The following is a 144,179-nucleotide window of genomic DNA, read 5'->3' as shown; positions in this document are numbered from 1 at the left end:
CACTACATGGTAACTTAGGACACTGAACTATTCTATTGCACCCAGTGATGCAGTGGTGCCTGGAGAAGTAGGTATACTCCATTTTGCCCAAATCTTTTGAAACAGCCCGGCTGAAGAAGGAAAGGCACCATGTGTGAAAAATTATATGACAAACAATGAAACTGAATGACCTAAAATTATAAATCACACATTGGCCTTTCACAGGCCAACCCAAGTTGTACTGTAAAAATAGTCTACTAGTAGGCCTGCAATTAAAATAGATATATTAGGCTGTAAACTGAGTCAGACATTCACAGATTTGTTTTTTCAGGTTTTTTTGCTCTCAAAGTCACACTTTTTTTTAAATAGAAATAAACACAAAGCTGGATGTTTTGATGACCTCCACACTAGCCTATTTCGATACTCATCATGGGGATTAACAAGTGAGTATAGGCAATGCCCACAGAAATAAGTTGGTATACAGTGTATACCTGTGCTACCCCCACGACACCAGTGACTGCACGTTCCACCCTTACATTGCATTCATCAAAAGACACTGGATTGGCTGTTGGTAGGATGCATCATTTTTGTTTTGGTTTGAATGTGCCTTAAGCCTACAATAACAATTTGGCAAACTGGGCACAAATCACAGTTCACAGAGATGATTCAGTCAGGGACTGGTTGTGACAAGAAAGGCCCAAGTCTGACAGTTGCCATGTTGCCATGTGGGAGCATACCAACAGACCAAAGAGTGTGGACTGTGAACAGATCATTTCAAATTCCTTATATTAAGCAAACCAGACTTTCTTTTGTTTTTTTTGTATTTACAGAAGGCCATGGGCACACTGCAACACTCAGACATAATTTACAAACAAAGCATGTGTGTTTAGTGAGTCCTCCAGATCAGAGGCAGTAGGGAAGATCACCTGTTCTCTTGATAAGTGCGTGAATTGGACCATTTTCCTGTCCTCCTGCTGTGCATTCAAAATGTAATGAGTACTTTTGGTTGTCAGGGAAAATGTCTGGGAGTAAAAAGTATATATTTTCTTTAGGAATGTAGTAGAGTAAAAGTAAAAGTTGTCAAAAATATAAATAGTAAAGTAAAGTACAGATACCCCCAAAAACTACTTAAGCTGTACTACTTAAGCTGTCAATTATTTGTACGAGATACTTAACCCCACTGGGTACTACTATGATACTTTCACTTAAGCTCCAGTACCCCCACCCAGTAGATTTGTTTTGGCTGACCGTGTCTGGTCGGAAGAGGTGTTTATGCCCAGGAACTAAAAACAGTCCACCAGCTCCACGTCAACACCACCTATGCTCCCCGCAATGTGATTCCCCCCGCCTCCTAAATTTCACAATAATAGCCTTTGTTTTCTTTGTATTCACTTCAATGTTGTTTTCACTGCACCAGACAATGAGACATTGCACTTCATGTCTATCTATATCTATCTTGTTATTGTTAGTGATGAGCCCTAGGAAGTTGTTAGTCTCACAATATATTTTGAGGAACCCCTTTTCTGTTTTTTTTTTTTGTTTGTGAGAATGCAAATCAACTACCTACAATGGCCTATCAAAACCTTTTCTGCATGTAACATGTACTTTATTATTGTCAATGACTTGGCACACAACCATTGATACGCAATGTGTGTAATGCACTTTGGCCTAGTACACGATCACAGTAAAAATGTATTTAGTGGGCTGAGCTGCAGAAAAGAAACTCAGCAGATCTTCCGACTCTCTCTCCCCACTCAGCTATGCAGGTGTGCAGGTGGTAAAGTCCTTGGCAGCCGAGATTATGACACAGTGACGGTAGAGAGACACACCAATGAAGTACTGTATGTGTCAGTCATGCTGGTGTCGCCAGTAGAGTAGAGAGTAGAGAGAGACACTCGCTGCTGCCCAACATGCTGGTGCTCTATGGTTGATTCAGGGATATGTTTTCTTGGTCTTGGATACACAGAGAACCTTACAGAACCTTCCCTTTATTCTATGGTTCTTCCCTTCTTCTTTCTGGGACACATGTTCAGGTTTAGAGATTGGCACTGGCAGCTCTTTCATCTCTATGTGAAGAGACAAGTCATTCACCTTTCTGTTCTCTCCCAATCTCAGGGCCTCCTCCTCAGTACGATCATCATCCAAACTCTGTTCTGTCCCAATCTCAGGGGCTCCTCCTCAGTACGATCATCACCCGAACTCTGTTCAGTCCCAATCTCAGGGGCTCCTCCCCAGTACGATCATCACCCGAACTCTGTTCTGTCCCAATCTCAGGGGCTCCTCAGTACGATCATCACCCAAACTCTGTTCTGTCCCAATCTCAGGGCCTCTTCCTCAGTACGATCATCATCCAAACTCTGTTCTCTCCAGATCTCAGGGACTCCTCCACAGTATGATCATCATCCAAGCTCTCTCTTTCTTCTTCTGCGTTTTGGACTGTGTTGTTCCGGAACCTATTTGGCCGGATCCGGTACCTTTTTTAGTATGAAAAATAATTGTTACTTTTTGCAATGTAAAAATTATAATAAATGTCATCAAAGTTTATTCAAGTTGCCTCTTCATTAATTATCCTGCCCCCCGTATGTAACGGCATATTTCCTCTTCGTCTGAAAAGGAGTAAGGATCAGACCAAGATGCAGCGTGGTAAGTGTTCATGACAATTTATTGAAAATGAACTGAACACTGAAATACAAAACAATAAACGATGTGATAAATACAAAAAAAAAACAGTACTGTGTGGCGAAAAACACTCACATGGAAACAAACACCCACAAACCAACAGTGAAACCCAGGCTACCTAAGTATGATTCTCAATCAGAGACAACTAACGACACCTGCCTCTGATTGAGAACCATACTAGGCTGAACACAAAAACCAACATAGAAAAACAAACATAGACTGCCCACCCCAACTCACGCCCTGACCATACTAAATAAAGACAAAACAAAGGAAATAAAGGTCAGAACATGACACCGTAACTCTCACAGAAGTAGAATGATATTTACCTTCTATGATCTCTCTCCCTCTCTCTGCTCTGATACACGAGCCTGTAACTCTCATCTCTCCAGCATCGTATTTTATATTTTATTTCCTTATAGAGCTGAGCGAACGGTTTTGCAGAATGCCTGATAAATTGAAATAAATAAATTAAATAAATTAAATCATTCAGAATAGCCTACTACACCATGAGAAAGTCTAACATTTTGCCACAGAGGATACATAGATGTGGAGTGTAGTCCAACATCAAGGAATAGCCTACATTTGGCGGAAAATCTGTCAGTGAACAAACAGAATGTAGACAAAACTGGCAATTCGCAATATTTAAAATAGTCTACAATCAAGGGAAAACATAGGTTGGAAAGCAAATGGCTCCTGCTGAAAAGAGAAGACTAATCTGTCAGCTGTAGGTTAACAAAATAATTGATCAATTTCCAAATATTGTTCCACAAAATAAAACAAGAGAGAGAGAGAGAGGCTTTTGGCACGAGTGCATATGCCATCACCAGCAAGTAAGCTGCGCATCATAAGGTGAGTCAGTGAAACTGGAAAGTATTTTTAGGACTATAGTTTGCTCCTCATATTGTAGCATGCAATATATCTCCACACACCTAGGCCTAGGATATTGATGGATTCAAGACAAGGTCATTTTCATTGATCTCAGATTTTCAGTTTGTCAGTATCAAAGTATCCTGTCATTTCAATCATTTGTGAGATATTTGTGCTTTCAAGACCTCAGGAACTCTGAAAAAAAAACGGTTGAATCATGATGTCAGTGATCTTCAGGTCGGAAAGTCAGAGCTCTAGAAAGAGGCCAGAGTTCACCACTTGGAATTCCGAGTTGGATGACCATTCTCAGCACCAAGTTCCCAGTTGTTTTGAACACGGTATTAAAAAAGATTGTGCCAAAGTCTCTAGTCAGGTAAAATGATGTACAATTGCATAAAATGCTTTAATAAATGGCCAAACATTTCCCAGACCCAAGGCCACAAAAATTGTTTCCCACGTGTGCAACTTCTGTAAGTGCCTCTACTCTACTGCTCTATGCCACTACGCAAATGTGATGATATGCATGCAATCTTTTATTATAAAGGTAATTTTCTTTCTCATGCGTTCCAGTACCTCAGAGCTCCCCAGGTCACCCACCCTCACACTCACTTTTTGTTCCAGCACCTCCCGATTTACAAATGAAGCACTGATAATTATAATATTCAGCCCAAGGGCACAACAGCCACTTTGGCTGCAAAAGGCATGGATTTTTTAGGGGGCATTACGGCCACACAAGGGGGATGCCGCTGGGAAATTCAAGACAGATGAAGTGTGTGCAGCCTGCACAAGAAACAAATCAGAGCTCATGCCTTCATTAAATAGTACCTGCAAAACACCAGTCTCAACGTGAACAGTGAAGAGGCAACTTCAGGATGCTGGCTTTCTAGGCAGAGTTCCTCTGTCCAGTGTCTGTGTTCCTTTGCCCATCTTAATCTTTTCTTTTTATTGGCCAGTCTGAGGCAACTCTGTATAGAAGGCAGCATCCCTGTGTCACCTCTTCACTGTTCACGTTGAGACTGGTGTTTTGAGGGTTATATTTAATGAAGCTGCCAGTCCAGGACCTGTGAGGCGTCTGTTTCTCAAAGTAGACACTCTAATGTCCTTGTCCTCCTGCTCAGTTGTGCACCAGGGCCTCTCACTCCTCGTTCTATTCTGGTTAGAGACAGTTTGCGTTGTTCTGTGAAGGGAGTAGTACACAGCGTTGTATGAGCTCTTCAGTTTCTTGGCAATTTCTCGCATGGAATAGCCTTCATTAAACAAAACAAGAATAGACTGACGAGTTTCAGAAGAAATTCCTTTGTTTCTGGCCATTTTGAGCTTGTAAACAAACCCACAAATGCTGATGCTCCAGATACACAACTAGTCTAAAGAAGGCCAGTTTTATTGCTTTGATAATCAGGACAACCGTTTTCAGCTATGCTAACATAATTGCAAAAGGGTTTTCTAATGATCAATTAGCCTTTTAAAATTATAAACTTGGATTAGTTAACACAATGTGCCTTTGGAACACAGGTGTGACGGTTGCTGACAATGGGCCTCTGTACGCTTATGTAGATATTCCATTAAAAATCTGCTGTTTCCAGCTTCAATAGTCATTTACAACAAAGTCTACACTCTATTTCTGAACTATTTTATTTTTATTTTAATGAACCAAAAAAAATGATTTTCTTTCAAAGACAAGGACATTTCTAAGTGACCCCAAACTTTTGAACTGTAGTGTACATGTAGGTAGGGGTAAGGTGACTATGCATAGATAATAAACAGAGAGTAGCAGCAGCAGCGTAGGTGAAGAGTGTGAAGGAATGTGAATGTGTGTGCATCCTCTTGAATGTACATTCTGTATACACAGCGCCTTTATGATGGAGATGTCAAGAAGATGCAATCAATCACAAATGAACCCCTAAATCTATCTTCTGTGAACTTCTGCAAGGTCTTGGTTATGGCAAATTTGTCTTCTTACAGATAAACTACTAGAAAGCCTGATTACCACAGCCAGACCCTGCTTCCCAGTCAGGTTTCATATAACTTCTGCACCTGTACATTTCACCCTGTGCTCCTCCAAAGAACAGAAAGAATGTACCCTTGTATAAACTGAGCCTTATTTTGCTGCAGTCCCTTTAGAATGGCAAGGCTTTCTCTATTTCCACTTCCACTGTAAATCCATGTGCATAGATAGATCAGGGGCCTATCTGGCCCCATCAGTGCAGGTTGAGACTGCTGTCCGGCCCTGAGGATGCCGCCAGGCCCCACTCCAAACATAGTATTTACAATGTGTGGAGAATAATGAGCAGACTCCTAGCTGGTGCTGTGAGCATGCCAGTGGCAAATCTGCTATCCATGTGGTTCTCCAAGCATGTAAACTGTGGATGGGGAGGCCAAAAAAGCATCCACACTTGCTCCGAGGGGCCATGTGAGTAAGCAAACGTGACGGAACACAGACCGACATTCTCTAGTTTTGTTTGAAGGAAGAACCGTAGTGTCCCATGGTTAAGTGCAGTGTTTCCCCAACTCTGGTCCTCGAGTAGCCCCAACAGGTTTGTTGTCGCCCCAGACAAACTGACCCGATTCAACTCATTGAGGGCTGAATCAGGTGTGCTTCAATCATACAGGGCCTAGATGGAAAAATGAATGAGGGAGAGGAATTTCAAATCAATAGACAGACTAAACTTTGCACTTCAAATATCAGCTAATCACTACAAGTTTTGCGTTGTCAAAATGTTTTTTTAAAAGTAGTGCTTCTTTCAGGACTGTAGTTTCTAAAGCATTTAACACAGGGATGTCAAACTCATTCCACGGAGGGACGAGTGTCTGCAGGGTTTTTGTTTTTCCTTTCAATTAAGGCCTAGACAACCTGGTGAGGAGAGTTCCTTATGAATCAGTGACATTAATTTGTCAATCAAGTACAAGGGAGAAGCGAAAACCTGCAGACACTCGGCCCTCCTTGGAATGAGTTTGATACCTGTGCTTTAACAGATAACACAATTGATATCTTGCAAGACATTCCAAATTATTAAGGCTTCCATAAAAGTTGGGGACATCATATTGGAATTAAAGGAACAGCATGTAAAAGGTTCTATGGGCACTGTCAGGAAATGTCAAACATGGTTGGTATCTTAATTGCCCCTGTTGCTGTACACTCCAAAGAATATCCACCATTCTGCTGTGAAATGATTACTGCTCGAGGAATGCTAGCAACTCCATTCTCAGAACTCTCTCCGAGGCGTGTTATGTGAAAGGTAGTGTTGTCATAGGATTTCTAAAAAGCCTGAAGTGTGTTGCAGGCTTAGCAGGATTTTACACAGAGATACTCTGAGATTAAGCTGGAGGTATACCATCCACCCCCCCATGATGGAACAACCTACTAAAACTATGAGATATGATGATGGAGCAGAGAACATGTGAATGTGAGAATGCATTTGGAATGCACTACTAGGGAACCTGGGATGTGTGTGACTTGTGTGAGATGTGATTGATTTTGTCGTTATTGCTAAGGACTCCGGGAACCTTTCCCAACCATCCACTGTCTGTTTTTTCTGCTGTTCATACATTTTAAAGCCTGCACTGAGACCTCTGGGAGAGTAAACAATTGCTTTATTGATGAATCCCCCCCCCATAAGAGGAAGAGCACCACAGACCAGAATGAGACTTGACGCCACATATAACCTATGGTTTTACTCTCATCGTTTGAGCAGAAGTGGAATGTTAGCATTTCTTTAGTTCTGAGCATTGTCATTAAAAGTTAAGAATAGCAGTTAGGAAGTATACTCCGTAAGGCATTATTGTTCCCTACTTGACTAGTGATGTGATCTTTTCGATAATAGGAGTCACATAGTCTGTAACAACACAAGCTAACAACACGTACACTGGTATGTGTGTTTTTGTCTTGTCTAGGGTTTTTTGTATTCTATGGGGTTTTGGTATGTCTAGGTGCATGTAGGTCTATGGTGGCCTGAATTGGTTCCCAATCAGAGACAGCTGTTTATCGTTGTCTCTGATTGAGGATCCTATTTAGGTTGCCATTTGGGTTTTGTGGGTTATTGTCTATGTGTAGTTGCATGTCAGCCCTCGGTTTAGAATAGAGGCACGTTTGTGTTCTTCGTTTATTAAAGAGGAATGTATTCTTATCACGCTGCGCCTTGGTCTCATCATTACGACGAACGTGACAGTAGTCTTCATTCTCCCTATAATTATTATTATTATTGAGAATCGGGATATGCTCCTTATATTTTCAACCTGCCACTGAATAACTATTTTTTGCACATTCAGTGTCAAATGTGTGTTTTCACTCCACTGCTCCCTGAAAAGCAAGCGAAGCTCTTCTTCCCGAAAGCACTGTCTTTTGGAGAAACTACGGGGATTAACATGAAATCCTCAGTGAAATTGTTCCAATGACACCATGTCTACCTTTTTTATCCCTTAGGTAGATCATTTACATTGAGAGTGCTCATTGTAGAATGTGTTTGAATGACCTAGGCTTTCTTACAACGAGATAAAAACTGTGGTTATAGTGTATAGCACTATAGTATTGTTTGAAAATGCTCCTGGACTGAAAGAGTACTTGGTGAGGTGTTAAGTGGTAATGAAAGGATTACCTTAGAGAGAGAGAGGATAGGATTAGGCTGCTTAAGAGACTGTGACATGCATAATATTACACTGGAGTGTGTGTGTGTGTGTGTGTGTGTGTGTGTGTGTGTGTGTGTGTGTGTGTGTGTGTGTGTGTGTGTGTGTGTGTGTGTGTGTGTGTGTGTGGGGGGGTGTGGGGGGGGAGGGGGGCTTTGCAGTGTTTGTACCGAACAAAGTTTTGTCACACAACACAATGCCTCAATGCCTCAGAAGTTTTGAGGGAGTGTGCAATTGGCATGTTGACTGCAGGAATGTCCACCAGAGCTGTTTCCAGAGAATTTAATGTTCATTTCCTACCATAAGCTGCAGCCAACATCATTTTACAAAATTTGGCAATACGTCCAACTGGTCTCACAACCGCAGACCAAGTGTAACCACACCAGCCCAGGACCTCCACATCTGGCTTCTTCACCTGTGGGATCGTCTGAGAACAGCCATCAGGACAGCTGATGAAACTGAAAGTATTTCTGTCTATAATAATGCCTGTTTGTCTGGAAATACTGGGATTGACTGGGCCTGGCTCCCCATGGATGTGCCCCTGCCCAGTCATGTGAAATCTATAGATTAGGGTGTAATGAATTCATTTAAATTGACTGATTTCCTTATCTGAACTGTAACTCAGTAAAACCATTGAAATTGTTGCATGTTGCGTTTATATTTTTGTTCAAGTATTTCTTACATTATTTGCTCAGAACGTGTCTAGTATTATCACCTACAGCCCCCAAAAACTTTTGGATATTATCTCAATGGTCACTCACCAGAAATTCCATCAGAAATTCGACTTCCCTGACCTAGTGTCACGCCCTGGCCTTAGTATTCTGTGTTTTCGTTAATATTTTGGTGAGGCCAGGGTGTGACATGGGGATTTATGTGGTTTGTTTTGTCTGGGGTTGTTTGTAGTTATGGGATTGTGGTTAGAGTAGTACTCTAGTTACAGTGCCTTGCGAAAGTATTCAGCCCCCTTGAACTTTGCGACCTTTTGCCACATTTCAGGCTTCAAACATAAAGATATAAAATGTCTCTCTATCAGTTTTGCACATCAAGAGACTGACATTTTTTCCCATTTCTCCTTGCAAAACAGCTTGAGCTCAGTGAGGTTGGATGGAGAGCATTTGTGAACAGCAGTTTTCAGTTCTTTCCACAGATTCTCAATTGGATTCAGGTCTGGACTTTGACTTGGCCATTTTAACACCTGGATATGTTTATTTTTGAACCATTCCATTGTAGATTTTGCTTTATGTTTTGGATCATTGTCTTGTTGGAAGACAAATCTCCGTCCCAGTCTCAGGTCTTTTGCAGACTCCATCAGGTTTTCTTCCAGAATGGTCCTGTATTTGGCTCCATCCATCTTCCCATCAATTTTAACCATCTTCCCTGTCCCTGCTGAAGAAAAGCAGGCCCAAACCATGATGCTGCCACCACCATGTTTGACAGTGGGGATGGTGTGTTCAAGGTGATGAGCTGTGTTGCTTTTACGCTTTTGCATTGTTGCCAAAAAGTTCAATTTTGGTTTCATCTGACCAGAGCACCTTCTTCCACATGTTTGGTGTGTCTCCCAGGTGGCTTGTGGCAAACTTTAAACAACAATTTTATGGATATATTTAAGAAATGTCTTTCTTCTTGCCACTCTTCCATAAAGGCCAGATTTGTGCAATATATGACTGATTGTTGTCCTATGGACAGAGTCTCCCACCTCAGCTGTAGATCTCTGCAGTTCATCCAGAGTGATCATGGGCCTCTTGGCTGCATCTCTGATCAGTCTTCTCCTTGTATGAGCTGAAAGTTTAGAGGGACGGCCAGGTCTTGGTAGATTTGCAGTGGTCTGATACTCCTTCCATTTCAATATTATCGCTTGCACAGTGCTCCTTGGGATGTTTAAAGCTTGGGAAATCTTTTTGTATCCAAATCCGGCTTTAAACTTCTTCACAACAGTATCTCGGACCTGCCTGGTGTGTTCCTTGTTCTTCATGATGCTCTCTGCGCTTTAACGGACCTCTGAGACTATCACAGTGCAGGTGCATTTATACGGAGACTTGATTACACACAGGTGGATTGTATTTATCATCATTAGTCATTTAGGTCAACATTGGATCATTCAGAGATCCTCACTGAACTTCTGGAGAGAGTTTTCTGCACTGAAAGTAAGGGGGCTGAATAATTTTGCACGCCCAATTTTTCAGTTTTTGATTTGTTAAAAAAGTTTGAAATATCCAATAAATGTCGTTCCACTTCATGATTGTGTCCCACTTGTTGTTGATTCTTCACAAAAAAATACAGTTTTATATCTTTATGTTTGAAGCCTGAAATGTGGTCGCAAAGTTCAAGGGGGCCGAATACTTTCACAATGCACTGTAAGTCTATGGTTGCCTAGAGTGGTTCTCAATCAGAGGCAGGTGTTTATCATTGTCTCTGATTGGGAACCATATTTAGGCAGCCATATTGTTTAGGTCTCTTGTGGGTGATTGTTCCTGTCTTTGTGTTTGTGGCACAAGATAGGACTGTTTCGGTTTTTTCACGTTTCTTGTTTTGTAGATTGTTGTCTTTTCATCTTTATTAAAGATGTACAAAACTAACCACGCTGCATCTTGGTCCACCTCTCTTTCAGAAGAAGAAAACCGTTACACCTAGATCCTTTGTTTGCTCTTCCAGAGGCAGCTCTATTCATACTGGAGGCTCCAGCAAAACACTGACACCGGCGAAGAGGTAGGAGTGCGGCCCTAGTCAGACTGGGGCGGCAGGGTAGCCTAGTGGTTAGAGTGTTGGACTGGTAACCGAAAGATTGCAAGTTTGAATCCCCGAGCTGACAAGGTACAAATCTGTCGTTCTGCCCCTGAACAGGCAGTTAACCCACTGTTCCTAGGCCGTCATTGAAAATAAGAATTTGTTCTTAACTGACTTGCCTAGTAAAATAAAGGTACAATTAAAAAAAAAATTAAAAAGGCGGCGTGCATACCATCCACCTCTTCCAAGTATATTACTCACAAATGTTCAGTCCCTGGACAAAAAAAGTAGATAAGCTCAAGACGAGGATCTCCCTCCAGAAAGACATCAGAGACTGTAAAATCCTCTGTTTTACGGAATCATGGCTTTCTACGGATATATTATCCTCGTCTATTCAGCCAGTGGGGTTCACCATCCATCACATTGACAGGAAGAAAGAACTCTCAGAGAAAAAGAAAGACGGAGGGGTTTGTGTCATGAATAACAACTCATGATGTGATTGTGGTAACGTACAGGAACGCATGTCCTTTTGTTAGGAGATGCTCATCACATCTCCTACCTCACAGATGCACCACAGACCCTGGATCATTGCTACTCTCCCTTCCGGAATGGCTACAAGGCACTTCCTGCACTCCCTTTGGCAAATCAGATCACGCCTCTAAACTGCTATCTATAGGCAGAAACTTAAACAGGAAGCTCCCGTGGTAAGGACTATTCAACATTATGCTGACCAATCTGAATCTTTTCTTCAAGATTGATTTGGTCAAGCAGGCTGGGAAATGTTCTGGGTCACCTCTGAGAATAGTATCAATGTATACACTGACTCGGTGACGCTGTTCAAGTGTATAGAGGATGTTGTTCCCACTGTGACAATTAGAACTTACCCAAGCCAAAAACCCGGATATATAGCAGCATTTGCGCAAAACTGAAAGGGTTAACCACCGCATTTAACCATGGCAAGCTGACTGGGAACATGAACATGTACAAACAGACCAGCTACGACCTCCATAAGACAATCAAAGAGGTACAGGGACAAAGTGGAGTTGCAATTGAACTGCTAAGACACACGAGATGTACAGTATGTGGCAGGGACTCCAGGCTGATGTGAGTGTTAACCCTCGCAAGGCTGCTATCCTTGCGAGGGCTGACCACAACTCCATTTTGTTGCTCCCAGCCTACAGACAGAAACTAAAACAAGAAGCTCCCTCGCTCAGGTCTGTTCAACGCTGGTCCGACCAATCTGATTCCACGCTTCAAGACTGCTTCGATCACGTGGATTGGGATATGATCCGCATTGCGTCCAACAACAACATTGATGAATATGCTGATTCGGTGAGCAAGTTCATTAGAAAGTGCATTGACGGTGTCGTACCCATAGCAACGATTAAAACATTCCCAATCCAGAAACCGTGGATTGATGGCAGCATTTGCGTGAAACTGATAGCGTGAACCACTGCTTTTAACCAGGGCAAGGTGACCGGAAACATGACCGAATACAAACAGTGTAGCTATTCCCTCCATAAGCGAATCAAACAAGCTAAGCATCAGTATAGCGACAAAGTAGAGCTTTGAGTACAATACAGTGCCACTGACACGGCCCACTACCAAAACCTGCAGACTCTCCTTCACTCCATCCGACGTGAGTAAAACATTTAAACTTGTTAACCCTCGCAGGGCTGCAGGCCCAGACGGCATCCCCAGCCGCGTCCTCAGAGCATGCGCAGACCAGCTGGCTGGTGGATTTACGGACATATTCAATCAATCCTTATCCCAGTCTGCTGTTCCCACATGCTTCAAGAGGGCCAACATTGTCCCTGTTCACAAGAAAGCTAAGGTAACTGAGCTAAACGACTACCGCCCCGAAGCACTCACTTCCGTCATCATGAAGTGCTTTGAGAGACGAGTCAAGGACCATATCACCTTCACCCTACCTGACACCCTAGACCCCTCCAATTTGGTTACCGCCCAAATAGGTCCACAGATGACGCAATTGCAACCACACTGCACACTGCCCTAACCCATCTGGACAATAGGAATACCTATGTGAGAATGCTGTTCATCGACTACAGCTCAGCATTTAACACCATAGTACCCTGGGTCTCGACCACGCCCTGTGCAACTGGGTACTGGACTTCCTGACGGGCCATCCCCAGGTGGTGAGGGTAGGTAACAACATCTCCACCACGCTGATCCTCAACACTGGGGCCCCACAAGGGTGCGTTCTGAGCCCTCTCCTGTACTCCCTGTTCACCCAAGACTGCGTGGCCATGCACACCTCCAACTCAATCATCAAGTTTGCGGACGACACTACAGTGGTAGGCTTGATTACCAACAACGACAAGACGGCCTACAGGGAGAAGGTGAGGGCCCTCGGAGTGTGGTGTCAGGAAAATAACCGCTCACTCAAAGTCAACAAAACAAAGGAGATGATTGTGGACTTCAGGAAAAAGCAGAGGGAACACCCCCCTATCCACATCGATGGAACAGTAGTGGGGAGGGTAGTAAGTTTTATGTTCCTCGGCGTACACATCATGGACAAACTGAATTGGTCCACCCACACAGACAGCGTTGTGAAGAAGGCTCGGCAGCGCCTATTCAACCTCAGGAGGCTGAAGAAATTCGGCTTGTCACCAAAACCACTCACAAACTTCTACAGATGCACAATCAAGAGCATCCTGTCTGGCTGTATCACCGCCTGGTACTGCAACTGCGCCGCCCACAACCATAAGGCTCTCCAGAGGGTAGTGAGGTCTGCACAGCGCATCACCAGGGGCAAACTACCTACCCTCCAGGACACCTACACCACCCGATGTTACAGGAAGGCCATAAAGATCATCAAGGAAAACAACCACCCGAGCCACTGCCTGTTCACCCCGCTATCATCCAGAAGGCAAGGTCAGTACAGGTGCATCAAAGCAGGGACCGAGAGACTGAAAAACAGCTTCTATCTCAAGGCCATCAGACTGTTAAACAGCCACCACTGACATTGAGTGGCTGCTGTCAACACACTGACTCAACTCCAGCCACTTTAATAATGGAAATTGATGGACATTGACATAAAAATATATAACTAGCCACTTTAAACAATGCTACTTTATATAATGTTTACATGCCCTACATTACTCATCTCATATGTATATGTATATACTGTACTCTATATCATCTACTGCATCTTTATGTAATACATATATCACTAGCCACTTTAAACTATGCCACTTTGTTTACATACCCTACATTACTCATCTCATATATATATATATATATATATATATATATATATATATATATATATATATATATATATATATATATATACTGTACTCTATACCATCTACTCCATCTTGCCTATGCCGTTCTGTACCATCACTCATTCATATATCGATGAAAGAAACATACAGGAATTCAAATCCTTCTGTTCACCTGATTTAGAATCCCTCACAATCAAATGTAGACTGCATTATCTACCAAGAGAATTCTCTTCGATTATAATCACAGCCGTATATATCCCCCCCCCCCCAAGCAGACACATCGATGGCTCTGAACAAACTTTATTTAACTCTTTGCAAACTGGAAACCATTTATCCGGAGGCTGCATTCATTGTTGCTGGGGATTTTAACAAGGCTAATCTGAAAACAAGACTCGCTAAATTTTTTCAGCATATCGATTGCGCAACCAGGGGTGGAAAAACCTTGGATCACTGTTACTCTAACTTCCGCGACGCATATAAGGCCCTGCCCCGCCCCCCTTTTGGAAAAGCTGACCACGACTCCATTTTGCTGATACCTGCCTACAGACAAAAACTAAAACAAGAAGCTCCCACGCTGAGGTCTGTCCAACGCTGGTCCGACCAAGCTGACTCCACACTCCAAGACTGCTTCCATCACGTGGACTGGGACATGTTTCGTATTGCGTCAGATAACAACATTGACGAATACGCTGATTCGGTGTGCGAGTTCATTAGAACGTGCGTTGAAGATGTTGTTCCCATAGCAACGATTAAAACATTCCCTAACCAGAAACCGTGGATTGATGGCAGCATTCGCGTGAAACTGAAAGCGCGAACCACTGCTTTTAATCAGGGCAAGGTGTCTGGTAACATGACTGAATACAAACAGTGCAGCTATTCCCTCCGTAAGGCTATCAAACAAGCTAAGCGTCAGTACAGAGACAAAGTAGAATCTCAATTCAACGGCTCAGACACAAGAGGCATGTGGCAGGGTCTACAGTCAATCATGGACTACAGGAAGAAATCCAGCCCAGTCACGGACCAGGATGTCTTGCTCCCAGGCAGACTAAATAACTTTTTTGCCCGCTTTGAGGACAATACAGTGCCACTGACACGGCCTGCAACGGAAACATGCGGTCTCTCCTTCACTGCAGCCGAGGTGAGTAAAACATTTAAACGTGTTAACCCTCGCAAGGCTGCAGGCCCAGACGGCATCCCCAGCCGCGTCCTCAGAGCATGCGCAGACCAGCTGGCTGGTGTGTTTACGGACATATTCAATCAATCCCTATACCAGTCTGCTGTTCCCACATGCTTCAAGAGGGCCAACATTGTTCCTGTTCCCAAGAAAGCTAAGGTAACTGAGCTAAACGACTACCGCCCCGTAGCACTCACTTCCGTCATCATGAAGTGCTTTGAGAGACTAGTCAAGGACCATATCACCTCCACCCTACCTGACACCCTAGACCCACTCCAATTTGCTTACCGCCCAAATAGGTCCACAGACGATGCAATCTCAACCACACTGCACACTGCCCTAACCCATCTGGACAAGAGGAATACCTATGTGAGAATGCTGTTTACATACTCATCTCATATGTATATACTGTACTCTATACCATCTACTGTATCTTGCCTATGCTGCTCTGTACCATCACTCATTCATATATCCTTATATACATATTCTTTATCCCCTTACACTGTGTATAAGACAGTAGTTTAGGAATTGTTAGTTAGATTACTTGTTGGTTATTACTGCATTGTCGGAACTAGAAGCACAAGCATTTCGCTACACTCGCATTAACATCTGCTAACCATGTGTATGTGACAAATACAATTTGATTTGAATTTGATTTGATTTGATATCTTTATGTACATATTCCTTATCCCTTTACACTTGTGTGTATAAGGTAGTAGTTTTGGAATTGGTAGGTTAGATTACTCGTTGGTTATTACTGCATTGTCGGAACTAGAAGCACAAGCATTTCGCTACACTCGCATTAATATCTGCTAACCATGTGTATGTGACAAATAAATTTGATTTGATTTGATCCCAAACGGCATCCCAAGCCGCGTCCTCAGAGCATGTGCAGATCAGCTGGCTGGAGTGTTTTCGGAAATATTCAATCTCTCCATATCATAGTCTTTTGTCCCCACTTGCTTCAAGATGTAAACCATTGTTGCTGTACCAAAGAAAGCAAAGGTAACCAAACTAAATTCTTATCGCCCTGTTGCATTCACTTTTGTCATCCTGAAATGTTTTTAGAGGCTAGTTAACCTCTTTAAGCTAGGGGGCAGTATTTTGATGTTTGAATGAAAAATGTTCCCAAAGTAAACTGCCTATTTCTCAGGCCCAGAAGCTAGAAAATGCATATAATTGGCAGTTTCCAAAAAGTTTCCAAAACTGTCAAAATATTGTCTGTGAGTTTAACAGAACTGATATTGCAGGTGAAAACCTGAGGAAAATCCATCCAGGAAGTGCTGCTTTTCTGAAACTACTCTTTTCCATTGCAAGCCTATTCTCCATTCAAAGGGATATCAACCAGATTCCTTTCCCTATGGCTTCCACATGATGTGAACAGTCTTTAGACATAGTTTCAGGCTTTTAATCTGAAAAATTAGCGAGAATCATCACATCGCATCAGTGGATAGTCAGATGTCCTCAGATTTGTGCATGCACCCGCGCCTGGAGCGAGTCCTTTTCTTTCACTCTTCTATTGAAAAGGCTACCGTCCGGTTGAAATATTATCGATTATTTATTGTAAAAACAACCTGATGATTGATTATAAAAAACGTTTGACATGTTTCTATGAACTTTACGGATACTATTTGCAAATTTCATCTGCCCGTCGTGAACCGCACGAGCCTGTGTATTTCTGAACATAATGGTCATATGTCTTTTTTGTATAAAAACAAATATCTTGTTGTGTAGGCCTCTATAGTCTCTATTAAAGCCATTGGTCAGGGGTCAGTTTAATATTGTTCATGTACTGTTTTACCAACTTTATATGTATATACTGTATTATATTCATGGCTCATCTTATATAACTACTGATGTACACACTAGTATATTCATATAATGTCCATACTGTCTATACACGACATTATATACTGTATTTACAGTACCAGTCAAAAGTTTGGACACCTACTCATTCAAGGGTTTTTCTTTATTTGTACTGTTTTTTTACCTTGTGGAATAATAGTGAAGACATCAACACTATGAAATAACACATATGGAATCATGTTGTAACCAAAAAAGTGTAAAACAAATCAAAATATATTTTAGATTCTTCAAAGTAGCCACCCTTTGCCTTGAACACAGCTTTGCATACTCTTGGCATTATCTTAACTAGCTTTATGAGGTAGTCACCTGGAATGCATTTCAATTAACAGAAAAAGTGCATTTGTGGAATTGATTTTTTTTCTTAATGTGTTTGAGCTTATCAGTTGTGTTGTGACAAAGTATGGGTGGTATACATAAGATAGCCCTATTTGATAATGGTTCAATTCCAGGCTGTATCAAAACCTGCCAAGATTGTGAGTCCCATACGGTGGCACACAATTGGCCCAGCATCGTCCGGGTTAGGGTTTGTCCGGGGTGTGTCCGTCATTGAAAATAAGAATTTGTCCTTAACTGACTTGCTTAGTTGAATAAAGGTTAAAAATTTTCAAAAGTGCACTCGAACAAACATCAAGCACCATGATGATACTAGCTCTCATGAGGACCATGAGTTACCTCTGCTGCAGAGGATAAGTTCATTAGAGTTACCAGCCTCAGATATTGCAGCCCAATTAAATGCTTCACAGAGTTCAAGTAATAGACTCATCTCAACATCAACTGTTCAGAGGAGACTGCGTGAATCAGGCCTTTGAGGTTGAATTGCTGCAAAGAAACCAATAGTAAATGACACCAATAATAAGAAGAGACTTGCTTGGGCCAAGAAACACAAGCAATGGACATTAGACTGGTGAAAGTTTGAGATTTGAGATTGGACTTTAACTTCATGCGATGAGCAATCCGGGATCCTATTTATAGCCTCAAGCTCATTAGCATAACGCAACATTAGCTATTCATGAAAATCGCAAATGAAATGAAATAAAAATATTTGCTCTCAAGCTTAGACTTTTGTTGACAACACTGTCATCTCAGATTTTCAAAATATGCTATTGATCTATAGCTAAACAAGCATTTGTGTAAGAGTATTGATAGCTAGCATAGCTATAAGCCTAGAATTCAGCCAGCAACATTTTCACAAAAACTAGAAAAGCATTCAAATAAAATCATTTACCTTTGAAGAACTTCGGATGTTTTCAATGAGGAGACTCTCAGTTAGATAGCAAATGTTCAGTTTTTCCTGAAAGATTCTTTGTGTAGGAGAAATCACTCCGTTTTGTACATCACATTTTGCTACCAAAAAAAAAGAAAATTCAGTCACCAAAACGTCAAACTTTTTTCCAAATGAACTCCATAATATCGACTGAAACATGGCAAACCTTGTTTAGAATCAATCCTCAAGGTGTTTTTCACATATCTATTCATTGATATATCGTTCGTGGAAGTCTGATTTCTCCTCTCAATCACATGGAAAAATACTTGCAGCTGAAGTTTACGCACCAATTTCGACGCAGGACACCGGGCAGACACCTGGTAAATGTGGTCTCTTATGGTCAATCTTCCAATGATATGCCTACAAATACGTCACAATGCTGCAGACACCTTTGGGAAATGGCAGAAATTGTAGGCTCGTTCAGGGCGCATTCTCAGCCATATAAGGAGACATTGGAAAACAGCGCTTCAAAAATGTTGCTCATTTCCTGTTTGAAGTTTCATCTTGGTTTCGCCTGTAGCATCAGTTCTGTGGCACTCACAGATAATATCTTTGCAGTTTTGGAAACGTCAGAGTGTTTTCTTTCCAAAGCTGTCAATTATATGCATAGTCGAGGATCTTTTCGTGACAAAATATCTTGTTTAAAACGGGAACGTTTTTTTTAATCCAAAAATGAAATACTGCCCCTAGAGTTCCAAGAGGTTAAATGAGTTTTTGAGATTTGAGATTCCAACCACTGTGTATTTGTAAGATGGATGATCTCTACATGTGTGGTTCCCACTGTGAAGCATGGAGGAGGAGGTATGATGGTGTGGGGGTGCTTTGCTGGCGACACAGTCAGTTAAGAACAAATTCTTATTTTCAATGATGGCCTAGAACAAATTCTTATTTTCAATGATGGCCTAGGAACAGTGGGTTAACTGCATGTGATGGGTCAGAATGGCAGATTTGTACCTAGTCAGCTCGGGGGTTTGAACTTGCAACCTTCCGGTTACTAGTGCTAACTCTCTAACCACTAGGCTACCCTGCCGCCCCAGGGTAATGACCCAACACACCTCCAGGCTGTGTAAGGGCTTTTTGACCAAGAAGGAGAGTGTTGGAGTGCTGCATCTGATGACCTGGCCTCCACAATCACCTGACCTCAACCAAATTGAGATAGTTTGGGATGAGTTGGATCACCGAGTGAATGATAAGCAGCCATTAAGTGCTCAGCATATGTGGGAATTCCTTCAAGACTGTTGGAAAAGCATTACAGGTGTTTGAGAGAATTCCAAGAGTGTGCAAAGCTGTCATCAATGCAAAGGGTGGCTATTTTCATTTGTTGAACACTTTTTTGGTTACTACATGATTCCATATGTGTTATATGTGTTATTTAATCATTTTGATGTCTTCACAATTATTCTACAATACAGTGTAGAAAACAGTACAAATAAAGAAAAACCCTTGAATGAGTAGGTGAGTGGGTGTGTCCAAAGGTGTGTCCAAACTTTTGACTGGTACTGTACATTCTAGTCTCTGACATTTCTCGTTCTGATATTTCTGGATTATATGTGTGTTGTTTAATTATTTGATTTTGTTGTTGTTAGTTATTACTGCAAAGGTGGATCTAGAAACACAAGCATTTCGCTGCACCTGCAATAACATCTGCAAATCTGTGTATGCGACCAAAAAACGTTGACTTGATTTGATTCAAAGAATGAACATTGAAAGGAAAACATGTTGAATTCTTGCAAGGGTCAGCTTGAGGCTCATGGCGGCTCAACAGGGGGCTGGTGAAATGGAATGCTGAAATATTTATCGGAGCGTTGCATATTCAGCTGAGGGTCCTTTGTGAGTGCTCATGCATGTGATCTTCCACAGCACGTTTACAAATTAAATATTTAACGGCGAGAGGGGGATGCCTGGGTAAGTGAGAAGAGCAGCGAGTTGTGTGCTTCAGGGATGATGGGTGTGGTTGTCCTGGGAGGTGGGGGGGGGGGGGTAATGAACCTACCAGTGTCCAGATATGATAGTCGACTCACCACAGTATCTTCTCATTCTCACAGAGCGGAATCAGCCTCAGAGTAAATGGCACACTGTTGCTTCAGAGAGCCGGAGAGGTACACAGAGATGTGTCATCACATCTCTCTCTGTGACTGAAAAACTAGTGGGGAGAATATGTCACACACATAGCTATAAGCATACCTGAGAATATTGATTTTGGCTTGCATTAATATTTCACAAACATATTTACAAATTCTTCTTTTGAAATTACCACCGCCTGAGAGCCTGTGACCTCTGCAAATGGCAACAGATTTGAGTCAAAGGTCATTCATACTTCAGTGTAGAATTTTGGTTTAGCATCCCAAGGCAAAGTAGGTAACATTTCTCATGAGTGGAAGAAGTTACATTGACAAGGATGAAAATGATCTGCCAAGTCTTTTCATTGTCTACCTAACTTTACTTGGAGGCGCAGGTTAAAAACTGTAAAGGGAAGTTGTTTTGCGTGGTTCAGTCTACCACCTTCAGGTTGAAAGTCAACTTCATATTAATTTACTTTCTCTGAATAATTTCTGAACATAAAATCTAAAATTCCCAAAGGACGTGTCAGTATGGCCGGTGATATCATTTCTCACCTGCCACGCAGGAGGCCCATCTTCACTTATCACCAATTAAACTCTATTCATCCACCAACTCATTTAAAGTCGGTAAAATTGTGCATGAACATCCATAGTTTTTTCTATTTCCAAAGTTTCTGAATGGAAAGTATTTGTACTGTACGTGAACCTCTGTTTCAACCCTTGCTATGAGCCTCTGTATGAAACCAGCAGGCTGAAAAAGCTTTGTTCTGTTAAAATGATGCAGTGATATTCTGAACAGGGCCAACCCGCTGAGCGGAGGACATCTAAAATGAGTCAAACATAATCAGCAATTAAAATTGTCAGCATGTGGGAGTGTTATACATGAGGGAGGATAACTCTACATCCACGAAATAGCTAGCACGTGTCAGGATGGCTCTATTGATGAGCACAACAACAGCTTGTACTCTCAATAACTCAGAGATCCACTGAGGTAGGACTTGTTCAGTTTGACTGTTCAGGGTATTTCAAAGAATATGCTTCAAAAGATGATTTGAAACATGTAAATATGTTCCTAGATAAGCTGGTGCCATGGCGTCAAATAGACCCATCGACACGTTTCAATCCATACAAAACATACATACCATGTGCACAAGTACAGGTCACAGAGATCAGAGCAGACCCTGCTGTAATTCCTTATAGAAATAGGTGAAGAGGGATCAGATCTGGTCATCTCTTTAATTTTCACTTTCTAAACAAAACCATTTCAATGGACCCATAAGGAGGATTAACAACAACATGCATGCACCTCCCCTCACTACACTTGGCTATGGACTTCCTGGTTGTGAGAAGGTAAATCTAACACACCCAGATGCATTATGGTCCAGGCTCTCAATGCATTTGGAATAGGAGGTATAAACTGTAACATGTTATGTTTGACTTAAACAGGCTCTGAACAGAAATTGCAAATTAACTGAGTAAGTTGTAAGACCCCTTCTGAAATAAGAACTCTTTTGGCTAAACTAAAACACATTGTAAAGATAAGAGAAGCCACAAACTTCTCAGAGCTGCACAGTTGCTGTCTCAATTGTATATGTTTTCATTTGGTGATGTTGCCTTTGTAGACAATATTCATGTTTTTGAATAGGCACACGGGGAGAGGAGTGAAGTATCATTATTTTACATAATTTGAACATGTTGTCACTCACCCTCCCATCATCTTATCATCATCTGGGGTCAACAGGGATGAAAAGTGGATTCTCCAGAGCTGCCTGTACTCCATTGCAGATGCAATCTACTCATCTTCCAGTCCAGTGTCTCTCCTGAGCTGGTCCATGCGATCTCTGGCCTGCCCTTCTGCTGGTACCATGCTGTGGTTGCCAGAGGATCAGGTCACTAGCAGAGGTGTCATTTGACCTATATAAAACATTATCATAATAGGTCTGTCACGTTCTGACCTTCATTTCCTTTGTTTTGTCATTATTTAGTATGGTCAGGGTGTGAGTTGGGGTGGGAAGTCTATGTTTGTTTTTCTATGATTTGGGTATTTCTATGTTTCGACCAAATAAAATATATATACACACACATATATATATATATATATATACATATATAAGTATTTATATGCAGAGACCTGATTCATTTGCTTGTGAGTTCAAGTGTATTTTCGACCAACTTCTTGAACCTATTAAAAATCATCAAATGTGTTTTCTTTGCTCTTAAAACAAGTTTCAGCTGTATAAAAGACCCTTGTAATATCTTAAAATCTGTCTCCAATAATAATAATGCTTGGCCAGCCGTTGAAGCCATAGAGTACATGACAGTTTCATCAGCATATAAATGTATTTCACACTTTCTTATCTCATCACTGGTATTGTTTATGTAGAGAGTGAACAGTATTGGACCTTGTGGGACCCCTTTAACCAACTCCAATGGCTCGGACTGGATGCCGTCGACTCTAACAGCCTGACTTCTATCCTTTAGATAGTCATGAAACCAACGACAGGCATCCAATCCCAGTCCTATTGACGGCAGTTTACCCAGAAGTATTGCATGGTCTACAGTGTCAAACACTTTCGACAAATCTATGAACAAGGCATCACAGTACCTTCTATTATCTAGGCCAATAGTAATATCATTTACAACACGTACAGTGGCCGTAATAGTACTGTGTTTAGGTCTGAAGCCAGATTGATTACTAGAAAGAGTATTGTTAACACTTAAAAAAGATTGTAGTTGCCTATTCACCAATGACTCGAGAATTTTAGCCAAACAGGAGAGCTTAGAGAGAGGCCGATGATTATCCAATTCACGACCATCACCTCCCTTGAAGAGTGGTAAAACAAAAGATCTTTTCCAATATTTAGGAATCTTTCCTACGACAAATGTTTGATTTAAGATATGTGTCACTAAACCAGTAATAATAGGTGCCGCACACTTGAGTAAATATGGATCCAGATTGTCAGCGCCTAATGATTTCTTAGAATCTATAGCAGATAGTGCAGATAAGACCTCATCTTCTGTGACTTTTTGAAAATTAAAAAACGGCTTACTGTTTTTCACATCAGCTGAAAGCTGAGGGGCTGAAACAATAGACTGGTCAGGATCATGTGTGCCATTTTTTCAGTTGCCTACTCTCGCCACCTGGGGTTGGCCTGTCAGGAAATCTAGGATCCAGTTGCACAGGGAGGAGTTCAAACCCAAGGCCCCTAGCTTAGTAACGAGTTTGGAGGGAAATATGGTGTTAAAAGCTGAATATAGTAAATAGCTTAAAGTTAAAGCTTTCTAATTAATGTAACATTCAACCTGAAAATGAGTGTAACATCCCATGGCTACATTTTGAGCTTACTGTAGCTATACATTTTCTTCTTATGTAATCATGTTCAACATAGCCCTTAACCAACACAAAAACATCCTATGGCGTTCTGCATTAGCATCGAACAGCCCCTGTGATATGCAGCTGTTCAGGGAAGCTAGAAACCATTATACTCAGGCAGTTAGAAAAGCCAAGGCCAGCTTTTTCAAGCAGAAATTTGCTTCCTGCAACACTAACTCAAAAAAGTTCTGGGACACTGTAAAGTCCATGGAGAATAAGAACACCTCCTCCCAGCTGCCCACTGCACTGAAGATAGGAAACACTGTCACCACTGATAAATCCACCATAATTGAACATTTCAATAAGCATTTTTCTACGGCTGGCCATGCTTTCCACCTGGCTACTCCTACCCCGGTCAACAGCACTGCACCCCCCACAGCAACTCGCCCAAGCCTTCCCCATTTCTCCTTCTCCCAAATCCGTTCAGCTAATGTTCTAAAAGAGCTGCAAAATCTGGACCCCTACAAATCAGCCGGGCTAGACAATCTGGGCCCTTTCTTTCTAAAATTATCTGCCGAAATTGTTGCCACCCCTATTACTAGCCTGTTCAACCTCTCTTTCGTGTCGTCTGAGATTCCCAAAGATTGGAAAGCAGCTGCGGTCATCCCCCTCTTCAAAGGAGGGGACACTCTTGACCCAAACTGCTACAGACCTATATCTATCCTACCATGCATTTCTAAGGTCTTCGAAAGCCAAGTCAACAAACAGATTACCGACCATTTTGAATCTCACCATACCTTCTCTGCTTGCAATCTGGTTTCAGAGCTGGTCATGGGTGCGCCTCAGCCACGCTCAAGGTCCTAAATGATATCTTAACCGCCATCGATAAGAAACATTACTGTGCAGCCGTATTCATTGATCTGGCCAAGGCTTTCGGCTCTGTCAATCACCACATCCTCATCGGCAGACTCAACAGCCTTGGTTTCTCAAATAATTGCCTCGCCTGGTTCACCAACCACTTCTCTGATAGAGTTCAGTGTGTCAAATCGGAGGGTCTGCTGTCCGGACCTCTGGCAGTCTCTATGGGGGTGCCACAGGGTTCAATTCTTGGACCGACTCTCTTCTCTGTATACATCAATGAGGTCGCTCTTGCTGCTGGCGAGTCTCTGATCCACCTCTACGCAGACGACACCATTCTGTATACTTCTGGCCCTATTTCGCCCTATTTCGCAACAAAGCATCCTTCACTCATGCTGCCAAACATACCCTTGTAAAACTGACCATCCTACCAATCCTCGACTTTGGCGATGTCATTTACAAAATAGCCTCCAATACCCTACTCAACAAATTGGATGCAGTCTATCACAGTGCAATCCGTTTTGTCACCAAAGCCCCATATACTACCCACCATTGCGACCTGTACGCTCTCGTTGGCTGGCCCTCGCTTCATACTCGTCGCCAAACCCACTGGCTCCATGTCATCTACAAGACCCTGCTAGGTAAAGTCCCTCCTTATCTCAGCTCACTGGTCACCATAGCATCTCCCACCTGTAGCACACGCTCCAGCAGGTATATCTCTCTAGTCACCCCCAAAACCAATTCTTTCTTTGGCCTTCTTTCCTTACAGTTCTCTGCTGCCAATGACTGGAACAAACTACAAAAATCTCTGAAACTAGCTTTAAGCACCAACTGTCAGAGCAGCTCACAGATTACTGCACCTGTACATAGCCCACCTATAATTTAGCCCAAACAACTACCTCTTTCCCTACTGTATTTAATTAATTAATTTATTTGGCTCCTTTGCACCCCATTATTTTTATTTCTACTTTTGCACATTCTTCCTTTGCAAATCTACCATTCCAGTGTTTTACTTGCTATATTTTATTTACTTTGCCACCATGGCCTTTTTTGCCTTTACCTCCCGTATCTTACCTCATTACCGCACTGTGCAAGCGATAATATTGAAATGGAATGAGTATCAGACCACTGCAAATCTACCAAGACCTGGCCGTCCCTCTAAACTTTCAGCTCATACAAGGAGAAGACTGATCAGAGATGCAGCCAAGAGGCCCATGATCACTCTGGATGAACTGCAGAGATCTACAGCTGAGGTGGGAGACTCTGTCCATAAGACAACAATCAGTTGTATATTGCACAAATCTGGCCTTTATGGAAGAGTGGCAAGAAGAAAGCCATTTCTTAAAGATATCCATAAAAAGTGTTGTTTAAAGTTTGCCACAAGCCACCTGGGAGACACACCAAACATGTGGAAGAAGGTGCTCTGGTCAGATGAAACCAAAATTGAACTTTTTGGCAACAATGCAAAACCAAAACGTTATGTTTGGCGTAAAAGCCACACAGCTCATCACCCTGACCACACCATCCCCACTGTCAAACATGGTGGTGGCAGCATCATGGTTTGGTCCTTCTTTTCTTCAGTAGGGACAGGGAAGATGGTTAAAATTGATGGGAAGATGGATGGAACCAAATACAGGACCATTCTGGAAGAAAACCTGATGGAGTCTGCAAAAGACCTGAGACTGGGACGGAGATTTGTCTTCCAACAAGACAATGATCCAAAACATAAAGCAAAATCTACAATGGAATGGTTCAAAAATAAACATATCCAGGTGTTAGAATGGCCAAGTCAAAGTCCAGACCTGAATCCAATCGAGAATCTGTGGAAAGAACTGAAAACTGCTGTTCACAAATGCTCTCCATCCAACCTCACTGAGCTCGAGCTGTTTTGCAAGGAGGAATGGGAAAAAATTTCAGTCTCTTGATGTGCAAAACTGATAGAGACATACCCCAAGCGACTTACAGCTGTAATCGCAGCAAAAGGTGGCGCTACAAAGTATTAACTTAAGGGGGCTGAATAATTTTGCACGCCCAATTTTTCAGTTTTTGATTTGTTAAAAAAGTTTGAAATATCCAATAAATGTCGTTCCACTTCATGATTGTGTCCCACTTGTTGTTGATTCTTCACAAAAAAATACAAATTTATATCTTTATGTTTGAAGCCTGAAATGTGGCAAAAGGTCGCAAAGTTCAAGGGGGCCGAATACTTTCGCAAGGCACTGTATGTAATCTCAACTGCAATTAATGTCATTTGGTTGTGCTATTAGATGAAGCACAGTGAAATTACATTAATCTGTTGAATAAATGTATATAATTCTGACCTTGTATTCCCATTTCAATTTTTCTGTGCTTTTAAATGGTTGAAAGCTCAGTGATAGACATTTGGGTGACAAACTAAACCAAATATCAGTCATTGTTTTTCCATTGGAATTTGGTTGTGCTTTTAGATGGTGGAAAGCATGGTGATAACACACTGGAAATTCAACTAACATTTGGCTGTCTTTTTGAGTGAGTGAATATAGGTTTTAATCTCATTGATCAACTTCACAACCAAATATTACCCAGTTATCCACATTCAAATGATGTGGTGTGCCCAATGGGTGCCTTCTCTGACTGAAGAACCAACTGATTGGAGTTTGATACTACTTCTCTCTCCGGCATTGGGTTGTAGGTTGGCACATTGCCAGCTAGGGAATGGAATCCTTGACTTGCATGGACCCATGCGTGTTATGGAGCACTCAGAATGTCTTTATCACCTGGCATATGCTTTAGAATGGTACAGGTGGATGAGAACACTGCTTAGTAGGAGATAGCAATGCTTTCAGAATCGACTGGGTGTGAAACGGCATCAGGTTACAGTTTTAGCACTGAAGTGAATCTGATCACTTCATGTTATCTTGATGTCTTATTGTTGACAGGATTTGGAATCTCTGAGCTTTAATGAATAAAATTCTGCACCTTTCTTTATTGTGGTTTAATTTTGGATGTGTGATGACTACTGACTTGTTTGAACTGTTTCAGCCCATCTCTTCATTAAGTGAACTGCAATCTATCTTACAAGCTCTAGGCTAGAGATATGATAAATTATCTGATTTCCTCTTTAAAGGTCTTCGTGCTGAGTGAAGTCGATGCAACACGGCATACTGTATATTGTCCTTCACTGCATCAGAATTGTTGTAACGATAAAACAAGCAGTACAGGATATCAGAAATTCTACAAACTCATTGCATCTTGTGGCATTGTTAGTGACATTATTCACTGACTGTATCACTATGGAGGGAAAAGGTACTAATATCAAACAATCTTTTTTGTCCTTGCAAGAGTCAGTATTTATTGAGATGCCCATGTGGGATATCTAGTCATCCAGACCTCTAAACAAACAGCTAAGCTAATTTCCTGACTTTAGAGGAAGTCTTGTCTGGGCTTTTTCTGCATCCATCTCTGATGGGTGCCTGCAGTGAATTAGTTTGTTAGACACTGCTGGAGGTGTCTAATGGTTCATGTTTCCAAGGCAGTCTAATTTGTATTGTCATATTTTATCTGTAGCTCATGTCTTTATCCCTATCTAACCTGTCCTCAGATCCTCAGATTCTCATTTTTCCTCTGTATCTGTGCATCTCTGCATCTGTGGCTAGAGTAGTCACAGTAAATGAAATTGCTGAATGTCTAAAGGAAAATTGAACTGTACATAGTTCAATATGGGTATTACAAGTCTTTCAGTCAGATTTACCTTTATCTACACATACGCCTAATACATACATAAAACACTATTATTTATGTTGATTATTTGTTTAGATGATATAATTATGCAATTATGCATTTTATTGGATAAGGAGCAGCAACATTAACAATGGATCACAATGATGGGCTTTAACTTACAGCATATTTCTCCACAGACAAATAATGATAGCAACACCTTTGACGTACCATGGTATAATACCATTCAAAGTGTGAATTTACTACCCCGCCATTGTTGATGCCCATGGCTGTATCTTGCAGATGTTGTTAACCTGTCAGTGTAGAGGGTCTAGGCCAAAATTCCTAGAGGCAGCAGTTCCTCTCGAAGTGGCTCTGTTAAAATTGCATGAATACATTTCCACAGTAATGTTCTATCTATTATGGTTGAATGAAGAGCCGTTAATTAATGATGCTTCAGAAGAAATGTGTGTTAGGCTACTTCACTGGGTTTCTAGGCAATACCGTTTGCTACATTCAAAAGCATCTCTCAAGATAATTACAGGGAAAATGGTCTATTATGTCTTTACAATGCTCAACAATAAGCAACTCAGCACCTGACTATTAAATCAAATCAAATCACATTTGTAAACAATAGCTGTAACAGTCTAACAGTGAAATGCTTACTTCAGGGCCCATCCCAACAATGCAGAGAGATAAAATAAAGAAATAATAGAAAAATAATAAAAGAAGGAATAAATACACAATGAGTAATGGTAACTTTGCTATAAACACAGGGTCCCAGTATCGAGTCGATGTGCAGGTGTATTACATGTAGGTAATTGAGGTAGATACAGTACCTGTATTACAATGCGCAATACCAAGCATAGGCTGGAGTGATGTAATACTCGCCGCTATTGGACTCTGGAGCAGTGGAAACACATTCTCTGGAGTGATGAATCATGTTTCACCATCTGTCAGTCCGACAGACAATTCTGGGTTTGGCGGATGCCAGGAAAATGCTACGTGCCTGAATGCATAGTGCCAGCTGTAAAGTTTGGTGGAGGAGGAATAATGGGCTTAGGCTGTTTTTCATGGTTTGGGCTAGGCCCCTTCAACGGAAGGAAAATCTTAACGCTACAGAAAAAAAATGACATTCTAGATGATTCTGTGCTTCTAACTTTTTGGCAACAGTTTGAGGAAGGCCCTTTCCTGTTTCAGAATGGCAATGCCCCTGTGCAAAAAGCAAGGTCCATAGAGAAATTGTTTGTCAAGATCGGTTTTGAAGACCTTGACTGGCCTGCACAGAGCCCTGACCTCAACCCCATCAAACACCTTTGAGATGAATTGGAACGCTGACTGCGAGCCAGGCCTATTCACTCAACATCAATTCCTGACCTTACTAATGCTCTTGTGGCTGAAGCAAGTCCCCGCATTAATATTCCAACATCTAGTGGAAAGCCTTCCCAGAAGAGTGGAGGATGTTATAGCAGCAAAGGGGGGACCAACTTCATATTAATGCCCATGATTTTGAAATGAGATGTTCAATGAGCAGTTGTCCACATACTGTTGGCCATGCAGTGTATGTAAATATAGGTAAGGATAAAGTGACTATGCAAAAGGATAGAAAATAAACAGTAGCAGCATTATATATGATGAATCAAAATAGTTAGTGCAAAAAGGGTCAATGCAGATAGTCCGAGTAGCTATTAGTTAACTATCAGCAAAGGGAGTGAAGGAACTTAGATTCATGCTCAGCTCAGATTTGCTAAATCCTTTCCTTTTCCCCCTTTGCTAGCTCTGATGTTGCTGATAGCTTCTTTGTTGAGGAAAATGTACTTACTATGACTGTGATATGTGGTTGTCCCACCAAGCTATCTTAAGACGAATGCATTAACTGTAAGTCGCTCTTGGTAAGAGCATCTGCGAAATTCCTAAAATGTCAATGTAAAAATGTAGAATCACTATAAATTCTATGAACAAAGAATCGAGTGACACAGATATGTTATGGGAAATTAGAACATGACATTGCCTTTCATTTCAGAAGGGTCTACTGGAGCAGCAGATAAACCATATGGATCTTTCACACCTTCCTGCCTTTGAAGTGAGAAATCCCAGCAGGAAATCCCCCAAATGAGGGATCAAATTCTGTTTGATGCCTTCTCTCACTGCATTGCAACCTAAAACAATGAACTGAGATGCTTTTATGGTTGGCCACTGACTTGCATATAACCAAACTTGATATTTTCATCTCCACCCATGCACCCGCTTATGACCCACCGCTGCAATATGACACCACATTCAGGTTGACATCATGTCATCCAGCAATCTGTCTAGTCATTCATATTACTTTCTTAAGTGTGTTAGTGTCTTGTTGGTACGTTAATGATTCTGTTAAAATGTTTATAGATTTAATTATATCATATATGGCAGCAGCAACCACATACACTGCAGTGCTCACAACCTTATTGTTGCCCTGGAATGCAACCTTCACCAGATTACAAGATGGCACTCAAATGGCCTGGGCTGTCAAATGTGCCATGGTGATGACCACCCTGTTTTTACAAACCCAGTGCTCCCTTTCACAAACACGGTGCATCTGTTATTTAGCCTGCTGTCTTGCTCTGACTTGTGGTTAAAGGATAGACTACTCAGCCTATGGAAGCTTGAACGTCTAAATAGAATCTTACGCTCAATCCACAATTCTGACCTAAATTCATCAACATTTCCTCGAGTAGGCCTAACTGTAGCATCTGCATTTGCTGTGCTGGTATAACAACATGTGATTGTGAAAAGCAACACTTTTTCTGATTTTAAATCATGAACATAGGCCTACTATGACAATATTAGTCTGTGAGTACCCCTATACCACAACAAACTGGTCTCTATTTCAAGCCTAAAGCAAAACATCTAAAGTAAATCCCCACTGTGATTCCATGCCTCTGACCCCATTACGTGGGCTGAGTCACTGGCTTACTAGTGCTGTTCCGTGCCATCCCTAGGAGGGGTGCATCACTTGAGTGGGTTGAGTCACTGACGTGATCTTCCTGCCTAGGTTGCCGCCCTCTCGGGTTTGTGCCGTGGTGGAGATCTTCGTGGGCTATACTCAGCATTGTCTCAGGGTAGTAAGTTGGTGGTTTGTGGATATCCCTCTAGTGGTGTGGGAGCTGTGATTTGGCAAAGTGGGTGGGGTTATATCTAGCCTGGTTGGCCCTGTCCAGGGGTATAGTCGTACAGGGCCACAGTGTCTACCAACCCCCTCTGTCTCAGCCTCCAGTATCTATGCTGCAATAGTTTATGTGTCAGGGGGCTAGGGTGTCTGTTTTATCTGGTGTATTTCTCCTGTCTTATCCAGTGTCCTGTGTGAATTTAAATATGCTCCCTCAAATTCTCTCGCTCTCTCTCCCTACCCTCCTGGAACCTGAGTCCTGGGACCATGCCTCAGGACTACCTGGGCTGATTACTCCTTGCTGTCCCCAGTCCACATGTCCGTGCTGCTGCTCCAATTTCTGTTCTGCCTGTGGCTATGGAACCCTGACCTGTTCACCGGACATGCTACCTTGTCCCGGACCTGCTGTTTTTGACTCTCTCTCTCTACTGCACCTGCTGTCTCGAACTCTTAATGCTGGGCTATGAGAAACCAACTGACATGCTGTATACTCCTGAGGTGATGACCTGTTGCACCCTTTACAACCACTGTGTTATTATTATTAGACCCTGCTGGCCATCCATGAGCGTTTGAACATCTTGGCCGTGTGCAGTTATAATCTCCACCCGGCACAGCTAGAAGAAGACTGGCCACCCCTCAGAGCTTGGTTCATCTCTAGGTTTCTTCCTAGGTTCCTGCCTTTCTAGGGAGTTTTTCCTAGCCACCGTGCTTCTACATCTGCATTGCTTGAATGTTTGGGTTTTTAGGCTGGGTTTCTGTATAGCACTTTGTGACATCGGCTGATGTAAAAAGGGCTTGATGAAAACATTTGATTAATCACATGCGGATTGTGACTTGCGTGTCATTTTCCCGATCTAAATACCCACTCACTCATGTCGATAAAGATTGTCTTAGTTTAGCTATTAAAATGTGTTGGCCTACTTTATGCCCCACACTGAAAACATGTTTTTTGCAGCATTGTTTACACTAATTCTAACGGTGGTCTGATGAAGAAGGATCGGACCAAAATGCAGCGTGGTAAGCTTTCATGATTTTTATTAACACTGAACACTAAAGCAAAATAACAAAGTGAGAAACGACAATGAACAGTTCTGCCAGGTGCAGAAAACACTAAACAGAAAATAACTACCCACAAACCCAGGTGGGGAAAAGGCTACCTAAGTATGATTCTCAATCAGAGGCAACGATAGACAGCTGCCTCTGATTGAGAACCACACCTGGCCAAACACAAAGAAATAGAAAACATAGAACTAAAGAAACTAGAACGCCCACCCTAGTACCCCCCCGCCAAAGGTGCGGATTCCGGCCGCAAAACCTGACTCTAAAGGGGAGGGTCTGGGTGGGCTTCCTTTACGGCAGGGGCTCTGGTGCGGGACATAGACCCCCCTCCGCCTCTGGCTCCGTGCGGGGACCCTCGCCGCCGACCCCTGACTGGGGACCCTTGTAGCGGGCCCCAGACTGGGCACCCTCATTGTGGCCCCGAACTGGGCACCCTCGTTGCTGGAGGCTCTGGACTGGGCACCATTGTTACTGGAGGCTCCGGACTGGGCACCATAGCTACTGGAGGCTCTGGACTGGGCACCGTCACTGCTGGAGTCTCCGGACTGGGCACCATAGTTGCTGGAGGCTCCGGACTGGGCACCGTCATTGCTGGAGGCTCCGGACTGGGCACCGTCATTGCTGGAGGCTACGAACTGGAGACCGTCGCTGTAGGCTCCGGACTGGAGACTGCCGCTGGAGGCTTCGTGCCATGAATACTCACTGGAGGCTTCCTGCCATGACTACTCACTGGAGGCGTTATGTCATGGATCATCACTGGAGGCTTCTAGCCATGGATCATCACTGGAGACTCTGTGCCATGGATCATCACTGGAGGCTTCGTGCCATGGATCATCACTGGAGGCTTCTTGCCATGGATCATCACTGGAGGGAGGAGATGTATGGGCAGTCTGGTACGTGGAGCTGCCACAGGGCTTACCAGGCTGGGGAGACATGCAAGAGGATTAGTTCTGGGCAGAGGCACAGGACTCACCAGGCTGGAGAGACATACAGGAGGCCCTGTACTTGGCAGAGGCAGCGGATACACTGGGCTGTGGATGTGCACTGGAGGTCTCGATCTAAGAGCCTGCACCACCCGTCCTGGCTGGATCGTGACTTTGGCCCGGTACGTGCGGGGTGCATGCACAGGACGCACTGGGCTGTGCAGACGCACTGGAGACACAGAGTGGCCTCCCGGTATTTAGTGCCACTCCAAAATATATTTTTTTGGGGGGGAACACGGGGAGATTGGTTGAGCCAGGTTGGAGACCTGAGCCAACTCTCTGTGCTTACCGGAAGGAGTGTCGTACTGGTCAGGCATGTGTTATGCGGTGGAGCGCACGATGTCTCCAGTACCCGTTCTTGTCCCCGTGTAATCCTTGGCCCTTTTACCAGCTGCCTCCGTCTTCCTTGCTGCTTCAACCTGCTCCCATGGCAGGCGATCTTTTCCGGCCAGGATCTCCTCCCATGTGTAGGATCCTTTGCCATCCAGGATGTCCTCCCATGTCCAGTCCACCTTACCACGCTGCTTGGTCCGCTTGTGGTGCGTAGTTCTGTAACGGTCGTCTGATGAAGAAGGATCGGACCAAAGCGCAGCATGGTAAGTGTTCATGAATTTTATTAACACTGAACACTATAACAACATAACAAAGTGAGAAACGACAATGAACAAATCTGTCAGGTGCAGAAAACACTAAACAGAAAATAACTACCCTATGTCAGGAAGGGTACCCTCTATGTTGGGAAGGGTACCCTCTATGTCAGGAAGGGTACCCTCTATGTCAGGAAGGGTACCCTCTATGTCAGGAAGGGTACCCTCTATGTCAGGAAGGGTACCCTCTATGTCAGGAAGGGTACCCTCTATGTCAGGAAGCCGGTGTTAGTGGAATATACTACCACCATATTATTAACAGGTGACATCAGGTAATAGGCCTATGTTGTTATCACAGCATTTCCTTTAAAATAGATCAGAAATACAATGTAGACATTGCTTAAATTGTAAATGACTATTGTAGCTGGAAACAGCTGATTTTTATTGGAATATCTACATAGGCGTACAGAGGCCCATTGTCAGAAACCATCACTCCTGTGTTCCAATGGCACGTTGTGCTAGCTAATCCAAGTTTATCATTTTAAAAGGCTAATTGATCATTAGAAACTCCTTTTGCAACAATGTTAGCACATCTGAAAACTGTTGTCCTTATTAAAGAAGCAATAAAACTGGACTTCTTTAGACTAGTTGAGTATCTAGAGCATCAGCACTTGTGGGTTTGATTATAGGCTCAAAATGTTGTGTACTATAGGCTCAAAATGTTGTGATTATAGGCTCAAAACGTTGTGTACTGCTCCCTTCACAGAACAAACTGGCTCTAAGCAGAATAGAAAGAGGAGTGGGAGGCCCCGGTGCACAACTGAGCAAGAGCACAAGTACATTGGAGTATCTAGTTTGAGAAACAGACGTTTCACAAGTCCTCAACTGACAGCTTCATTAAATAGTACCGACAAAACACCAGTCTCAACGTGAACAGTGAAGAGACAAATCCAGGATGCTGGCCTTCTAGGCAGAGTTCCTCTTTCCAGTGTCTGTGTTCTTTTGCCCATCTTAATCTTTTATTTTTATTGGCCAGTCTGAGATAGGGCTTTTTCTTTGCAACTTTGCAACTCCCGGTGTCGCCTCTACCCTGTTGACATTGACACTGGTGTTTTGCATGTACTATTTAATGAAGATGTCTGGTTTATTGGCTGCATGTAGGCTAGGTTAGAAGCCTTGCCTACAGCTTTATAAAACATTGAGCTTTCAACACAATTTGTGATACATTTTCTGTAGGATATTGCATTTAGGCCTAGAGATAAATAGATGTAGTAGATATAACTAGATGCACCAGCCCTACAATAGAATATATTTGAATTGGTTTGTTGACTTTGAATACTGGTCCTAATTGAATAATCATCTCAGGACGATATGCTCATAACATTCACTATGCAATTACCATGAGGTATTACACAAATTACCCTGACAGTCGTGAAATTACACTACAGCTGTAACTCCCTCCATGTGGATGGCTGTGACTAATTCCAAATGGCCAACGCATATAAATGACCGTGTGCCATGTAATAAAAAAACTATCTATTTGGCTTTGAATGTGGAAATTAGAGCATGCAGGGTGTGTATTGAGAGCCTGACTGGTGCTGCATTTCATTTGCACGCGTTTTCACGTGTCATCAGTGAGCGCTTCACCACCTCTGCACTACCGCTGAAGCCCGGGGATGCGCAGAATGTTAATACATCTCGACTCAGAGATCACTCTGTCACAGTATTCCTCCAGACTGGCAGCATTTTTGGAGTGTCTTGGTTGTTGAAAGACTAAACCAAATCACCTGTGAGTGAGAAGGCGACGTCGGAGTTGAAGCTCTGTCACTGCTGAGCTAATTGTTTGGGTGCATCGGGATTACATCGAGGAGCATCTCCACCAAACCAAGAGGAGAGAGGCATATGCGGGACTTTTTACGAGTGTAGTGTGCACGGACTGGGATTCTGTGGACCAGCGTTTACGCGCAACCTTTCGATGGGATTCTGAATGAGAGAGCCAAAGCTGCTACGAAAATGTATATATATTTTTATAGGACATAGAGACACTCGATAAATACCACCACTTATGTCCGGCTCATTTCTCTGATCATACAACTTCATGAAGAGGAAAAAACATTCTGTTTAACAACTCAGTAAGTATTTATTAGTTGACTTGATAAGCTTCTACATATGTCAAAAGGCTACTTTAAATGTCTCTCATAATAGTGGATACAGTGCATGTCAGTATGAGTGTCTATGCATTCCACAATCGCTCCTCATAAGCTATTAGACTACAAGTATTTTTCGAAATGCTGGGAAGTTTATTTTTAATTTTCAGTAAATGAAAAGGCAGTGAGAAATATCCGAATAATTTTATAGTTAGCAATGTTATGGCAACTGCAACGTAAATCACACGGTTCATTGTTATGGTTGGTTTTGTGGCTAGCAAGAACAGCCAAATGAGAGCTAAAAACACCTACGGGGCTGAATTATTCATGAACACTGCAATATACCCCTGACATCTATTACTACAGAGGAAATTGTGACCATTTTATTTGAGCTCAATTGGTTTTGAAATCCCTTCTGAAGAGTGGCAATCTTTTTCTTGCTTCACATTTTCACTTATGGGCAGTGGCAAAGGTGAAACAGAAACAACACCCTGATTCAATAATTTATTACACTTCCTGTCTTCTGAATTGTAGAAAAAGCTATTTCATGTTAAAAAACAAACATATTGAAGTGTGTAAGGGGGCACCATCAGACGGGATATATAATGGTTGTGCATGATCATCTCATGCATAATTGAGCCGTGAATGGCTGCTCCAGGCTACTGAGATCTGTCTTGGTGCTCAGGCAGCTCTGTTAACTCATCTAGGGCACAAGGGGCTGCTTTGCTTTGTGCGGTGCGGCCAGGGAAGGTACAGTAGTCTTCATAGCTCTTGACTGCAGATAGGCTATAATGCTGAGGTTGGTTGCAACAGAGCCCCCTTTCTCCACATAGTCAGATGCACCTTGTGTCTCTTGAACACAATCTTTTCCATATTAAACTGTGATTAGTCATCCAACACATTATTCAATTATGCTTTCAATTATGTTGTTATGCTTTTAATTATGTTGCTGGCATTGTATTTTGCATTGTATTTTTCCTGATAAGTACTTTGACTGTGTGGAATGATTGCCTACAGGCTGCCCTCTGGGGGACCTTTGTGACCAAAACCGTGTCACGTTTGTTCTATTTTCTCTAGCTAAATGCATATATGAATGTCTCAAAACTCTGTCTCTTCTGTTTTGACCATATAGTGGACCCCTTAAAAAAGATAGAACACCAGCTGCAGCAGAATTGCACATGCTCAGCCAATACACATCTTCAAAGTATGAGCTATTCATGGGGGATTTTGATCCCTCTCCTCTATTCATGTTTATTTATAGATTTCTTTAGCATGATTTGCTCATCTCATTTTGTGGCTAACAAGAACAGCCAAATGAGTGGTGAAAACATCATAAGCGCCTATGGTGCTGAGTTATTCCTGAACACTGCTATATACCCCTGACATATATTACTACAGAGGAAAGGGTTGTGTCCCTTTATTTGAGCTCAATTGGTTTTGAAATCCCTTCTGAAGAACATCAGAGAGGCAATCTTCTTACAGTAAGTGCATTTCTGTTTTGAATATAGTGCTGTACATGGATGCACAGAGATCTAGCTCTAGTCTAGAGATAATCTGTCCCTCTACCTCTTCATTCCACACATCCCACACCTCCAACCCAGTGATGTATCTATGGCTATTGGGATGGGGGTCTGGAGATATGCGACCACAATGATGGGGTTGTGGAACGGATCACTTCTCACTGTCTGATAAAGTGATGCTTCAGAGGTTTTGTATAATTTCAGCCAGTAGTCTTGAAAGCAGTGCTCACGAGCCAAAACAGGTCCTCGAAAATTGTGCACAGTTGTGTACTACGTCATTTGTCCATTCATATGATATGTTATGTCGTTGCTATTCGTACGATGTGTTACACATTTGTAAGTGCTTAAGATCCCAGACTGCCTCTTTAAGTGCATTTACTCTTCTGCCTGGCCCCATGGTTTGCAGCAGCTGCTGGGTTCACCAATGCATTGGACCCGTTGTTAACATCTGAGGAAATGGCTGGATTGTACTGTTTGTTGTCTTTTGAACAGTGTGGCCTTCCAGGAATTATTTTGTTTTTCACAGTTATAAGAACCTTCCTTATTTGGTAAAAAAATGTCACCAGATAACTATCAATCACCCCACCCTTTGTGCACAGCTGTTATTGGGGTGTTAAACCAATTCTCTCACTTAATGTGTGAAAACATTTACTTTCTTCCCCTGAAAATATCTTGCTACATAAAATGTAGTTTAATGGATTACATTTGTGACATATTGATTGTCTTCAAATGCAATATTGTTGATTAAAAACCTTAATCTTTACAAATAATTTTAAATTTTGAGGTTTGGCGTTACTTTCTCATTTTCAGTTAACCATTCATCTGTTATACTATAGTGTAGCTACATAAAACAATTGTGACTCAACGTCACTATAATGTTTCTCTGAGTGACAGAAGTGAGAAACGTAATAACATTTGCCTCTTTTTGGGCTCTGTCTATATTACTCATTGATGTGATCTGTGCATTTTTGGTCTTAGTCACAGCCAGTTTGTCAGTTCTAATCATATGTTATCTTATGCGCGCATATATCTAACGACATGTCAATCAGTCATCTTTATTGAGCGTCTCAGTGTTCTGCATTATGTGATGAGCTTCCATGGCAGCTGCACTTAAAACAGCAGACAGAGACATCTCAGGAGAGGCATTCATATGAGTATGTAAAACCATTCTTTAATTGGATGGAAATGGTACAAAGTTTTAAGGAGAGCAAGGGAGGCAGTAAAGTAAGAGGTTACAAAACATATTCCAAGTCACTACATTGAAATGGTCTTGGACAAACACCATTCAGTTACTCAGCTCAGTGCATTTAGAACATCATTGTGTAACAATCTCAAAGACTTCTTTTAATGCCCTTGTTCTGTTCTTTAATACCCAAATGATATCCTGACCATGTGCAATGCAACATTTATTCATCCTCATTGGCCCATGTGAAATGAAGTGTACTCAGTAGCCGGATCGCTGGATAAACTCAACAGTGAGACACACTCAGATGACGATGAGCTCATTATCTTTCTTGGGTAAATCACAGCGCATGCTGGAACTTAGAACTGAAATCATGTCTCTGGTCGATGCTGTCCTTTTTCCAACGGAGTGCAATAATAGTGATTACAGCACAATTATATGTATCCTGTTCTAAAAAGAGACAATCTTCAATATGAATGAGGTTTTAGATGGGGCTTGTCTTGTCATACAGTGAATAGCCTACCTATGATCTGTTTTTCTAATCTAACTGTGTAACTGTGTCTCCTTTTGAGGTGTACACTACAGTATATGCTGGTCCAGCTTCGTTTGCCATAGGTCATGTTGCGTCAGAAAAAAGCTCACCCTCTCTCTCATGTTGTGATGGGAATCTCTCTCCTTTACTCCTGCCATTATTAGATTCTTTGGAATGATGCATCCCCTCAGGGGAGAACAAATGCCTTTAACCACCTCTCCTATCATTTATGCACCAAACAACAGCCCCTCTAACAAAGAAGTCATCTCATTTACTCTGGGATACTTTTAGCCATTGACTTTCATTAGGCTTAGCTATTGTGAAGGTGAAACTGTGATGCCTCATTACATTTGGCAGAGGAATCTCGTATTCATAATTTCACTTCACCTCCGCCAGGTCATAATGATATCCAGCCATCCTTACCATTATAGTACATGGCCAAATAGAAGACAGACTGTCATTATAATGCATACCTACACTGAGTGTACAAAACATTAAGGACACCTTCCTAATTGAGTTGCACCCCCCCCTCTTTTGCACTCAGAACAGCCTTAATTCATCAGAGCATGGACACTACAAGGTGTCGAAAGCGTTCCACAAGGATACTGGCCCATGTTGACTTCAATGCTTCCCACAGATGTGCCAATGCCCATATTGACTCCAATGCTTCCCACAGTTGTGTCAAGTTGGCTAGATGTCCTTTTGGTGGTGGACCATTCTTGAGACACAGGAAACTGTTGAGTGTGAAAAGCCCAGCAGCGTTGCAGTTCTTGACACAAACTGGTGCGCCTGGCACCTACTACCATACCCTGTTCAAAGGCACTTACATTTGTTGTCTTGACCCTCTGAATGGCATCCATACACAATCGATTTCTCAATTGTCTCAAAGCTTAAAAATGCTTCTTAACCTGTCTCCTGTCCTTCATCTACAGTGACTGAAGTGGATTCACTTGGGCCACCCGAGTGGGCACTGCATCTCAGTGCATGAGGTGTCACTACAGACACCCTGGTTTGAATCCAGACTGTATGACAACCGGCCGTGATTGGGAGTCCCATAGGGCAGCGCACAATTAGCCCAGTGTCGTCCGGGTTTGGCCAGTGTAGGCTGTCAATGTAAATAATATTTTACATTTTTATTTTTTAAATGTTTTAAAACAAGTAGTGTGAATAAAGGGTCATAGCTTTCACCTGGCTTTACCTGTCATGGTGTCTTTAATGTTTTGTATTTGTATTTGCAGTATGAGCTCTTCATTTTTGATGAACTCAGTGGAGATATTTTGCTTGACATGTTGACTGCCCAACTTGATTTCTCCCACAAGCAAGGGTTCCAACATGTCAAGCAAAGTCTTCACCAGAGTATGTGAGCGAAAACCATTTTGGCCAGCCTCTCTGCTCAGCCTGGAAAGAGTGGCCAAAAGGGTGTTTAGCATCCCCAGTGGCTAAATGTGGAGAGGATATTCTCCGCTGCTGGCCGGCTCTCCAGGTACCATCGCATGAGCCTGAAGCCACAGACTGGCCAAACTCATGTTTCTAAAAATGAATTCTAAAAATGAATTCAAAGTCACCAATAAGTCATTTTTCGTTTAATTTGTATTTAATTCTCAGTAAGTCACAGACTATATGCACAATTTATAGACTATAATGATTTAATAGAATGAAATGTTGTTTAAATGCTGCTCGTTTATGTCCCTACCAGCCTATTGTGTCGGAATTATAAATACAATGTATTTCTTTGTAGGCTCTAGCCTTGAAGTAATTGAAATAATTTAGCCTAAATAATTAAGTTTTCCCCCTTCTTAGGCTCCTTGTCCGGCCTCCTGACCTATTTAGAGTGTTTATATGCTGTTTAATATGACATGTAACCTATTTGAAATTATGTGAGCTTCTTAAATTCACCTTTTTCATGTTTATTCAAATGATTTTCATTAAAATTCATATGGTTTGGTTTCAATACTTTAACTATTTGTAGATCCAGGTAGTCACACAAATAGATGGGTGTTGGTTAAATTGGGATTTTAATAATAATAATATCCCATTTAGCAGACGCTTTTGTCCAAAGCGACTTACAAGTCGGCTGGGGCCACTACTTTTTTTACATATGGGTGGCCACAGCGGGAATCGAACCCACAACGCTTGGCGTTGCAAGCGCCATGCTCTACCTGAGCCACACAGGATTTTAATGAATGGATTGAATTTGGAGCGGGAGTTGTTTTTCCTGTGAGCATGGAACGGCTTTTAGCAGAGCGGTAGGAAAGGACATGGAGCCCAAGCACCGTTCCATGAGCAATGAGCGGGATTTCCAACAGCTCAACTCCTCTCACATACTCTGGTCTCCACTGAGGTTGTCAAAATAAAGAGCTCATCTTGAAAATACTAGAGGTACAGTCTGTCCTCCATGGGTCCCTGCATTAGACCGGGAAGGATAGGATGGGATGACTGGGATGGAGCAGAGCAAACCAGACACACTGAGGAATGTGGCACACATCTCTACCCAGTACGATCTCAAAGCGTGTAATCCAATGTGACACAATTTTACAGTGGCAAAATGCCCCCTAAAACTTGAAAGACACCAGGAAATCCACTCTGAGACACACTGTGCCCCGTAATTACAGCAGATTAGGAACAATTGCTGGCACTAGGACCATGGTGCTAAACCAGCACTGGCCGGAAGATTATGTAATCTATAACCAAATGAGATCACCCCCCTGAAGAGTGTGTTCTAGGCGACAGTGTAGGTGGCTTCAGGAGGCTGGTGCTTCTTGCAAAATGTGACTCATTACAATGGATATACAATAACTGCTAGGCCTATACTGCTCCCATACACAATTCTGTCTTGGTTTGTAAAACATTTTAAGACGATGAAACCATAGTTTTATATGCCATGTTACTGCTATATTAAGAATGCAAAAGATAGTAGTACCCTATTGGGTTAATCCACAAAGTGTCACGTTCTAAGAATGTGGAGAAGGGATAGGATGCTTAATCCTGAGAGGCATATCAGTTACCTGTGGTAACAGGGATGTATTGTCGGTCAAAGCTTTAGGAAAGAAAGCTTTTACCATTGGAATAATGCTTAAATTGGAACTGTAGAAATTAGGCACAAGTTCCAGATCAAAAATGTTTTAAATGCCCATTAGATTACTTGTCAGACAATATTATGTATGGTGAATTTGCATTCAAATCAAATCAAATCGAATGGTATTAGCCACATGCGCCAAATTCAACAGGTAGACCTTACAGTGAAACGCTTACGTACGAGCCCCTAACCGAACCCCTGACCAAAAAATACGGATAAGAATAAGAGATAAAAGTAACAAGTAATTAAAGAGCAGCAGTAAAATAACAATATATACAGGGGGGTGCTGGTACAAAGTCAATGTGCGGGGGCACTGGTTAGTTGAGGTAGTATGTACATGTAGGTAGAGTTAATTAAAGTGACTATGCATAGATGACAACAGGACTGGTGTGGAGAGGGGGGGTGGCAATGCGAAGAGTCTGGGTAGCAATCAGGGTGCTCTCGATGGTGCAGCTGTCAAACATTTTGAGGATCTGAGGACCCATGCCAAGTCTTTTCAGTCTCCTGAGGGGAATAGGTTTTGTCATGCCCGTATCATGACTGTCATGGTGTGCTTGGGCCATGTTAGTTTGTTGGTGATGTGGACACCAAGAAACTTGAAGCTCTCGACCTGGTCCACTGTAGCCCTATTGATGAGAATAGGGGCGTGCTCAGTCCTCTTTTTCCTGTAGTCCACAATCATCTCTTTTGTCTTGATCACGTTGAGGGAGAGGTTGTTGTTCTGGCACCCCATGGCCAGGTCTCTGACCACCTCCCTAAAGGCTGTCTTGTTGTTGTCGGTGATCAGGCCTACCACTGTTGTGTCATCGGCAAATTTAATGGTGGTGTTGGAGTCGTGCCTGGCCGTGCAGTCATGAGTGAACAGGGATTACAGGATGGGGCTGAGCACGCACCCCTGAGGGGCCCCAGTTTTGAGGATCAGCGTGGCGGATGTATTGTTACCCACCCTTACCACCTGGGTGCGGCCCATCAGGAAGTTCAGGATCCAGTTGCAGACGAAGGTGTTTAGTCCCAGGGTCCTTATCTTATTGATGAGCTTTGAGGGCACTATGGTGTTTGAACGCTGAGCTGTAGTCTGAATAGAATTCTCACATAGCTATTCCTTTTGTCCAGGTGGGAAACGGCAATGTGGAGTGCAATGGAGACTGCATCATCTGTGGATCTGTTGGGGCGGTATGCAAATTGGAGTGGGTCTAGTATTTCTGGGATGATGGTGTTGATGTGAGCCATGACCAGCCCTTCAAACCACTTCATGGCTACAGACGTGAGTGATACGGGCGTTAGTCATTTAGGCAGGTTACTTTAGTGTTCTTGGGCACAGGCACTATGGTGGTCTACTTAAAACATGTTGGTATTACAGACTCGGACAGGGAGAGTTTGAAAATATAAGTGAAGACACTTGCTAGTTGGCCTGCGCATGCTCGCAGTACACGTCCTGGTAATCCGTCTAGCCCTGCGGCCTTGTAAGTGTTGACCTGTCTAAAGGTCTTACTCACATCGGCTGCGGAGAGCGTGATCACACAGCCTTCCGGTACAGCTGGTGCTCTCATGCATGTTTCAGTGTTATTTGCCTCGAAGCGAACATAGAAGTAGTTTAGCTTGTCCGGTAGGCTAGTGTCACTGGGCAGCTCTCAGCTGTGCTTCCCTTTGTAGTCTGTAAAGGTTTGCAGGCCCTGCCACATCCGACGAGCGTCAGAGCCGGTGTAGTACGTCTTGATCTTAGTCCTGTATTGATGCTCAGTTCAGACTTTGTGTGCATGGCAGAGGCTCAATGGAAAAACTTCTCTCTAGCTTCTGACTGTGAAACCAGGTTTGAAAGCTTTTGAAAGGGAATATTGAAAACCTTAGTAAGTAACCTAATGCAAAAATAATCAAATAATTTAGGAGTGATTTCATGTAATATATGTATCATGTATCATTTCAATGGATTATGAGGTAATGGAATAAATATCCACAAACTCATGACTAATGCACACATTTTATTTAATTGGGCTAAGATTTCTGTCATGAGACCTTCATCAGAGCAGGGATGGATTATAAGTTAAAATGACAAGCAAGGGCTTCCGGTATTGCGCAGAGCTGATCAGTCGTATCTTTTTCAGCTCCGCTACACATCCTGAAATAAGTTCACCCTTAAGGTTAATGTACCAGGAAAGGCAGTGATAGTTTATTAGCTTCGAAAACCCACAATGTCGACAAAGAAAAGTCATACCAAAAAGGCAGACTTAATAAGTGAAAGTTTAAAGTCTGAGGACGAAGGCGTCGTGCTAGCTTCATGTGCTAGAGGTGGAAGCAGACCTGAGGCGACAAACGTGCAGTGCCGTTAGCTCCAAAGATATCTTCAAGGCCATCAAAGATATGCAGAATTCTCTATCAAATTCGAAAATGTACTGTCTGCAGTGGACGACGTTACTCACCTGTGTGTGGATCTGTAAAGCACCTTATATGGAGTGTCACTGGGAGGGGGAGGTCTGTTAGAGTCTGAGGTAAGATGGTTAATCACACGTTCGTGCTTGATTGTTAGGCATGTGTTTTTGTACGTTGACGTGCTTTAAAGCGTCCTTTGTGTTTTTGTTTATGGTGGTAACAGAGGTCTATTGGTATATTAGGCTGATCCAATGTGCTCTTATGGGGCAATGTTCTATTTCATGTGTACCTGGTAAAGTCGATGACTCATAGTGTTAAGGTTAAATTTACATCCTGGAACTGAATGGGATTAAATAAAATCGGCAAAATAAAATAGGTAATAAGTAGATCAAAACAACTTCAGGCGAAGATCATATTTTTGCAAGAATCACATCTATTATCTGGCAACATTCCTAAGATATTTATTTATTTATTTATTTTATTTCACCTTTATTTAACCAGGTAGGCTAGTTGAGAGCAAGTTCTCATTTGCAACTGCGACCTGGCCAAGATAAAGCATAGCAGTGTGAACAGACAACAACACATAGTTACACATGGAGTAAACAATTAACAAGTCAATAACACAGTAGAAAAAAGGGGAGTCTATATACATTGTGTGCAAAAGGCATGAGGAGGTAGGCGAATAATTTCAATTTTGCAGATTAACACTGGAGTGATAAATGATCAGATGGTCATGTACAGGTAGAGATATTGGTGTGCAAAAGAGCAGAAAAGTAAATAAATAAAAACAGTATGGGGATGAGGTAGGTGAAAATGGGTGGGCTATTTACCAATAGACTATGTACAGCTGCAGCGATCGGTTAGCTGCTCAGATAGCACATGTTTGAAGTTGGTGAGGGAGATAAAAGTCTCCAACTTCAGGGATTTTTGCAATTCGTTCCAGTCACAGGCAGCAGAGTACTGGAACGAAAGGCGGCCAAATGAGGTGTTGGCTTTAGGGATGATCAGTGAGATACACCTGCTGGAGCGCGTGCTACGGATGGGTGTTGCCATCGTGACCAGTGAACTGAGAGCTTTACCTAGCATGGACTTGTAGATGACCTGGAGCCAGTGGGTCTGGCGACGAATATGTAGCGAGGGCCAGCCGACTAGAGCATACAAGTCGCAGTGGTGGGTGGTATAAGGTGCTTTAGTGACAAAACAAATGGCACTGTGATAAACTGCATCCAGTTTGCTGAGTAGAGTGTTGGAAGCAATTTTGTAGATGACATCGCCCAAGTCGAGGATCGGTAGGATAGTCAGTTTTACTAGGGTAAGTTTGGCGGCGTGAGTGAAGGAGGCTTTGTTGCGGAATAGAAAGCCGACTATTGATTTGATTTTCGATTGGAGATGTTTGATATGAGTCTGGAAGGAGAGTTTACAGTCTAGCCAGACACCTAGGTACTTATAGATGTCCACATATTCAAGGTCGGAACCATCCAGGGTGGTGATGCTAGTGGGGCATGCGGCTGCAGGCAGCGATCGGTTGAAAAGCATGTATTTGGTTTTACTAGAGTTTAAGAGCAGTTGGAGGCCACGGAAGGAGTGTTGTATGGCATTGAAGCTCGTTTGGAGGTTAGATAGCACAGTGTCCAAGGACGGGCCGGAAGTATATAGAATGGTGTCGTCTGCGTAGAGGTGGATCAGGGAATCGCCCGCAGCAAGAGCAACATCATTGATATATACAGAGAAAAGAGTCGGCCCGAGAATTGAACCCTGTTGCACCCCACAGAGACTGCCAGAGGACCGGACAGCATGCCATTTGACACACTGAATTCTGTCTGCAAAGTAATTGGTGAACCAGGCAAGGCAGTCATCCGAAAAACCGAGGCTACTGAGTCTGCCAATTAGAATATGGTGATTGACAGAGTCGAAAGCTTTGGCAAGGTCGATGAAGACGGCTGCACAGTACTGTCTTTTATCGATGGCGGTTATGATATCGTTTAGTACCTTGAGTGTGGCTGAGGTGCACCCGTGACCGGCTCGGAAACCAGATTGCACAGCGGAGAAGGTACGGTGGGATTCGAGATGGTCAGTGACCTGTTTGTTGACTTGGCTTTCGAAGACCTTAGATAGGCAGGGCAGGATGGATATAGGTCTTAACAGTTTGGGTCCAGGGTGTCTCCCCCTTTGAAGAGGGGGATGACTGCGGCAGCTTTCCAATCCTTGGGGATCCCAGACGATATGAAAGAGAGGTTGAACAGGCTGGTAATAGGGGTTGCGACAATGGCGGCGGATAGTTTCAGAAATAGAGGGTCCAGATTGTCAAGCCCAGCTGATTTGTACGGGTCCAGGTTTTGCAGCTCTTTCAGAACATCTGCTATCTGGATTTGGGTAAAGGAGAACCTGGAGAGGCTTGGGCGAGTAGCTGCGGGGGGGCCGGAGCTGTTGGCCGAGGTAGGAGTAGCCAGGCGGAAGGCATGGCCAGCCGTTGAGAAGTGCTTGTTGAAGTTTTCGATAATCATGGATTTATCGGTGGTGACCGTGTTACCTAGCCTCAGTGCAGTGGGCAGCTGGGAGGAGGTGCTCTTGTTCTCCATGGACTTCACAGTGTCCCAGAACTTTTTGGAGTTGGAGCTACAGGATGCAAACTTCTGCCTGAAGAAGCTGGCCTTAGCTTTCCTGACTGGCTGCGTGTATTGGTTCCTGACTTCCCTGAACAGTTGCATATCGCGGGGACTATTCGATGCTATTGCAGTCCGCCACAGGATGTTTTTGTGCTGGTCGAGGGCAGTCAGGTCTGGAGTGAACCAAGGGCTGTATCTTTTCTTAGTTCTGCATTTTTTGAACGGAGCATGCTTATCTAAAATGGTGAGGAAGTTACTTTTAAAGAATGACCAGGCATCCTCAACTGACGGGATGAGGTCAATGTCCTTCCAGGATACCCGGGCCAGGTCGATTAGAAAGGCCTGCTCACAGAAGTGTTTTAGGGAGCGTTTGACAGTGATGAGGGGTGGTCGTTTGACTGCGGCTCCGTAGCGGATACAGGCAATGAGGCAGTGATCGCTGAGATCCTGGTTGAAGACAGCGGAGGTGTATTTGGAGGGCCAGTTGGTCAGGATGACGTCTATGAGGGTGCCCTTGTTTACAGAGTTAGGGTTGTACCTGGTGGGTTCCTTGATGATTTGTGTGAGATTGAGGGCATCTAGCTTAGATTGTAGGACTGCCGGGGTGTTAAGCATATCCCAGTTTAGGTCACCTAACAGAACAAACTCTGAAGCTAGATGGGGGGCGATCAATTCACAAATGGTGTCCAGGGCACAGCTGGGAGCTGAGGGTGGTCGGTAGCAGGCGGCAACAGTGAGAGACTTATTTCTGGAGAGAGTAATTTTCAAAATTAGTAGTTTGAACTGTTTGGGTATGGACCTGGAAAGTATGACATTACTTTGCAGGCTATCTCTGCAGTAGACTGCAACTACTCCCCCTTTGGCAGTTCTATCTTGACGGAAGATGTTATAGTTGGGTATGGAAATCTCAGAATTTTTGGTGGCCTTCCTGAGCCAGGATTCAGACACGGCAAGGACATCAGGGTTAGCAGAGTGTGCTAAAGCAGTGAGTAAAACAGACTTAGGGAGGAGGCTTCTGATGTTGACATGCATGAAACCAAGGCTTTTTCGATCACAGAAGTCAACAAATGAGGGTGTCTGGGGACTTGCAGGGCCTGGGTTTATCTCCACATCACCCGCGGAACAGAGAAGGAGTAGTATGAGGGTGCGGCTAAAGGCTATCAAAACTGGTCGCTTAGAGCATTGGGGACAGAGAATAAGAGGAGCAGGTGCCTGGGTGGCATGGGCAAATCATTGCAGCCTCACTTAGTTCCCATGCAAGGGGAGTTATTATTCTTATCCATAAGTACATTCCATATCAGATATTGCAAACAATTTGTGATCCCGCCGGCAGATATGTTATTATTATTATGTACCTTGCTGTCCGAGCAGTTCACAAAGATCACTCTGTTCCCAACGTAGATGTCTCTGAATTCTTTAATGATTTGTTTTTAAACCTTTCCACACTTCCAGGTAATTATATTGTTGCAGGAGACTTTAATTGCACTTTGGATCCTGTTAAAGATCGCACCTCAGGTTCGAACTACTCCCACATTACGCTTTATAAAGGATTTAAACTTAGTAGAGATTTGGTGAGAAATGAAACCAGATGATGTGGAATACTCCTGTTACTCTAGCACTCACCAGACCTATTCCTGAATCGATAATTGTTTGATCTCAGCAACATTACGCTCTGCAATTGAAAATTGCTTTAATGATAGCATTGTTATATTTTCTAATTTAGTAGGTGACCCACCTAAACGGCGCTTCCAACCTAAATGGCTGCAAGATACAAGTTTTACAGAATACATTGGACAGCAAATTGACGTATACTTTTCAATTTAATACAACAGACTTCAACTTGTACTAGATGGGAAGCCTCTAAAGGTTTCATAAGGGGTCAAAATATACATTTCACCAGCTCAAAGTCAAAAATACTCGTCAAAAAAGGAAATGACCTGAAACCAAAATTCAAACTCTGGAGAGAGAAATTTTCCTCACCAGTTCCACAGGTGCACACAAGAAGTTGCTCTTGTTCAGGGCTCAATATAACATAATTTCTGTGGGTAGAGCTACAGCAAGCTTATTGAGACTAAACCAATTTTATTATGACGAGGGTGAAAAAGCTGGGAAGCTGTTGGCCTGGCGAATCAAACAGCACTAAACCGAGAGAGCAATCAATTCAATTCAGGATGCAGGGGGAGCTGTGATGGTAGACCCTCGGCAGATAATACCTTTAAATCCTTTTATGAAAAATGATATGCATCAGAGCATCCTCCTGAAACTGATACCCAGGCTAGCTTTTTAGATAGATTGGAGTTTCCCAACATTTCTGATGAATCTAAGGATATTCTTAATGTTGAGCTGACTGTGTAGGATTTTTCCAAAGCAATTGATAGTATGAGGGTGGGAACGGCATCTGGCCCATACATCTACAAGAGATTTAAAACCAAACTGTGCACTCTCCTCCTGGATATGTTTTAGGAATCTTATGAAAATGGTCTCCTGCACCCTTTTTTGAGAGGAGCTCTGATCAATCTGCTCCTAAAACCTGGAAAGCTGCATACTCTGTCAATCACCACATCCTTATCAGCAGACTCAACAGCCTTGTTTTCTCAAATGATTGCCTCGCATGGTTCACCAACCACTTCTCTGATAGAGTTCAATGTGTCAAATCGGAGGGCCTGTTGGGCCTCTGGCAGTCTCTATGGGGGTGCCACAGGGTTCAATTCTTGGGCCGACTCTCTTCTCTGTATACATCAATCATGTTGCTCTTGCTGCCAGTGAGTCTCTGATCCACCTCTACGCAAACGACACCATTCTGTATACTTCTAGCCCCTCTTTGGACACTGTGTTACCTATCCTCCAGACGAGCTTTAATGCCATACAACTCTCCTTCCGTTGCCTCCAACTGCTCTTAAATGCAAGTAAAACTAATGCATCCTGTTCAACCGATCGTTTCCCGCACCTGCCCGCCCGTCCAGCCTCAAGTTTTAGTCCTATCTGGTGAAACCACAGTTTCTCTCCTGGGAGAGCTGATCCAGATTTCCAACTATGGGCCAGCAAGTGTTTAATAATCTTGTTAGGGCTAGGGGTTCCGTTAGAGGAAAAGGCAGAGCGTGAAATAAAAAAATATTTTCTAGAAGTATTTAGCTTTCATACATTCACAAGTGCAATACATCAAATTAAAGCTTAAATTATTGTTAATCTACCCATAGTGTCTGATTTCAAAAAGGCTTTACAGCGAAAGCACACCATATGATTATGTTAGGTCAGAGCCTAGTCATGAAAACACACACAGCCATTTTCCAGCCAAAGAGAGGAGTCACAAAAAGCAGAAATAGAGAGAAAATGAATCACTAACCTTTGATCTTCATCAGATGGCACTCAGGACTTCATGTTACACAATACATGTATGTTTTGTTCGATAAAGTTCATATTTATATCCAAAAATCTCAGTTTATATTGGCGCATTATGGTCGAAAACATCCGGCGGATTTTCAGAGAGCCACATCAATTTACAGAAATACTCATCATAAACTTTGATAAAAGATACAAGTATTATGCACAGAATTATGGATATACTTCTCCTTAATGCAACCACTGTGTCAGATTTAAAAAAAATCTTAATCAGAATGCACTACCAGGCATCCCAGTTCCACAATACATTTTTGTTCGATAACGTCCATCATTTATGTCCAAATACCTCCTTTTTTGTTAGCGCGCTTAGTAAACAAATCCAAACTCATGAGGCGCGGCCAAGTCCAGGCGAAAGTTCAGACGACAAGTTCAAAAAGTTATATTACAGTTCATAGAAACATGTCAAACGATGTATAGAATCAATCTTTAGGATGTTTTTTTAATATAAATCTTCAAAAAAAATCCAACTGGAGAGGTCCTTTGTCTTTAGAAATGCAATGGAACGCAGGTCACTCTCACGGGTGCGCGCATGATCAGCTCATGGCCTTTTGCCAAACCTCTGTTTGAAACAGCTCTCATTCGCCCCCATTTCACAGTAGAATCCTCAAACAATGTTCTAAAGACTGTTGACATCTAGTGGAAGCCTTGGGAAGTGCAATATGACCCCATAGACACTGTATATTCGATAGGCAATGAGTTGAAAAACTACAAACCTTAGATTTCCCACTTCCTGGTGGATTTATCTCAGGTTTTCACCTGCCATATGAGTTCTGTTATACTCACAGACATCATTCAAACAGTTTTAGAAACTTCAGAGTGTTTTCTATCCAATACTATTAATAATATTGCATATATTAGCTTCTGGCCCTGAGTAGCAGGAAGTTTATTCTGGGCACGCTTTTCATCCGAACGTGAAAATGCTGCCCCCTATCCCAAACATGTTTCAAGGAAAGTTTGAGACCTGTATAAAGACGGTATTATTATGTTACTTGAAGTACTCCTAGCAAAGTATGACATTCATAGAAAATAGTTTTTAAAATATTTACAGCAAAGGAGCTTCCTCACAGCTGCCCAAATCCAAAACCTAACATAAATCCCCTTCTGTCCACTTTAGAAAATATGATCTCAACCCATTGTAATGGTAAGGGTAGAATTTCAGCTCTACACAATATGCTAGAGTCTGGCTGAACCAAATCCTCTGAACTCTTGGAAGGAAGATATTTGGAAGGATATAGACTTGGACTTGGAGTAGTATATGTACTAAGGCTCAGACACAAACTGTGAATACTCAGCTACAACTATTGCAGTACAATTGATTGATGTGAACATATGTAACCCCTGCTAAGTTAAATACGTTTAATAGTACAAATCCAGATATATGCTACAAGTGTAATCAGTCTAAAGGGACTCTGTTTCATTGTCTGTGGCACTGTGAGAAAATCCTAGATTTTTAGGAGGTATCACATATAATATCCCAAATAGTGTCAGTAAAATTGCCTCTCCATCCCAAAGTGTTTATCCTGGGGTTGTACCCAATCAGTCATCATCTAAAGGATCAAGTTCAAACACTTATAGATATGTGCTTGTTGCAAGCAGACTGCTTGATAGCCCTTGCCTGGGAAAGTGTGAACAGGCCTAGCATTGCCCAAAGGCTTAGGGAAATGTAATCTTGCCTGGAAAAGTGTGAACAGGCCTAGTATTGCCCAATGGCTTAGGGAAATGTCATCTTGCCTGGGAAAGTGTGAACAGGCCTAGCATTGCCCAATGGCTTAGGGAAATGTCATCTTGCCTGGGAAAGTGTGAACAGGCCTAGCATTGCCCAAAGGCTTAGGGAAATGTCATCTTGCCTGGGAAAGTGTGAACAGGCCTAGCATTGCCCAATGGCTTAGGGAAATGTCATCTTGCCTGGGAAAGTGTGAACAGGCCTAGCATTGCCCAAAGGCTTAGGGAAATGTCATCTTGCCTGGGAAAGTGTGAACAGGCCTAGCATTGCCCAATGGCTTAGGGAAATGTCATCTTGCCTGGGAAAGTGTGAACAGGCCTAGCATTGCCCAATGGCTTAAGGAAATGTATTGCCTAACTATGGAAAAGATAACATATATGGTTAAAGGTAAACAAGACACTTTTGAAGAGATTTGGGGACCACTTTTTGGATTTTGTTGAGCAGAGTGATGTGTGTGAAATATTGGCTAATGACGGGAACTCTGGGTAGTGTACTTGTAACAATCCGGGTGTCGTGGGTGTGGAGTCAAAGGCAGGAGACAGAGAGTACAATGCTGTGCTCTTTAATGCACTAAACGCACCACAGGGTGCTAACAATAATCACGGCCCCAAAACACAGGGAATGACAAAATGACGACTGAAAAATGCACGACTAGGAACTAACACGTTCCTCTGATACAGAGCCAAAGGTTACAAAGAATAATCCCACACAACAACCAGGCGGGCCGGCTGTCTAATAAAGACAAACTAATCATACACACAGGTGCTACCAATAAACATACAAGGAGGGGGAGGAAAGACCATCAGTGGCAGCTAATAGGCCGGTGACGACGACCGCCGAGCGCCACCCGACCGGGAAGGGAAACCACCCTCAGTCGGACTCGTGACAGTACTATTCCGTCCAAGAGTTCAGTTTGTGCGCAGACGATTCAGTTGATTCAGACTCTAGCATATTGTATAGAGCTGAAATTATCATTAGAATAGGTTGAGATCTGTTAGGTTTTGTGCATGTGGGGTTGTGGGGTTGTGGTGAGAGATATCCGATTTGGCTTATGGCACTGTGTTTCATCTGAAATTTGTCCCAATTATGTTCCATACTATTGGATCATACCACTGTAAAATGTAATTTTGGTGGTTTTATGCTTCTGTAACACTTTTGTTTTGTCTTAGTTGTTTCATCATTTAGTTTTTTTAGTTTTTTTGTTTCTGTTAACTTTTGATGTGGTTTTGCTATAATTCTTTTTCCTGTAATATCTCTGCTTATATATGTCTTGTTAAATAAAAATCTATAAACATATTGTTCAATTAAAAAAAAAATATATATATATATATCCCACCTCTGCAAAAATGGGATGCATATTGAGAGAATAAACATTTTTTTCTGCTAGTCAAAGGAGATACAGAAGACCGGTAGTGTTTTGAAAGGAACATTTATCTATAGTATTTATTCACAAATGCGTAAGTTTATCTCATTGTATGCTGTACCAGCTACAGTATGTGCCACATATTAGGTTATATATTAGTATCTGCTAACTGTATGGTGTCTGCCAGTTTCTATTAATAGGCTGAGGAAAGTCAATTTTGAGGTCAATCATTTCCAACCCCCTCTTTCCTGTAATGTTTAGCAGATTTGTGCTTGTTGGATGGTTTAGTCATGAAAAAACAAGCCCACTTAGCAATTATCTGTCACTATTCCATTACTTTGTCCAATATATACAGTAGTTCCATAGAATAGGTACTGTTTTTCTAAGCTTTGATTCATATCCACACTTTTTCCAGGTTTCATACGCATACCTTCCGGTTACTAGTCAAACACTCTAACCACTAGGCTACGCTTCCACCCCTTGATGGCTGCCTATGCATCCACCTGGTATTGAAACGTGAAACACGTGATGCGTGCCTATTTCCTTTTTTTATACATATATATGTCCTTTCTTACTTACCCTCAATTTGTCAACACCTGGGGTGGCAGGGTAGCCTAGTGGTTAGAGCGTTGGACTAGAAACCGGAAGGTTGCAATTTCAAATCCCCAAGCTGACAATGTACAAATCTGTCATTCTGCCCCTGAACAAGGCAGTTAACCCACTGTTCCTAGGCCATCATTGAAAATAAGAATTTGTTCTTAACTGACTTGCCTAGTTAAATAAAGGTAAAATAAAAACTTGTATTTTACATGACATTTAGTCATCAAAGGGCATACAGTATAATTAATAATGTAATTAATCAACCATTGCATACAGTAATGTTGTAATGTGCATGTGTTGTCCTTAGTGAGTGGATTTCATTTACACTGCTTTCACTGTTTCTTTTTTACTTCAAGTCTTCTAAAAACTATTGAAGAATAAAGAACATGAATAGTGCAACTTTTGCAATACTGGAATCATGTTCTGTTGTTGAATGCTTGTCATATTTGGCTCAAAATGTCTTATTTTAATTATTTCTATAATTACTTTCCCCTTAGATTAAGATTCTCGTAATCAAGGGAGAACATTCCATTCACAAGCAATTGGATGAGAGTCGTATTTGCCCTTGGCAACTGAAGATGATGTTACTATGGAAACGACTTCTGCTGCTATCAATCATTGGTTGCCTTGCCGGTAAGATGTTCTACTACACATTTTATTCAGGAAGAGGTATTTACAGTTATCATTCTACAAGTTCTTAATCCTGTATGATTTTCCATCAGTGGAATGATTCATGTTTATATTAACGTTGTTACTTGCAAAATGTAAGTAGGCCTTATTGCTCTTTTTGTTACAAATGAGAAACTGGTATACATTTTTGGCAAGTTTACTGCAATACCGCTCAATGGAGCACTGTTTGAAGTTGACAGTAAGACACTGATGTGTGTGCCCTATGTTGTCTATTTGGTCTCATATGGAAATGTAAGAGATCTCATGCTTATGGTGTTGCCTACATCATCTTAAAGTGCTATATGCATTCTCCGTATTCGGCTTGACAGCGTGCTATGAACTAAAATGAACCATTCTATGCACTGACTACACAATTCTACAGATTCTGTATTGCATTACTTTGGATGGCAGGCAGATTCCAAGCCTCGTATTTGCAACCAACCATGTTATATTTTATACAGACAAGGTTAAATTGATTAAAATGCAGTTTTACATTTAAGCTAAGCTACTTCCCCTGTTTCCCTTCAGCCATCTCTTGGGCAGCCTACTGCATTTGCACCTCCAGGGACTTCTGGGATTCCATTCCTATTCCTGTGTATGAGATGTCAGAGATCCTTATCAGAATCCTTTAGATGGAACTACGCCTGTATTTCATCCCAAACCACTTGCCACACTGACCCTGTGGTCAACTGGGATTGGGATGAAAATCTCTCTCTCTCTCACTCTCTCTTTCTCACTTTTTCCACTGAAAGACAACCACAGCAAATAATAATTATAAATAATAATAATATATTCAACTTGTATAGTGCTATTCATTACATTAAATAAATATCAAAGTGCTATAACAAATAGGAGGTTGAATTGTTTTAGTGTGTGCAAATGACATTGCAAATCCCAATGTATGTCATTTTGATTGTTTTTGTAACGGGATTCTTCCGTTGAAGGAGAGGCGGACCAAAACGCAGCGTGGTTATTTTGATACATCTTTAATGAAGATGATAAATGAACAATATACAAAAACAAGAAATGTGCAAAACCCGAAAACAACCCTATCTGGTGTAACAAACACAAAGACAGGAACAATCACCCACAAACCCCAACACCAAACAGGCTACCTAAATATGGTTCCCAATCAGAGACAATGACTAACACCTGCCTCTGATTGAGAACCATATCAGGCACAAACACAGAAACAGACCAACAAGACATCCAACATAGACTGTCCACTCAGATCACACCCTGACCAAACAAAACATAGAACATACAAAGCAAACTATGGTCAGGGTGTGACAGTTTTGACATAGCTTATAGCTAATTCACAGCTATTTCTCAAAAGAAGGTAGTGTAGACTAAATCAGCATAGCTAATATAACCATCAAACTTAGCATGTGACTTTAATATCTATGACCTCAGTCAAATGGTTCCTGGGGAAGGCAGCACTGCAGGCACTGGGGTTGTATGTGAAAAAGTCCAGAGGATATTGAGATCAATTAACCTCACTAGGTATTACATGTCTAAATCATGTTGAAACCGTTCCTTACTTTTTAAAATGTAAGAGCCGCTGCACACTGGGATTCCAATGTTTTTCAATAAGTATACTGTCCTATAGGAGAGATTGATGCAGCAGGGTTTGGAGACATCGAAATTGGATGGCCAAAAGTTGAAAGTGTTGAGTTATTGATGGGCCACTTTTGATGGACTGCACTCTTCCGAATGATGCAGCATTCCAACATTGAATGTGTAGGCTTTAAGGGTCTCAACAATCAACACAAGTATCCAACACATAAGGTCTTAGATTACAAATAAAAATGTCCAACATATTTTGAGGTTTGCACAGTGATGTAACACTAACAAAGCGGGAGAGATTTGTTGCTTATCATAAATCTTCTTTTGCTTCCAAATGGATTCACACGGCTGCAAGCATGTGACTGACGTTTCAACGGCACATAAAGTCTCCATGGTTTTTGCACTGCTCAGATGCTTTTTTGTGGTGCCAACATTGAATTAGTTCTTCCAACAAGAAGGTTTTTCATGGATAAACTATTAGAATCATCGGGGTTAGTAGCATACTATTTCATAAAATAATGGTTTCCTTATCTCTCGTCAAAATCAAATATTTTAATGGCCCCGTCGCTCTTGTACAGTGTATTACCATCTTGTAATCAAAAACATGTTTTTCAAATGTGTCATCAATTTTTGTCACCTCTGTTGGTGAGTGCTGGCGTGTCAGGATTCGCAAGTTTTCACCCTCTACCTGTTTGTTCAGACTAATTTGTTATCCTTAGATGTTAGATGACTGAAATGTCACACATTGACGAAAGCCAATTGTTTAACGCCTGAGTATCACAGCCTGTGTTTCTTATGTTCTCCAGCTCATGCACAAGATGTCCTGTTCCAAGGGCCAAGATGGAGAACAGAGCCCAGTGACCTCATTCTCCCCAACAACTCCCCTGACCAGGAAGCCACCATTACATGTGAGGCAGAGGGGAAACCCTCCCCACAGTACAGGTAATGGATTCCATCTATTTACATTATAATTCCACAAGTCAGTGTGGAACTGACATTAGCATTCATTTAACATGAAGAACATAACATCCAAGCCAGACAGTTAACCAGACAGAGAAAATGATTCATAGGGCATTCCAAAACCCACAGAAACTTTAAAATAACGAACGCGTTTAGCTATGATTTAGAAGGGAAGTCGCCAACCATTAGCCTATAACTACTTTAGATATGTGAGTGTAGTTATCTTTATTACAGATTTGATTTAGGTTGCTCTTGGATTGAAGCTAATGTGTGCTGCACTGAAATCATTAGTAATGTAGGGAGATTTCAATGACTAGATTCTCTAATATCCCTGCGGTTATTCTCCGGTGGTGAGTCTGCCTGTAAATGGCAGCCCGCACTGGTTTGGTGGTAGATTGTGTTTCGTAGCTTGGTCAGCATCATGTAAATGCACAGCAAGCAGTTGAGAGAGGCAATAACCTTGTGAGTGACATTCCCTTCTTAAATGCTTACATTTCCTCTAATGTGTCTGTGCTGAAAACATGGTCTTAGAGCAGCAGCAGGGGGTATCATTATACTTGTTGTGCGAGCTGAGCGATCCAAGGATGAGCTGAACCATTACAACTTGAACTTTTTGAAAAATCTGTTGAGTGGATGCGTTCCCACCATCAAGCTAAACAATTGTGACTTTTAGTACTGCTCTGACTATTCAGGCTTAAGTGTTTCTGTACAGGTACAATCATATATTGTGGTTATGAATATGTTGTTAAATTATGCCATAGTCAACTGTGACACATACAGAGGAATAGCTCTTGTATGCTGTGAGTAAAAGACACTTTAGATGTTTAAGTGCTGCTCAAAAGTTTCCTGCATTAGTAATGTGACAGAGATATCTTATCACTGGTTTAATATTCGATGGATAAAACATTAGTCATCATAAGCAATAAAACATATTAGGATTGTTTTTTATGCAGGCTAATAACTTACTCCAAGTGTGTCTATATGAGCTATTTCACATGATTAATGTCAGTTCTAAAATCCAATCCAAGACAAATGAAAGACAGTCCACGCTTTCATTGTGAACATAGACAGAACCCAAGTCAATCAATTGAAAAGCAGGACTTCAAGCCCACATTTTACGTAATCTATTTGTAATAAAACAAAATGAATACAGAGCACAGGTATTAGAATAGAAGTGAGTCACTTTATTAATAATGAAGCAAACCCCCAAGCCTGCATCGTTTAGACCTTGGACTCACTGCAAGAGAAGGAATCATTCATGGCTTTATTCGGTTTGCACCAGAGTGTATGTTTGACACTGACTGTTCTTGACTTGTGTCCCCTCCGGCAAGGAAAGGAATTTTGTCTTGATGATTAAAAGCGAAACAATAATGTTTAGCGATAGGCCTACGTTTCATAACACAAAATACTCAAAGACCTCAACTACCCCCATGAACTGCCCTAGCTGTCCCTCAGAGATGCAAATGGACAAGCTTTGACCTCCACGATTCTGCAGGAACGCATCAACTAATATTACTCAGTTTCTTGTCAAATAATACTGGAATCACAAGATCTAAGAATTGATATTTTGTCTGTTTTTTTTACATTTTCCAATTCATTTTTTTTACCATTAAAGTGATGCTCTTTAGTACAGTCTTTATTTTGTATATTTCATTACCAGTCTCACCCCGCCCAACCCCACAACGTCACACGACACCACTCCACCCCACACGTCAATCCACACCACCCCACACGTCAATCCACACCACCCCACACGTCACTCCACACCACCCCACACGTCACTCCACACCACCCCACATGTCAATCCACACCACCCCACACGTCAATCCACACCACCCCACACGTCACTCCACACCACCCCACACACCACCCCACACGTCAATCCACACCACACCACACGTCACACCACACCACCCCACACGTCACACCACACCACCCCACATGTCACCCCACACCACACGCCACACCACTCCTTACGTCACTCCACACGTCACACCACTCCACCATATGTCACTCCACTCCACCCCACATGTCACTCCAACCCACCCCACACGTCAGTCCAACCCACACCACCCCCCATGTCACTCCAACCCATCACGGTTGACAACTCCATTGTTTCCTCCTCCCAGAGCGCTAAGAACCTTGGCGTGATCCTGGACAACACCCTGTCGTTCTCAACTAACATCAAGGCGGTGGCCCGTTCCTGTAGGTTCATGCTCTACAACATCCGCAGAGTACGCCCCTGCCTCACACAGGAAGCGGCGCAGGTCCTAATCCAGGCACTTGTCATCTCCCGTCTGGATTACTGCAACTCGCTGTTGGCTGGGCTCCCTGCCTGTGCCATTCAACCCCTACAACTCATCCAGAACGTCGCAGCCCGTCTGGTGTTCAACCTTCCCAAGTTCTCTCACGTCACCCCGCTCCTCCGCTCTCTCCACTGGCTTCCAGTTGAAGCTCGCATCCGCTACAAGACCATGGTGCTTGCCTACGGAGCTGTGAGGGGAACGGCACCGCAGTACCTCCAGGCTCTGATCAGGCCCTACACCCAAACAAGGGCACTGCGTTCATCCACCTCTGGCCTGCTCGCCTCCCTACCACTGAGGAAGTACAGTTCCCGCTCAGCCCAGTCAAAACTGTTCGCTGCTCTGGCCCCCCAATGGTGGAACAAACTCCCTCACGACGCCAGGACAGCGGAGTCAATCACCACCTTCCGGAGACACCTGAAACCCCACCTCTTCAAGGAATACCTAGGATAGGATAAAGCAATCCTTCTCAACCCCCCTTAAATGATTTAGATGCACTATTGTAAAGTGGCTGTTCCACTGATGTCAGAAGGTGAATTCACCAATTTGTAAGTCGCTCTGGATAAGAGCGTCTGCTAAATGACTTAAATGTAAATGTAAATCTTAACGTCACACAAGTCCACTCCACCCCATATGTCACTCCACTCCATCCCACCTTGTCACTTGTCACTCTGCTCCACCCCAGCCCACATGTCACCCCACATGTCACTCCACCCCACACCCCACATCACACCGATCCACTACAACCCACGTCACACCGCTCCACTCCACACCACGTCACTCCACTCCACCCCACCTCACATGTCACTCCACCCCACATCACACCGCTCCACTACAACCCACATCACACCGCTCCACTCCACTCTAACCCACGTCACCAACCCACACCACCCCCTATGTCACTCCACCCCATCTCAACGTCACACAACTTCAATCCACACCACATGTCATTCCAACCCACATGTCACTCCACACTACCCTACATGTCACTCCACTCCACCACACCCTACGTCACTCCACTCCACCCAATATTTCACTCCACTCCACCCCACCCCACATGTCACTCCACCACACCTCATGTCACTCCACTCCACATAACCCCCCGTCACACTACCCCACTCCACCTCAAATGTCACTTCACCCTACCCTAAGTCACACCACTCCACCCCACATGTCACTCCACACCACCCCACGTCACTCCACACCACCTCACATGTCACTCCACACCACCCCACATGTCACTCCACACCACCCCACATGTCATACCACTCCACCCCACATCACTCCACTCCACCCCTCATGTCACACAACTCCACTCCACCCCACATGTCACTTCACCCCACCCAACATGTCACACCACGTCACTCCACCCCACATGTCACTCCATACAACCCCACCCCACACAACCCCACCCCACATGTCACTCCACACCAGCCCACATGTCATTCCACACCACTCCACATGTCACTCCACCCCACATGTCATTCCACTCCACCCCACATTTCATTCCACTCCACTCCACATTTCACTCCACTCCACTCCACATGTTACTCCACTCCACCCCACTCCACATGTGACTCCACTCCACCCCACATTTCACTCCACTCCACATGTCAGTCCACTCCACTACACCCCACATTTCACTCCACCCCACCCCACATGTCAGTCCACTCCACCCCACCCCACATGTCAGTCCACTCCACCCCAACCAACATGTCACACCACACCACGTCACTCCACTCCACACAACCCCAAATGTCACTCCACTCCACCCCACATGTAACTCCACCACACCACATCACACTACTCACCCCAGACCACATGTCAGTCCACCCCAGACCACATGTCTCTCCACTCCACCCCAAGTCACACCACTACTCTCCACCGCACATGTCACTCCACTCCACCCCACATGTAACCCCACTCCACATGTCACTCCACCCAACCCCACACTTCACTCCACCCCACTCCATTCCACATGCATCTCCACTCCACTCCACATGTAACTCCACTCCACACCTTATGTCACTACACCCAACCCCACATGTCACTCCACCCAACCCCACACGTCACTCCACCTCACATTTCACTCCACACCACCCCACATATCACACAAAACCATATGCCACTCTATTCCACCCACATGTCACTCCACTCCGCCCTACCCTACACCACTCTACTCTACACCACCCCACATGTCACTTCATTCCACCCCACATGTCGCTACATTCCACCCACGTCACTCCACCACACCCCACATGTCACCCAACTCCACACCACCACATGTCACTCCATACCACCCCACAAGTCACTCCACTCCACCCAACACGTCACTCTATTCCACCCCACATGCCACTCCACCCCACACGTCACTCCACACCACCCCACCCCATATCACACCAATCCACTCCACCCCACATGTCACTCCACTCCACCCTACCCTACACCACTCTACTCTACACCACCCCACATGTCACTCCACTTCATTCCACCCCACATGTCGCTACATTCCACCCACGTCACTCCACCACACCCCACATGTCACCCAACTCCACACCACCCCACATGCCACTCCACTCCACACCACCCCACATGCCACTCCACTCCACACCACCCCACATGCCACTCCACTCCAATCCACCCCACATGCCACTCCACTCCAATCCACCCCACATGCCACTCCACTCCACACCACCCCACATGCCACTCCACTCCACCCCACATGCCACTCCACACCACCCCACATGCCACTCCACACCACCCCACCCCACATGCCACTCCACACCACCCCACATGCCACTCCACACCACCCCACCCCACATGCCACTCCACTCCACACCACATGCCACTCCACACCACATGCCACTCCACTCCACACCACATGCCACTCCACTCCACACCACATGCCACTCCACTCCACTCCACACCACATGCCACTCCACTCCACACCACATGCCACTCCACTCCACATGCCACTCCACTCCACACCACCCCACATGTCACTCCACCCCACGTGTCACTCCACTCCATCCCACATGTCACACCTCTCCACCCCACATAACATCACACCCTACCCCACATGTCACTCCACCCCACCTCACATGTCACTCCATCGCACCCCACATGTCATAACACAGTGAAGGGAAACACACTGAAGGGAAATCTTAATGCTACAGCATACAATGACATTCTAGATGATTCTGTGCTTCCAATTTGTGGCAACAGTTTGGGGGAAGTCCCTTTCCTGCTTAAGCATGACAATGCCCCCGTGCACAAAGCGAGGTCCATACAGAAATGGTTTGTCATGATCGGTGTGGAAGAACTTGACTGGCCTGCACAGAGCCCTGACCTCAACCCCATCAAACACCTTTGGGATGAATTGGAACACCGACTGCGAGCATGGCCTAATCGCCCAACATCAGTGCACGACCTCACTAATGCGAATAATAGAAGCAAGTCTCTGCAGCCATGTTCCAACATCAATTGGAAAGCCTTCCCAGAAGAGTCAAGGCTGTTATAGAAGCGCAGGGGTGAAGCATCTCCACATTAATGATTTTGGAATGACATGTTAGACGAGCAGGTGTCCAGTTCACATACTTTTGGTCATATAGTGTATGTGTGTGTGTGTGAGTGTGCTTGTGAGTGTGTGGGCCTACTTTTGCCTGTGTGAGTGGCCTCAGGGGAAAACAGGTGAGGTCTGCTGCTGGAGACAGCTCTGAGCGTGGCTCCATTCCCTGCCTGTATTTGATGAAGAGGCCTCATGCAACATTGATGTAAACCTCAAGGTCAACCAGAGTTCATCAAATCAAATGTTATTAATCACATGCGCCGAATACAACTGGCATAGACCTTACATTGAAATGCTTACTTACGGGCCTCGAATCAACAATGCAGTTTTAAAAATACGGATAAGAATTAGAAATAAAAGTAATTAAAGAGCTGCAGTAAAATAACAATAGCGAGACTATATATGGGGGGTACCGGTACAGAGTCAATGTGCGGGGGCACCGGTTAGTTGAGGTAATATGTATATGGAGGTAGAGTTAGTAAAGTGTCTATGCATAGATGATAACAACAGAGAGTACCAGCGGCGTAAAAGAGGGGGAGAGGGAGAGGGTGGCAGGGCAATGCAAATAGTCTGGGTAGCCATTTGATTAGAGGTTCAGGAGTCTGACAGAAGTCTGACAGGAGTCTGACAATTTGTAGGGCCTTCCTCTGACACCGCCTGGTATAGCGATCCTGGAAGGCAGGAAGCTTGGCCCCAGGGATGTACTGGGCCGTTTGTACTACCCTCTGCAGTGCCTCGTGGTCGGAGGCCGAGCAGTTGCCGTAACAGGCAGTGATGCAACCAGTCAGGGTGCTCTCGATGGTGCACCTGTAGAACCTTTTGAGGATCTGAGGACGCATGGAAAAAATATTTTCAGTCTCCTGAGGGGGAATGGGTTTTGTCGTGCCCTTTTCACGACTGTCTTGGTGTGCTTGGACCATGTTAGTTTGTTGGTGATGTGGACACCAAGGTACTTGAAGCTCTCGACCTGCTCCACTGCAGCCCCGTCGATGAGAATGGGGTGTGCTCAGTCCTCTTTTTCCTGTAGTCCACAATTATCTCCTTTGTCTTGATCAAGTTGAGGGAGGGGTTGTTGTCCTGGCACCACACGGCCAGGTCTCTGATCTCTTCCTTATGGGCTGTCTCGTTGTTGCCGGGGATCAAGCCTACCACTGTTGTGTGATTGGCAAATTGAATGATGGTGTTGGAGTCGTGTCTGGCCGTTCAGTCATGAGTGAACAGGGAATTACAGTAAGAGACTAAGTACACACCCCTGAGGGGCCCCAGTGTTGAGGATCAGCATGACAGACGTGTTGTTGCCTACCCTTACCACCTGGGGCGGCCCGTCAGGAAGTCCAGGATCCAGTTGCAGAGGGAGGTGTTAGTCCCATGGTCCTAGTCCCAGGCTTAGTGATGAGCTTTGGGGGCACTATGGTGTTGAACGCTGAGCTGTAGTCAATGAACAGCATTCTCACATAGGTGTTCCTTTTTTTCAGGTGGGAAAGGGCAGTGTGGAGTGCGATTGGGATTGCGTCATCTGTGGATCTGTTGGGGCGGTATGCGAATTGGAGTGAGTCTAGGGTATCCTGGAGGATGCTGTTGATGTGAGCCATGACCAGCTTTCAAAGCACTTAATGGCTTAATGGCTACCGACATGAGTGCTACGGTCATCATTTAGGCAGGTTATCTTCGTTTTCTTGGGCACAGGGACTGTGGTGGTCTGCTTGAAACTGTAGGTACAGTGGTTCCTCCTTTAAAAGTTGTGAGCTTACGCCGGGGGACTTATAGGTCATTTGAGGTTTAGTACGGTACCCTTCATCACCACTTCATTGCTCCAGACCAGCGCAAGGGGGAGTTAGAGCACTGATTATGCTTTTGGGTCCTACTGTGTCTCTGACGGACAATGAATGGGCGACATAAAACTAAATAGAAACTGATAATTGTGCACGACTTCAGTATTACTTACTAAAACTGTTGTTACACTAAGGTTTTTATTATTTTATTTTGTTAGGATAATTTTGCCCTTACTGTAGTACTGCAGGCCACTCCTGACCGGTCATGTTGTATAGCGCCTGAGTGGGCAGCAGTCTAAAATATCTGTTGCTACAGATGCTGGTTCAATACCCATGCCGGCCTCGGCTGTGAGACCCATGAGATGACTGTAGGTGTTGGTTTTTCTCCCTCTAAAAACAGAAATAAATCATTCAAAGTAACAAACTTTGGCTTTATTTACGAATTACTAACATTGTCTCAACACATGTTCAACAATGGCCTTTATCTCGCTCATTTTACATTATTTGAAAATGAAATAATCTCCAAAATGTTGTTATTTTCTGAAGAAAGCGATTATTATTATTAATTTAGAATTATATAAAAGCCTGTTGTATATTCTCACAGGATATATTGTTAACCCTGTTATTAGCAGGACAATATATATTGGTCATGGCTCCTGAGTGGCTCACAATGGGACTGCCTTGCAGTTCTCCAGGTGTATCCACTGAAAGCACGCAAGGTTCAAGACACAAGGTCAGGGGGCACGGGATGGGCCGCAAAGCCACGCACAGAAGACCGACCTAGCCCATTGGGAAGGGAGGAGGAGGAGGGGGGGTCCCCCACCCCGCCGAACAGGCAACAGTTTAATAAGGGGCATTGTGCTAACAATGGCGCTGACTAGGGAAACATTCCCACTGTACTCTTCTTAGTGACAGTCGGCAGGTTCAAACTAAAACAATGCAACTAATAATGGCATATTTATGCTTTCATTCATAAATTATAAAAATACTCTTTCAAAATGCCGATGTTTATTTAGTTATGGGTTCATAACAAATTACTATGTGTTAGCTGGTGGCATTTTGAAAACAGGTTTTCAAACACTTGTAGCCCGATTAGCAGGACAGCAGACTCTTTATAGCCCGGCTACTGTAGGTGTGAATATCCCCCTACCTGCAATGTATTCCATGCTTAAGTACTCTAAAGTGTTACATTTATAACTCAAAACAGCAGTACAGTATTTTCTTCATCAACATCTTTATGCTTTCGTTAATAAAATAATGATAAAAATACTCTTTCAAAATGCTGATGTTTATTTAGTTATGGATCCATAACGAATTACTGTGGGAATAAATATCACGGAATGAAACAGATTGTTGCTTACTGGAAAATACTCTTTCAAACACATGGTCACTTTGTACAGTGCCATTATTGCTATTAGCAGGGCTATATTTTGGCCTTTATGGGCGGTGCACAATTGGCCCAGCGGTTCTCTCCCTCTAAAAACAGAAATGTTTTTGCCTTTACAAATATTATTTTGGCCTTCATTCAGATTACAATCGCTCTTTCATTTTTTTGAAAATGAAATAACCTCCAAAATATCATTATATATTATCAGTCATATAGCCGGCACCTACATAAATCTGAGTGACTCACACATTCATGGCTTTGGATCAAAATAAATAATTAGCAACATTCTTTCTTTAATAAATCAATGTTTTGGTTATCCTGACCTGGACCCATTATGGGCTATTAGCAGAACAATTTACCTTTACCAACAACTCTCTGTATTTTGATACTTTGGATGGGACGCTCCGGAGTGGATGAGGGCTCCCACAGTGCAAAATATGGTGCTACAGATGCAGGTTTGATACCCTTGCCGGCCGACACTGGGAGACCCATGAGGTGGCTTTTGGTTTTAATTTAGAATCCTCAAATCCTCTATATGTAATTATTTGCGGAGAGTCACATCATGTTTTTCGATATACTGTAGGCCTACCGTAGGCGACATGAGTCTCACTAGTGTTGAGTAATGTGCTGTTAAAAGTGGTGTAGGTTGTTGTGTCTTTGAAGACTGTTAATTTATCAAATCTGTTCTCTGTAATTATTATTAATTATAATACACACCTATGTGAGAATGCTGTTCATTGACTACACCTCAGCGTTCAACACCATAGTACCCTCAAAGCTCATCACCAAGCTAAGGATCCTGGGACTAAACACCTCCCTCGGCAACTGGATCCTGGACTTCCTGACAGGCCGCCCCCATGTGGTGAGGGTAGGTAGCAACACATCTGCCACGCTGATCCTCAACACTGGAGCTCCCCAGGGGTGCGTGCTCAGTCCCCTCCTGTACTCCCTGTTCACCCACGACTGCATGGCCAGGCACGACTCCAACACCATCATTAAGTTTGCTGACGACACAACAGTGGTAGGCTTGATCACCGACAACGACGAGACAGCCTATAAGGAGGAGATCAGAGACCTGGCCGGGTGGTTCCAGAATAACAACCTATCCTTCAATGTAACCAAGACTAAGGAGATGATTGTGGACTACAGGAAAAGGAGCACCGATCACATCCCCATTCTCATCGATGGGGCTGTAGTGGAGCAGGTTGAGAGCTTCAAGTACCTTGGTGTCCACATCAACAACAAACTAGATTGGTGCAAACACACCAAGACAGTCGTGAAGAGGGCACGACAAAGCCTATTCCCCCTCAGAAAACTAAAAAGATTTGGCATGGGTCCTGAGATCCTCAAAAGGTTCTACAGCTGCAACATCGAGAGCATCCTGACCGGTTGCATCACTGCCTGGTACGGCAATTGCTTGGCCTCCGACCGCACGGCACTTCAGAGGGTAGTGCGTACGGCCCAGTGCATCACTGGGGCAAAGCTGCCTGGCATCCAGGACCTCTAAACCAGGCGGTGTCAGAGGAAGGCCCTAAAGTCTAGGACAAAAAGGCTTCTCAACAGTTTTACCCCCAAGCCATAAGACTTCTGAACAGGTAACCAATGGTTACCTGGACTATTTGCATTGTGTCCCACCACCCACCAACCTCTCTTTTTACACTTCTGGTACTCTCTGTTCATCATATATGCACAGTCACTTTAACGATACCCACATGTACATACTACCTCAATAAGCCTGACTAATAGGCGTCCGTATATAGTCTTGCTACTCTTTTTTCAAATGTCTTTCTACTGTTGTTTTATTTCTTTACTTACCCCCCCCCCCCCACACACACACACATACCTTTTTTTTGCACCATTGGTTAGAGCCTGTAAGTAAGCATTTCACTGTAAGGTTTACACCTGTTGTATTCGGCGCACGTGACAAATAAACTTTGATTTGATTTGAGGAAAAAGATTCTTCCAGTCCGTGGTGAGTAATCCCAGTTCTGATGTCCAGAAGTTATATTGGTAGATGGTAGCAGCAACATTATGTACAAAATAAGTAAAAAGACAAGTTACAAACAACGCAAAAAAAATGAACATAATATCACAATTTATTATGGGCATGTAAAACGTTAGCCATCCTCTTCGGGCTATAGGTTTCAGGATTTTCAGGCTGTTTACCACTCTCTCCCAAAATACATCATCCAGAAAGATCCTCTTGATGGGGGAGTCCATATTGGCAGACTGTGATATGGCCATTTCTTGGAGGGACTCCTTCCCCTCCAGGAGCCTCTCAAACATGATGACAACACCATCCCAATGGGTGTTGCTGGACAGCTTCAATGTGCTGCTCTTATTCTTCTCACTTTGCTTGATGAGGTAGATTGCAGCTATAACTTGATGACTCTTCACATACCTAACCATTTCCTTGGCTCTCTTGTAGAGTGTATTCATTATTTCAGTGCCATGATGTCCTTGAGGAGCAGATTCAATGCATGAGCAGCACAGCCAATGGGTGTGATGTGAGGTAGAACTCCTCCACTTTAGACCAAGTAGCCTTCATGTTCACAGCATTGTCATTCACCAGTGCAAATACCTTCTGGGTCCAAGGTCATTGATGACTGCCTTCAGCTCATATGCAGTGTAGAGAATGGTGTGTCTGTCCCTTGTGTCTGTGCTCGTGTATAATACAGGTTGAGGGGTGGAGATTATGTATTTAGTTATTCCTTGCCAACGAACATTCGACCACCCATCAGAGATGATTTGCTTGACCTTGACCGCTATGATTTGCTTGACCTTCACTTGAACTCTGAATCTGTGAACCAGTTGCATACACAGCTCGAGCAAGACATTCATCAGCATTTCTCTGACTACGTTCCTCCACTGAGTAAAAACAAATCTGATTGCAGGAGGACCATGAGCTGTTGCTATCGATAAGGTGTCTGATTCATCATTTTCACCTCGAAGAGAAGTAGAGGGACTTTTGTCAGAGGTTGCTTGTTGTGAACTTACCAGAAAGCATGTAGTCCTTGGCTCAGACAATGTAGTAGTGTGTGCTCAATAGCATCTCATTAGTGTGCAAGATCTTGAGAATCAGCTGTACATGTGATGGAAGAGTTCACTGCACATGTGATGGAAGAATGCACTGTGCCTTGCAGAGGGTTGCAATTCCATTGAATTGTGGATAGTTTAACCAAAATATGCAACAAGACCTAGAATTGTCTTATGTGTATCCCACAAAAAAAAGGTTCACTGTTATAAGCTAACTTTTTTGATGAATTTAAGCAAAATCCCCCAAATTCCAGGGTTTAACTTCCCATGGAAGAATTCCGGAAATGTACCAAAAAGTTTCCTACCCTTTGCAACCCTAGTCCTCATTAGTCCGGAGCTGGCAACAGGTTTGAGGGCACAGACTTCTATACAGGTCACAGCATGCTGCTTGCAACAATCTTATACTCTCACAGTAAAAATATGTCTAATTTAATGTTATTGCCATATTTGAGGTTTTGCTCACAACCTCACAGGTGATGAGAAGCATTTTACTGACTGTTAGAGAGATACACATCACTGCATATGATGATGATGGTGACGACTCAAATACAATATGACTATGCTAACATGGATAATTCATGTTTTGGATAGTGGATGGCAAAGGATAGTTATGTCCACATGCGGTTTAAGTGGTGGAGTGATAATAACATCTCAGTGTGACGACTGCTTGGTAATTTGTGTGATTTCAATTATAGTGGTTCAGGTTAAATAACTCCACTTCTGCTTGTTTTGTAGTGAAATTACACTAGCTGCAGCACTGTGGTCTATCCTTGTTCTTTACTCTTACTCTCATGGAATGGGTGCTCTATATGTGACGGGAGTTTCATGCTCTGTCACCTAGCCTTCACCCTCAGGGGGGTTTCATACCAGGCCTTTTCTGGTGGCTACTTAGTGGTGGCAGGTGAGGTGTGTCTCTGACAACTTGTCCCACTGTTCAGGCTTGCAGTTTAAGGTGTCGCTGCTACTGCTGCTAGATGGGGTGGCTGGCAGAGTGACTGGCTGTGTCGTGCATAGACACCATCACACCCAGCAGAGGCAGAGCTCAGCCATCTGCTCCAGGGGTGTCTGATCTGCTCAGCCTGCCTACTGTCCTCTCCCATTAACTTCAGATATTCTGGGGTGGCTGCGAATATAATTAGCCACCAGACCACCTCTCCCTCTCCACCTCTTCACTTTATTATAAATCAAATCAAATCTAATTTTATTGGTCACATACACATATTTAGTAGATGTTATTGAAGGTGTAGCGAAATGCTTGGGTTCCTAGCTCCAACAGTGCAGTAGTAGCAATTTACAACAATACACACAAATCTAAAAGTAAAATAATGGAATTAAGAAATATATAAATATTAGGACGAGATTACACGTGAGATCCTCCTTCTAGAGACTGTATACCTATGGTAACATGATGTATCATACTGTATCAACAGAGCAGTTTGGAACCTATAGAAACAAGCTGTTTTTTTTAAAGCAATTGAGATTCAATAAGTCATCAAACTCTCTAGTTTTTGCATTCATATTTGTGCGCCCACAAAACATAGGCTTCATCACACACTGTAACTTCAAACATTTTGAAAATAATTTTGCTATCTGGAATGATGACAAAATATGTCTGATTAAGTGAAAACCACACTGTGATAGATGAATAATGCAGTCAACAACATGAAAGACAGCTATATCTTTTGTAGTCTGTCAGGCGGGAGTCTGGGGAGAGTCATGGCTGGTTGTAAGGCTGTGTGAAGAATAATTTTCTCTGCTCGTTAGTTTACAGAAAAGGGGGAAAATAATATAGATTTTTATTTGCTCATCATTGGAATTGTCATTTCACTGTCCCAGAATGGCATTGTTCAAGCTAGCTGGCTCAAAGTCTCATCCTAATCATTCACAATTACTTGCTTTCTTAAGTGGAAAATAATCCATACTTATCATGCCTCTCAGCTTCGTTCATTTTCCTTTTTCGTTTTTAGGTTTCTGTCTCACTTTGGAAAAACAAAAATTAGTTTTCCTATTTGTAAATTGTTTATTGCAGCAAATCATTAGTACTAAACCATCCAAAACATTTTATATTTTACTTTATTTGACCTCACTCAGTGTATATCCCTGTATTTATCTTAGCTGGTGATTTGGTGTTTTTGGACAACTTGAAAATATTATTTGTTTTGAGCTATGACTCAAAACAAATAACATATTTTATATCATTTTAAATCATAATTATTTTATATCATTAATGTGAGATGTGAAGTAAAAAAAATCCATAATACAATTATGTACAATGGAAACAAATAGGCCAGTCTTTGAAATGCCAAGGCAGCGAGCTAGGCTAACACAATACACTATGAAAAGTCTCATGCTAAAAACACCAACAATTACAGGGTGATTATATCCAATATCTTTCATTTGATTCAATTGTCTTTATCATGAGGGAATCATAAAGATTCAAACTAATGTTTTGATATTTCCTATCTCGTGGTGTTCACAGAATAATGGTCACCTGCACCCATCAAATCGATCCATATGATAAATGTTTGTGAGTGTGCATCTCCAGAGGCCCGGCTGCTGATTGTGTTTGCATCTTTCCAGATGGTCGCTTAACGGAACACTCATTGATCTGGGGAGTGACTACCGGCGTCACATGTCTGGAGGCAACCTGATCATTAACAGTCTGGACAGGGACCAAGACACAGGGATATACCAGTGCACTGCCTTCAACACATGGGGGATCATCCTCAGCTGCCGAGCCACTCTACAATTTGCATGTAAGTGATTGGGCTATTTTTAACACATCTGTTTGTGTCTGTGTGAGTATTGTTGCTGTGGCCTTAGCATTCTGATTTCTTGTTTGGTTTGCTTCAAGTATATATTTTTAAGGGTTAATTGAATGAAATGTCAGATGCAACAAAATGGGTAAGGCAGCTTCTGACTTCATTGATTCTCATTAGTCGCTGTGTTTCCAGGTTTGACAGCATCTGAGCTCACTCGGTATTGACTGATACTTTGCAAATCTATGCCAGCGTCTGCGTTCTGGACTTGAAAGGAAAACCACACAAATAAAGCTTAAGACTTTGCAAACCAGACACAATCATTTATATGAATATGAAGCTTTGGCATGATTCTCCACCATATAGAGAGCCAACAGACAGACAGTGTAGAGACACCTCTCCCCTCTCACTGATCATGCCGTCTCACTATTGATCATGTCCTAGAGGTAGAGAGCCTTTCCTTCCCCTTAAGAGATTGACTGCCTTTACCCTCATGGGCTGGATAATGAATCTCACTTGTGGGTCCTAGGTGAGGAGGGAAGCTGCTTGATATTTATTGTCTAGTTGGGGAATGCACAGAGGAGGTATTGGCGATACATGAAGGTTGCTGCATAGGCTACTAGCTTTTCCTTGTAATGAAGAAGCTGCCATAGACAAGGATGGCTTGCTTCCTCCATTTCCTGTCTCCACAATTCAACCGTCATTTTGATGATGTGTTTCTTTTTTGTGATGTGTTATGGCCATCAACTTCATCCTATTTACATTGCATTTCTGAACAACTATAACACAACTGGATAAGTTGGATAAGATATATATATATATATCTATATATATTTTTCTGGCTTCCCTCCCGACACATTCTTGTTGGCTCTCAGAGTTGGAGTCTGTGCAGAGGAGACATATTAGCCTAGAGGAAGCACTCATTCTACTACATACAGGGTAGAGCCAGCCTGCAGAGTGCTGCATTTTAGCACCAGTCCCTGCTGTGACTTTCTGTGTGAGGAGAGAGGAGAATAGGAGGGCCTCCTCTCCCTACCTTAACTGATTACTACATTTCAGTACCAACCCCCACTGTTTGAAATTAATATTACCGTCATGATCAGCTGCAGCTGTGTGATTATGCTTTCCAACCAGCCTGCACCACCTGTCTGTAGATAGCCTAGCTAGCCTACCTCCTCCTGCTTTAGAATCTGCACCTTGGCTGAGAGTTCTAATTCTCCACTGCTCTGTTGGAAGATGGCCACCCACCGCGTGGCCTGGACAGAATCCTGCTATGACTTGGCCGTGTTGGATTTCACCACGGTCATCAGAGACTGGCTCATTAATCTTCTCTTCGCTCTCCCACTCCCCTCTATAATCCTTCTCTTTTCCCAATTTGTCTTAACGGTCACATTGACTTTCTTTTGTTTGTGTTCGGGGCCTGACTGCAGGGCTGCCAGCCCAAGGGTGCAGAGTCATTAGGCACAGGGGTACAGTGGTTTGCCCATCACTCACTGAAACAGAGTAACGTTTCATCATCCCAGGTACAAGCTCAGTCTGTCAGCTTTTTCCCCTTTCATTTGCAGGGATGAATTGCGCCCAGAGTATCAATGGGGAAGCTAAGTGCAAGATTACACTGCATTTAATAATGATGTTGGTTATTGCTCTTGGCACTGAATCCTGTTTTTCGTCATGTGCTCTGTGTTTGTTAAGTTCTTCCAGTTTCCTCCTCTCTCTATTATCCCTTTGCAAGTTAATCTCCTGCTGCTATCATAACAACTGTGTGTTGTGAGGTATACATCACATACTCAAGTCCATCAATAATGTTCAATGTTACAGTTGCCTTTCAAAGTATTGTATAGCATTGGGTGTGTTCTAAAGCAATCAATCACTGTACCTGTGAATGGTTTCCTGCACCACATGGATTTTAGAGCTTTGAAGAAACCAATATAACGGATGCATGTGTTGGTGAAACTCAAACCACAGTGGGAAACTCATTGGCTGATACTGATTGAGTTGTCAGCTGTATTTAGGCATACTCATGTTAGTGCTTACTGTCCATTATGCTTTATTATGCATATTCATCCATTCTGTATTAACACGAAAGCTTGATTTTTGTGTTGATTAGACCTAGATAACTTCAAGACCCAAACTGCAAGGAGTGCTGTGAATGTCCGAGAGGGCCAAGGAGTGGTTTTGTTATGTGGACCACCCATGCATTCTGGAGGTATGTTTTTTCCTTATCAGAGATATCTATGAATAACTGGAAAGGTACCACTCTTCTGTATCCCATTAAAACTTTGATTAAGTATTATATACAGAAGTTATTCGTGGTGTTCACAATATGTTTATTCATAACACCGTATTTGTTAGCCCTCAAAGCAATCATTCCAAGCTAGCAACCTCAAATGAAACTTATTGCACACAGATGTCTGCAGAATAAAGCCGTGTGTGATTGGCCTCTGTTTGTTTTTCATTCTGAACTATTTCCTTCAATTAGAGACAAATCTGGGGGCAAATGAAAAGATGTTCCTCAAATTGGAGGCTTAACCTGATCCTTAGGCAATACGTTCCCAGCAAAGTGATTTTAAAACCTGGATCACATAATCAATTGTAACTTATCCCAACTCAAATGGAATGTAGAATTCAAAGTGATTTTTCAAACTAATTTATTCTATACCCTAGAGGAAAAACAAACAAAAAAACTTTCTGAGATATCTTGTTTATCTTTCATAATATTTTCAACTTGTACAGATGAATGACTCTGCACATTTGAGATTGCTATTGAAGTGTGTGTGATTGCAACCCTACTCAGTTCAACTTTCCTTGGAATTGAATAATGGACTTTGCACATACAGACTGACCCTGTTATAGGACCATAATATATGCAATTTAGCAAACGCTTTTATCCAAAGCGACTTAGTCATGCGTGCATACATTTTACGTATGGATGGTCCCAGGAATCAAACCCACTACCCTGGCATTACAAGCGCCATGCTCTACCAACTGAGCTACAAAGGACCACCACTCACTTTAAAGGGAAAATTTGAGATTTTGGCAAGGACGCCCTTTATCTACTTCAGAGTCAGATGAAGAAGTTGAAAAGCTTCAAGTTCCTCGGCGTACACATCACTGACAATCAACACCCGATGTCCCAGAATGGCCAAAAAAATCATCAAGGACATCAACCACCCAAGCCACGGCCTGTTCACCCCGCTACCATCCAGATGCGAAGTCTGTACAGGCACATCACAGCTGGGACAAGAGACTGAAAAACAGCTTCTATCTCAAGGCCATCAGACTGTTAAATATCCATCCACTCAACCCTGCACCTTAGAGGCTGCTGCCCCATATACATTGGAAAGAAAGTCTCTGAACCCTTTCGAATTACCTGGATTTATGCAGAAATTGGTCATAACATTTGATTAGATCTTCATCTAAGTCACAACAATAGACAAACACAGTCTCCTTAAACTAATAACACGCGACAAATTATATATTTTTATGTCTTTGTTGAACACAGTGTAAACATTCACAGTGCAGGGTGTAAAACGTATATGAACCCTTGGATTTAATAACTGGTTGACCCTCCTTTGGCAGCACTAAACAAAATGTTTTCTGTAGTTGCAGATCAGACCTGCACAATGTCCAGGAGGAATTTTGGACCATTCCTCTTAACAAAACTGTTTCAGTTAAACAATATTCTTGGGGGTGAACTTTATTTATTTATTTATTTATTTTATTTAACCTTTATTTAACCAGGTAGGCTAGTTGAGAATAAGTTCCCATTTGCAACTGCAACCTGGCCAAGGTTAAGTGAAGCAGTGTGACGCAGACAACAACACAGAGTTACACATGGAGTAAAGAATAAACAAGCCAATAACACTATCAACAAGTCAATGACACAGTAGAAAAACATAAAGTCTATATGCAGTGTGTGCAAAAGGCATGAGGAGTTAGGCAATAAATAGGCCATAAGAGCGAATAATTACAATTTAGCAGATTAACTTGTTGAGTGTAGGGGGCAGTATTTTCGTTTTTGGCAAAAAAAACGTACCCATTTGAAACTGCCTATTTCTCAGCCCCAGAAACTAGAATATGCCAATAATTGTAAGATTAGGATAGAAAATGCTCTAAAGTTTCCAAAACTGTAAAAATATTGTGAGTATACCTGAACTGATATTGCAGGCGAAAGCCTGATTAAAATCCAATCAGGAAGTGCCGCTTATTTTGAAATCTCTCTGTTCCTATGCATGCCTATCCTCCATTTAAAGGGATATCAACCAGATTCCTTTTTCTATGGCTTCCCTAAATTGTCAACAGTCTTTAGACATCGTTTCAGGCTTTTATTTTGAAAAATTAGCGTGAAAGATCACATTGCGTAAGTGGATAGGTGGGGGCTCTCAGAGTGAGTTTTGCGCAATTGAGTAAAGCCGCCATTGTTCCTCACCGCTGTTATTGAAAAAGCTACACACTCGGTTGATTATATTATCGAATATGTATTTTAAAAACAACCTGAAGATTGATTATAAAAACGTTTGACAGGTTTCTGTGGACATTATGTATATTATTTGGAATATACGTCTGCATTGTCGTGACCGCTCTTTCCTGTGGATTTCTGAACATAACGCGACAAACAAACGTCAGTATTTTGGGTATAAAAATAATCTTTATAGAACAAAATGAACATTTGTTGTGTAACTGGGAGTCTCGTGAGTGAAAACATCCGAAGATCATCAAAGGTAAACAATTTTTTTGATTGCTTTTCTGATTTTTGTGACCTAGCTACTTAATGCTTATGCTTAGTGTACATAATGTTATGTTGTGCTATCGATAAACTTACACAAACGCTTGAATTGCTTTTGCTGTAAAGCGTAATTTCAAAATCTGAGATGACAGGTGGATTAACAAAAGGCTAAACTGTGTTTTCCTATATTGCACTTGTGATTTCATGAATATGAATATTTTTTAGTAATATTATTTGACTGTGGCACTATGCTATTCAGCGGTTGGGTGGGTAGCGGGGATGGGTAGCATCAACAAGTCAATACTAGAGTGATAAATGAGAAGATGATGATGTGCAAGTAGAGATACTGGTAAAAAAAATTATAAAATAAAAACAGTATGGGGATGAGGTAGGTAGATTGGGTGGGCTATTTACACATGGACTATGAACAGCTGCAGCGATTGGTTAGCTGCTCAGATAGTTGATGTTTAAAGTTGGTGAGGGAAATAAAAGTCTCCAACTTCAGCGATTTTTGCAATTCGTTCCAGTCACTGGCAGCAGAGAACTGGAAGGAAAGGCGGCCAAATGAGGTGTTGGCTTCGGGGATGATCAGTGAGATAAACCTGCTGGAACGTGTGCTAGGGGTTGGTGTTGTTATCGTGCCCAGTGAACTGAGATAAGGTGGAGCTTTACCTAGCATGGACTTGTAGATGACCTGGAGCTAGTGGGTCTGGCGACTAATATGCAGCAAGGGCCAGCCGACTAGAATATACAGGTCGCAGTGGTGGGTGGTATAAGGTGGTTTGGTAACAAAACGGATTGCACTGTGATAGACTGCATCCAGTTTGCTGAGTAGAGTGTTGGAAGCAATTTTGTAGATGACATCGCCGAAGTCGAGGATCAGTAGGATAGTCAGTTTTACTAGGGTAAGTTTGGCGGAGTGAGTAAAGGAGGCTTTGTTGCGAAATAGAAAGACGATTCTAGATTTTATTTTGGATTGGAGATGTTTGATATGAGTCTGGAAGGAGAGTTTACAGTCTCGCCAGACACCTATGTATTTATAGTTGTCCACATATTCTAGGTCAGAACCATCCATGGTGGTGATGCTAGTCGGGCGGGCGGGTGAGAGCAGCAAATGGTTGAAAAGCATGCATTTGGTTTTACTAGCGTTTAAGAGCAGTTGGAGGCCACGGAAGGAGTGTTGTATGGCATTGAAGCTCGTTTGGAGGTTAGTTAGCACAGTGTCCAAGGAAGGGCCAGAAGTATACAGAATGGTTTCATCTGCGTAGAGGTGGATCAGGGAATCGCCCAGAGCAAGAGCGACATCGTTGATATAAACAGAGCAAAGAGTCGGCCCGAGAATTGAACCCTGTGGTACCCCCTTAGAGACTGCCAGAGGTCCGGACAACATCCCCCCCGATTTGACACACTGAACTCTGTCTGCAAAGTAATTGGTGAACCAGGGGAGGCAGTCATCCGAAAAACCAAGGCTATTGAGTCTGCCGATAAGAATACAGTGATTGACAGAGTCGAAAGCCTTGGCCACGCCGATGAAGACGGTATATATTTTATCGATGGCAGTTATGATATCATTTAGTACCTTGAGCGTGGCTGAAGTGCACCCGTGACCGGCTCAGAACCCAGATTGCACAGCGGAGAAGGTAGGGTGGGATTTGAAATGGTCAGTGATCTGTTTAATAAATTGGCTTTCGAATACTTTAGATAGGCAGGGCAGGATGGATATAGGTCTGTAACAGTTTGGGTCTAGGGTGTCACCCCGTTTGAAGAGGGGGATGACCACGTCAGCTTTCCAATCTTTAGGGATCTTGGACGATACGAAAGAGAGGTTGAACAGGCTGGTAATAGAGGTTGCAACAATGGCAGCGGATAGTTTTAAAAAGATAGCGTCCAGATTGTCTAGCCCAGCTGATTTGTACGGGTCCAGGTATTGCAGCTCTCTCAGAACATCTGCTGTCTGGATTTGGGTGAAGGAGAAGCTGGAGAGGCTTGGCCGAGTAGCTGCAGGGGAGGTGGAGCTGTTGGCGAGGGTTGGAGTAGCCAGGAAGAAGGCATGGCCATCCGTTGAGAAATGCTTACTGAAATTTGAAATTATCATGGATTTATCGGTGGTGACCGTGTTACCTAGCCTCAGGATGCAAATTTCTGCTTGAAAAAGCTAGCCTTTGCTTTCCTAACTGACTGCGTGTATTGGTTCCTGACTTCCCTGGGACTATTCGATGCTATTGCAGTCCGCCACAGGATGTTTTTGTGCTGGTCAAGGGCAGTCAGGTCTTGAGTGAACCAAGGGCTATATCTTAGTTCTGCATTTTTTGAACAGGGCATGCTTATCTAAGATGGTAAGGCAATTACTTTTAAAGAATGACCAGGCATCCTCGACTGACGGGACGAGGTCAATATCCTTCCAGGATACCCGGCCTGGTTGATTAGAAGTGTTTTAGGGAGCGTTTGACAGTGATGAGGGGTGGTCGTTTGTCCGCGGATACAGGCAATGAGGCTGTGATCGCTGAGATCCTGATTGAAGACAGCGGAGGTGTATTTGGAGGGCAAGTTGGTCAGGATAATGTCTATGAGGGTGCCCATGTTTACAGATTTAGCGTTGTACCTGGTTGGTTCCTTGATGATTTGTGTGAGAATGAGGGCATCTAGCTTAGATTGTAGGACTGCCGGGGTGTTAAGCATATCCCAGTTTAGGTCACCTAACAGAACGAACTCTGAAGCTAGATGCGGGGCGATAAATTCACAAATGGTGTCCAGGGCACAGCTGGGAGTGGAGGGGGGTCGATAGCAGGCGGCAACAGTGAGAGACTTATTTCTGGAGAGGTTAATTTTTTTAAATTAGAAGTTCAAACTGTTTGGGTATAGACCTGGAAAGTATGACAGAACTTTGGAGGCTTTCTCTGCAGTAGATTGCAACTCCTTCCCCTTTGGCAGTTCTATCTTGATGGAAAAGGTTGTAGCTGGGTATGGAAATCTCAGAATTGTTGGTGGCTTTCCTAAGCCAGGATTCAGACACGGCAAGGACATCAGGGTTGGTGGAGTGTGCTAAAGCAGTGAGTAAAACAAACTTAGGGAGGAGGCTTCTCTCTTGAGGTCATGCCACAGCATCTCAATCGGGTTGAGGTCAGGACTGACTGGGCCACTCCAGAAGGCATATTTTCTTCTGTTGAAGCCATTCTGTTGTTGATTTACTTCTGTGTTTTGGGTCATTGTCCTTGTCCTCACCCATTGTCATTGTCCTCACCCAACTTCTGACGAGCTCAGTTGGCGGACAGATAGACTTACGTTCTCCTGCAAAATTTGTTGATAATCTTGGGAATTCATTTTTCTGTCAATGATGGCAAGCTGTCCAGGCCCTGTGACAGCAAAGCAGCCCCAAACCATACTTTACAGTTGGGATGAGGTTTTGATGTTGGTGTGCTGTGCCTTTTTTTCTCCCCACGTAGTGCTGTGTTCCTTCCAAATAATCAACTTTAGTTTCATCTATCCACAGAATATTTTGCCAGTAGTGCTGTGGAACATCCAGGTGCTCTTATATGAACTTCAGACTTGCAGCAATGTTTTTTGGGGACAGCAGTGGCTTCTTCTGTGATGTCGTCCCATTAACACCATTCTTGTTTAGTGTTTCACGTATCGTAGACTCGTCAACAGAGATGTTAGGATGTTCCATAGATTTCTGTAACTCTTTAGCTGGCACTCTAAGATTCTTCTTAACCTCAATGAGAATTATGTGCTGTGCTCTTGCAGTCATCTTTGCAGGACGGACACTCCTAGGGAGAGTAGCAATAGTGCTTAGCTTTCTCCATTTGTAGACAATTTGTCTTACCGTGGACTGATGAACATAAAGGCTTTTAGAGATTCTTTTGTAACCCTTTCCAGCTTAATGCAAGTCAACAATTCTTAATCTTAGGTCTTCTGAGATCTCTTTTGTTCGAGGCATGGTTCACATCAGGCAATGCTTCTTGTGAATAGCAAACTCTAATTTTGTGAGGTTTTTTATAGGGCAGGGCAGCTCTAACCAACATCTCCAATCTCGTCTCATTGATTGGACTCCACGTTTGCTGACTTCTTTCTTTCTCTCTCTTGGAGGACCTGAGCCCTAGGACCATGCCCCAGGACTACCTGACATGATGACTCCTTGCTGTCCCCAGTCCACCTGGCCGTGCTGCTGCTCCAGTTTCAACTGTTCTGCCTTATTATTATTCGACCATGCTGGTCATTTATGAACATTTGAACATCTTGGCCATGTTCTGTTATAATCTCCACCTGGCACAGCCAGAAGAGGACTGGCCACCCCACATATGCTCTCTCTAATTCTCTTTCTTTCTCTCTCTCTGAGGACCTGAGCCCTAGGACCATGCCCCAGGACTACCTGACATGATGACTCCTTGCTGTCCCCAGTCCACCTGGCTGTGCTGCTGCTCCATTTTCAACTGTTCTGCCTTATTATTATTGGACCATGCTGGTCATTTATGAACATTTGAACATCTTGGCCATGTTCTGTTATAATCTCCACCCGGCACAGCCAGAAGAGGACTGGCCACCCCACATAGCCTGGTTCCTCTCTAGGTTTCTTCCTAGGTTTTGGCCTTTCTAGGGAGTTTTTCCTAGCCACTGTGCCTCTACACCTGCATTGCTTGCTGTTTGGGGTTTTAGGCTGTGTTTCTGTACAGCACTTTGAGATATCAGCTGATGTACGAAGGGCTATATAAATAAATTTGATTTGATTTGACTTCTGACTCCATACTTTTTCCAACCTACACTGTTAATGTTTAAATGATATATTCAATATAGGCATGAAAAATACAATCATTTGTGTGTTATTAGTTTAGGCACACTGTGTTTGTCTATTGTTGTGACTTAGATGAAGATCAGATCAAATTTTATTTCCAATTTATGTAGAAATCCCGGTAATTCCAAAGGGTTCACATACTATGTCTTGCCACTGCACATAGAAATGGACTTTCATAATGGAACACTATTCACTTGAATAATGTTTACATACTGCTTTACTCATTTCATATGTATATACTCTATTCTATTCTACTGTATTTTAGTCCATGCCACGCAGGCATTGCTCATCCTAAGATGTATATATTTCTTAATTGCATTCTTTTACTTTTAGATGTGTGTGTATTGTTGTGAATTGTTAGATACTACTGCACTGTTGGAGATAGGAACACAAGCATTTCGCTACACCTGCAATAACATCTGCTAAATATGTGTATGTGATCAATATAATTTGATTTGAACTTTTGTCTGTGTGCAGTTTAAGGAAGTTGCTAACTAACTCTAGCGTAATTGCTTACTAGCGTTAGCTCCATGACAGGAAGTCTATGGGTATCATGGCGCTAACGGCTCGCGAACCAACTCTAACTCCCTTCATACTAGAGAGACAAAAAAATGGTATACACGGTTCCTATGACTCTGGGGAAGTAGATAAAGGGCCTCATTGCCAAAAATCTGAAGTATCCTTTTAAACGTGACCCATTAGAGGTCCCTCTCTTTTGTACAGTACACATTGTGTGTGTGTGTGTGTGTGTGTGTACAGGCCTGTACAGCTGGAGGAGGTGATAATGGCCTTGTGTAGCCAGTTTGAAACACACTGCGACAGCCTCTTGCTCAGAAATGATCTTATGCCAGGCATGTTGTTGTCACCATAGCAGTATTGTGTTTGGTTTGGTTTTCCTGTTTGAACAAGAGAATACGACTCAGTAAGCGTAGCACTGCTCTCATTGCATTGTGAAGCATGAATGTGACGCACAACCTTGAACTCGTTGGGCCCATTGTTACCCACTGACTATAAGACATCCCTGCAGGTTTTTATTCTGCCTCAGCGGCTTCAAATGTTGGAATAGATGTTTTCTCAAATGACACATTATATCATATGTTACAGAGACATGGCCACAAATGAAATATTGTTGCTAGCTAAAGTGACTGCATTAGGGCTCCATCATAAATATTTGTTTATTCTCGAGGGCTCAATTATGGGATGGTTTCCTTTTGTGTTGCAGCTATGGCATGTTTGTAACGTTGTGCATGTTACATAAATGGCTATTGTGTTCAATAAGAAAAGAGGTTGTTGCACTATATTTTCATTTTCCTCTATACTTGTATTTGCTTGACAAATGCTATCACTGTTCATCACTGGCCACATAGCTTAGAGTCAGGGATACCCGTTCTTGCTTTGCTTCATCAGAATGAATTCGTTTTGGCTTCATTGAACTGACTGCCAAAGCGTGATCCCAGCAGCCAAGGTTGCAAGGCGTTCTGCTCCCAGGGGGACAGGAAATGAGTGACAGTACTTACACACCTTGTAGCTCCCTACACACTCTCGCCTCCATACCACATTGGATAGGCTACTGCTACAGTACCTCATGTCTGTGAATCTGTGCTCTCTTCAAGATGAGTCATTAATGCTGTGTTCTGTGTTCTTAATTATGCTAGGCCTGTTGGCTGAGGAGAAGCATGGCATGCATGAGACAAGCCTGGAAGAAAGCCCTGTCCTGAGTCACTCAGAGTAGAGAACAGGACATGTGTCATGAGAGTGCCAGTGCGGTGCTGTAATCCATTTTGGTTTGCTCTCTTTCCTTTGGACGCTCTTTCTTTTGCAGCAAAAGCTGTTCTACTGCATTCGCCTGGTATCTTTAAACTTTAAATATAGAGAAGAAAATGTATTTTGATTTCTAGTACAGTATTTCAACAATAGGATATATCTACACAAACATTTCACATACATGCTAAATGATATTTTCAAAAAGGCATTTTTCAATGTTGACTACTACGTCTACATACATGTATGTTACTGTTCAGTACTACTACTATATTTACCGCTGTCACATTCCTCTCTCTCCTAGAGCTGACGTTTGCATGGATCTTCAATGAGTACCCCTACTTTGTCCAGCAAGATAGTCGTCGATTCATCTCCCAGGAGACAGGAAGTCTGTACATCGCTAAAGTGGAGCCTTCTGATGTGGGCAACTACACCTGTGTGGTCAACAATAGCATCACTAAGGGCAAAGTCCTCAGCTCTCCTACGCCACTGGTCCTGAGGAATGACGGTAAGATCCCATCCTTTATGTAAACATACACGCTGACTGCACAAGCTGCCCAGATTAAGCCCCTTGTAAAGAGATAGGCGCTACACAGGCTACAACATCAATAGTCTACGTCGCTCAACGTGTATAGCATTGGCAGACGATACACAGTCTACAATAGACCATTCTTTCCTGATAGTCTATAATGCTAATTGTACTTGGTAAAAGACAGAGTAACCTTACCTCCTCAAAGGGAAAAGTCATTGGGTGGAGTTGCTGCCCTCCTAGCAGCTTGAATATTAGATTCAGTCTGAAAAGAAGTCTCCACAGGAGATGAATACATACCATCCCCTCCCCCAGGTGTATTCTTCTTTGAATCTTTAATAAACCTTTTCTGTTTCTCTACCTCTAACCAACCTCTCACTGATAGTTTCTGTTCCACACACAAAGACCTTTGTGTTTCTGGGCCCATGTTATTGTTGAGCCTTGTCTTCCAAGGCGTAAAGTGTGTATGCCATTAATCATTGATGCCAAAATGCTGTTTGTGTATTGTCTCCCTTTCATAGGAGCAATGGGAGAATACGAACCGAAAATAGAAGTTAATTTCCCTGACACTGTTCCAGCTGCGAAGGGATCCACAGTAAAACTAGAATGCTTCGCACTGGGAAAGTAAGTGAATGTGCATGTGTTTGTGAGAGTGCAGGTTTATTTGTTATGCAGGTCTTTGTAATTAGGAGGTTTGCTGTTCATAGGATGCTGGAATATTAGTGATATCACTCATCGTCTTGAAGTCAAGTATCACAGACTTACAGAGGAGTAAAGAAAGCAGTAGCGCATTGTGAGGATGTGAAAATCAAACATCCTTTCATATGTCCAGGAAGGCAAAGCTGTTGAAATTTGATACAGTGAAAATGGATGAAAGCCAAATTTCCAGATTTGTATGGTTACATTAATTCTAAAGGCTTTGGCAGCCTCCTCTTTAGAGAAAAATTGAATTCCATTACACAGAAGAAGCTTCTGTACAGTTAATCAACATTTTTTCACCTCAGACTGACAGAGTCGTCATAAGGGATTTTTTCTGCTCATTGTGTTGCAGCCCAGTCCCAGAAATAAGTTGGAGGAGAACCAGCGGTGTCCCATTTCCCAGTAAGGTGAAGATGAAGAACTCCAATGCTGTTCTTGAAATTCCACATTTCCAGCAGGAAGACACAGGGATGTATGAGTGCGTGGCAGGAAATAGCCGGGGAAAAAACACTGCACGAGGTCGTATCGCCTTCCAGGGTAAGTGATCCATTTTACATTGAAGGAATCCAGAGACACTTATGAGTCAATGTGCTGTTGTAATAGATACCCACATTTTGTAAATGTAGGCTTGGAGTCAGAATACTGGCTTTGGCCTTGGTTATCTGTTAGAAAACTTGGATGTGTGAAATTTCAAGTTTTAATGTCACGTTCAAAAGTACAGTGAAATGCCTTTCTTGCAAGCTCCAAACCCAACAATGCAGTAATCAATATCAATATACCACTAAAAATAACATAAGATAGAACAAAAACACACAAGAAAAAAAAGAAGAACACAAGAAAGTAAGAAGCTGGGTTAGCCCCAATGCCATATTCCAAGCCAAACCTTTTCAACTTCCTGAGGAGGAAGAGGTGCTGTCTCACCGTCTTCATGAGTGTGCACATGTGAGTGGACCATTTTATGTCCTTAGTGATTTGGACACAGAGGTACTTGAAGCTCTCGACCCGCTCCACTGCAGCCCCGTCGCTGTGGATGGGGGCATGCTCTTCCCCCAGTTTCCTGTAATCCACTATCAGCTCCTTGATCTTACTAACGTTGAGGGAGAGGTTATTGTTCCAGCACCACACTGCCAGATCACTGACCTCCTTCCTGTAGGCTGACCTCCTCCCTGTTTCATTGTCTCCGGTGATCAGGCCTACCACCGTCGTGGCGTCAGCAAGCTTGATGATGGTGTTGGAGTTGTACGTTACCACGCAGTCGTGGGTGAACAAGGAGTACAGGAGGGGACTAAGCACACACCCCTGTGGGGCTACCGTGTTGATGGTCAACGTGGCAGAGGTGATACTCTTACCACCTGGGATCGGCCCATCAGGAAGTCCAGGATCTAGTAGCAGAGGGAAGATGTTCAGTCCCAGGGTCCTAAACTTGGTGACAAGCTTGGAGGGGACAATGGTGTTGAACTCTGAGCTGTAGTAAATGAACAGCATTCTGATATAAGTATTCCTCTTGTCGTGACGTTGTATTAGTTAATGTGATGACTGTTGCCCATCGAATGATTACAAGTTTCTAATTGCGTGATTAACTGAATCAAGCAATTATTAACTCATTAACCTGGGGCACCATGGGAAAACTAGTTTTTATTGAGTTTCTATTTCCCAAATTAACTCAGAATATCAGAATATCGATTTTACAACAGCTGCTAATTAACCAGTTACCTCAACAACCTCGTTCTGAACGTCGTATAGTCCGTGAATCTGCACGGACCCGGGTCTCACCAATGAGTTCGTACCACACCAATCTTAGTTGAATATGTATTTACTAAAAAGGTAAAATTATGATAGAAGATACACATAGACAAAACACATTATAGGCTATTGATTAGAACTTAGTATAACGGGCCAACACACTATGGTGCGTGTTCCTCAAAAGGGGGATTTCAAAGAGAGAGAGAAAAAAGAAAGTACAAGAGAGAAATATACATTTGGGTGAATTTGTCAGCTATGCTATTCTAACCCTAGCCCTGCCCCAAACTGCCGCTCTTATGGGTCAGAATATAATGATGTATTACGTGGGGATGATCTCTGAGGATTCTCTGCATGGACCATCCAGGCTTCTCGATGACGCACCACTCCGGCGCACCTCTCTGATCGTCCTCCCGATGTCAGTGTCCTTTTGGCTTAGGAGTCTGTTCTCTCACCCTTTGCTCTGGAAGGGGTCTTCTGTGGACAGACAGCTCTGTAGCTCAGAGCTCACAGCATAGGAATGAAACCCTTTAGATACCACGATTCAATGGGAGATGGAGGCTCGGTGGTTCGACTTGAATTCACCCGCTTAGACACAGCTACTCATCCGTAGCTTGGGTAGAAAAGGATTTCTTTGTCTTCAAACTTGCGTTGCGTTCTGGGTTCGTTGACTTTTTAAACTTTTGCTGCAGCTTGGGTCACGTCGTCCTCTATGTAAATTCTATACTCACAGGTTTTATACCCTTGGGTCAGAAGTGGGCGTAACCGCCTTTAGGGCAATTCTCTGGGCATACCAAGTTAATGAGGGCAAGGTCTAGATTTCACTCAAATCCAATTTTAGACAACTAACTTAACATTTCATCGTTACCAAAACCTTCCCTTTCTTTTGGACATTTTCCACACAAAGTACAATGTATAAACATCAAACATATACTAGGAAAACTCTTTACGTTACAATGTTTTCGTAATAACATCATCTATTAACCTTTAATAAAAAAAACAAAAATGACATACATTTGCATATTCCATCTATCGTCATGACCACCATTGTGGCTGATGGGTAACCATTGTTCCAAAGTCCCTTTATTTCATGTTTAATGTTCTGAGGCTGGTTCTCCATAGTAACAGGACAAAAAAAGGAATTTGCCTGTGGCCTAAGATTTACTAGGGGCGTGAGGGGTCATAAAACCCCCACATCTTCAGACCCCTAGATCTCTCCTACTCTGTTGGGGTTGAGAGATAATCTGTAGGGTTGTGGTCTCCTGTAACCTGACCTGGTCAGGACAGTCATGACACTCTTATCTAGGTGGGTGAGGGCAGTGTGGAGTGCAATTGAGATTCCATCATATATGAATCTGTTCAAATGAAATCAAATTGTATTGGTCACATACACATATTTAGCAGTTGTTATTGCGGGTGTAGCTAAATGCTTGTGTTCCTAGCTCAACAGTGCAGTAATATCTAAAAATTCACAACAACTAATCTAAAAGTAAAACAATGGAATTAATAAATATATAAATATTAGGATGAGCAATATGGGAGTGGCATTGACTAAAATACAGTACAATAGAATACAGTATATACATTTGAAATGAGTAAAGCAGTATCTAAACATTATTCAAATGACTAGTGTTCCATTATTAAAGTGACCAGTGACTCTCTAAGGTGTAGGGTTCAGTAACCGGGTGGTAGCCGGCTAGTGATGGCTATTTAACAGTCTGATGGCCTATAGATAGAAGCTGTTTTTCAGTCTCTTGGTCCCAACTTTGATGCACCTGTGCTGACTTTGCCTTCTGGATGATAGTGGGGTAAACAGGCCAGGGCTCGGTGGTTGATGTCCTTGATGATCTTTTTGGCCTTCTTGTGACATTGGGTGCTGTAGGTGTTCTGGAGGGCAGGCAGTATGCCCCCGGTGATGCATTGGGCAGACCGCACCACCCTTTGGAGAGCTCTGCGGTTGTGGGCGGTGCAGTTGCCGTACAAGGCCGTGATACAGCCCAACAGGATGTTCTTAATTGTGCATCTATAAATGTTTGTGAGTCTTAGGGGCCAAGCCAAATTTCTTCTGCCTCCTCACAACACTGTCTGTGTGGGTGGACCATTTCAGATCGTCAGTGATGTGTACGCAGAGGAACATTAAGCTTTCCACCTTCTCCACTGCAGTCCCATCAATGTGGATAGGGGTGTGCTCCCTCTGCTTTTTCCTGAAGTCCTCGATTAGCTACTTAATTTCGTTAATGTTAAGGGAGAGGTTATTTTCCTTGCACCACTCTGCCAGGTCCCTCACCTACTTCCTTTACTCTGTCTTGTCATTGTTGCTAATCGGGCCTACTATGGTTGTGTTCTCTGCAAACTTGATGATTGAGTTGGAGGCATTTGTGGCAATGCAATCATGAGTGAACAGGGATTACAGGAGGGGGCTGAGTATGCACCCTTGTGGGGCCCCTGTGTTGAGGATCAGTGAAGTGGAGGTGTTGTTTCCTACCTTCACCACCTGGGGGGCGGCCCATCAGGAGGTCCAGGACCCAGTAGCACAGGACTTAATTGTCCCTAGTGGTGAAGCTGACGTGTTGATGGATGTTGGACAAGTTGTGTCTTAATGACCCCGGATGTACGTTTCCTGCTTGTATATAACAATTAATTAATTGCCAACTTGTTATATTTCTTGTCTTGAGGTGGGATGTATACAGCAGTCACGATAGCAGCTGAAAGCTCACTTGGGAGGTAGAAGGGTCGGCATTTGACCATCAGGCATTCCAAGATGGGTGAACAATGTGTCGAGACTTTCACTGTACTCAAGTCAGCACACAATTTGCTGATGATGAAGAGGCATACCCCTCCCCCTCTCGATTTCCCTGAGTCTACTGTCCTGGCAGCTCGGTGAATGGAGAATCCAATGATGGAATATTCATTCAAACTGTTAAGGCACAATTCTGATATTATGTCAGAGGTCCACAATAACAAATTATTTTCAGTCTTGGCTCTGTTGTCCTTGTTATCATCATTATTTCTTTGACACATCATGTCCCTGACATCTGCATATTCCCTCTTTTCATAGCAAAACCCCATTGGCTGCAAACAATGATCGACGGGGCCCTGTCCATTGAGGAGAACCTGTTCTGGGAGTGTAAGGCAAACGGAAAACCCAAGCCCTCCTACAGTTGGCTGAGGAATGGAGACAACCTTATGGCAGAGGTATGTATGGAGTCTTGCATGTTAAACCACTTCAGCATCTCCACATAGTGTGCTGTGCTTCAGGATCTCTGAACAGCTGATGGGGTCCAAATTCAGAGTAATACATCAGCAGCAAAATGTTTTCGTGGCTTTTCCAACTTGATGGCCATGGGAAATACATAGCTTATTAGTGGTGTACTGCTATTGACAATATCACTTTCTTTGTTTTTGTTGAAGCAGCAGGTCAGCATTTTCTACCCCCTCACCCTATCCCAGTCCCAACCTGAGCATACATACCAGAACAGGGTGCTATAAAGTGTTATTTCTTCCCCTCTCTTGTCTCTTCATAGTGTACAAGTAATTGCATTTGTGCCTGTGGAAATAATAGACTGCTCCAGCAATACATATGCAGATCTGCTTGCTTTCTCGTCCACAGGGCCGGGTGCAAATCGAAAATGGGGCTCTCTCCATAGCAGCATTAAACCTGTCAGACGCCGGGATGTATCAGTGTGTGGCTGAAAACAAACATGGCATTATTTATTCCAGCGCTGAGCTAATGGTGTTAGGTAAGATAGCTTTCCTCTCTGCTGTTATGTGTGTCTAGATTGCTGTGTGTTTGATCATATTCTTAAAGATAAAACTAGCACCCTGCCGTTGCCCTTTTCAACATTCACTCGCAGCCTCATTTAATGCCACTTCGGCTCCAGAGAAGAAAATATGAATCTGATAGAGTGTCTCATTTTACTTTCAATCATTTCACCATATTGATTTTGATACTACAAATGCATTGCACAGTGGTATCAGAGGGCTTTCTCATGTAGATTACATATCGATTTATTCAGAGAGCTTTGCTGAGTTCTATCTGACTGACTGGATGAGAAATCCAATTCTGTCTTGATATTTAATGACACTGGGCGTCTCAGATGATGACTGACAAAATGTGATGATGACAGACAAAGCCCAACGTTTAGAGAAGCCCATAGTGTGTAGTGAGGACTGGTCTCTATGGGGGAGGGGGGAAATGGCTTCATCGCTGACATGGCTTCATCACTGAAGTTCTGGAGCAGTTCCTATGGAGATCCTGGTTTTGATGCCATTGGATAGGGGAAGGAGGGAGGGAATGACAGTCAATCTCAGCTCAGCACAGTTGATCTGTGAGTTGGTTCAAGTTGTCTTCTTCACTTCCCCCCCTGTGTCTCCTAAAGCATCACCTCCCAGTTTCTCCAAGAATCCACTGAAGCCCCTGCTGAAAGCTCGCTCGGGCAGTGAAGTGGTTCTGGAGTGCAAGCCCCAAGCCTCGCCCCGGGCAATTAGCCTGTGGAAGAAAAGCAATGAGATTGTGCAGAAAAACGAGAGGTAGTGTGAAACCCAGCATGAACAAAGGGCAGCTGTGTGTAATTAGAATATTTGCAGATGTGTGGATGAATAGGGGCCTATGAGAAGAAAACAAACCCCTGGAAAATGTAGATATAGATAGTAAATGTTGTATGCGGAGTCTGTGCATTATTGAATGCTTAGCATATGCAAATACCTACATTTCAGTCATTCAGGTTTCAGTCAGACTTATTTTGTTTAAATTCAAAAATTCACATGCAGATAACCATCTCTTGGATGGCAAGCCTGGATAGAAGGATTGGCATTAGGACACCAATTTCACAGGAAATTGCTAAATGCAAAGTCAATTTTCAGTTTTCTCTGTTGGAATACAAGGAAAAATGGAAATGATGTTGAAAAAGAAGGCTATTATGCATCCTAGCACTTGGACTGTATTCAAAAATGGCTCTTCTATTCTCTACCCAAGCAACAGCTCAGAACCTCTGTTATTTATCTTCTAGGATTACTCTGCTTGCCAACGGGACACTGAAGATTGTCAACGCAACCAGAAGGGATGCGGGGAGCTACACATGCATCGCTAAAAATCAGTTTGGGACTGCAAGCGCCACCGGAAGACTCCTTATCACAGGTATGATATCATAACGTGTTCTCACAATAAGCCCGATGCATCTCCCAAAAACTATTCATTTTGGTTCATGATTTTAACGTAATTGCCATTTTTAACATCAACCGCTGTCATTACTGTCGGACATTTTTGTCTACTATCTTATACCGATTATTGTACCAATAATTCCAGCCTAACATTTAATGAAAGGGATCGTTACATTTTTGTCTGTACTACTTCGATTGGTCATTACTATTTTGTCTGTACATAGACAAGGTTGTAATTTTGCAATTAAAGCAATTGGAATTGATTTCACGAGAGAGTGGTGAAATAGACAAGTTATTATACAGCAATTAAGTGAAGGTCTTTATTTATGGGTGTGGTGACGTAGTGTGTTGGTGCAGTTATCGGGTACATGTATTGTAAGAGTCCGTCACTACCTCCATTGTTTTTCTCATTAGCTTTTTTAGGTCATACGCCAACAGCTGAACCCTTTAATCTAATGGAATTTAATTACCCTGACCTTTCTCTTACAATGCCCATACTCCACTGCAGCCACCATTGGGAATGCATTCTGCTTGCATAGTCCTACTTCAAACATTTTCCCCCAATTTGACCATGCAAATATGAAGTGTTAACCAGAAATGTTGTTAACCTGTCTAGGACTGGGGTTCCGCTAGCAACAGCCAGTGAAAGTGCAGGGCGGCAAATTCAAAACAACAAAAATACTTAAAATTCCTCAAGCATACAAGTATTTTACACCATTTTAAAGATATAATTCTCGTTAATCCAGCCACAGTGTCTGATTTCAAAAAGGATTTACAGCGAAAGCACCACAAACGATTGTTAGGTCACCACCAAGCCACAGAAAAACACAGCCATTTTTTTCCAGCCAAAGAGAGGGTTCACAAAAAGCAGAAATAAAGATACATTTAATCACTAACCTTTGATGATCTTCATCAGATGACACTCATATGACTTGATGTTACACAATACGTGTATGTTTTGTTTGATAAAGTTCATATTTATATAAAGAAATCTGATTTACATTGGTGCGTTACGTTCAGTAGTTCTAAAACATGTGGTGATACTGCAGAGAGCCACATCTATTTACAGAAATACCTATAATAAACATTGATAAAGATACGACTATTATACATGAAACTTTAGATAAACTTCTCCTTAATGCAACCGCTGTGTCAGATTATTTTTTTTAACTTCACGGAGAAAGCAAACCATGCAATAATCTGAGTACAGCCTTTAGACAACAAAGCAGCCAAAAAGATACCCGCCATATTGGGTAGTCAACATTACTCAGAAATAGCATTTTAAATATTCACTTACCTTTGATGATCTTCATCAGAATGCACTCCCGGGAATCCCAGTTCCACCATAAATGTTTGATTTGTTCGATAATGTCCATCAGTTATGTCCAAATATCTTCTTTTGTTAGGGCGTTTGGTAAACAAATCCAAAAGCGTGATCAGGTCGCGACGAACTTCGGACGAAAAGTTCAAAATGTTCCGTTACAGCCCGTAGAAACATGCCAACCTAAGTATGGAATTTAGGATGTTTTTAACACAAAACTTCATTAATGTTCCAAATGGACAATTCCTTTGTCTGTACAAATAAAGTGGAACATAGCTACTTTTCATGTGAGTGCGCCAGACCCAGGCTGTGGCACTCTGCCAGACCACTCACTCAAAGAGCCCTTATGAGTCCCTCCTTTAGAGTAGAATCCTCAAAATAGGTTCTAAATACTGTTGACATCTAGTGGAAGCCTTGGGAAGTGAAACATAACTAATATCACCCTGTATCCTCAATGGGGGCTGATTTGAAAAACTACAAACCTCAGATTTCCCACTTCCTGGTTGGATTTTTTCTCAGGTTTTTGCCTGCCATGTGAGTTCTGTTATACTCACAGACATCATTCAAACAGTTTTAGAAACTGTTTGAATGACTCATAATAATATGCATATATTAGCATCTGGGACATAGGAGGCAGTTCACTCTGGGCATGCTATTCATCCAAATGTGAAAATGCTGCCCCCTATCCCAAAAAGGTTAAATGTTAGTTAGGCAACAATAGTTTGAAAGTTAAGTTCTAGAAGCTAGATACATGTAGCTATGGTGATCCTTGTCATAATAATATTTTGATATAGTTATAATCTTAAACACTAGAGTTGTTTGAATTTAGTGGTTCCCACCCAGAGAGTATTAAGATGCATACTAAACGGTCATTGCCTGGACAGAGCCCACCAGAATCACCCAGAGGCCTGCTAACATGGAGATCATTGTTGGCGAAAGTATCGTGCTGCCCTGCCAGATAGCCAGCGATCCAGCCTTGGATGTGTCTTTCTCCTGGGAATTCAACGGGCAGCTCATAGACTTCCACGGGGATGCCGAACATTTCGACAGAATAGGAGGGGTAAGTCATCAGCAGCATTGGACAACCGCTGTGAGGCTATTCTACACTCTTAGAAAAAAGGGTTATTTGGCTGTCCCCATAGGAGAACCCTTTTTGGTTCCAGGTAGAACCATTTTGGGATCCATGTAGAGCCCTCTGTAGAAATGGTTCTACATGGAACCCAAAAGGCTTTTTCAAAGGGTTCTCCTACTGGGAAAGCCGAAGAACCCTTTTAGGTTCTAGATAGCACCCTTGTTTATAAGAGTGTGGGATATTTTTTTCACACAGTGTGGCAGACTATGCAAAACAATATGGCTTATTTGGAAACTGTATAATCTCTGTATAATAGGTTGGCTACATCTTAAAAACATCTAAAAGCCCTATTGTCACACAGTAGGCTACTTTATTAAATGTGTATTCAAGAAGAGTACAAATGAAGGATGTGTTGGGATCAAATCTTTGCAGCAGTCTCATTGAAGTGTTGCTTCTATAGGCTGTATTTAATTTCCATTGTTTCAAGCTATAGTTTCTCTTTTTCAATGAATCTGCCATGCATATTTTGTCTATTGTCTATTGGACAGCTCATATCAATTGCAATGTTATCCATAAGACAATATAAAGGTGAAAAGCCATAGTATTTCGTAGGAGATCATGCTAATCCATAAAATGTTTCTATGGTGGAATAAGCCTGATTAATTAAAAGTATTTTTACTTTTCATCCATCCACCTCAAGGGAGAACATTTTGTTATCATCTCTCTTTGCTGTAATTTAATTTGCATACCTATTTATGAATCTTGTGCCCTGAAAGAGTTTTATAATGAGTTGGCTGGCATTAACCAAGGGCAAGCCTTGGCACCTGTAAAATTCCTCATTCCTTGAATTAACGATAAGAGACTACTCTTTGTTGAAAATATGTGTTCAGTTTTGATATTCATTTGTTCTGCACTTGTCTCTGCCAAATAGTTTTAGGGAAATGTTTTCACTGTTTTATGGAATCATTCCTCACCCCAGGTTCATTGTATGGATACAGTTGGAAAAAAACTTAATGAATGGATCAAAGTTGAGGTTGGTATTGGAGTTGAACCCTTCCAATGTTGTGGTCATGCTAAGTTCACTCCTGCGTGGAAATTACAAATGGCATTGACATGTGGACACACACATAATGAGAAAAAGTTTTCACAGATTCCATATCCCAATGCCCAAGGAGATTACCAGCTCCTCTCAACAGCTTCTAATGAATGAATTAACATAATTAAACCAGATCTGCCTCATAGCTTCCTGCCTGCCAAAGCATGGGATTTAACCCCTCGTACTCCGGTCAGACATCTGCTGGCTGGTATGTCAGACGTAGACATGGCATAAGCATGTTAACCTCTCAGAGGAGATAAGTGCCATGCCATCCCTTAGCTTCACATAAGTGCCACTCTGCTCCGCTTGGTCTTTGACTCTGAAACGTGAGGATCCTCAGGCCGTTCATTAGAGGGTCTTTACAGATCCACCTGTACCCGAATACCCGAGAACCGGGTCTAGGTCGGATCTGATACGGGTCTCAGGTATGTGTCTTCAGGTCCGTTTAGAATGGTTCTCTCTATATAAACAAATATTTATGCATATCGGGTCCGGGTGGGAAAGCCCCAGGTCCATTTCGAAACAGGTCTAACTTTTTGGACCTATGAAGACCTCTAGTGTTCATACCCAATTGCAGCCAAGCCAAGTTGTGGTCACTGCCCAGTGAGTTGATGAAATCTGGCGTGACTTGAGTGTGTCTAACCTGGCTAGCCCTCAGGTGAATCATCTCTGCACACTCCATGTCCTAAAGGATGACATGCTGTGTATGTGTAACAGACCACTTCACCAAGTGAACATTGGCCCTGGATCTTTGGAATGTGAGTTCCAACTCCCCAGAGTGATGGTAGCCTTGATATTTAACTGCAGATACAGTGGTCCAGGTAGAACCTCTTTTTTTCTCACCCGTCTACACACAGTACTCCATAATGACAAAGTGAAAACATGTTTTTAGACATTTTTGCAAATGTATTGAAAATGAAATACAGAAATATCTCATTTCCATAAGTATTCACACCCCTGAGTCAATACTTTGTAGAAGCACCTTTGACTGCGAATACAGATTTGAGTCGTCTTGTGAATGTCTGTATCAGCTTTACACATCTGGATTTGGGGATTCTCTCCCATTCTTCCTTGCAGATTTTCTCAAGCTCTGTTAAGTTAGATGTCTTCAAGTCTTTCCAGAGATTTTCAGTGAGATGCAAGTGTGGGCTGTGTATGGGCCACTCAAGGACTTTCACATTCTTGTTCTGAAGCCATGTAAGTCTTGCTTTGACTGTATGCTTGGGGTCATTGTCCTGTTGGGAACTTACATTTTTGCACTCTGAAGCAGGTTCTCTTCAAGCATTTGCCTGTATTTGACTCCTTTCACTGTTCCCTCTATCCCTACCAGTCTCCCAGTCCCTGTCGCTGAAAAGCATCCCCATAGCATGATGCTGCCACTGCCATGCATCACGGATGGTGTTAGACAGGTGATGAGCTGCATACAGGCCAAAGAGTATGTTTAGCTCATCAGACCACTGAATCATTTGCCTTATGCTGTCATAGTCTTTCATGTGCCTTTTTCTCAGGAGTGGTCTCTGTATGGCCACTCTCCAATAAAGCCCAGAGTGGTGAAGTGTTGTAGAGACTTTTGTCCTTCTGGCAGGTTCTCCTATTTCAGCCAAGGAACTCAGATTTTCTGTCAGTGGTCCTTCTTGCTGGTTGCTCAGTTTGGTCGGACGGCCAGCTCTAGGCAGAGTCTGTGTAGTTCCATATTTTTTCCATTTCCCAATGTTGGAAACCACTATGCTCTTGGAAACTTTCAACACTCTAGAAATGGTTTTATAACCTTCCAGAGACATGTGCCTCATCGGAATTATATCTCAGAGATATACGGACTGTTCCTTGGACTTCATGGTACAGTTTCGGCTCTGACGTCAACTGTTAACTACGGGACCTTGTGTAGATAGTTGTGTTTCTTTCTAAATCATGCCCAAACAATTGAATTGGCGACAGGTGAACTACAAACAAGTTTTTCATTTTTATTTCACCTTTATTTAGCCAGGTAGGTTAGTTGAGAACAAGTTCTCATTGCAACTGCGACCTGGCCAAGATAAAGCATAGTTATTTGACACATACAACAGGATGACATGCTGTGTATGTGTAACAGACCACTTCACCAAGTGAACATTGGCCCTGGATCTTTGGAATGTGAGTTCCAACTCCCCAGAGTGATGGTAGCCTTGATATTTAACTGCAGATACAGTGGTCCAGGTAGAACCTCTTTTTTCTCACCCGTCTACACACAGTACTCCATAATGACAAAGTGAAAACATGTTTTTAGACATTTTTGCAAATGTATTGAAAATGAAATACAGAAATATCTCATTTCCATAAGTATTCACACCCCTGAGTCAATACTTTGTAGAAGCACCTTTGACTGCGAATACAGCTTTGAGTCGTCTTGTGAATGTCTGTATCAGCTTTACACATCTGGATTTGGGGATTCTCTCCCATTCTTCCTTGCAGATTTTCTCAAGCTCTGTTAAGTTAGATGTCTTCAAGTCTTTCCAGAGATTTTCAGTGAGATGCAAGTGTGGGCTGTGTATGGGCCACTCAAGGACTTTCACATTCTTGTTCTGAAGCCATGTAAGTCTTGCTTTGACTGTATGCTTGGGGTCATTGTCCTGTTGGGAACTTACATTTTTGCACTCTGAAGCAGGTTCTCTTCAAGCATTTGCCTGTATTTGACTCCTTTCACTGTTCCCTCTATCCCTACCAGTCTCCCAGTCCCTGTCGCTGAAAAGCATCCCCATAGCATGATGCTGCCACTGCCATGCATCACGGATGGTGTTAGACAGGTGATGAGCTGCATACAGGCCAAAGAGTATGTTTAGCTCATCAGACCACTGAATCATTTGCCTTATGCTGTCATAGTCTTTCATGTGCCCTTTTCTCAGGAGTGGTCTCTGTATGGCCACTCTCCAATAAAGCCCAGAGTGGTGAAGTGTTGTAGAGACTTTTGTCCTTCTGGCAGGTTCTCCTATTTCAGCCAAGGAACTCAGATTTTCTGTCAGTGGTCCTTCTTGCTGGTTGCTCAGTTTGGTCGGACGGCCAGCTCTAGGCAGAGTCTGTGTAGTTCCATATTTTTTCCATTTCCCAATGTTGGAAACCACTATGCTCTTGGAAACTTTCAACACTCTAGAAATGGTTTTATAACCTTCCAGAGACATGTGCCTCATCGGAATTATATCTCAGAGATATACGGACTGTTCCTTGGACTTCATGGTACAGTTTCGGCTCTGACGTCAACTGTTAACTACGGGACCTTGTGTAGATAGTTGTGTTTCTTTCTAAATCATGCCCAAACAATTGAATTGGCGACAGGTGAACTACAAACAAGTTTTTCATTTTTATTTCACCTTTATTTAGCCAGGTAGGTTAGTTGAGAACAAGTTCTCATTGCAACTGCGACCTGGCCAAGATAAAGCATAGCTATTTGACACATACAACAGGATGACATGCTGTGTATGTGTAACAGACCACTTCACCAAGTGAACATTGGCCCTGGATCTTTGGAATGTGAGTTCCAACTCCCCAGAGTGATGGTAGCCTTGATATTTAACTGCAGATACAGTGGTCCAGGTAGAACCTCTTTTTTTCTCACCCGTCTACACACAGTACTCCATAATGACAAAGTGAAAACATGTTTTTAGACATTTTTGCAAATGTATTGAAAATGAAATACAGAAATATCTCATTTCCATAAGTATTCACACCCCTGAGTCAATACTTTGTAGAAGCACCTTTGACTGCGAATACAGCTTTGAGTCGTCTTGTGAATGTCTGTATCAGCTTTACACATCTGGATTTGGGGATTCTCTCCCATTCTTCCTTGCAGATTTTCTCAAGCTCTGTTAAGTTAGATGTCTTCAAGTCTTTCCAGAGATTTTCAGTGAGATGCAAGTGTGGGCTGTGTATGGGCCACTCAAGGACTTTCACATTCTTGTTCTGAAGCCATGTAAGTCTTGCTTTGACTGTATGCTTGGGGTCATTGTCCTGTTGGGAACTTACATTTTTGCACTCTGAAGCAGGTTCTCTTCAAGCATTTGCCTGTATTTGACTCCTTTCACTGTTCCCTCTATCCCTACCAGTCTCCCAGTCCCTGTCGCTGAAAAGCATCCCCATAGCATGATGCTGCCACTGCCATGCATCACGGATGGTGTTAGACAGGTGATGAGCTGCATACAGGCCAAAGAGTATGTTTAGCTCATCAGACCACTGAATCATTTGCCTTATGCTGTCATAGTCTTTCATGTGCCTTTTTCTCAGGAGTGGTCTCTGTATGGCCACTCTCCAATAAAGCCCAGAGTGGTGAAGTGTTGTAGAGACTTTTGTCCTTCTGGCAGGTTCTCCTATTTCAGCCAAGGAACTCAGATTTTCTGTCAGTGGTCCTTCTTGCTGGTTGCTCAGTTTGGTCGGACGGCCAGCTCTAGGCAGAGTCTGTGTAGTTCCATATTTTTTCCATTTCCCAATGTTGGAAACCACTATGCTCTTGGAAACTTTCAACACTCTAGAAATGGTTTTATAACCTTCCAGAGACATGTGCCTCATCGGAATTATATCTCAGAGATATACGGACAGTTCCTTGGACTTCGTGGTACAGTTTCGGCTCTGACGCCAACTTTTAACTACGGGACCTTGTGTAGATAGTTGTGTTTCTTTCTAAATCATGCCCAAACAATTGAATTGGCGACAGGTGAACTACAAACAAGTTTTTCATTTTTATTTCACCTTTATTTAGCCAGGTAGGTTAGTTGAGAACAAGTTCTCATTGCAACTGCGACCTGGCCAAGATAAAGCATAGTTATTTGACACATACAACAACACAGAGTTACACATAGAATAAACAAAACATACAGTCAATAATACAGTAGAAAAAAGAAAACAAAAGTCTATATACAGCGAGTGCAAATGAGGTAAGATAAGGGCAATAAATAGGCCATGGTGGCGAAGTAATTCCTATAGTGCAATTAAACACTGGAATGGTAGATGTGCAGAAGATGAATGTGCAAGTAGAGATACTGGGGTGCAAAAGAGCAAGATAAATAAATAAACACAGTTTGGGGATGAGGTAGATAGATGGGCTATGTACAGGTGCAGTGATCTGTAAGCTGCACTGACAGCTGGTGCTTAAAGCTAGTGAGGGAGATGTGAGTCTCCAGCTTCAGTGATTTTTGCAGTTCATTCCAGTCAGAGAACTGCAGAGAACTGGAAGGAAAGGCGACCAAAGGAGGAATTGGCTTTGGGGGTGACCAGTGAGATATACCTGCTGGAACGTGTGCTACCAGTGGGTGCTGCTTTGGTGACCAGTAAGCTGAGATAAGGCAGGGCTTTACCTAGCAGAGACTTGTAGATTACCTGTAGCCAGTGGGTTTGGCGACGAGTATGAAGCGAGGGCCAACCAACGAGAGCATACAGGTCGCAGTGGTGGGTAGTGTATGGGGCTTTGGTGACAAAACGGATGGCACTGTGATAGACTGCATCCAATTTGTTGAGTAAAGTGTTGGAGGTTATTCTATAGATGACATCGCTGAAGTCGCGGAACGGTAGGATGGTCAGTTTTACGAGGGTATGTTTGGCAGCATGTAGCAAGCCGATTCTAGATTTAATTTTGGATTAGAGATGCTTAATGTGAGTCTGGAAGGAGAGTTTACAGTCTAGCCAGACACCTAGGTATTTGTAGTTGTCCACGTATTCTAAGTCAGAGCCGTCCAGAGTAGTGATGCTGGACAGGCGGGCAGCTGCGGGCAGTGATCGATTGAATAGCATGCATTTCGTTTTACTTGCATTTAAGAGCAGTTGGAGGCCACGGAGGGAGAGTTGTATGGCATTGAAGCTCATCTGGAGGTTAGTTAACACAGTGTCCAAAGAGGGGACAGAAGTATACAGAATGGTGTCGTCTGCGTAGAGGTGGTTCAGAGAATCACCAGCAGCAAGAGCTACATCATTGATGTATACAGAGAAGAGAGTCGGCCTGAGAATTGAACCCTGTGGCACCCCCATAGAGACTGCCAGAGATCCGGACAACAGGCCCTTCGATTTGACACACTGAACTCTATCAGTTAACCCACTGTTCCTAGGCTGACATTGAAAATAAGAATTTGTTCTTAACTGACTTGCCTTGTAAAATAAAGGTAAAATTAAAAATGTAATTAAAAAATCAGAGAAGTAGTTGGTAAACCAGGCGAGGCAATCATTTAAGAATGTGGTGATTGTCAGAGTCGAAAGCCTTGGCCAGGTCGATGAATAGGGCTGCACAGTAATGTCTCTTATCGATGGCGGTTATGATGTCGCTTAGGACCTTGAGCGTGGCTGAGGTGCACCCATGACCAGCTCTGAAATCAGATTGCATAGCGGAGAAGGTACGGTGGGATTCGAAATGGTCGGTAATCTGTTTGTTAACTTGGCTTTCAAAGACCTTAGAAAGACATGGTAGGATAGCTATAGGTCTGTAGCAGTTTGGGTCTAGTGTCACCCCCTTTGAAGAGTAGGATAACCGCAGCAGCTTTCCAATCTTTGGGAATCTCAGATGATACAAAAGAGAGGTTGAACAGGCTAATAATAGGGGTTGCAACAATTTCGGCAGATGATTTTAGAAAGAGAAGGTCCAGATTGTCTAGCCCGGCTGATTTGTAGGGGTCCAGATTTTTCAGCTCTTTTAGAACATCAGCTATCTGGATGTGGGTGAAGGAGAAATGGTGGGGGCTTTGGCGGGTTGCTGTGGAGTGTCCTGGGCAGTTGACCGAGGTAGGGGTAGAAAGCATGGCCAGCCGTAGAAAATGATTATTGAAATTCTCAATTATAGTGGGTTTATCAGTGGTAAGTGTTTCCTAGCCTCAGAGCACTGGGCAGCTGGGAGGAGGTGCTAATGCAGAATGCCATAGGAAGTTTTTGTGCTGGTCAAGGGCAGACAGGTCTGGAGTGAACCAAGGACTATATCTATTCCTAGTTCTACATTTTTTAACGGGGCATGCTTATTTAAGATAGTGAGGAAGGCACTTTTAAAGAATAACCAGGCATCCTCTACTGATGGGATGAGGTCAATGTCATTCCATGATACCCCAGCCAGGTCGATTAGAAAGGCCTGCTCGTAGAAGTGTTTTAGGGAGCATTTGACAGTGAAGAAAGGTGGTCGTTTGGTCACAGACCCATTACTGATGCAGGCAATGAGGCAGTAATCGCTGAGATCTTGATTGAAAACAGCAGAGGTGTATTTGGAGTGGGAGTTAGTTGATATCTATGAGGGTGCCTGTGTTTACGGATTTGGGGTTGTACCTGGTAGGTTCATTGATAATTTGTGTGAGATTGAGGGCATCAAGCTTAGATTGTAGGATGGCCGGGGTGTTAAACATGTCTCAGTTTAGGTCACCTAGTAGCACAAGCTCAGAAGATAGATGGCGGGCAATCAGTTCACATATGGTGTAAAGGGCACAGCTGGGGGCAGAGGGTGGTCTATAGCAAGTGGCAACAGTGAGAGACTTGTTTCTGGAAAGGTGAATTTTTAGAAGTAGAAACTCAAATTGTTTGGGTACAGACCTGGATAGTAAGACAGAACTCTGCAGGCTATCTTTGCAGTAGATTGCAACACCGCCCCCTTTGGGAGTTCTATCTTGTTGGAAAATGTTAGTTAGGAATGAAGATTTCAGGGTTTTTGGTGGTTTTCCTAAGCCAGGATTCAGACATGGCTAAGACATCAGGGTTGGCAGAGTGTGCTAAAGCAGTGAGTAAAACAAAGCTTCTAATGTTAACATGCATGAAACAAAGGCTTTTACGTTTACAGAAGTCAACAAATGAGAGCACCTGGGGAGTGGGAGTGGAGCAAGGCACTGCAGGTCCTGGATTAACTTCTACATCACCAGAAGAACAGAGGAGAAGTAGGATAAGGGTATGGCAAAAGGCTATACGAACTGGCCGCCTATCCGGTTCAGAACAGAGAGTTAAAGAAGCAGGTTTCTGGGAACGATAGCATAGATTCAAGGCATAGTGTACAGACAAAGGTCAGGTAGGATGTGTGTACATTGGAGGTAGACCTAGGCATTGATGAGAGCGATATTGTCCCTAGAGACATTTAAACCAGGTGATGTCATCGAATATGTAGGAGGTGGAACAACATGGTTGGTTAAGGCATATTGAGCAGGGCTAGATATTAGATAGAGGCATGCATAGCCAAGTGAACATATGGGTCCAGTGAGTGGTTGGGCTGGCTGGGGACATGGCGATTCTGACAGTTAGCAGGCCGGGGCTAACAAGCTAGCAGTTAGTAGGCCGGGGCTAACAAGCAAGCAGTGAGCAGACCGGGGCAAGCAAGCTAGCAGTTAGCAGACTGGGGCAAGCAAGCTAGCAGTTAGCAGACCGGGGCAAGCAAGTTAACAGAAGGGCCTTTGGGGGACGTAGCGATGGAGGTAAGTCTGTTTTTGCCTCTTTGTGCGGTGACGTCGATAGACCAGTTGTGGATTTGTAGGGTTCCAAATAGCTCTAGGTAGCTAGCAGGCCGCGGCCAGCAGAATGGGCCTTCAGCGGACGTCGTGCCCGAGGGGCCTGTTGGAATCCTCGGGCAGATTGTCGATATTCCAGTCGTAGAGGATCGGCGGGGTTCCGTGCCCCGAACCAGCAGTAGAATGGGTCCGGATATTGTAGCCCAGGAGTGGTCTTCAGTTGTAGCCTAGGAGCCCTAGCCCGTCTAGCTTCAAGCTAACATTTGCTTGCTCCGGGATGGAGACGCTGGCCAGGAGTAGTCACCCGGGATTGTGGTTAGGTAGTTGTGAAACTCCAGATGAAAATGTTCAGAGTTTCCGGTAGGAATCCGAGGATATGGCGAGGTAAAACAATAGGTCCGTTATGCTCTGGTTTGAGTCACGTTGTACGAAACTGGCGAGAGCTTTCCGAGCTAAAGGTTTGCTGATGACCACTAGCAATGGTTTCCTGACTGATAGCTGGTAGGTAGTTAGCTGGCTAGCTTCAGTTGAGGGATTCCTGATCTTAAGTAAGTAGAAATACTTTAGAAAAAAAATAGATCCACGCCGCATTGGGTGAGGCAGGTTGCAGGATAGCATTTAGAAGTTGTTGTTTTTTAAAGATATGCGAATAAAAATATATATTCAAGGGACACGACAGGACAAAGACAAAGACGTCTGACTGCTACGCCATCTTGGATTTTTTGTTGTTGTAATGACATCTCAAGGATATTGGATGTACCTGAGCTGAATTTGAAGTGTCATAGTAAAGGGGTGTGAATGCTTATGTAAATTAGATATTTTTTCAATAAATTAGCTATCATTTCTAAAAACATGTTTTCACTTTGTCATTATGGGGTATTATGTGTAGATGGATAAAAATATATATTTAATACATTTTTTATTCCGTCTGTAACAGCAAAATGTGGAATAAGTCAAGAGTTATGAATACATTCTGAAGACACTGTAAATATGATCCATATCACTCACTTTAAAATATGAATAGTATTACTTGTATCGCTCTTCCACATTAATTTATGTAACTATACTAAACCTCCATGGCAGACGGGAAAATGTACAGAAGCTGTTTCATCACATCTTGCTCATCTTTGTGTTTTTCAACAGTTTATCAGTTTTAGGATCTCAAAGAACACAGTTTTATATAGAACAATATTAGCTCCTAGTCTGTGAGACATACTAATTTCTTATCTAATCTGGTTTATGTAATTATGGAATAATTAGGATCATCTTGCCAATTAGCCGAAATGTGTTTGTTTGTTTTGTGGGTCCTGTGCGAGGCTGAGTAGGGGAACATGCAATGCCTGAAGGGTAGCCGACCGGATTGTTTGATTAGAACACAGCTGACATTCTTGTTGGTTCCTGTGTGTCACAAGACTCAGTGGCCTGAGGACCACATGCAGCTCTGTGCACGGAGCTTCCTCAATGTTAAAGCTACAGTCACACTTAGAAAGAAAAATAAGGTAGGGGCGCCACCCCCTATTGTTCTGATGTAATACATCTATTTATTAGTCAACCTACAGTAGGATCACTCATGCAATTGCTCAGAGAGAATGATGAAACAGTTCAGAGTGTATTTCCTTTAGATATCTTGATCTTACACTATATTCTTGTTATTGTGTTTTTGTTATCCCTTGTAGAGCATTTCAGGAGATCTGATGATTCGTAACATCCAGCTGAATCACGGGGGGAAATATGTCTGTGTTATCGACACCGACGTAGAGAGCTTGTCCGCTTCGGCCATCTTGGTTGTGAAAGGTAAGAGAACCGACTGTAAAGGTTGTAAGGGTTCCTTTATGGAATTCATGTTCAATTCACTCTGGCTATGAGATTCACATTTGTACAGTGACTAATTTTTCCGAAGTGATGACATTTTAAGTTCTTTAGAAAAGTCTGAATGTTGAAATACCATATAGTGTCGGCTGTGAATCCTTGACCTTAGATCTTGCAATGAAAAATCTTGTAAGAACTTGGACAGAATTAAAATTGATTCATGCAATAAATTGGAGCTGAAATTGGAATCTAGAAGGCATACCTAATTTTATAGGCCTATATGAAGAATTATGGTTAATTAAACTTGCTGTCAAGCTACCTTTATGACAAATATGATGCTGTATTCATATTTTGGTGAGAACTGTGCAGACAAATGTACATGTATATAATATCTATAAATATCTTACATATTTCTTTTTACATTTCATGACATGGCATGTTGTATTTGTGTAATGAAAACAACATTTTTATGACATATTTTTAAAATAATGGAAAGACAATATTTGACATTTCTGAATTTGAAAAAGGCACACATTTTGTGAACGCAGCTTCCACAGTGGTAGTTGATATGTGTTTGGAGTAGTGTATCATCTCTCATTATTGTAGCTTATCTGTAGTGATTTACATTGGTATGCACACCCATAACACCCTGTAATAGCAGTCCCAGGTGTTTTGGAAAGCCATTGTTTATTACAGAGAACTTTAATTGGCTCATTTACATACCAACAAAATACCATAGAAACATCTGAATAATGGAACAGTGGAGCAAACAACAACATCATGGCATGCAACCATCTTTGGAGTAGATATCCATGAACACTGTCTGTCATTCTTTGCCTCTTAGTGTTGCGGTCTCTCTCACTCAACCCTTCTCTCGCTCTCTATTGCTCTTTCTCTATCACTTCCTCTCACTGTCCATCTTTCTAACACACGCATATGTTTCACAAATTGTCCCCTCCCATGTTCCTGTCTGGCGTTAGTGATCTCATGCTCTTAATCACTTCTCAGCCTCACATATCCCATGTCTGCATTAAATGTCCCTGTGAAGCCGGATAAAGGACACAGAGCTTAATAAGAGGGAGTGTGATGGCATTGGACCAGCTGTAAAGGCAAGAGGATGATGAGTTGGTAATGGGGACGTGGTGTTTATGGTGGTGGTGGGAGTGGTGGTGCGGTGTGGAAGCTCACTTTGCTAATTGTCTGATTGAGTCAGGTCCTCCCGGGCCCCCGGACACAGTAGCAGTGGAGGAGATCACAGATAGCACGGCCCAGCTCTCTTGGAGCCCCGGCAGGGACAACGGCAGCCCTATCACCGGCTACATCATCCAGGCCCGGACCCCCTTCACTGTGGGTTGGCAGGCTGTGGACACAGGTAGTTTATACATCCACCATACAGTACATAACAAAGCACACCATAACTTTGTTTATCCATCATGATAATACTGGTCTACTTTCCACTTCCAGTTCCTGAGGTGATCAATGGCAACACACTGACAGCCACTGTGGTGGGCCTGAACGCCTGGGTGGAGTATGAGTTCAGGGTGGTGGCCCGCAACAGTGTGGGCATGGGAGAGCCCAGTCCAGCCTCAGCCAAGACCAGGACAGAGGATACCAGTGAGTGTTTCTCCTCTAGTCTTTCTAAAATACATACGCAGACACACACACTAACACACATACACACACTAACACACACATGCACATAAATACTATAGATATTGTATACACAGACCCCTGACATCTTACATGAAAGGCTGCTTGAACCAGATGTCTTGTGATGGACCATTTAGTTTGGGCTGGAATCAGGATGCACATGCTCCGTCTGCAGTGTTATGCACGAAACAGTTGTCAAGTAAAATGGCATTTTCTGAATATTAAACTGAACAGCTAAATCTAAAACAAGTTTTTTATTCTTTGTGACATTTGGCATTTGAGTTGGACAATGTAGTCCAAAACATGCCGGGTCGATAATATCAAGGGAGAAGTTTCTTGGGTATAAAATAATATTGTGAATGCATTTTACAATTTTTCCCAATTGTTAACACACGTTTGCTGATACTACATCTCAGGTACTCATGGAAGCAGTTGCGGACCTGAGCTGCCAGATGGAAACGCACGTTGTCCCAAACTAGAACATACATTTGCCGCTCAGGATCACTTGGCCCTCTTTGCTCTAGCTGAAAAAGATTGTCATGTAAGGTGTTCAGGAAATTAAGGAGATAGGCAGTGTTCTGTGGAGGACCCCATTGTGGCTCATAGCTGAACATATGGCGACATTTTCCGCGCGCTGGCCAGGTACAATACCTCAATGATGGCGCGTAGACCATGGATGTTCCTTCCTCTCCTAATCTTCTTTGCTAAATTTAATCAAATCAAATGTATTTATTTAGCCTTTCGTACATCAGCTGATATCTCAAAGTGCTGTACAGAAACCCAGCCTAAAACCCCAAACAGCCTGAAACCCAGCCTAAAACCCCAAAATGCAGGTGTAATCCAGCCTCATCTATGAATATGAGTTCAGGCGGCATGGAACTTGCATCCAACTCCATTGTTCTCTGATATGACAGTAAATACTGTAATTGCTGTATAGTAAAGTTCACTGTCAACATCAGTGAGTCTAATGTTTCAAGAGTGTAATACTACTACATTACTTACTTGCACATATTAGTACCATTTATCCTTTACTCTTTGGGAATTCCTTTCTAATAGGTTTCTGTTGATTTGCTTTATACGGAGATGGTGTTTCTGAAGGATGCGGGCTATGGTTGATAAGCTCACTGTTGTTGTGGAAGATGGTAGGGTTTTCAATAATCTGTTGCTAGATTTCCTGCAGTTTTATGGCATCATTTCTAACTACCATTTGCACAATGGCAGCCTCCTATTTGTCTGTAAATAGTCGTCTTTCAGTTCTACAAAAACAAAATATCATGCAGTACCGTAAACACTACAGTAGTACAGTACACAAGATAAACATGTTACAAAGTAGTATAGCTCTCAATTTCATACATACATTAATATGCCAAACATGTACTTTGTTTCCCCTTACAGTATGTATTGGAATGTACATTCTTTACTGGGCTTTATGTGGTACTACTGTCAAATAGTAAAAGTCGTAGATAGGTCCAATGTCTGCAGTACATAACTATTCTCATTTTGGAATGTCCGAATGATTGATGCTCCGGTGAAGTGGCTCAGATTGGGCTGCACTCTCTGCCCAGCCTCTCTCAAGGTCAGCCTCTCCACATGGTCCACCATAGTTACCCGAATTTCATCAGAGATTACTCTCCTTGTTCTTGGTCTTCCTCCACCTCTACCTCCACCTCCACCTCTACCTCTACTTTTCTCTGCCAAGTTTGCTTCCATTGTTCTCCAAACACAGGAGTACTCACCTGTGGCCTTTTTATCCATGCCAGAGGTCTGATTGCAAAGTGACACATTTTGCAATTAGTGTTTGAAAAGAGAAAGAGATCAATTGGTAATTGAGCTTAGCTTGTTGAACATTGTTGCATTTCATTTGCACACAAGACATTTTAGTTGTGAATGTGTGTCAAAGGTAGAGAATTATGTGTTGTGTTTTGTCAAATGTTATGGAAATGCAATCTGAGTGTAAAGCAAAACATGTGCCAATAGTATTGCAGATCTGGTGTCTGGGTCAACTAAATTAGTTACTGGTTTGGGTCATTGTGGCTCATGGGCCAGTTTTAGTGTGTAAACAATTGGGAAAATCTGTAAAGCTGTGTCATGAGACGAGACGTGTGGCATATAGTCCTGTATTTCAGCTATGTTAAAAGCCTTAAAATTGCTCTCTTCTGGGATTTGCCTTACAGTGCCTGATACAGCTCCCACTGATGTTGGAGGCGGAGGAGGCACAAAATCTGAATTAGTGATAACTTGGGAGGTAAGTTATCTGTCAGGTTTTACTGTTCTCTCTATAGCTGGATAATGGTTTTACTGTTCTCTCCATAGCCAGGTAATGGTTTTACTGTTCTCTCCATAGCCAGGTAATGGTTTTACTGTTCTCTCCATAGCTGGGTAATGGTTTTACTGTTCTCTCCATAGCTGGATAATGGTTTGACTGTTCTCTCCATTACCAGGTAATGGTTTTACTGTTCTCTCCATAGCCAGGTAATGGTTTTACTGTTCTCTCTATAGCCAGGTAATGGTTTTACTGTTCTCTCCATAGCCAGGTAATGGTTTTACTGTTCTCTCCATAGCCAGGTAATGGTTTTACTGTTCTCTCCCATAATGGTTTTACTGTTCTCTCCATAGCCAGGTAATGGTTTTACTGTTCTCTCCATAGCCAGGTAATGGTTTTACTGTTCTCTCCATAGCCAGGTAATGGTTTTACTGTTCTCTCCATAGCCAGGTAATGGTTTTACTGTTCTCTCCATAGCTGGATAATGGTTTTACTGTTCTCTCCATAGCCGGATAATGGTTTTACTGTTCTCTCCATAGCTGGATAATGGTTTTACTGTTCTCTCCATAGCCGGATAATGGTTTTACTGTTCTCTCCATAGCCAGGTAATGGTTTTACTGTTCTCTCCATAGCTGGATAATGGTTTTACTGTTCTCTCCATAGCCAGGTAATGGTTTTACTGTTCTCTCCATAGCTGGATAATGGTTTTACTGTTCTCTCCATAGCCAGGTAATGGTTTTACTGTTCTCTCCATAGCTGGATAATGGTTTTACTGTTCTCTCCATAGCCAGGTAATGGTTTACTGTTCTCTCCACAGCCAGGTAATGGTTTTGCTTAATTGTGCAGAATTGAATGGAGCAATATTATGATCGGCACTAGAGCCAGCCCTCTCTTCTGTGCTGGCCATGGAGTGCCATTTCTCCCTTCCAATGTGATTCAACTGAGGGACAGCGATTGTTTCTTTGAAGCCCACTTCATCCACAATTATGTGCTAATACACAGAGAGAAAAAATGAAACAATCAGTGATTTCAGATCATCAACTACATTCAGCCGCCGGCCAATGGTCAGGAACATCATTACAAATCATTTGTGGACTGCAAATTGACAGCAAGAAGCCCAAACAGATATCATATTTGACGAAAACATAATCATTTCCAACCTTGCTTAGATTTGTATATGATCACATATACCTCTCTATTATGCGTGGGAGTACTTTGGAACAGATTTCCTAAATTAAAATCACTTGGAGCTGATTTGCTAGTGTTTTTAGTCTTTTTTATAATTAAAATACATTTAATAATTTTTTGCTCAGAAAACTAGAGGGCCAAATAAAATCACAGCCATTTGGGGAACCATTGTTTAAACACTACATCTAATCATTGCAACCAAGGTTGAAGACCTCTTTGGCAGGTGCTTGATGACAAACGCAGGGGTGTCAGTGTATTTGTCTGTATGCGTTTTAATATCACTATAGTTTTGTGTTTCGCTCCCAGCCCGTGCCTGAGGAACTGCAGAATGGAGAGGGCTTCGGTTACATCATCGCCTTCCGGCCGCTGGGTGCCATCACCTGGACACGAGTGGTCATCTCCACGCCCGGGGTGGCCCGATACATCTTCCGCAACGACACCATCCCGCCTTTCTCGCCGTTCGATGTGAAGGTTGGGGCGTACAACAACCGTGGGGAAGGCCCCTTCAGTTCCATAGCCACAGTGTTCTCAGCAGAAGAAGGTAAAGGAAATGGCTGCCAGTGGAAGTCACGCTGAAACCGCGCCTAATCTTTTCATTCTGGAGGCACAACCTTCCATAGTAAAGATGAAATATGTTGGTTCAGACACATTCCCCCTCAAGCTGGGAGTGTCAACTTGATATTAGTTATTGCAGGGGTAGATTACAGGAAATCCGAGCAGACACTTACTACACTGGGCTGTCAGTGAGGTACTGTGTTATTTGAATTTACCATGCAAGTCAGATCCCAATAACAACCAAGCGGAGGCAAAAGCTCTATCCAGTGAATCTACAGGTCTATTCTCTGCTTTCCTTTCTTTCCTATTAGTTTGTTTTATGGTGTTTGAATGAGTCTGTGGGGTGCTCACCAGCTCTCTATTTCTGCAGTCCCCAGTGAGGCTCCTAAGAGGGTTTGGGGCAGGAGTGTATCTGCAGCTACAGTTGAAGTGATTTGGGAAGCCCTCCCCGTCACCCCTGAAAGAGTGCTGGGTTATGAGGTAGGATTCACTCAATTTCCTCAATAAAACAACACATGCACTTTGCCATTTCTAGTGTGTATATGTAAAGCAGTAGCTTAATTTATTCTATTTGAACACACAGTTCTTGAAATATCACCTGGGGTGCTGTGTACTGTAACATCTCACATTCTAAGATATCATGAGGAGTTCTGTAACCTTGACAACATTTTGTTAATATATTGATTCCTATACGTACTGTATTTGTCCCAGCACTGCTTAGAGTAGCTGTGTCTAACGACCACCACCATTTAGCTGCAGCAGCTTTTAAAGCCGGTTGAGAAAAGCTCTCATCCATCCATTTAAGTACGCAAGAAGAGCTTTTCCTTTTCTCCCAGTGCTCTTTCAATTCTGCTCACCTCTGCCCCCTGGAACAAAACCCTTTGGTTGCCATGGCACTGGCTTTATTGTGTTGATACAATAGTGCTATCAGGTCAGCAAACAGGATTGGAGAGAGAGGGGCTTTTAAGGGGGTAAGCTGTTAGTATGCATCTTGAGCCTTAGAGGTTGGGTACAGTGGAGGTCATAGGATTCTGAAAGAGATGACACCTTTCACAGACAGATGCATTAGTATTGTTTGTGTTAGTAGCCAAACTGGGAGGATAGGTCTAAACTGATAATATGCCCATCTAATTAAAAAATATATATAAATATATATGTATTTGTTTAACCTTTATTTAACCAGGTAAGCTAGTTGAGAACAAGTTCTCATTTACAACTGTGACCTGGCCAAGATAAGGCAGAGCAGTGCAACAGAAACAACAACACAGAGTTGCAGATGGAATAAACAAGCGTAAACAGTCAATAACACAATAGAAAAAAAGAAAGTCTATATAGTGTGTGCAAATGGCATGAGGAGGTAAGGCAATAAATACGCCATAGTAGCAAAGTCATTACAATTTAGCAGATTAACACTGGAGTGATAGATGAGCAGATGATGAGCAGATTATGGTTTGTCAGTAGTGATACTGGTGTGCAAAAGAGCAGCAAAGTAAATAAAAACAATATGGGGATGAGGTAGGTAGATTGGGTAGGCTATTTACAGATGGACTATGTACAGCTGCAGCAATCTGTTAGCTGCTCAGATAGCTGATGTTTAAAGTTTGTGAGGGAATGTAAGTCTCCAGCTTTAGCAATTTTTGCAATTCGTTCCAGTCACTGGCAGCAGAGAGTATGGATCTAGCTAGATCTACAGTATGGATCTAGTTTTTTACTCCAGTATGGTATATTGTTAAGTCTTTTGCATGAAAAAATTGTATCTAATAGGTTAATTTAGTTGCATGGCCATTAACAGGAATATAGATGTGCCTATCCCAAGAGCAGACTTCACATTTTCTCTCTAATTATTTACTTTACTCTTATGTCACTTAATACCCGAAACATGAATATTGAAAATGACCCTAAGCTAGTATTGGATTATTTAATTTGCTTCATCAAATATCTCTTCACCTGCACCGTTAATTGAAAGCTAATACCCCCAAGGAAAGTAATGAATTGCTCTGTCTAGTGTTAAAGAGAATACGATATTCCTCCATGCTGTAGCTGGATGTGTTCATTTCTAAGTACAGAAACTGTACTTTTATCATTGAAAATACAGATTTGTAAGGGGAATACATTTTATTGAACCAAAAACAGTGGATCTTAAAGACATTATTGTGACAAGAATATACTATACTGTGTTAAACAAGCCCTTTGTCATTTTACTTATTGAGGTTACTCTTGGGTGCCTTTGTAGAATGACCATGGGCTAGAGATTATTTGTATCAAAAAATTGAAGACCCATATGTCATTGATTGGGAAACCAGTCCTCCACTGCACACCAAATGGCATTACAGATTGAATTATGAGGCTGTTCTAATAATGTGAGTTTTAAAAAAAAGTCCCTTTGGCTAGAATTAAATTGCTTGTGTCTGATATCTCAACCTCTTGTTGTTTTCTTTCCATTGGTTCACAGGTGGTCTACTGGGAAGATGACACCAAGCCTGACACAGTAGGCAAAGTCAGAACCTCTGGAAACTACTCAGCGGTCAATGTGACTGGACTGAGCGCTAACACACAGTATTATCTAGCTGTGTGCGCCTTTAACACTGCAGGGACAGGGCCTCAGTCAACACACATCAACGCCACCACCAAGAAGCCAGGTGAGTGAATCTCATTTCCATGTACGTTTTAGTCATTTAGCAGTTGCTCTTATCCAGAACGACTTACAATTAGTGCATTTATCTTAAGATAGCTAGGTGAGAATCTACAACTATCACAGTCGTAGTAAGTACATTTTCCTTCAGCTGTTTGGAGGATTGTACTGTATATACATTTTTACATTTAGGGGGAACAGAAACTCATTATTTTGTAAAACTATACAAGTATTATATGAACATCTCTCTTTCATCATCCCTTCTCTCTCTTAGCACCAGGCCAGCCTCCTTTGAATGTAGAGTGGACCATGATTGGCTCTCTGCTCACTCTACACTGGGGTCCTGTGATAGCCATGGAGACAGAGGCAGAGGTCATCGGATATCTTGTATGTCTCATGTCACTGTGGCTCTATTCTTTTGTCAAGCACAACACGAACATCTCAAACCCACTCTTTCCATCATTTTGGTAAGGTTTTCCACAGGGACAAAACATCCATAGCTCCAACCAGCGAACCTCACTGTACTGTCACCAAGCATTAGGAGCCATTTTATCATCCAATCAGCAAATCAAGTTTAAATTCCCTCACTCCTCACTGCTCATTTCAGGCGATCTTTCATTTTTGATTGTGTGTTTTGCATTGCCGTTTCTAGGTGCTGTTGAGAAGACACCGGTACAATGACGTAAACAGCATCATAACAAACAAAACCAGGATGGAGCTGACGCTGTCTCCCAACGACAACTACCTGATCCAGATCAAGGCCCTGAGTGAGGGTGGTGAAGGTGTAGGCAGCGAACCCATCCACATCCACAAATTAAGTACGTTTGCCATTTCCTCTCTCTCCCCTCTCCTCTCCCTGTGTTCCTTGATGAAGCTTTAATGATGATTAAATCAGCCAAACAGAACATTTATTTTGGGCTCTTGCATCCCTCTTCAACCATGTGTAATAGACTTCTTGCGGGTGCAAGAAATGCGACCTTTTTAGAAATGCATGTGTGGTGCAATCCATCTCTGCCATTGGGTTATTATTCCTTGTTGACTTCCCAGGTCTGCGGCATATAAAATAGCACAATGCCCCCCCCAAAGAGATCTGCTCTCTGATGTGATATAAGCCTCATCATCTCTGTGTACTTGGTCTATCCTGTTGAAAGCCATTAAACCAGAGATATGGAAAGCACTATGTTATTCACAGTTGCCCTTTGATTTACAACGACTTGTCATCAAATTTAGCAGATAGAGACAGAAACTGCCCCGACTTCGTTTTTTTGCTTTTTTTGAAAAGTGGAATTTTCAGTTCTTGAAGAGCTTCTTTGACTGCTGGTTTGTGGTTTCAGGCATGGGCGCACAAGGTTCGGGAGCATCTAGTCTCAATCCGCTATCGCTGTCTCATCTCTCCGCATTCCTCATCAGCGCTCTCCTCCTCCTCAACTCCCACTGGTGATGTCTGGACACAGTCACAGCCCTCCTACCGGCCCTCCTCACTCCCTCTCCTCTAGCAGCCTGCTCCCGCATTCAGATAGGCATGGATGCAACCCTCTGTGGCAGTGCTGGACAGAACAGGAATTTTGAAGGGGCCATGCATTGAGGATATAAATTATGTTCTGTAGAAAACATAAATTTGTGTGCATGATATTTAACAGTTTCCTCTCATATCATAAGTGCTGTCATGCTGTAAAACTATTTTGGAAATATTTTTTTTCCAATGGAATATACTTCTATTTAGGAGTACTGATGTCTACATTATATATGTACAGTTGAAGTCGGAAGTTTAGCCAAATATAGTTTTTCACAATTCCTGACATTTAATCAGAGTAAAATTCCCTGTCTTAAGTCAGTTAGGATCACCACTTTATTTTAAGAATGTGAAATGTCAGAATAATAGTAGAGAGAATTCTTTATTTCAGCTTTTATTTATTTCATCACATTCCCAGTAGGTCAGCAGTTTACATACACTCAATTAGTATTTGGTAGCATTGCCTTTAAAATGTTTAACTTGGGTCAAACATTTTGGGTAGCCTTCCACAAGCTTCTCACATCAAATTGGGTGAGTTTTGGCCCATTCCTCCTGACAGAGCTGGTGTAACTGAGTCAGGTTTGTAGGCCTCCTTGCTCGAACACACATTTTCAGTTCTGCCCACACATTTTCTATAGGATTGAGGTCAGGGCTTTGTGATGGCCACTACAGTACCTTGACTTTGTTGTCCTTAAGCAATTTTGCCACAACTTTGGAAGTATGCTTGGGGTCATTGTCCATTTGGAAGACCCATTTGCGACCAAGCTTCAACTTCCTGACTGATGTCTTGAGATGTTGCTTCAATATATCCACATAATCTTCCTTCCTCATGATATCATCGGTTTCGTGAAGTGCACCAGCCCCTCTTGCAGCAAAGCACCCCCACAACATGAGGCTGCCGTGCTTCACATTTTCAAACATAACGATTGTCATTATGGCCAAACAGTTCTATTTTTGTTTTATCAGACCAGAGGACATTTCTCCAAAATGTATGATCTTTGTCCCCATGTGCAGTTGCAAAACGTAGTCTGGCTTTTTTTATGGCGGTTTTGGAGCAATGGCTTCTTCCTTGCTGAGCGGACTTTCAGGTTATGTCGATATAGGACTTATTTTACTGTGGATATAAATACTTTTGAACCTGTTTCCTCCAGCATCTTCACAAGGTCCTTTGCTGTTGTTCTGCGATTGATTCACACTTTTCGCACCAAAGTATGTTCATCTCTAGGAGACAGAACGCGTCTCCTTCCTGAGCGGTATGATGGCTGTGTGGTCCCTGTTTGTACAGATGGAGGTGGTACCTTCAAGCATTTGAAAATTGCTCCCAAGGATGAACCAGACTTGTGGAGGACTAAAAAAAAATGTATTGGGCGATTTTTTGTCTTCTTTTTTTTCCATGATTTCATGCAAAGGGGCACTGGGTTTGAAGGTAGGCCTTGAAATCCATCCACAGGTACACCCCCAATTGACTCAAATGATGTCAATGTGCCTATCAGAAGATTCTAAAACCACGCTGTCTAAAGGCACAGTCAACTTAGTGTATGTAAACTTCTGACCCACTGGAATTGTGATTAAGTGAAAGAATCTGTCTGTAAACAATTGTTGGAAAAATGACTTGTCATGCACAAAGTAGATGTCCTAACCGACTTGCCAAACCTATAGTTTGTTAACAAAAAATTTGTGGAGTGGTTGAAAAACGAGTTTTAATGACTCCAACCTAAGTGTACGTAAACGTCCGACATCAACTGTATATATGTTTGACACTGATCCTTGAAGATTACTAATGCCTTAAACCCATTTACATACCAAAGTAGTTGACAAAAAAAAGAATTAGTTATCTTGTGTTTTCAAAGTAATGTGAGTTTTTAATGAAGGTATGTTACATAATTGTGGTGTCAGCTGCTCAATGGAGAGATGTGTTGTGGTTTATATGGGTTGGACGTCCTTTGATATAACTAACTGTACATGACATCTTGAGTTATTATTATGAGGTTGAAGAAGTACAACTAATTATCTAACTGACAACATGCCCAAACTAATGTCAAATTGGCCACTATAGCAGATAAAACCAGTTTTACATGATAACTGTTTGAATCATAATAATTTGATCAAGTGATTTTATAGCTGTAGCTAAACCATTACCTTGAATGATTTGTGTTTGAGCTGTGTTAACTGAATACCAGTTTGGTCACCTGTCCCTCTAAGCCACTCATCTCTGCATAGTGAAATAGTATTAGGCGCCTTACAGAGCTGTTGGCTCCTGAGCTTTAGACCCCTATTTAAAACAATCTGATGGGACCTGACATTTTGTTCTGTATCTCATGCTCCTCTTAATAATTGATGCATATCACACTCTGCATTCAGCACACAGTGAAATGTTAAGGTTCCCGAGAATAGAATCATGTAGAGTTATTGTGTCAAACAAATCCCACTTGTAATTTTCTGCATTTAAATGACCTCTAAATGCTAAATACATCTATCATTTGACCTCCTGATTATTCAGAATACCGATCATCAGTCGGCAAAATATATATAAATCATACATGTTTAAGTATAGGACATATATGAGTGCCTTCACTGGAACATCTTACAAGTTGACGGACATATCCACTCTTTCTGGATCAGTTTTTGGAAAATTAATCAGGGGGGGGTGTCTATACTTTTCCTAATTTCTGAGAGATCCCAGGCATAATAAATGTATGATTGAATCTGCAGCATAATTTAGCAGATATTAAAGCATCTAAATAAAATCTGTCATGTCAATGGAGCCATGACTGGAAATTAAGGAGAAAAGTTGGCTGCTGTCATGTCCCTTTCTCAAACTTCACTCTGAGAAAAAAGGGTTATTCGGCAGTCCCCATAGGAGAACCCTTTTTGGTTCAAGGTAGAAATATTTTGGGTTCCATGTAGAGCCCTCTGTGGAAAGGGTTTTACACAGAACCCAAAAGAGTTCTTCAAAGGGTTATCCCATGGGGACAGCCAAATAAGCATTTTAGGTTTTAAGAGTGTATAAAGTACAAGACTAGAGAACTGCTACAGTACTCTTTTAAAGAACTGTGACAAGCCTTATGGTGAGGGAGAAACTGTTTCCTGTTCATGTTATTGTACGATGGGTCCATCATCATGGGTCCACTGACTACTGCTATAAGGTATTGTGCCTTCACTGAACTTTGTCACTGATTAGGGCTGGCTGACCTAGGATCACGTGGTTGTGGGACTGTTCCCGTCATCTGCAACGTCCAATGAAAGCAGAAGGAAGTGATCCAAGGTAACTGTGACTCTGTCTCTGCTTAGCCACCAGAACAGGTGTGCAGACCCCAGAGGCCCGTAAAGCTCAATCAGTGGACGTAATCAGCCTGTCCTATCTGCTCCTACAGTGGTTTCATAACGGCCTGTGCTCATTGATTAGACTGCTGCAGCCCAGTCAATGGGATATTGATTTCCCCTGTCCCATTATTGCAGCTATCACAATTGGGCTGCTTGATTGACTGATGCTGGTGCTTCCTGTTGCACATTTCTTTGTTGGTTACTATTTGAGATGTCCTCCCCTAGTCTTTCTCTGTCTGTGTGTCCACCCCATCCAGAGGAGACAAGTCAAAATCATAATAATACAATGTAATATACATTACATGTTTTTTTACAAGAGCTACTGTGACAAAATTATGTTTTAGGTAACATCCCCCTACTAGTTCCGACTACCTTTAATGGATTTTAAGTGCTGCACATTTATAAATTCCCTTACTGAAATTCATATGAAAATTAACAGCATTTTGTTATTCATTAAAGGTTATGCGTTGGTTAAGAGAGGAAAATTGTCATGTTCCTTTTTTGTAATGTATTTTTGACTGTTGAGCTCTTTTTTGAAAAACTCTAATCTGAGGCTGAAGAGAGACATTGATATAGCAGTCCTTTTCTTTTTCTACAAATGATGAACAATGGCTTTTTAGGTGTCAAACTGTCTGGGGACTTAGCCTGTGTAATAATACTACTGTAAAACAGAAGTACAGCGAGGTGTCCAAAAAGTATAAGGATACAGCACAGTAACAGTGTCTAATTGAAATAGTATACCTCTTAGACCTTTTTCCTAATTCCTATGCCCAATGCCCTGCTCATTATTTCTGTATGCTGGTTAGTAGAATAGTATATACTTACCAGTTCACCTTCACATCACGCAGCGCTAGAGTATGTGGATTTACATATAAGTCCTTTGTCAAATTTGGCCAGACTATCCTATAATTTACATGGCTATATACATGTATGTTACACCCTGCTGACTGTAAAATATAGGAGAAATAATGTACCTTTTTTGGGATTGTACTTTGTGAATTAGTACAAAGTGCAATCCAAGAAAATTATTGTAGCCATCAGGTCAGTTGCGTTTGAGTTTACATTTTTACAACATGACATGATAAACACTGATGTTGGTTACTTAGAGTGCGCTTTAGTTCTGACAAATGTGTTTGGTCAAATGTAAATAGCTTGCATATATATTTTTAAAGATGGCCTACAAAGACAATTTACTGATATTTTATACAACTTGTGGCCCTTGATTTTAATACTGATGTATTAATCCATGATCTCCATGAGATAACTGACCTATAGAACTGTGTTTCATATTGAAAAGTAACTGTTTTGTCTTGTATACTAAAATTGTGCATGTGAATCATTGTTTTGTGCTTTTGTGTTGAATTTTCTAAAACTAACTTAATAAAACGTTAACTGCAGCAAGTTGTTTGCTTTAAAGAGCCACTTTTTTTCTCTCCACACATACAGTATGTGACCTACAGTATGGTCTTTTCAACTGCCACATCAGACAGATAAAGGTTTCCCAGCACCATTTGACCTTTTAATATTCATAATAAGGCACATCTAGTATATAAAAGCAGCCTACAGGCTGGGATTTATTCTTGACACCCATTTGAGCTTTGATGGTTTTCAGCATCCCCACTCTGAGAGTGTTGTCAACACAGCTATTGTAAATCATTTTGACAACTTGGCAAAATTTCAGAGAGGGGTGACAGAATTACAGATATGTAAGTGCTGTATTATGCAGTTGATTTTTTTACATGCATGGGTAACACATAGTAATGCCTAATTGGGTCGAAGACAGTTCCCTCATGTAATCTCATGCAGGGATTGCAAAGTTCAATACGTCTTGGGAAAGCTGTGCTCCCGGGATTCACACGTCAATGATAAGCAAGGCTTTTTAGTCAGTGGGATCCAGAAAGGATTACTTTTTGCCATATCAGTTTGTAGAACAAAGCACTGCTGCTGCGTGTAATCACTTTTCAACATCAGAGAGAGAGTAGTGTTCAAGAGCTTTCACTGCTGCTCATATTAACTAGAAGACCACACACACACAGGCCCAATATATTCCTTAATCTTAATTAGTTTGAATTATAACTATAAACCAGTGCATGCAATTCATGCAGCCTACTGTATGCATGCTCAAGCCTTATATTTAGACATTCCTAACCTAATGAACATAACGTGGCTGTCACGATCGGACCAATGTCGGACCAAGCTGCAGCGCGATATGGTTTCCACATAATTTTAATAATAATGTGAAACTTAGCAAAGACAAATAAACAAACTAACAACGAACCGTGACTACAGAGATGCTACGTGCACTAACTTAAAACAATATCCCATAAACAGTGACTTAAATATGATCCCCAATTAGAGACAACGATACCAGCTGCCTCTAATTGGGAATCATACAAATCACCAACATAGAAAACAAACTAGAACACCACATAGAAATACACAAACTATATCACCCCCAGTCACGCCCTGACCCACTTCACCATAGAGAAACAATGGCTCTCAATGGTCAGGGCGTGACAGTCTGATACGGACGAGTGGAATAAACTCTATGCAGACATACAGGTAACTGCCAAAATAAAGGAACACCAACGTAAGCCCACTGGGCACACACTGGTTGAGTTAACGTTGTTTCCACATCATTTTAATGAAATGACATTGAACCAACGCGGAGTTAACATTGAATTGAAGTCTGTGCCCAGTGGGAAGTATCTTAATAGAGCATTGCACCACCACAATCCAGAACAACTATAATGCATCATGGCATAGATTTTTCAAGTTTCTGGAACTCTATTGGAAGGATGTGATACCATTATTCCATGAGAAATTTCTCAACCCAATTGTTGATTATGGTGGAAAACACGGTCTCAGGCAGCTCTACAGAATCTCCCATAAGTGTTCAATTGAGTTGAGATCTGGTGACTGAGACGGCCATGCCATATGGTTTGCATCATTTTCATGCTCAAACCATTCAGTGATCACTTGTACCAGGTGGATGGGCACATTATCATCCTATGTGGGCATAGGCATGGTAGCCAAAATAATGGCCTGCCCAGCATTTTTATACATAACTAAGCATAATGCGATGTTAATTGCTTAATTAACTCAGGTACCACACCTGTGTGGATGCACCTGACATCAATATACATTTTATCCCTCATTTACTCAACTGTTTACATTATTTTGGCAGTTACCTGTACAGTATGTACAGAAGCGACAGTATATATAGCGTATGTCATTACATTTGAATCTCTTCACGTAATTACATATTTTCTTGTTGGTTTCACTTTAACAACATAAGAAAAACAGGTGGATTCTGAACATTGATTTAAGGTTGGTGCATCGTTTTACTCTGTGACATTTGGAGGGCTTTGGGAGATTACAGATAATTTGAGCAGATCACTTTTGTATAGTTATTGACCATCGTTGCTCACCGCCTTTCAAAGTGTGTTTCATTATGAGGATAAAAATTGTCCGACTTGAGCCTACATGTCAACTGCATGAACTTTACAAAAAAATCATGTGATCAAAGGTCATGAAGTTTTGATTGCCATCGACTGCAAGTTTCTGCAGTTGCTCTTCACCAACTTCATCACTCTAGCCATCACCTGCTTTGTGGAAGGTTCTATTAGCAACCAATCATTAGGATGTTTTTGATTAACCCACGTGAACATGACCAAAGAAGTAACTGAAACAGGAACCAACTTCCATGCAATTTATTGATTGTACAATGTACACACATGTATCTTCAGTTTGGGAGTGTGTGATATAGGGTTGGAGTTTATTGCTACATTATAAAGAACAACTTTTATAAACAATGGCAACACTACCATGTTGCACTGAGCCTTTCTGTTGGAAAACCACATCATTGTCTGACTTTCGGCTGTCGCAGATGCACCTCCCCCGACTTCACTCAGAGACCTTCGTCTACAGTCGGTTGCTATCGCCTTGCCACTCACACCAGCCCAATGCTCTGAATAGTGTGTAATTAGGGGTTGAGCAGCACTGAGCATTTTCCTAATTAAATAGAAATGCCAAGCTCGTCAGACAGTGGCCAACGCAGCGTTTGAATGCCAACCACTGAAGCTATTTGTAAATAAAGTGTCAGTAAAGTGGGCCTGTCCTTACTCCAGAAATACACGTTCACAGCTTTCACTTTAGCTTTTGCTTATTGCACAAGCAATTTATTTAGAATTGTTCTGTTTTAGCTAAACTTATTGTTATGCATTTCGCTTAACTAAATGCATAACATTTAGTGTGGTGAAAAAACTCACTTATGATTGATTCTTATTTGGGCATGAAGTAATACTTAAAAGTAGTAGCCTGCCCAAAAGGTTGAAATAGTTTGCTCTTACACATTCAAAAATTAGGTCACAGTTTTGTTCCCCGGGTTGAAGGTACACATAATGTACCTTCAGAAGTATGATCTCACATGATACTTTTTAGGCTACATGCGTATAAGGTAGGCTACCATCATCTGCTCTTTATGCTTGATTGATTGGTCTATCAACCAATAATATGGAGCTGTGACATCATCACTCACCGTCTGAGGGGGCTCGACATTGTCTTATGTCAGATGGCTTCACTTCTACCTAATGCTCATCTTGACGCAAGACAATGGGGGCTCCAACTCTTCAAAGGTAATTTAGATTTTGGCGCAAAAAAAGATGATTGTGCAATGGATGAACTGTCAACTAACAAACCAAGAATTAGAAAACTGACTCAAGTATTTTTGGCTTGTTGAGGTGAGTCATTTGACACATTTTTACATGATTTCGTAGCAGACTAACTTAACTTAGCTAGCTAGTTGTTTTTAGCATCTTACTATAGCTTTCTAACAAAGTTGTTTGTACCATTTTCTTATAGATCACAGGTCTGCTTAAATGATCTAAGAGTAATATGTTGGGAAAGTCCTTTTAAGATATACAGTGCATTCATAAAGTATTCACACCCTTTGACCTTTTCCCCATTTTGTAGTGTTACAAAGTGGTATTAAAATGGATTTAATTGTAATTTTTGGTCAACGATCTGCACAAAATACTCAAATCTGCACAAAATGTCAAAGTGGAAGAAAAATTATAAGATTTATTAAAGATAATGGAAAATAAAACACAAATATCTTGATTAGATAAGTATTCACCCCCCCGAGACAAAATACATATTAGAAACACCTTTGGAATTGATTACAACTGTGAGTCTTTCTGGAGAAATCCTCTTTTTGGCTAGGGGGCAGTATTCGGAAGTTTGGATGAATGAGTTGCCCAAAGTAAACTGCCTGTTACTCAGGCCCAGAAGCTAGGATATGCATGTAATTGGTAGTATTGGATAGAAAACACTTGTAAGTTTCCACAACTGTTAAAATAATGTCTGTGAGTATAACAGAACTGATATAGCAGGCGAAAACCCGAGGAGAATCCATTCTGAATTATTTTTTGGGGAGGTGACACCATTTAAAATGCCTGTCTATGGGGAAATCAATGGAATACCTCCCAGATTTTAGTTCATATGGCTTCCAGTAATGTCAACAGTCTTTAGAAAGAGTTTCAACCTTATTTTTTGAAAGATTTGCTAGAATTTGTATTTTTTCTAAGTGGCTCCCATTTTGGCTGTATTGTTGTGGTGAGTGGGTGAGGGCGCACACTTCGTTATTTATCTCCGGTAATGAACATACTATTCTCCATCTTAAATGTTATCGTTTATTTACATATTAGGGTACCTGAGGATTAATTAGAAACTTTGTTTGACTTGTTTAGACTAAGTTTATTGGTAACTTTCGGGATTCATTTGTATGCATTTTGAACGAGGGAAACCGGTGGATTACTGAGTCAAGTGCGCCAAATAAACTGAATTTTTTTTATATAAAGAAGGACTTTATTGAACAAAGGGACCATTTTTTATGTAGCTGGGACCCTTGTGATTGCAACCAGAGGAAGATCTTCAAAGGTAAGTGATTTATTTTATCGCTATTTCTGACTTTCGTGACGCCTGTGCTTGGTTGGAAAATGTATGTAATGCTTTTGTATGCTGTGTTTTGTCCTCAGATAATTGCATGGTGTGCTTTCGCCGTAAAGCCTTTTTGAAATATGACACAGCAGCTGGATTAACAAGAAGTTGAGCTTTTAAACAATGTAAGACACTTGTATTTTCATGAATGTTTAATATTATTTTGCAATTTCACCAGATGTTGGCCAGGTGGGACGTACCGTTCCATCTAGCCCAGAGAGGTTTAGAGCTTTGCACACCTGGATTGTACAATATTTTGCACATTATTATTTTTAATATTCTTCAAGCTCTGTCAAGTTGGCTGTTTATCATTGCTAGAAGGCCATTTTCAGGTTTTACCATAGATTTGAAGCTGGTTTCAGTCAAAACTGGAACTAGACCACTCAGGAACACTCAATGTCATCTTGATAAGCAACTCCAGTGTAGATTTGGCCTTGTGTTTAACTTCTTATGGCTGCCATCCCGTTAATAGCGCCACATTCAAATAATATTACTACAAATATTTATATTAATGAAATCACAAGTGCAATGTAGCAAAACACAGCTTAGCCTTTTGTTAATCCACCTGTCGTGTCAGATTTTGAAAATATGCTTCACAGCGAAAGCAATCCAAGCATTTGTGTAAGTTTATCAATCGCTCTGCAAAACAAATTAATCGTTTACCTTTGATAATCTTTGGATGTTTTCACTCACGAGACTCCCAGTTACACAATAAATGTTCCTTTTGTTCCATAAAGTTTATTTTTATATCCAAAATACCTCAGTTTGTTTGGCGCGTTATGTTCAGAAATCCACAGGAGATAGCGGTCACGACAATGCAGACAAATTTCAAATAGTATCTGTAATGTAATGTCCACAGAAACATGTCAAACGTTTTTTATAATCAATCCTCAGGTTGTTTTTAAAATATATAATCAATAATATATCAACCGCAACTGTCTTTTTCAGTCGGAGAGGGAAAGTCAATGGCTGCCAATACTCTGTTATTCATACAAAACGTTGCTGGCACCCGGCCATACAATGACGCGATGTTATCTTTCTCGCTCATTTTTCAAAATAAAAGCCTGAAACTATGTCTAAAGACAGTTGACACCTTGAGGAAGCGATAGGAAAAGGAATCTGGTTGATATTCCTTTAAATGGAGCAAAGGCAGGCTATGGAACATGGAGATTTCAAAATAGAAGCCACTTCCTGGTTTGATTTTCCCCAGGGTTTCGACTGCAATATTAAACAATATTTTGACCGTTTTGGAAACTTTAGAGTGTTTTCTATCCAATACTAATAATAATATGCATATATTAGCAACTGAGACTGAGGAGCAAGCCGTTTAGTTTGGGCAATTTATTCATCCAAGCTACAATACTGCCAATACTGCCCCCCAGCCATAAGAAGTTAAGGTTATTGTTCTGCTGAAAGGTGAATTTGTCTCCTAGTGTTTGTTGGAAAGCAGACTGAATCGAGTTTTCTTCTAGTAATTTGGCTGTGTTTAGCTGTATTCCATTTCTTTTTATCCTAAAAAACTCACTAATCTTTGCCGATGACAAGCACAACATAACATGATGCAGGCACCACCATGCTTGAAAATAAGAAGAGTGGTACTCAATGATGTTATGTTTTGGATTTGCCCCAAACATAATGCTTGTATTCCGGACAAAATATATATTTATTTTCCTTTTTTTTCAGTATTACTTAAGTGCCTTTTTGCAAACAGGATGCATGTTTGGAATATTTTTTATTCTGTACCGGTGTCGTGTCTTTGGCTATGCCGGATTAAGTGATATGACATGCTCTTCTATAAAATCCTTTCTCCGTAATTAATATTACCTGATTGAGCTAATCCTGTAAATGTAATTAACTAGAGAGTCGGGGCACCACAAAATAATATTTATAGAGCTGTTATCTTCCGAATAAACTCTTAAAGACCTAGAAATATTTCACATCAATAGCAGTCAATATTAATCGTCACCTTAATCAGTCTCATCTGAAAGTTGTAATTTCTTGGTTATCTTCACGGACCCTGGCTAACAAGTTGAATCAGCAATACAAAATTGGGTTTACTTATATGACAGCTGGTTACACAAAAGAAAAGGGTCTGGGTGTTAGTGAAAGAGCGGGAAGACTGAGGGACAAAGGGAGAAGCTGTGCTATCGTAAATACAGTATCTTATGCATTCTAAATTACCGCCCATTTGGAAAAGGAAAATGCAATAAATATTTACGCTGATGGTAGTAGATTGGTGGTAGATGGAAGGCCGTGTTGCCAAACCAAGTCCTTTGTCCTTTGATGAATGTCTCTGGTGGTCAATTGGATACGTTGTAGTAACGTCGTTGTCTGGTAGACGGAATACTCTGTCTGTTCTTTCCTAACTTGCATTTGCAGCTGCTGTTGCTAACTCAACGGCTAGGAGGTGTCACTTCTGTAGGGAATAAGAGTTCAAAGTTCATACCAGTCGCAACCCAAGCTCACGCTGAGGTTGGCTTAGTTCTGTAGTTGACATGTTAGTCCTTTTAACGCAGAGGCTGCAGACCTCACGTACTTGGAACAGGAGGTTACATTTTCGACTAGGCTTCACATTGTGGAGCGAGAAGGGTGTGTTTGAAAAGTTTTATAACCCTTGTCTCTTCACAGGGGCGAGCCACTGATTGAGCAGAGCCCTAACCTTATGAAAACCCAAATCTCTCATTTGGAAGCTAAAATGACCAATAATTTTATATTCAAACATTTAAATTGAACAACAATTCCATGTGAATCCGATAACTCTGATGTGTAGACTTTCCACTGTAGAGTTTGTCATCCTATCATCGATGAGAATGTCTCCAATGACAACTGAACTGACATCATATTCATTAAGTACCACCGCATATGTTCAATTGGTCGGATTACCAAAATATAGTTCATTTACCCACCACCTTCTGATGTTTCCAGAATCTCTATGTTAACCAAGGGATTTTCAAATGCCAAATCAGTAGGGTAGGGAGAGGAAAAAGGGGGGAGGAGGTATTTATGACTGTCATAAACCTACCCCCAGGCCAACGTCATGACACCGGCTTCCTTCTTTTTACTCTGTCATTTAGACTATTATTGTGGAGTAACTACAATGTTGTTGATACATCCTCAGTTTTCTCATATCACAACCATTCAACTCTGTAACTGTTTATAAAAGCAGCATTGGCCTCATAGTGAAATCCCTGAACAGCTTCCTTTCTCTAATGCAACTGAGTTAGGAAGGACACCTGTAACTTTGTAGTGACTGGGCGAATTGATACACTATCAAAAGATTATTTAATAACTTCACCATGCTCAAAGTAATATTCAGTATTTGCTTTTTATTTTATCTACCAATCGGTGCACTTCTTTGCGAGGCATAGAAAAAAACTGGTCTTTGTAGCTGAATCTGTGCTTAGAATTCATTACTTGACTGAGGGACATGTGTGGGGTACAGAGAAGGGGTAGTCATTGAAAAAATCATGTTACCAGTATTATTGAACACATAATGAGTCCATTCAACTTATTATGTGACTTGTTAAGCACATTTTTATTCCTGAACTTTTGTAGGCTTGCCATAACAAAGGGGTTTGAATCCTTATCGACTTAAAATACATTTCAGGTTTTCATTTTAATTAATTTAGAAGATTTTCGACAAACAAAATTCAATTTTGACATTATGGGGTATTATGTGTTGATCAATTTTGGTAATTTTTTATTCAGGCTGTAACACAACAAAATTTGCACTGCAAGTAAAAAATGATATTCCTATTCATGGTTTAATTTACTTCTACTCAATGCCTCTTATGAAGGTTTTTGATTAACAAAAAGAAAATTCAATCAAAAACCTTCATGCAAGGCATCAGGTAGAAGGAAACTAATCCACAAATACGATTATAGTCTTCATGAATTTGATAAAATAATATTTAAGCCCAGGCAGGACTTTACCAGCATATTACTAGGTTGTTAAAACACTAACTAGCAGGTATTATACTAGTTATAACTTAAACTAGCTACAGTATATCACAAATATGGTTTATGCATGATTGAGAATGTAGTCTCAGTGGACATGGAAATATGACATTTTCCAGCATCCCTAGCTAGTCATATATGGATAAAGACTATCCTGGTTAAATAAAATAAATAAATACATAAAAATATATGGATAAAGACATGTTATGATCCCTCTACATATGAAATCATCCAATCTGTGGGAGTCCATGTGCAAGGACATTATTGTTCCTGAAGAACAAATTCATCCTCTATTTCAGTTTGGCTTCTGAGTTTACTGCATTTCACCTCTAGTGTGAATATCCAATTTTCACAACACAAAAGGCTGAATATGAATTTTGACTCTGGGAGGACGGACACTCAATCAGGCTTTACTAATTAGGAGGGCACCTTTTCAACACATTACAAGGGAGGGGAGACAGGAGGGAGGTTTTGAAATGAATCACTCAGGTTTATTAATAGTGTATCTGCTCTGTATCGCCAGACAACATTATGAGACGTGAACTATCAGAGGTTAGCTTCATCAATCACTAAACTGTAGACATCAATTGGGCCCAGCTTTTGGAAACCATCTTTATTTGTGGGAATTGAAGAACGGAATAGACATGGACGTTGGTTTAGGAAGTCAATTAGGTATGCCTAAATTAGGTATGCCTAAAACAGATATGAAACCCAACGAGATTGAATGACATAAATCTTATAATAAAAAGGCATCAATCTGTTCACGCTACACTGGCAGGTAATGGTAATGCAATTATGTTAATGAAGAGGGGTGGAGGTTGAAGTGGTCTGCTCGTTAGGGATGTGAGTCATGAGATTACACTGTTATAAGAACAATAACATGTTTCTTTTCATTACAATATTAAAATTTACCATAGACTGGTTTGTTGCTTAGCAACAAAACAGAGATGTGTGGAACTATGTAAACGTAACATGTAAAGTGTTGGTCCCATGTTTCAGGAGCTGAAATAAAAGATCTCAGAAATGTTCCAAAAGTACCAAAACCTTATTTCTCTCAAATGTTGTGTACAAATTTGTTTACATCCCTGTTAGTGAGCAGTTATCCTTTGCCAAGATAATTCATCCACCTGAGGTGTGGTATATCAAGAAGCTGATTAAACAGCATGGCCATTACACAGGTGCACTTTGTGCTGGGGACAATAAAAGTCCACTCTATAATGTGCAGTTTTGTCACACAACACAATGCAACCGATGTCTCAAGTTTGAGAGCTTGCAATTGGCATGCTGACTACAGATGTTTATTTCTCTACCATAAGCCGCCTCCAACTTTACTATAGAGAATTTGGCAGTATGCCCAACTGGCCTCACAACCACAGACCACGTTTAACCACGCCAGCCCAGGACCTCTACATCCGGCTTCTTCACGTGTGGGATCTTCTGAGACCAGCCACTCGGACAGCTGATGAAAGAATGAAAGAATTTCATCCCAGGGAAGCTCATCTGCGTACTCATCATCCTCACCAGGATTTTGACCTGACTACAGTTCGGCTTCGTAACCAACTTCAATGGGCAAATGCTCACTTTCGATGGCCACTGGCATGCTGGAGAAGTGTGTTCTTCACAGATGAATCCCGGTTTCAACTGTACAGGGCAGATGGCAGACAGAGTATATGGCGTTGTGTGAGTGAACGGTTTGCAGATGTCAATGTTGTGAACAGAGTGCCCAATGGTGGGGGTTATGGTATGGGCAGGCATAAGCTATGGACAACGAACACACCTCATGTTTCAGCATGGTAATGTCGCAAGGATCTGTACACAATTTCTAGAAGCTGAAAATGTCCCACTTCTTTCATGGCCTGCATACCCAGCAGACGTCACCCATTGAGCCTGTTTGGGATGCTCTGGAATTACGTGTATGACAGCGTGTTCCAGTTCCTGATAATATCCAGCAACTTCTCACAGCCATTGAAGAGGAGTAGGACAACATTCCACAGGCCCTGATCAACTGCCTGACCAAGGAGATGTGTCGCTCAGCATGTGGCAAATGTTGGTCACACCAGATTCTGACTGGTTTCTGATCCACGCCCCTACATTTTTTTTAGGTATATTTGACCAATAGATGCATATCTGTATTCCCAGTCATGTGAAATCCATAGATTAGGGTCTTATCCGACTGATGTCTATGAACTGTAACTCAGTCAAATCTATGAAATTGTTGCAAGGTGCGTTTCTATTTTTGATTAAATATAGTTTCCGTCTCCAATGTTTATTGAAAACAAATACATTTGCACAATGAGCACTTGTTGTTTCTCAAATACATTGTTACAGTTGTTGTTTAGCTAGTGAATTTCAGCCATATTTGCATAAACATGACATCAATCAAAACACCTCAAAACAAGACATGATGTCAATTACAAAATACAACAAGCTAAAACGAGTCACTTACAATTCCCCACAAGGCAGCTTCTTGTCATTGTTGCTATCTATCTGGATATCCAGAATCACAGGAACAGACATCTGCCCCATTGAAGCAAATGCATTGTTTTCGTGACGTTGTCAGCTAACCCATCTATAGGCGACATCAACTGTATTTTCATGCAAACTAACTTTCACCAAATGTATACGTGACGCACTACAAACGTAAACTAGTTGTTGAATTAAACATAGGCCTAGCTAGGTTGAAGATCCTTAAAAAAGAATAATGCCATGGAAAAGAGCTCCACAGCCAGTGGTATGATTCTGACATACAGAATGAGCATGTGTGTCCCTCCTTGAATACTATCATCAAGGAGTAAACACCTATTCTGTGCATAGGCTTGTGATTTCTCTTGATGTGCGTAGACAGTTTACCATACTGAGTAGGATGTAACTACCCACCGGGATAATTATGTTTGAGATTGCCACAAGACTCCTGATTCCAATGCCCGCCTACAACATCCAGGCCCTGGGTCTCGATAAATCAATGCAGTATGAATTTAATTTACACCATAACTACATCGATAATGTTATAATCTAAAATTAAAATGGTTATTTTTCTTCATCTGAACCAACTGCAGCTTGGTGGCAGAGAAAATAATAACTTCGCAGCACCTTGAATATGGGTACAAGTGGATTGCCTTGAATCTCCCGTCTTGAAGTCAAATCAAATCAAATGTGATTGGTCACATACACATGGTTAGCAGATGTTAATGCGAGTGTAGCTAAATGCTTATAATTCTAGTTCCGACAGTGCAGTAATATCTAACAAGTAATCTAACAATTTCACAACAACTACCTTATACACACAAGTGTAAAGGGATGAATAATAATATGTACATAGAAATATATGGATGAGCGATGGACGTGCGGCTTAGGCAAGATGCAGTAGATGGTATAGAGTACAGTATATACACATGAGATGAGTAATCTTGGGTATGTAAACATTATATAAATTAGCATTGTTTAAAGTGACTAGTGATACATTTATTACATCCAATTATTAAAGTGGCTTGAGATTTGAGTCTGTATGTTGATGTTTAACAGCCTGATGGCCTTGAGATAGAAGCTGATTTTCAGTCTCTCGGTCCCAGCTTTGAGGCACTTGTACTGACCACCTTCTGGATGATAGCGGGGAGAACAGGCAGAGGCTCGGGTGGTTGTTGTCCTTGACGATCTTTTTGGCCTTCCTGTGACATTGGGTGATGTAGGTGTCCTGGAGAGCAGGAGATTTGCCCCCGGTGATGCATCGTGCAGACCACACTACCATCTGGAGAGCCTTACAGTTGTGGGCGGAGAAGTTGCCAAACCAGGCTGTGATACAGCCCGACAGGATGCTCTCGATTGTGCATCTGGAAAAGTTTGAACGTTTTCGGTGACAAGCAACATTTCTTCAACCTCCTGAGGGTGGGACCATTTCAGTTTGTCCGTGATGTGCACGCCGAAGAACTTAAAACTTTCCACCTTCTCAACTACTGTCCCGTCAATGTGGATAGGGGGGTGATCCCTTGGCTGTTTCCTGAAGTCCACGATCATCTTCTTTGTTTGTGACGTTGAGTGTGAGGTTATTTTCCTGACACCACACTCTGAGGGCCCTCACCATGTCCCTGTAGGCCGTCTCGTCATTGTTGGTAATCATGCCTACCACTGTAGTGTCGTCTGCAAACATGATTGAGTTGGAGGTGTGCATGGCCACTCAGTCATGGGTGAACAGGGAGTACAGGAGAGGGCTGAGAACGCACACTTGTGGGGCCCCAGTGTTGAGGATCAGCGGATGGAGATATTTTTTCCTACCCTCACCACCTGGGGGCAGACTGTCAGGAAGTCCAGAACGCAAATGCACAGGGCCGGGTCAAGACCCAGGGTCTCAAGCTTAATGATGAGTGTGGAGGGTACTATGGTGTTAAGTGCTGAGCTGTAGTCAATGAACAGCATTCCAACAAAGGTATTCCTCTTGTCCAGATGGGTTAGGGCAGTGTGCAGTGTGATTGCAATTGTGTCATCTGTGGAGTGGGTCTAGGGTATCAGGTAGGGTGGAGGTGATATGATCCTTGACTAGTCTCTCAAAGCACTTCATGATGACAGAAGTGAATGCTACGGAGTGATAGTCATTTAGCTCAGTTACCTTAGCTTTCTTGGGAACAGGAAAAATGGTGGCTCTCTTGAAACATGTGGGCACAGCAGACTGGGATAGGATTGATTGAATATGTCCGTAAACACACCAGCCAGCTGGTCTGCACATGCTCTGAGGACACGGCTAGGGATAACGTCTGGGCCGGCAGCCTTGCAAGGGTTAACACGATAAAATGTTTTACTCACGTTGGCCACGGTGAAGGAGAGCCCACAGGTTTTGGTAGAGGGCAGTGTCAGTGGCACTGTATTGTCCTCAAAGTGAGCAAAGAAGTTGTTAAATTTGTCTGGGAGAAAGACGTTGGTGTCCGTGACAGGGCTGGTTATCTTTTTGTAATTTGTGATTGACTGTAGACCCTGCCACATATGTCTCATGTTTGAGCCGTTGAAATGCGCCTCTACTTTGTCTCTATACTGACGCTTAGCTTGTTTGATTGCCTTGCGGAGAGAATAGCTACACTGTTTGTATTATGTTTCCAGTCGCCTTGCCATGATTAAAATAAGTGGTTTGCGCTTTCAGTTTTGCGCAAATGCTGCCATCAATCTATGGTTTCTGGTTAAGGAAGGTTTTAATAGTCACCGCCGGAACATCACCGATGCACTTTCTAATAAAAACGCTCACAGAGTCAGCGTATACATCAGTGTTGTTGTCTGAGGCTATATCCCAGTCCACGTGATCGAAGCAATCTTGAAGCGTGGAATCCGATTGGTCGGACCAGCGTTGAACAGACCTGAGCACGGGCGTTTCCTGTTTTAGTCTCTGTCTATAGGCAGGGAGCAACAAAATGTAGTCGTAGTCAGATTTGCCGAAAGGAGGGCAGGGGTGTGTTTTTTATGCGTCGTGGAAGTTAGAGTAGCAATGATCCAGAATGCTGGCAGCTCAAGTCGCGCATTCGATATGCTGATCAAATTTAGGGAGCCTTGTTTTCAGTTTAGCTTTGTTAAAATCCCCAGCTACAATAAATGCAGCCTCAGGATATGTGTTTCCAGTTTACATAGAGTCCAATGAAGTTCTTTCAGGGACGTTGAGGTGTCTGCTTGGGGGAGATATACACCGCTGTGATTATAATCGAAGAGAATTCTCTTGGTATAATCAAATCAAATTTATTTATATAGCCCTTCGTACATCAGCTGATATCTCAAAGTGCTGTACAGAAACCCAGCCTAAAACCCCAAACAGCAAGCAATGCAGGTGTAGAAGCACGGTGGCTAGGAAAAACTCCCTAGAAAGGCCAAAACCTAGGAAGAAACCTAGAGAGGGGGTGGCCAGTCCTCTTCTGGCTGTGCCGGGTAGAGATTATAACAGAACATGGCCAAGATGTTCAAATGTTCATAAATGACCAGCATGGTCGAATAATAAAAAGGCAGAACAGTTGAAAGTGGAGCAGCAGCATGGCCAGGTGGACTGGGGACAGCAAGGAGTCATCATATCAGGTAGTCCTGGGGCATGGTCCTAGGGCTCAGGTCCTCAGAGAGAGAGAAAGAAAGAGAATTAGAGATAGCATATGTGGGGTGGACAGTCCTCTTCCGGCTGTGCCGGGTGGAGATTATAACAGAACATGGCCAAGATGTTCAAATGTCCATAAATGACCAGCATGGTCGAATAATAATAAGGCAGAACAGTTGAAACTGGAGCAGCAGCACGGCCAGGTGGACTGGGGACAGCAAGGAGTCATCATGTCAGGTAGTCCTGGGGCATGGTCCTTGGGCTCAGGTCCTCCGAGAGAGAGAAGGAGAGAATTAGAGAACGCACAGTTAGATTCACACAGGACACCGAATTGGACAGGAGAAGTACTCCAGATATAACAAACTGACCCCAGCCCCCGACACATAAACTACTGCAGCATAAATACTGGAGGCTGAGAGAGGAGGGGTCAGGAGACACTGTGGCCCCATCCGAGGACACCCCCGGACAGGGCCAAACAGGAAGGATATAACCCCACGCACTTTGTCAAAGCACAGCCCCCACACCACTAGAGGGATATCTTCAACCACCAACTTACCATCCTGAGACAAAGCTGAGTATAGCCCGCAAAGATCTCTGCCATGGCACAACCCAAGGGGGGGCGCCAACCCAGATAGGATGACCACATCAGTGAATCAACCCACTCAGGTGACGCACCCCTTCCAGGGACGGCATGAGAGAGCCCCATTAAGCCAGTGACTCAGCCCCTGTAATAGGGTTAGAGGCAGAGAATCCCAGTGGAAAGAGGGGAACCGGCCAGGCAGAGACAGCAAGGGTGGTTCGTTGCTCCAGAGCCTTTCCATTCACCTTCCCACTCCTGGGCCAGACTACACTCAATCATATGACCCACTGAAGAGATGAGTCTTCAGTAAAGACTTAAAGGTTGAGACCGAGTTTGTGTCTCTGACATGGGTAGGCAGACCGTTCCATAAAAATGGAGCTCTATAGGAGAAAGCCCTGCCTCCAGCTGTTTGCTTAGAAATTCTAGGGACAATTAGGAGGCCGGCGTCTTGTGACCGTAGCGTACGTGTAGGTATGTACGGCAGGACCAAATCAGAGAGATAGGTAGGAGCAAGCCCATGTAATGCTTTGTAGGTTAGCAGTAAAACCTTGAAATCAGCCCTTGCTTTGACAGGAAGCCAGTGTAGGGAGGCTAGCACTGGAGTAATATGATCAAATTTTTTGGTTCTAGTCAGGATTCTAGCAGCCGTATTTAGCACTAACTGAAGTTTATTTAGTGCTTTATCCGGGTAGCCGGAAAGTAGAGCATTGCAGTAGTCTAACCTAGAAGTGACAAAAGCATGGATTAATTTTTCTGCATCGTTTTTGGACAGAAAGTTTCTGATTTTTGCAATGTTACGTAGATGGAAAAAAGCTGTCCTTGAAATGGTCTTGATATGTTCTTCAAAAGAGAGATCAGGGTCCAGAGTAACGCCGAGGTCCTTCACAGTTTTATTTGAGACGACTGTACAACCATTGAGATTAATTTTCAGATTCAACAGAAGATCTCTTTGTTTCTTGGCACCTAGAACAAGCATCTCTGTTTTGCCCGAGTTTAAAAGTAGAAAGTTTGCAGCCATCCACTTCCTTATGTCTGAAACACATGCATCTAGCAAGGGCAATTTTGGGGCTTCACCATGTTTCATTGAAATGTACAGCTGTGTGTCATCCGCATAGCAGTGAAAGTTAACATTATGTTTTCGAATAACATCCCCAAGAGGTAAAATATATAGTGAAAACAATAGTGGTCCTAAAACGGAACCTTGAGGAACACCGAAATTTACAGTTGATTTGTCAGAGGACAAACCATTCACAGAGACAAACTGATATCTTTCTGACAGATAAGATCTAAACCAGGTCAGAACTTGTCCTTGTAGACCAATTTGCGTTTCCAATCTCTCCAAAAGAATGTGGTGATCGATGGTATCAAAAGCAGCACTAAGGTCTAGGAGCACGAGGACAAATGCAGAGCCTCGTTCCGATGCCATTAAAATGTCATTTACCACCTTCACAAGTGCCGTCTCAGTGCTATGATGGGGTCTAAAACCAGACTGAAGCATTTCGTATACATTGTTCGTCTTCAGGAAGGCAGTGAGTTGCTGCGCAACAGCCTTTTCTAAGATTTTTGAGAGGAATGGAAGATTCGATATAGGCCGATAGTTTTTTATATTTTCTGGGTCAAGGTTTGGCTTTTTCAAGAGAGGCTTTATTACTGCCACTTTTAGTGAGTTTGGTACACATCCGGTGGATAGAGAGACGTTTATTATGTTCAACATAGGAGGGCCAAGCACAGGAAGCAGCTCTTTCAGTAGTTTAGTTGGAATAGGGTCCAGTATGCAGCTTGAAGGTTTAGAGGCCATGATTATTTTCATCATTGTGTCAAGAGATATAGTACTAAAACACTTGAGCGTCTCTCTTGATCCTAGGTCCAGGCAGAGTTGTGCAGACTCAGGACAACTGAGCTATGAAGGAATTCGCAGATTTAAAGAGGAGTCTGTAATTTGCTTTCTAATAATCATCATTTTTTTCCTCAAAGAAGTTCATGAATTTATCACTGCTAAAGTGAAAGTCATCCTCTCTTGGGGAATGCTGCTTTTTAGTTAGCTTTGCGACAGTATCAAAAAGGAATTTCGGATTGTTCTTATTTTCCTCAATTAAGTTAGAAAAATAGGATGATCGAGCAGCAGTAAGGGCTCTTCGGTACTGCACGGTACTGTCTTTCCAAGCTAGACGGAAGACTTCCAGTTTGGTGTGGCGCCATTTCCGTTCCAATTTTCTGGAAGCTTGCTTCAAAGCTCGGGTATTTTCTGTGTACCAGGGAGCTAGTTTCTTATGAGAAATGTTTTTAGTTTTTAGGGGTGCAACTGCATCTAGGGTATTGCGCAAGGTTAAATTGAGTTCCTCAGTTAGGTGGTTAACTGATTTTTGTCCTCTGGCGTCATTGGGTAGACAGAGGGAATCTGGAAGGACATCAAGGAATCTTTGTGTTGTCTGTGAATTTATAGCACGACTTTTGATGTTCCTTGGTTGGGGTCTGAGCAGATTATTTGTTGCAATTGCAAATGTAATAAAATGGTGGTCCGATAGTCCAGGATTATGAGGAAAAACATTAAGATCCACAACATTTATTCCATGGGACAAAACTAGGTCCAGCGTATGACTGTGACAGTGAGTGGGTCCAGAGACATGTTGGACAAAACCCACTGAGTCGATGATGGCTCCGAAAGCCTTTTGGAGTGGGTCTGTGGACTTTTCCATGTGAATATTAAAGTCACCAAAGATTAGAATATTATCTGCTATGACTACAAGGTCCAATATAATATAATATAATATAATATAATATAATATATATAATGCAGTCGGTATTTGATTGTATGGAATTCTAGGTCATGTGAACAAAAGGACTTGAGTTCCTGTATGTTGTTATGATTACACCACAAATTGTTAATCATAAGGCATGCACCCTTGCCCTTCTTTTTTACCAGAGAGATGCTTATTTCTGTCGGCGCGATGCGTGACGAAACCGGGTGGCTGTACCGACTCTGATAACATTTCCAGAGTGAGCCATGTTTCCGTGAAACAGAGAATGTTACAATCTCTGATGTCTCTCTGGAAGCCAACCCTTGCTCAAATGTCATCTACCTTGTTGTCAAGAGACTGGACATTGGTGAATAGTATACTCGGGAGAGGTGAGCGATGTGCATGTCTATGGAGCCTGACCAGGAGGCCGCTCCGTCTGCCCCTTCTTTGGCGCTGTTGTTTTGGGTCTGTTACTGGGATGAAATCCATTGTCCTGGGTGGTGGTCCAAACAGAGGATCCGCTTCGGGAAAGTCGTATAGCTGGTCGTAATGTTGGTAAGTTGACGTTGCTCTTATATCCAATAGTTCTTCCCGGCTATATGTAATAAGACTTAAGACATTAACAATGTAAGAAATAATACATAAAACACTAAATACTGCATAGTTTCCTAAGAAAGCGAAGGGAGGCGACCATTTCTGTTGGCGCCATCTGCAGAACAATGACATGCAAAGACCTAACTCAATAAAACAGTCCAAGGACATGTCTAAGCTTAATAGGTAGTTTGTGTGTAAGGGACTGAATACATCAATTATTCTAACCGATATACAGTAAGTAGCTCTGAGCTACTATGTCTCAGTGATCTTATCCATGTCTCTTGTAAGCCCAGTCTTTTTCTATGCTTTTCCTTGTGACTAGGTTTAGTGGAATTTTGACAGGAATCATAGATTATTGTCTTTAGCAGTCTCCTCTAAGGTAGTGTTGTGGGTCTTCCAGTAAACCCATGATGAATGTGTTTGATTGTTCAGGTGCCGTAGTCCCATGGGTAATAAGTTAAACACATGTCAAAACTGATATATATGACCACACTCAACAAACAATTATTTTTGAAGCTGGTATTCCAACTGAATAAGTCATTATGAATGATGTGTTTCATAGTGTGACTGTAAAAGTTAATCCCATGTTGAGCAAAGGCCTTTGGGTCATGTAGACCATAAGAATCGCTACAAATCTAAGCCTAATAGTATTGTTTAAATCAATTCAAATTTTATTTGTCACATGCTTTGTAAACAACAAATGTAGACTAACAGTGAAATGGTTCCTTACCTACCAAAAATGCAGAGAGAAAAATAGAAAAATAATAGAAAAACAATAATGAAGAAGAAATACACAATGAGTAACAATAACTTGTCTTTCCCTTAATAAAGTATTTACACCCCTTGACTTTGACATCATGTGGTATTGGTTGTCGGCCAGTGACACGAAATCCCAATTTAAATTCAGGCTGTAACATAACAAAATGTGGAAAAAGTGCTATTATGTTTTATTTTTACATTTTTATTTGACAAATTAATACTAATGAAAATCTGAAATGTCTTTGGTCAATAACTATTCAACCCCTTTGTTATGGCAAGCCTAAATAAGTTCAGAGTAATCATTTGCTTAACAAGTCACATAATAAGTTGCATGGACTCGTATCCATGTGCAATAATGGTGTTTAACATGAATTTTGAATGACTACCTCATCTCTGTACCCCTCACCTACAATTATCTGTAAGGTCCCTCAGTCGAGAAGTGCATTTCAGACACAGATTCAACTACAAAGACCAGGGAGATTTTCCAATGCAAAGCCGGGCAATTACACTTTGGATGGTGTCTCATTTCTCCAGTCACTACAAAGATACAGGCGTCCGGTTCCGGGTTGGAGCGAGCGGTCGCATCTACACTTCGGTCCGCAGGTAGTATAACTTTTCATTACATTTTCATTACATTTCATTATAGTACAACGGTTTGATTTGTCTAATCTTAGCAATTTCTTCTTAGCTAGCTACATAGCCGTCTTTGTATCAAAGATAATTGCGTAATTATCGTATTTCGTCGTCCTAACGTAGTCTTCACTGCTATCTGCCCAGCAGCTAGCTAAGCAGCTAGCTAACGTCCACCGTCCACCAGCACTGTAGAAACTATTACACTCAACTGAACGACTCGATTAGTGTAGTGTTAGCCAGCTACATAGTTGTCTTTGCTGTCTTCGTATCCAAGATAATTGTGTAGTTTAGAGTGTGTAGACTTAGAGTGATTATCTTAATTTACCGAGGTTAGCTAGCCAGCTATTTGTCGTCCTTAACGTAGGAGATACTGCTAGCTAGCTAGCCAACAGCTAGCCAACCTCTACCGAATAGAACTTCAACTACCCGGTCAACATTCCGCTTCGCTCCACAGGTAGTATCACATTTTCATTTCACTTCATTACAGTACAACGGTTTGATTTGTTTGATCGTAGCTAGCTAGCTACATAGCCGTCTTTGTATCTAAGACAATTGTGTAGTCTAGAGCGATTTTCTAGGTTAGCTAGCCAGCTATTGTCGTTCTTTTAACGTAACGTAACGCAATCAACACTGCTAGCTAGCCAGCTAGCCCCCGAATAGCAGCACTGTAGAAACTATTACACTCGACGGAACGACTTGATTAGTGTAGTGTCAACAACGCAGCCACTGCCAGCTAGCCTACAAAGTCAACAACGCAGACACTGCCAGCTAGCCTACTCCAGCAGTACTGTATCATTTCAATAATTTTAGTCAATAAGATTCTTGCTACGTAAGCTTAACTTTCTGAACATTCGAGACGTGTAGTCCACTTGTCAATCCAATCTCCTTTGCATTAGCGTAGCCTCTTCTGTAGCCTGTCAACTATGTGTCTATCTATCCCTGTTCTCTCCTCTCTGCACAGACCATACAAACGCTCCACACCGCGTGGCCGCGGCCACCCTAATCTGGTGGTCCCAGCGCGCACGACCCACGTGGAGTTCCAGGTCTCCGGTAGCCTCTGGAACTGCCGATCTGCGGCCAACAAGGCAGAGTTCATCTCAGCCTATGCCTCCCTCCAGTCCCTCGACTTCTTGGCACTGACGGAAACATGGATCACCACAGATAACACTGCTACTCCTACTGCTCTCTCTTCGTCCGCCCACGTGTTCTCGCACACCCGAGAGCTTCTGGTCAGCGGGGTGGTGGCACCGGGATCCTCATCTCTCCCAAGTGGTCATTCTCTCTTTCTCCCCTTACCCATCTGTCTATCGCCTCCTTTGAATTCCATGCTGTCACAGTTACCAGCCCTTTCAAGCTTAACATCCTTATCATTTATCGCCCTCCAGGTTCCCTCAGAGAGTTCATCAATGAGCTTGATGCCTTGATAAGCTCCTTTCCTGAGGACGGCTCACCTCTCACAGTCCTGGGCGACTTTAACCTCCCCACGTCTACCTTTGACTCATTCCTCTCTGCCTCCTTCTTTCCACTCCTCTCCTCTTTTGACCTCACCCTCTCACCTTCCCCCCTACTCACAAGGCAGGCAATACGCTCGACCTCATCTTTACTAGATGCTGTTCTTCCACTAACCTCATTGCAACTCCCCTCCAAGTCTCCGACCACTACCTTGTATCCTTTTCCCTCTCGCTCTCATCCAACACTTCCCACACTGCCCCTACTCGGATGGTATCGCGCCGTCCCAACCTTCGCTCTCTCTCCCCGCTACTCTCTCCTCTTCCATCCTATCATCTCTTCCCTCTGCTCATACCTTCTCCAACCTATCTCCTGATTCTGCCTCCTCAACCCTCCTCTCTTCCCTTTCTGCATCCTTTGACTCTCTATGTCCCCTATCCTCCAGGCCGGCTCGGTCCTCCCCTCCCGCTCCGTGGCTCGACGACTCATTGCGAGCTCACAGAACAGGGCTCCGGGCAGCCGAGCGGAAATGTAGGAAAACTCGCCTCCCTGCGGACCTGGCATCCTTTCACTCCCTCCTCTCTACATTTTCCTCCTCTGTCTCTGCTGCTAAAGCCACTTTCTACCACTCCAAATTCCAAGCATCTGCCTCTAACCCTAGGAAGCTCTTTGCCACCTTCTCCTCCCTCCTGAATCCTCCCCCCCCCCCCTCCTCCCTCTCTGCAGATGACTTTGTCAACCATTTTGAAAAGAAGGTCGACGACATCCGATCCTCGTTTGCTAAGTCAAACGACACCGCTGGTTCTGCTCACACTGCCCTACCCTGTGCTCTGACCTCTTTCTCCCCTCTCTCTCCAGATGAAATCTCGCTTCTTGTGACGGCCGGCCGCCCAACAACCTGCCCGCTTGACCCTATCCCCTCCTCTCTTCTCCAGACCATTTCCGGAGACCTTCTCCCTTACCTCACCTCGCTCATCAACTCATCCCTGACCGCTGGCTACGTCCCTTCCGTCTTCAAGAGAGCGAGAGTTGCACCACTTCTGAAAAAACCTACACTCGATCCCTCCGATGTCAACAACTACAGACCAGTATCCCTTCTTTCTTTTCTCTCCAAAACTCTTGAACGTGCCGTCCTTGGCCAGCTCTCCCGCTATCTCTCTCAGAATGACCTTCTTGATCCAAATCAGTCAGGTTTCAAGACTAGTCATTCAACTGAGACTGCTCTTCTCTGTATCACGGAGGCGCTCCGCACTGCTAAAGCTAACTCTCTCTCCTCTGCTCTCATCCTTCTAGACCTATCGGCTGCCTTCGATACTGTGAACCATCAGATCCTCCTCTCCACGCTCTCCGAGTTGGGCATCTCCGGCGCGGCCCACGCTTGGATTGCGTCCTACCTGACAGGTCGCTCCTACCAGGTGGCGTGGCGAGAATCTGTTTCCTCGCCACGCGCTCTCACCACTGGTGTCCCCCAGGGCTCTGTTCTAGGCCCTCTCCTATTCTCGCTATACACCAAGTCACTTGGCTCTGTCATAACCTCACATGGTCTCTCCTATCATTGCTATGCAGACGACACACAATTAATCTTCTCCTTTCCCCTTCTGATGACCAGGTGGCGAATCGCATCTCTGCATGTCTGGCAGACATATCAGCGTGGATGACGGATCACCACCTCAAGCTGAACCTCGGCAAGACGGAGCTGCTCTTCCTCCCGGGGAAGGACTGCCCGTTCCATGATCTCGCCATCACGGTTGACAACTCCATTGTGTCCTCCTCCCAGAGCGCTAAGAACCTTGGCGTGATCCTGGACAACACCCTGTCGTTCTCAACTAACATCATGGCGGTGGCCCGTTCCTGTAGGTTCATGCTCTACAACATCCGCAGAGTACGACCCTGCCTCACACAGGAAGCGGTGCAGGTCCTAATCCAGGCACTTGTCATCTCCCGTCTGGATTACTGCAACTCGCTGTTGGCTGGGCTCCTGCCTGTGCCATTAAACCCCTACAACTCATCCAGAACGCCGCAGCCCGTCTGGTGTTCAACCTTCCCAAGTTCTCTCACGTCACCCCGCTCCTCCGCTCTCTCCACTGGCTTCCAGTTGAAGCTCGCATCCGCTACAAGACCATGGTGCTTGCCTACGGAGCTGTGAGGGGAACGGCACCGCAGTACCTCCAGGCTCTGATCAGGCCCTACACCCAAACAAGGGCACTGCGTTCATCCACCTCTGGCCTGCTCGCCTCCCTACCACTGAGGAAGTACAGTTCCCGCTCAGCCCAGTCAAAACTGTTCGCTGCTCTGGCCCCCCAATGGTGGAACAAACTCCCTCACGACGCCAGGACAGCGGAGTCAATCACCACCTTCCGGAGACACCTGAAACCCCACCTCTTCAAGGAATACCTAGGATAGGATAAAGTAATCCTTCTCACCCCCCCTTAAATGATTTAGATGCACTATTGTAAAGTGGCTGTTCCACTGGATGTCAGAAGGTGAATTCACCAATTTGTAAGTCGCTCTG

The 144,179-nt window shown here is 42.5% G+C and overlaps 1 protein-coding gene across 1 annotated transcript; it reads left to right on the top strand.

Moving 5' to 3' along the window:
• The first annotated feature begins 35,855 nt into the window (after window positions 1-35,855).
• On the top strand, window positions 35,856-120,306 carry LOC135540233 (contactin-3-like). Its single transcript, XM_064966743.1, has 23 exons — window positions 35,856-36,257; window positions 55,139-55,274; window positions 57,683-57,818; window positions 72,483-72,658; window positions 74,769-74,867; window positions 84,242-84,445; window positions 84,988-85,090; window positions 85,518-85,702; window positions 89,964-90,100; window positions 90,516-90,645; window positions 91,285-91,435; window positions 91,915-92,042; window positions 94,271-94,446; window positions 105,648-105,765; window positions 106,994-107,152; window positions 107,245-107,394; window positions 109,605-109,675; window positions 111,188-111,422; window positions 111,807-111,916; window positions 113,889-114,075; window positions 114,343-114,455; window positions 114,721-114,886; window positions 115,403-120,306. The coding sequence occupies exons 2-23, from the start codon at window positions 55,220-55,222 to the stop codon at window positions 115,507-115,509; spliced, it is 3,096 nt and encodes a 1,031-aa protein (XP_064822815.1). The 5' UTR covers window positions 35,856-36,257; window positions 55,139-55,219; the 3' UTR covers window positions 115,510-120,306.
• The last annotated feature ends 23,873 nt before the right edge of the window (window positions 120,307-144,179 follow it).

The sequence above is a fragment of the Oncorhynchus masou genome, chromosome 5, assembly GCF_036934945.1.
Source record: "Oncorhynchus masou masou isolate Uvic2021 chromosome 5, UVic_Omas_1.1, whole genome shotgun sequence".
Lineage (NCBI taxonomy): Eukaryota > Metazoa > Chordata > Actinopteri > Salmoniformes > Salmonidae > Oncorhynchus > Oncorhynchus masou.
Note: the sequence above shows the minus strand (reverse complement) of the source record. Positions and strands in the feature narration are given on the sequence as shown.

Coding starts and splice junctions, on each gene's coding strand:
- LOC135540233 (XM_064966743.1), top strand. CDS start 55,220: ATGATGTTACTATGGAAACGACTTCTGCTGCTATCAATCATTGGTTGC. Junction 74,868..84,241: donor ACCACCCATGCATTCTGGAG/GTATGTTTTTTC, acceptor TCTCTCTCCTAG/AGCTGACGTTTGCATGGATC. Junction 105,766..106,993: donor GGCCATCTTGGTTGTGAAAG/GTAAGAGAACCG, acceptor TGATTGAGTCAG/GTCCTCCCGGGCCCCCGGAC.